The 143,618-nt window shown below is 37.3% G+C and overlaps 2 protein-coding genes across 6 annotated transcripts; both read right to left on the bottom strand.

Annotated features, from left to right (window-relative positions):
* Window positions 1-321: 321 nt before the first annotated feature.
* On the bottom strand, window positions 322-46,285 carry serac1 (serine active site containing 1). Of its 5 annotated transcripts, none has more exons than XM_039747782.1 (17): window positions 45,670-46,047; window positions 44,929-45,022; window positions 41,044-41,080; window positions 40,711-40,847; window positions 31,949-32,038; window positions 30,727-30,858; window positions 23,676-23,797; window positions 20,790-20,918; window positions 19,709-19,822; window positions 15,828-15,990; window positions 14,303-14,453; window positions 11,375-11,516; window positions 9,015-9,115; window positions 7,211-7,308; window positions 5,582-5,764; window positions 5,343-5,486; window positions 322-1,254 (listed from the first exon to the last, which is right to left on the bottom strand). In XM_039747782.1, exons 1-17 carry the CDS (start codon window positions 45,856-45,858, stop codon window positions 1,118-1,120), a joined length of 2,163 nt encoding a protein of 720 aa, XP_039603716.1. In that variant the 5' UTR covers window positions 45,859-46,047; the 3' UTR covers window positions 322-1,117. The 5 variants fall into 5 exon arrangements, with proteins under 5 accessions (XP_039603716.1, XP_039603719.1, XP_039603717.1 ...); XM_039747783.1 differs by lacking the exon at window positions 45,670-46,047 and adding an exon at window positions 46,118-46,285 and having other exon boundaries at window positions 832-1,254; XM_039747784.1 differs by lacking the exon at window positions 45,670-46,047 and adding an exon at window positions 46,218-46,276 and having other exon boundaries at window positions 832-1,254.
* Window positions 46,286-62,813: 16,528 nt separating this feature from the next.
* On the bottom strand, window positions 62,814-87,035 carry myct1a (myc target 1a). The gene is made up of 2 exons (XM_039747788.1): window positions 86,531-87,035; window positions 62,814-66,048 (listed from the first exon to the last, which is right to left on the bottom strand). The coding sequence occupies exons 1-2, from the start codon at window positions 86,586-86,588 to the stop codon at window positions 65,519-65,521; spliced, it is 588 nt and encodes a 195-aa protein (XP_039603722.1). The 5' UTR covers window positions 86,589-87,035; the 3' UTR covers window positions 62,814-65,518.
* Between the last annotated feature and the right edge of the window lie 56,583 nt (window positions 87,036-143,618).

A 143,618-nucleotide genomic window follows, 5' to 3' on the forward strand; every position in this document is an offset into this window, starting at 1 on the left:
TTCGTTGTATCAAATTAAATCAAATGTGAAAAACTGGCTGTGCAAAAATGTGAGTCCCCTTGTAATTTTGCTGATTTGAATACATGTAACTGCTCAATACGGATTACTTGCAACACCAAATTGTTTGGATTAGCTCGTTAAGCCTTGAACTTCATAGACAGGTGTGTCCAATCCTGAGAAAAGGTATTTAAGGTGTCAATTTACAAGTTGTAATGGAGTGGTAATAAACTATTCATGTTTGTCCAAGCAGCACAATTCCCATCTAGTCATCCTGATACATTTGCTTTTTGTTTATTGTTAAAATAAACTAATGCCTTAACACACTTTTCATTTTACTTTATTTGAATAAATTAAAAATAAAGTATATGACTCAGTAAAACTATACATCTCAGTATGGCATTGATCCCATTGTGCAATTCACCAACCTGGAAAATGTTTTCATCAATTATCATTATTATTATTATTATTTTAAATAATTTGCTATAAAATCAATAAACTGCACTTGAAAGCATACATTAAGAAGACTAAGGATTAAGCACATCTTGGAATAAACAGGTAGCAGCACCAAGACACATAACTTGCTTTAGTGCATCAGCTAAATAATTGCAAGGTAATTTTGAAAATGTAATTTTATACAAAGAAATAGGACAATTTAATATAAGTTCTGACAAGTGATCAGAGAAAGCAGTGTATTCATGATTTTAAGATTAACAGGAAACGTATGCAATCAGACTCTACATTTGGCAGCCAGAGAAAAAGAGTTAAGCAAGGACTGGGTAGGCACATTAAGGAAACAAGCTTTCCAGAATCTCTCCGGGACATTTTCACAACTTTTTTTTTTAGCCTTTTTGATACAAAGATTTGCCAAAATATTTAATCAATCCCCATTCTAAGGATAGGGTTGTTTGCCAGCACATTTAAATCAGCCATTTTTTTTTTTTAAGGTATACTATTGTCATACCTGAAATCTGTTTCTTTCTAGCACTGGTAACTAAAATGATGCAAACTTATGATGGATAGGAAACACTATGAATTTATAAAAATAAAAAAAAAAAGTGTAAAAACACAATATTGCAATAGGGATTAAAATAAGAACTAAGTAATAAACTCCGTATTTCTAACGACTAAGTTCACTTGCAAGTGCATCTCTAATAAACTGTAAACTGCGTTTATAAAGAAATGAGTCTTTATTCTGCGGTTTGCAGATGTTCAGATGGTCAACGTCCACTTTAATTAAGTCTCCATATCCCAAATCTGAAATATAAAAGAAAAAAATGTCAGAAAAAAGTATGTGTTTTTTGGATTTACAGGTTTGACCTGTACATTTAAAAACATAATGCAGTCAATCCCTTATCAGCTTTAACTGATAAGTGTAATACAGGATACTGCAAAGTTAGTCCTGGAGGGCCACAGTGGCTGCAGGTTTTTGTTCCAACCCAATTTCTTAATGAGAATTCTTGCAGTTGCAGCACTTATTGCTCATTTTCACACTTTATTTTAGTTGTCTCGCTTGTTTACACTCCCCAACCTTAACTAATTTTAATTGTCAACAGCCACATTCACTGCTTTTAAATGCTCCTTATTAACAATAAGATGCAAATGACAAAAGAGCCAACAGTTCACATCTGACTTGTTTCCACTTCCATCTGTATGTATATTATTTGGACTATCTGGTTTAACAAAACACTTGGAAGGAAACTGAAGAGAAAAAAGAACTGAGAATTACTCATCTGCTTCAGGCTACAAATCACTTGGATGATCTGATTGGAAAGGAAAAGAAAATTTCTACAAAATAATTATCTGACATGGTGGAATGAAAACACCAACAAGCCGTACAATTAAATATGATCAGTTATTGGCAAGAACTGGTTTCTAATGAAGCAAAACCCTGCAGCCACTACAGCCCTCCAGGACCAACTTTGCACACTCCGTTGTAATGAAAGCCAAAACAAACTTAATGCAATTGTGAATACATTAAAGATTATTAGCATAGGCTACTGCAGCCTATACATTTAAAATGTGATGGTTTATCTATTCACAATAAGCTGCATATATGCATTTTTTAAAATATCTACATTTTTTATAGACGTATTTCTGGATCTGGGGGGTTTTCCACAGAGCTCTCTTTAGTAAGTTAGCCTTGCTGGGTTTATCGGAGCCAGATCCACCAAAAGAATTGGGGCAAGTCACACTTGGTAACTGAGGCAAGTAAGTGTCAACTGTTAGTCTGGTCTGTGCCAAGCTAAGGATGAAACTCAGTGGAGTGTTGTGGATTGAGAGCTCATGAAATTCCTGTTCGATGTGAAACAAAACCTCAGGGAAAGGTGCCAGGGACTTTATGCTGAACTCTCATTTAAATTAACTTTACATGTTCACTACAAAATGGTAAAGTATTATAACTTAAATGATCCATTGATAATAAACAAAATTTAACCTCCTTAAATGTTCCATTTACTCATGTTATGTGTAACAGAAACATGTAAATATTAAAATGTTAACATAAATACAGTAGGTATGTCGAGGGTCCGCTTTAGTGATGCAAATTTTGTATGTGTCCTTTTTAAAACGGCCTCCAACAAACAGCCCAACATCACAATCACAATACGGACATTAGCAGTGTGTTTCTTTGTGCAGTTTCCATATTATATATCTTTGCTGTCGCTTAAGCATGGGTAGGTAGATTTTTCCGTGCCTGAACTGCAATGAATCCCTTGTGTTATTGTAGGCTACCACAGTATAAGGCTTAGTGACTTCCACATGTCCCCTTAAACGAACACTGACAGCTGCTCGATTGTGAACAGGTCTTAGGGGGCTTGTCCTTCCAAGGGATTACAATCATTTTGCTTTTTTTTGCCACAAAGCTACTTGCACCATGGAGAAGTTTCACAGGTTTGAATTCACCAGTAGTTCAGCCGCACAGTGCCATATGCATCAATTTTACTATTTATGTTGATGTCTGATGACCATTCACATTGCCGTCGCTATCACTCAATTCATTTCAGTTTGTTCTCAACTTGTCTTTATAGCTTCTCACTTATATGCCATTGTGTTTTGCTTGAAGGCTTCACCCCGCTCATGAATACTGATGACTTAAGAGTGGCAAAACACACATAAATTCAAATCACACTAGGTGGTCAAAGCCAAGGAAGTTAAATTATTTTATTTGCTGCCACCTTTTTTTGTCAGTGACAGGATTTTGTAGCATATTTAATGTTGCTGCATTTTTAGACTATTGTTTAAATTAATCTAATCTTTGTTGCAAAGTGGTAAAATATTTAAAAACTACACTGTATTAAAAATAAGAATTAATAATTAATATATCCCATTTAAATTGTTATGCCATTCTTTCCCTTTGCAATTTATGCTTTGTTGTCAACAAGGAATAAAAATATATGGTTAAAAAAAGGGGTGTTCAGTAATGTTAAATGTTAAAATTGTCGCAAAACTGAACCAATTCTAAGTCTGTAAACCTCTAACACGATGTTTATAGTAATGTACAAGTAAATACGGCACACTTCAAGATCTTCCAGGATCAGACCTAGTGTGCTCCCGTCCTTGGGTAACATATATTAAATTGATTGAATTGCACACCTCAATATAGTTCAACTGACTTGACCTCTTTATAATTTTGATACATACTGGTTGTTTTTTGTACTAAAAAGAAAATACAAAATGTTTTGTAATTGAGGATAAGTCAAATAGAAACACTCATTACAAAAACTCTCAAGAATGATTTTCATTCATATATGTTTGTAGTTACACTCAATACAAAAATGTCAAGTGTGGTAAGTGAATCTCTGTAAAGTGCACTTATCCAAAGTCATATCATTGACACTAGAAGAGGTTATTTAGGCTTCCCAAATGTCACAGGCACAACAGACTGTGCTCATGTGCAAATAAGAACTGCACCATGCTAATTAAAGAATAAATATGTAAAAATACAAACCATTCAAAGCAGCAACACACAGGTCTGTCCTTTTAAAGGAGTCACACATTCTGCTGAAGGCAAACCCCTTCAGCGGGAGCAACTTTGGAGAATCGCAGGTGACAGAAGCTTCAGCTTTCTTTTTGGTTGCTAAATGTGTTATATACATTTGCATAAACTAAATGTACTGTTCCAGTAATTCTGAAGTTAGTTATGTTCTTGTTTATGATTTTCAATTAATGCCAAATGAGCTTCATATCGCTATTGAATACTTTCTTGTTTTAAGTGTTTAAAGTATGATGTTCATAAACCAGTATAATTATAATCAAACTGGGCAAATTAAATGAAACTTAACATTTTTTTTAAATAATCCCATTAATATTTAATTATGCAATACACAAATTCAGAACCGTAATGTACTTTGACATTGGTCTGCTATGGATTGCTCACTTTCTTCATACAGGATGCATTTCTTCTTTGTGTTATTACAGATTAACTATTATTTCTTGATCAACTGGTAAAAAGACCACCACTGTCTGTTACACTCAAAACATTTTCAACCTCTCTCATAATACATCATGCCTCCCATCATTTTCACGTTTAAAGTTGTAGTTACTCAGTCAGGTAACTCTGTCTTATTCAAACAAGGTTTACTCAGCTAAGTTCAATTTCATAAGCATGCTTTGTGGAATATACACCCTGATTACAACAACATTATAGGTTTGGAAGAAGACAGAACTTATGCAAGACTGTTGGGTAAAAGGTAAGGTCCACCACATGGGACACACACCCACACTTGTTCATAATACAGGCGGAGTGGTGGCTCTGAGGCTAAGGATCTGCGTTGGTATCCCAAAGGCTGCTGGTTGGAATCTCCATCACTGCCAAAAAGAGATCCTACTCTGCTTGAGCAGGGCCCTTAACCTTCAATTACTCCAGGGGCACTGTACAATTGAAATACCCAAGGGGTATACGAAAAGTAATAAATTCCTAATTCCAAATTCCTAATACGAGAAATTGTATAAGGTGAAATAAAGAACCAAAAAAATAATACAGGGTATAATAATAAATAAATAATAATACAGGGTATGAATGTGAATGTGGAGTAGTGACTAAGGCACTGGCCTTTAAAGCTCAAGGTTGCTGGTTCATTATACACCTAAAACTCGGCACTTAACCAGTCTGTGTTCCTGTTATAAAAATACATGTACACAATTCTACTATGCCTCTGTATTTGTGAAGTGCCTCAGGCTGTCCTTTCACTTTAGCTGCTTTATTTGTGTATTTTTACTCCAATTAATAAATAGTGGGCTAGTTTGCATATACAGGTCACGTTTATACATGATGATTCTGAAAAAGGTCCAAAGTAATAGCAAAAATTACAATTATTTTAAAGAAAGCAAAGAATATGTAATACCTGCAGACTGAACAGGCACAACATTCATTTTTACCATAGTGCCTATATTTGTTGGCAATGTTTCTGCAAAGCTTAGTACTTTTAAGTCCTTCTCCTTTGCCACAGTCAGAAAATCATCATTTAGTTCATGAAGGGAAGGAGAGCCTGCAAGAGTTACAGACACAACTTAGAAACTGTATGTACAGTATTTTCAATATAATACAACATTCAAGTCTGATGGTACATGGTATGGGCCTTACCCTTAATGAGCTCTTTTACTTCTACTGATGGGAAAAGTATATATTTAACATTAACTGAGTATTCCGCCATAAAGGAGCCATGGTGGGGAACGCTGTAGAATATTATTCCTCGAGTATTATTTAGCAAAGTTTGTAGCTCTGGGTCTTTTGCTGCATCTAGGAGCATCTTTTTTACAAGTAAACCTATAAATAAAAAAAAAATTAAAAAAAAGTCAGTCACTGAAGACGATACAAAGATTCTAAACTGTTCTAGGCAACCTTTTAATCTTTTTTCTGCTTTCTTACACATTACAGGCTAAGAAACATACATTGCTTTTTTTGAGCTAGGGCTACAAGTAACAGGCTGATGAGCCAACATATTTTTAAGTTGGGTGGCACTTACTGGCAAACAGACAAAGCCAAAAATGATTTTAGTAAAGTAATTAAAATGATTTGGGTGGTACAAAATAGAAACTATGTTCTCTGATTTAGATTTAAAAGACTGAAGATAAAAATCATAGCACTTTTCATAAATTAATTCAATTACAGTTTTGAGAGCAAACTGATAAACGAAGTGAACTGTTGTTACGTCCTTCATAAAATGTACTTTGTAGGTAGTATCTTACATAATTTTGATTAATTTTAATTCCTTCTTGTTAAATAAAGGCTATATATAATGCATATACTATATCCAGTGTCAATAAAATGCATTCACCCCAAGGTTTCACATTTTATTATTATACCACATTGAATCACAGTATAGATTATTTTATTTTTGACACAGATTGTCAAATGTGAAGTGAAAACAGATCTCTCCAGAGTGGTCTAAATTAATTAAAAATATAAAACACAAAAGAAAAGATAATTTTTGCATGAATATTTTTTACAGGGACTGTAGCTGGTAGTCTAGATACTCTAGGTCACACCAGACATAGTTTTTGTTGATTTACATTAACTAATAAAAATTAAAAAAAAAGAAGAATATTAAGTAATTACTTCAGCAATATTTGATTGCGTTTTGACTTGTAGAAGACTTCTAATCATGCATCCTGTAATATCTTGTGTAAGGCAATATACAAAACTATAGGGTTCTGGTGCTAATCCCACATAGGCTATTTGGTACTTGTATTTGCACATCAAAAATTGGATTCATTGAGTCAAGTGGATTTCAAGTGGCCACAGGACCCCAGTAGATGTGCCTCTAGTCTCAAGCCTTGTTTCTCAATTTCATGAACACAAGATTAACATGCTGGTAGTCATGGAAGTCAGCCCTTGATAAAATACACCTTTCCTTAATTTCTACAAGACGTGGTCTAACTAAATTCAGCACTATATGTTGAAGTCTTTTTGGACCACTCTGTATCTGTCTAGGCTATAACTGTAACTGGAAGTGATGTTGTCAAGCACTACTTTCACTGAGCTGCATAGTAACTCAGATGTTGGAATATGATATATCAATAGGTCACAATCTGTAAACAGCTATTCATACTCTTAACTGTACTGACAAAAACATGGATATGAACATGTGTTTAGCTAACAGAAATATTTACATTTCAAATACAGGTTTCAATAACTGTGTATTTTTCTTTGAAGAAGTCTATAAACCTTATAATCGTTTAAAAAAAAATGTATAAACATTTTTTTTTTTACCTCCCATACTATGTGCCACCCATACTAACGGTTTATCTCCAACACCTGCTGCCTTTAACTTTTTGAGCAACTCTTGACTCCTGTAAGCCAATGACTTCCTGAAATACAAAATAAATACGAAGCACCTCAAATTAAAGAACTGATAGGTTCCCTTTATAAAAAAGTATTTAAATGCTGAATATACTTCATACATATAATAAAAAAAATAAATACGATAAATAATAAACAAAATAAAACCTTTCTAGAGTCAGGTTGCATTTGATGATCTGAGAAAGATACAAAGTAATAGTACACTCTTCTTCTCTTATGCAGAATATTTCAGGGAATTAGATAAAAGACTTACACATAAACATTAAACCACTACTCATGATGTTTAGATTTGCACAGAATGTCACGCTAACTGTACAGAAATACAATTATATACAAGTTAGAATCTGCACTATAACGCAAGCACTTCTTTTGGAACTCATCACGTATTCCCCTTTCACATTTTGTCTTTATGTAGTTACATTTTACATGTCTACAATCCAGCCACGTACTCATGTCTGAATTTTACAATGAATTCTTAAAATCATAAAAACTACTGTAATAACAGTGTGTGGAGAATGATTGGTACAGAAGAAGTACAAAAAATGCTTTAAATATAAACAGAACTAAAAAAAAAAACTTAAAAAGTTTTTAATCTTCTTGTATTAAACTTATCCAAGACTAAGAATGTAATAGCCCTGTCACTTTTTGTAGATGGATAAAATAAGAAATCAAAGTTAAGTTAAAAACTTATTGTCATGTGTACAAAGTACAAAAATACTTACTTGTATAGCTCCTCAGAATTGCACAGCCATTCACAACCAACAAAGAGTAAAAGCAACAACTTCTTTTCTTTTGAAAACATTTAAACTAAGCATATGAGAAGTGTGAAAGTGCAGTGTGTGTGTAGTGCTGTTTATAAGACTCCAGCTACAATTCATGTAAACTCACTTAAAAAAACAACAAAAAACAAAGCTCTGTTGAATATAAATCTAGGGGCTTTATGCTCAGCCTATATAATACACTAGTGAAATCGTATCTGGAGTACTGTGTGCAAATCTGATCTCCATGCCACACGAAACACACAGCAGCACATGAAGTTGCACACAGAGCAACCAAGAACATCCCAGGACATAAGGATGTGTCCTGCTCTGACAGACTCAGAATTAAACGAGTCGAGGAGACTGTGTGGAGACCTCATTCACATCTTTAAAACTCTCAAATGCATAGATAAAGTAGATCCAGGAGTATTCTTTCAACAAGTCAGAGTATCACATACTCAAGGACACCAGTGGAAATTATGGGGATGTGGATTTAGGACTGAAGCCAGGCAGCACTTCTTTATGCAAAGAATTGCTGAAATCTGGAACAAACTACTGAGGCTTGTAGCTGAAGCAGAAACTTTTACAACCTTCATTAAGTAACTAAATGAGATATTGGTACAGTTTACCTATTAGCTAAACAAATAAGCTTGATGGACTAAATTGTCTCCTTTCATTTGTAAAATTTCTTATGTTCTCTCAAAGATGCAAGTAACCAAATCCAAACAGTTAGTGTCTGAGCATGAGGGAGGCACTTGCTCTGCCTAATAATACTGGACACTTACAAGCTACTTGGAATTTTTTATAGGCAATGTTTCCTTTCAGTTGCCAGAGATCATCATTGTTAACTGTTTTTCCTATTTATAAGTCAGCCAATTTATTTAGAGGCAAAATCTGGCTACTTTATTTTCATACAAAGTAATCTTTATTTATCGATGTTTCACTGCATACAATACCTTTGATTTTCAGCAGGACATTTAGCTCTCCAGTCGCTTAGATGAGTGTCATATTCAACAGACAAGACTCTTAAATTTGGGCAGTCTGCTGCTAGCCATGTCTAAGAAAATAAAAATAATCATGAGCAAGTGACAAACTAATAGTGATTCTAAAAACAAGTGTATTGATAAGGAATCATACACTGAGTGGTCAATGAACTAAGCAAGCCCACCTAACAGAAAGATGCTCCTCTTTTTATATATTGAGTATCCTGAAATAGTTGGTGTATAGACTAAGTGCTGCCCCAGGTTGAGTCTAATGTGCCATATATTTATAAACTTACTATGTGGGTCACCACATGAAATTACCTTTTCTATCTCAATTTAGCAAATGCTAACTTTAAGGATCTAGTGATTGTGAATGCCAGCTCAATACAAAGAATTCAATATCATGTTTCTCAACCTATTCCAGGCCTTTCCAAGCCCTGTTCAAGGTGCACTATTCTCTAGGAAATGCCATGTTAAAGAGTAGTCTACAAACACCAGATCAGCAAGCAAGCATTACTTTACCCATCCCAAAAGACCTATCGTGTACCACAAAAACACTTTATTAAAAAACAGTCAGCCAGGAAAGTGCAAGAAGGTATGCAAAAACTAAAGATGAAAAAAGATGTTACAAAACTATGAGCTAAGAAATGAATACAGTAATCCCTCGCTATATATCACACTTCAACTTTCATGACTTCACTCTATCGCGGATTTTATATGTAAGCATATCTAAATATATAACGCGAATTTTTCACTGCTTCGCGGGTTCTGCAGACAATGGGTCTTTTTACTTCCAGTACATGCTTCCTCAGTTGGCATGCCCAGTTGATTTCATACAAGGGACGCTATTGGCAGATGGCTGAGAAGCTAACTAATCAGAGCACGCAGTTAAGTTCCTGTGTGCGGACTGCCTCAGCGACTGAGCGCCGAATTCGATTCTGTGGCGTTAACCAGGAAGTCTTGTCTCGCTCATTCAGCATCAACGTGTTTCGCTGTGTAAAGAGTTAACTTTTGTGCTCTTTTGTGTTTATCTTTGTGCGTAGTCAAGCCCTTCGTTATGGCTCCAAAACGATCTGTTCCTACTACTGCTTCATGGGCCGTGCTACACCGCTGTATGACGCCATTACAGCATCAATGAGTCCACGATTCTTTTTATTTAAAAAGGAGGAAAAGAATATATGATCTACAGCCGCAGTGTCCTTTTAACCAGGGTGCAAAACAAGTTGTAAGTGAATGTAATAAGGCGGTATTCCGGATGACATCTGCTTTATGGATTTGGATTGAAGACTGCCGGAAGAAGAACAACGGCGGTGCTACACAGTTGCCTGAAGAGGCTCCTTTAGAAGGGCTGTAATGATCTCCTTTGTTGTGCAATAAAATTTAACTCATCATTATCGGACAAGTCGTCGTGTCATTGTTGGTGAGTAACCATAATTAATTAATTTTCTACTTACAGTACTTAGTACATGTACGTACGTTTAGTGTCACTGTACAAACATTTACTGTATACAATTTTTTCTTGCATTGTACGTATTTATTGCTGGTGGGTTGTCTATCGTAATGTCTAACATATGTGATATTGGAGACGCTCGATATCTTTAATATAATATTTAGATTTTACTGTATATAAACAGTGTGTTTACATACATAATTTCAATGAATCTTACCTAATATCTAAGAGAATACAAAGGCTTTATGCTGTATAACTATGCAGGGAATATTTATAAACAGTGTGGGCGAGTTTATAAGGGCTTAAAATATATAAAAATAACCATACAAAAACATATGGTTTCTACTTCGCAGATTTTCACCTATCGCGGGGGGTTCTGGAACGCAACCCCCGCGATCGAGGAGGGATTACTGTACATCAAGCCAAAAAATTATACTGCTAACTTACTTGCTCCAATGAATCAGAAAAACATCAGATCAACCTTATTCTAAAAGATTATAAAAAAAAAATATCAAGCAATGACTTAAACAAAACAATGTAACCAATTAAGCAGAAAATTAATAAATCTGCCATAAAGAGGTAGCTGCCACAACACAAATGATTTTATGTCCTGTAAATATTTACTATAGCTCCTATTTCTGGTTGATCCTCATAACAATGTGGTGGTGAAAAGGAGTGTTAGAAATCCCGTTGTTGATAAGCACACACAAACACACATCAAGTTAGTGTTTAAGTATAACTAGACACTCTCTAATTTTACAAACAAACCAAAAAAAAAAAGAATTAACATTTTGGTTGTGCTTACGGAACTTCACTCGGTTATAATAGTGTGTATCATTGCATTTGTACCAACTCTTTACAATTTCCATTGTGTGACCATTACCTTTGGCCAGCAGTCTGTGTAGTCCTCTTTCTCACCTGCAGCTTTCCCATTTTGTACTACATCTAGGTCTTGCTGTCGCCATGTCTTAAAGGCTGCTCCCAACAGACCATGTATGAAAAGGACATCAGCTTTGATTTTCTGGCTGAAAGGTGAGGGTGGGAAAACACAGCATTTAATATTTTATTGACCATCTATCAATCATTACATCCACTTTAAACCCTTTTGATTTAGGTTGTGGGGGATGAAGCCTAAACTTATGCCTCTCTGGCATAAGCCAAGAATAGCTTGGGATGAGGTGCCAGTCCACCTGAAGAACACACTGATAAACACAGCCAGAATAGAGTCAATTTAGAGTTCTCAATCTGCGCATCTTTGAAATGAAAAAATGACCAATGTCAAACTATTTAAGGAGAAATGAAATGAAAAACCACAATAAAAAAAAATCTAAATTAGCATAAACTGTCTTAATTCAGGGTGTTCACATGAAATGTAATGATTCACTTGATGAGGCAAAAGTATATAATAAAAACAGTTGTGTCATTTGTTTGGAATATTAAAATCTTCAATTTAAAATCTAAATATTCCCAACTGTTATAGAAACTAGGGGGCTTTGCCGCCTGCTCGATTCGTTCATCAACTCCAGTGCCTGCACCAAGTGCTAGCCTCTTTGCGGTTCTGTCGCTCGCATATGGGGATGCGGATATACAATTTAAACAGATTTTTATTTTCATGGGAATTGTTACATATGTATAATAGAACCATTTTACATTACAGTGAAAAATTAACCATATTAAAAAAAAGAGTAAAAGGTAATCATTTGAAAGTAAATTATGTTTCATATTGCGTTAGCGTTATTTGTTGCATAATACGATTTTGTTCTGTTTGGCTTTGATATTAGCACGCAAATACTTTTTAAACTTACATTTTTACTGTTAAACCAGTAAAAAAAAAAATTTTAAATTAAATTTTCGTCAATATCGCATTGAATTTTGATTCTGTGTTTGGATTTTCATTGTGACAATGCCTGTGACTTAATTTCGTGGAATTAAATAAAACGTCTTTGAGATTTGTTAATTGTCTTTACAAAGCTATTCTAGTGGGAAACTGTTCGTGTTTTAATACGAATGGCATCTCAAGATCTCCTTTGTTGTGGAATGTTATCCGCGGAACATGTGCTACATTACCTTTCTTGGATACATCCTTCTTTCTACAGTAAGTTGTGTGGTGGAAGACCGAATGGTGTTAACGGTTATAGATATTTTTTGGGATTGTAAGTTGATCAATTTGCTGTGTAACTGATCGACATTTTTGGCGTTAATTCATTTGACTTCATCATTTCTCGGTGCTAGGATTGCCCATGTACTCATCTCTTCTGTTGATAACCCTTTGTGATGAAATTCTTCAAGAAGATTTCGACCGAATACGTCTTCCTTAATTGGGAACTTAAAATTTATAAGAGTTGAGAGAGCAGAAACCGTGTCTGTCGAAAGCATTCACACGAATGAGAGGTGAGATTACTGTTTGCGTGGTTGAATATGGTTGAGAGGAGGGCATAACTTGAAAAAATCTCATAGCCAAAGTCTCATCTTGCGAGACTTGGGGAAAAAAAATCTTCCAAAGAGTCTTGTCTCATTGCAGGATTTTTTTTTTTTTATATATAATAGAGAGACCTTTCATTTTCCACCTTCAGATAGTGTTTCATAGATGGTTAGATTACCAGTAAAGGATGAAAAAAAAAATCAAACATCACATTAGTAATCATTCTCCTTAAATTAATCTAAAACCATACCCCACTTCCTATTGTTTAAAATGTTATTTTTAACCTTCTGGGAGTGGCTCTTAGAGGGCAAGGATATTATTATATTTGTGATCAGCAATCTTGAAATAGCATAAAACAATGCCTTACATGCCTGTAGTACCAATCCCCATTTTTAGGAGTAACTTTGACCCCTCATATCCAAATAGGGGCTGAGCTCTGGGGTTGTTTTATGTGGTAGGCACAACTTCAAGTCTGTCTGATAATTTTTGATGAAAACACTTAACTGTGCTTTTTCAAGTATAGAGGGCCTTCAAACTTCCTTAAAAAGCTCAATGTCTTGCAAAACTATACATCAAGATGTATCGAACAGTGATTTCAAAGCATTCATAAGTAATTACTATAAAAACAATATTAAAGTGCTTGATATTTTCCCCCCACAGTAAACTGGGCTTCAAATTAATAACCAAAAAAAAAAAACAAACAAAAAGCAGTTTAGTTTAACACAGGAGGGACTCAAGTATCTGGTATTACACTGGGAGATATTCATCCCTTTTACTACAGTAGGGGTAGATTACCAGACATGCTGAGCTGTACAGTACACTTTACTTATTCTGTGCCTTTAGCTCCAGCTGCCCAGGCACCTTCTCTAATCTCACTACATGACATAGCACATTTTCTTGTAATTCTACCCTTGTTTTCCTCTCACTAAGGGAAACTTTTGTCTCATCTCTGTCCTATCTTACTTTCCTTCATGTTCTTCCTTCATTTGCTGTGTCTCATTCTCATACAAAATACAACTTATATCATTGTTTTCATAAGAAATACCTTCAATGCCAGAGAAAATTTCACAATATGGGAAAGCACCAGGGACTTTTTCCAGGTGTATCTCACACTTGAACTAAGAAGGGTTATTGTTATCTGTAAATTTCAAAGTAATAAAATCCACAATTAAAAAAAATAATAATCATTTCTCACACCACTACACTGTTATGCCATTTCTTTGTACTGATAAAAGCTCCAACACATTTACTCCCTAAACTGGAGATACTTATTTTTGTTTTGATAGGTTTTTTAAAGTAAAAAAATTTATATATTTATATATATATATATATATATATATATATATATATATATATATATATATATATATATATATATATGCAGTCTACCTGGAGCGAAACTGAGGATGCAAAATATATATCCCATCTTGATATTTCTCCTGCATTGCATCTCTGTCCAAATTAGCCAAGGCTCTAGCAGCATGTGAAGCTTGGATGATATGTGGAGACTTCAAAAGCTCTGCTAACAATGAAATCCAGCCTGCAAATGGAAAAGTTAAAAAGAAGAAAGATTACCCAATTGAATGAATGTAGCTGTATTAGCAGTTTTTTGTCTGCACTGCACACAGTACTTTGTAGTTGTGTTTAATTTGACCACAAGAACATTTCCCAAAACTTAACTGGCTCATTTTCTTCTTTTCTAGCAACCCCCGATACAGATTAATTTTATTATATCTCACTTATACCAGTGTGATGCGGAGCTCATGATTTAGATGACAGATGCACTTTTGCTTCAGTCTGACATTTACAAGAAGTAAATGGTTTAGACTCTCAGTGGCTTTGATCACAATTCTGCTTGTCTGGATAGGTTTTGAATAATACATTATTCCTAGCAGTGCCTGCATAAATGTAATGTAGTTCCATTTCCTGATATTACAGGACAATTGGTAGATGGACCTCAACATCACCGTTTGATCAATATTGGCAGTGTTCCTGCTAGTAGGCTCATTTAACACAGGTTGTCCACACTTATCCTCATAATCTCAGCACTAGTTAAACTCCCTTAACACTTTATAGGTTAAGCAGCAGGGGTAGGGGCCACTTCCTTGGGTGGAATAAAGTGCAGCTGTGGTTACTAAATACATCCCCATTAGAAAGAATTTTGGCCCCAAAATAAAATTTCACTAACTAAACTGAACATGGTTGGGTTTTAGAGGTTATAACTTTGCATACCTGTGCCAAATCTCAAAAATGCCTCTAATGGGCATTTTCTTATTAAAGCGCAGGTGCAGTCACTAAATAGCGTTCCCCAGGGGATTTTTTTTTTTTTTTTAAAACCATAGATAGGTTAAACAATATGGATTTGCATACCAAACAAATACACACTTTATATATTGGATAGAGTTTTAAAATATCCCTAAAACCTACCCTACTAGATTACATTTCTTATTATAATTTAGTCCAGGATGTACCTTGGACCTTGTTTATAGACAATGTGGTAGATGAAAGTATTTTCCTTTCTGATATTTGTGCATATTGGAATACTGGTGATATAATCTCACACAAGCAAAATGATTGATCAAAATATATTTAAGCTACTCAAATGCTTATCACAGCTGAAGAAAAAAAAACAAAAAAAAAAACAAAACAAAAAAAAAAACTAGTGCCTTTCTTCAGACAGAGTATTTAACAAAGGCAATAGAGAGCCATTCCTGAATTAATAAGATACTAATTTCTTGTAATAAGTCTTACGACAAGCAGCTCTTAAAAGGGAAATGACAAAAAATTATAATTAAGATGAATTTAAAAAGGTATTTAATAAACTAAACAAAACAAAATGTCAGAGTAAAAACAGAGAAACCGGACACATGGATTTATTAGTGTAGTGCAATTATGTTATTTGTTATGGCTTTACCTGATTGAACTATTGCATTATGCAAACTGTCACATAGGGCTAGGTTGCCTATAATACGGACAATAGTACGTTGAATTTTTAAAGAATCTTGTCGCAGCTGATAAATCTTCTGTAAAAGCTGAAGTCCTCTCTTTGCTACAATTGTATCACAATGTCTGGAATCCTAAAAATAGAAATACAACAGCATCTTAAAGTAATATTTACAACTGTATAAATGAAACAAAGCTGTATTATACAAAGGGTGAAGAACTGCAATAAATCAACACTCCAGTCCTTTAGAGATTCTGTGCTCTGACCAAAAATTTGAGGTGTGTCACATGTCACCTTTACATTTACCCCTTGCTCCAAGTTAATTTGGAGAGTGGGGTTGGTGGGTCGATGGAGTTGAATGCCGAATAAACAAAACAAATTTATTTCACAAACGTATGTTAGTTCTGTGTAGATTACCATATACTATCTCCGTTGTTCCCTCTCTAGCCGCAGTGTCTCTAGCCAGAGGGTCAGGCATCTCTGAACGCTGAGTCCTCCACATTCTAAAATCCGGGGAACATACGTCACCTAGACCACCCCACTCTCTGATGTTCATGCTGGTGCCCTCTTCTCTGGAGGTTTTCTGTAGGACTCCGATAAATGGTCCGTGGTGTTGTGCAGGCTTTTAAATAAATGATTGTGTCCTGTCAAGTGCAGGTTTCAATTGGGTGCAGGTGCTTGCTTACATGTGCAAAGGTAATCAGTTAGGTGTCACATTTATACAATCGGACGTAGCGGTGTATCACACTTGTGCCCGATCGAGCCAATGTAAGAGGAGCCTGCACGGCAGATAAAAATAAATATAAAGAAAGAACAGAAAGAGCAAGACAGAGGTTAAAAAGTAACTTAAAAGAGGCAACAGGATCAGGAGATATCAAGGTGCAGAGGAGAGGAAGCAGACAACCGAAAGAGGAGCCCCTAGCAGAAGTGTAGGGCTGACACTCAGGGGTTGAAGGGAGTCACTCCAGCTTGTAGTGGCTTCCCACATATGACAGTAGTGGCAGCGAGAGATGAAGTAACGAGTGGAGGTGCCCTGCTGGGAGCTTATGACAGCAGCAGGAACCCAAGCCTTTGAGGAAAAGTTGGCTGTGCTTATCAATTCAGTTTCTCCTCTGCTGCAAGATCTCATGCTGGGTAAGCAGAGGAGATGGTTTTAGAAAGGATGCACCTAGAACTTTTTTTTATTTTTAAAAAATGAGACAGCTTCCTTCCTGCGATTTTACCTTATTTTAATGGATTATTTATTTATTACAAGAACATCTTGAGATGCGCTGCACATTTGAACACTGTTTTTTGGATCGACTTTAATAAAAGCACATGTCACCTTTACACCTACCCCTTGCTACAAATGTGTGCCCTCATTTGCCTGGCTTATCTCTGGTTCTTGACTATCAATAGTTCAGGTTCAAGTGGCTCCCGGATGCAACGGGGAGGATGGAGCCTACCCGGACAGTTTTGTGGTCCTACTGCTGTCCTTGCCCTAGCAACCTTTATCCTGCCAGGAACCCTTCAAAAAAACCAATAACCACCCATCCATTTGTTATTTACAGAATATCTTTCTTAAAAAATACAGACAAATAAATGACAGCTTTAATCCATGTAAAGGACTGTAAGCTTTTATTCAGACAGCAATAACGTAACAAATATGTATGGAGTGTTTAGATGTTGTCATGTTCACTGATACCTATTTCATGTACACTGTGAAGTCTACTTAATATATGTAGGACAGAATATTTTTATCAATACTCTAGTTTTAGTTTTATTGAAAAATATTTTTTTTTACATATGCAGTTTTAATTAAAATATTTTTCTTGCTCCCCCTTGCAACATTGTGCTCTACCATGATAAGGTCTCATCAAGGATCCTCACAGCTATGTTTTCTGGAGATATGTGCTCCTGACAAGGTTACCCACAGCAAACAGTTTTAAGGGGAAAAACCAGACAAAACAATCCATAATTGACCCCACTGAAAGTTTAAAGAAAATTCCACTATGAACAGGAATACAATGACCCACTGCTGGAGTGAGGCCTAGGACTGGTGTTCAGTGATGAGTGCCTGGTAGCAGGTGACCAACATAGCTTAGTGGCATCACGCGATCCCATTATCCATGAAGCAAAGTATAGGATTTGCATACAAACATACAAAGATGTTTGGCAGGTGTGGGAAAAATCCAGACATACTTTATCTTTCAAAGGAAGCTGACTCTTGGGAGGTGCAAATTACCTTCACTGTACATAAAAACATCTGGAACCCACATCGGAATTTTAAAAAATAGAAAGGAAACTGCTCTAGAAACATCACGACTGGTCTCCCTCTCACACTCCTACTCTGGAGTTGCCCAGAAGGAAAAGAATGGTGTAGGGATAATTTCAACTCCCCAGCTTGGTGCCATACAGAGTTTGTTCCAGTAAACTATAAGGGTTATTGGCATCTGTCATGTTGGCAGTCCTAGAATCTGATGCTGGACGCAAGGGAAATGTTTTGCAGAAAGATATAATCAATGGAGTGTTATGTGGCAATGCAGACCAGTGATTTGTTTATAGGCTACACAATGAATCTTATAAAGTACATCCTACCTATAGTTAAATATGCTGTAAGTTCCAGAATGTTGTAGGAATGTTTTGCCCCAATGTCAGAAATCTAGTTATGGGCTGAACATTAATGGCCCTCCAGCATACCCAAAAGCATAAAGGAATTATTAAGAAGTAAAAACTAAACTCTGTTATAGTGCTCAGCAATTAGATCTGGTGTTTATCCAATGAAATATTTTTCGAAAAACATGAAATCTGGAAAACACAGTCCTGGAAACATTCATGACCTAAACAAATTTCAACTGATGAATGGGAGAAACTACTAGGAGCAAGGAGTTTATAGATGGCTACAAAATATGTTTGCAGGCTGTCATCACCGTCAAAGGTCGTGTAACAAAGTACAAGAGAAGGGTGCATCAAATACCCATTGCCCTTTCTTATTTTCATTTTCTTCTGTGGGAGGGAAAGAAAAAAAACCCAACACTATATCCAAGATGAACAGGCAACAATTTTACTGTATAACCTTAAACATCTTACAAAAAATATTCTGATGATCAAAAATTGAGATTTGTCCAATTATTTTTGAAGATAATGTATATGATAAACACAAAATGCAAAGGGTGTCACTAATATTGACCAACTGTAAATTACTAACTACCTAAATCCTTCTAGGCTTGCTATTTATATGAAGAATAGATGAAACTCAAATATTTTATAGCTATGTTTGCAACTTAAATATAGACTCAGTCCATTTTGGGACTTTCTATACAGGGAAAAATCATCACATATACTATATCTATCATACAGTTTCTCTCAATATTATGATGTCATTTGAAGTACTGAAGGCAATACAAAGGTTTCAGTCTTTAGGACCAGGATTACTCTTTTTCATTTGAACAGGTCTAGTTTTTCTACAAGAAATACAGACAAATGTTTGAAAATATTTCTGCCAGTAAACAGTACTCATTCAATTAAATTATTTCACCTTAAAGGCAACAACTGATTCAAAGCCAACACAAAAAAATAAAAGCATATTATGTACTACAAGTGTAACAATACCATATACTTGAGCTATCCTAAATGTGTCCAAATAATGTCAATCACATCTTCTAAAGACTTCTAATCCATTTCTTCCCATTTATTTATTTAAATCTAGAGAAGACTCATAACCTGTTGTGCTGTCTAATATATCAAACATTTTTTCAATGTAAAAGAACCTATCCATGCACCGATGTTCTAATTAACTAATATTATAATGGATGGAAATGTGTATGTTACACAGACTTGCCTAATGTTTAAAGAATGAGTGGTACAGTTACCTTAGAATGATGAACCAGAGCTTGTAAACAGAAGGTTTCCACCTTTTCAGACGGAACAGAGCTTAAACTTTGCGTATAAGGTAGCCCATTGCCTCCAAAACACCAAAGTCCTCCCTGAAAAAAGGCCAAAGACAAGATTACCTAAGTTGGAAGCTAATGTCATTAGCTGGTACTGACTGCTGGGCAGGGTTCATTTAACTATGCAAAATCTTTAGCCCTTTAAGTACCAAAGCACCTTGACTGTTGAAGACTTGTCTTTGCTGTTGCTCTAAAATTCTTTTCCTAAGTTTTAGTTGCCATTACAGAAAAATGAATTCTACATTTAGCACATGAAGTATCACGCTCATTTTCAATGGAGAAATTTAGAGTAACAAAACAGCATAAGCTTTGGAATATGGTTTGAAAACCAACAAAGTCTCTGATGAAAAACAAATACGGATTTCAAAAATGGTTTTAAAATGTTTATATTATGTATGTATTAAGTCAAAATAACCATATTAGGGAAAACAGGTTGTAAGAAATTGTGCTCCCAAGGAAAGAATTATGCACGATTTAAATAAAAACTAAAGAGTATTTTCTGCAGCAGAGTCAGGGAGGTACTGCTCCTTATAATATGATATTATTATGAAATATACAGTATTTAATTTGTAAGCTGATGATGCGTGTTGGCACTTAAAACTGAATTCTGCTTCTTCAGTTTAGTGTTCAACTCCTTTCATCAGGTGTAAAAGTGACTTTTTCTGTTACAATAAAAAATGTTTATTAATGAATGACAATATTACTGCTATTATACTGGTTTCTGCAGCAGAGTCAGGGAGGTACTGCTCCTTAAGTCATTTAAGCCGTTTACATAATATAGTAATTGTATGAATCTTATATAGTTATAGCTTTTAATTTAATTGATTTAATTAAAACATAGAAGATTAAGATACAATACACTAGTGATATCTGGCTAAATATAATAAGTATAAGCTCTTGGTCACCCAGGATAGCTCAGCCAGCAAATATCATAAACAAAGAGCAAAAACTGGAAAGAAGACATGCAATAAAAAAAAAAAAAAAAAAAGTTCACTGTACAAACCCTTTGTGCTGCAATAGATTCGCTGCTTTCTCTCAGGGCAAGATAAGTAAAATATTTTACACATTCATCCACATCTGACTGGGGAAGTGAGGCCAGCAAGTCTCTAAGCTGATCCTCTGTTGAGCAATTCTGAAATATAGAGAAAGATATCAGGTCTAAAAGTGTGAAATATACAGGGAATATTTAATTTTTTAAAGTAGTGAAGCCGAGGAATCATTTTTGCTACTGGAAAAAGATACAAATCTTAAATAATAAAAGGTAAAAAAGATACATTTTAATTATTATCTTGATAAGTTTTTGTATAAGCAATAGTCAATTAACTTTTAATTAGCTTTTAATGGTCTTATTTCCTTTGAGACAGATAAAAGGATGTTGGATATGTACAGCATATTCAGGATTCTCTCAGACTACTGTAAAAAAGGCATATATCACGATTTGGTGTTTTATTGGTATACAGTAGACCTCAACTGGATAACACTGGGAAACTGAGTTGACGAATATGTGCACAGCAAAAATGGGATTTTTTTCAGAAAAACCAAAGTGGAGTCATAACGTACCCTGCTGCCATCACTAAGTAAGGGTTTTTAAACACGACAAATGCTCTGTGGCCTGTCAGATTACCCACGTTAAATCGAGTTCAAAATGTTCGGCACATTATTAGAAGACAGCTGAACTTTTATCAAACATCACCCTGTCACAACTGAACTGACTAGGAGCATCTAACATGTGCTGAATGACATTCTACAGGAAATTATCCATATCCTCAACGACTCAGTGTCACGCTGCATTCAAGTACAACATTAGACTAAAGGAAGACTAATTACTGACTATTTTACAATAAAAAAAAAATCTGAAAAAGATTTATGTATGTTATCATTGGTTTTGTATATTAATGTCATGTTTCTATAAAACTTGTTTGAAATTAGACAACACCTTCATGGGGGATGTTTCCATTTTCCAAATAATGAAACATGGGGTGTGGTACACAAAACAAAATAAAAACATGGTTAAGTACTAGAATTTCAGCCAGAACTGAAATTGTTTTGCAAGTTTGACTACAGTTCAAACATTATATCAATAATTAAAGCAAGTAAAAATTTGTTATGTGATAGCAAAAATAATACATTTTCACTATGCACACAAAAGTAAAATGATAATCCCAAAAAAAAACTAAATGTACTGTATATGCAAGATCACCAGATATAGACAATGACACTACAAAAAAAAAAAAAAAATCTGGTTCTTACAATTCCTGGTCTCAAATAAATTAGACAATATGGGTAAGAAAATACTATTTAGCAAGCAAAGTAATGAACGGGTTCATACAACAATACACATAAAAAATAATTTGTGATGGTATGTTCTATTAAAGTTGCAATTTAAAGTGACTATTCATTAATTATATAGAACTAGCAATTAATTAGGTTTAGCATTTCATTGATTTTTAAAATTCTACCAAAAACCCAATACTGATCTCATTAGCTTTCAGTGAAAATTCATTTTTCCTTATACAGTATGTACAGTATGTACCTTACAATGGTTTCTGGCTGGGTTATTGCTCCTCTGGTGGCTGCAGATGCTAAACTGCAGATTAAGTATATTTTAATTTTGATTTTAATCATTTTGCAAGCATGTGGCATTTGAGCACAGATGATGGATCTGCAGACAAATTTCTTCATTTACATGCTAAGTCCCATGTTGGGCTTGAACACTGACCAAGCACGGTCTGTGTGTGTAGTGAACAAGGCAAGGTTTGCATGGATTTTTTTCCAACTCCTAAGGTTTTAACTGAAAGACATGACTGTTGGGTTATCAGTGTGTTAGGGTAACAAACTGGTGCAGCATGTGTGACCGAGATGATGTATGTATGTTTGTGTGTATGTCTCTTATGAAACCTCAGCAGCCTCATTCACTCTTATACTCAAACTCTCACTCATACCAGGCCAAGTAGTTTTGTTTATTTTTAGCTTCTGCCCGATTAACTCCACAGATTTTTGTAAGGACAAAGAACTAGTTCTCATCAGGTGCAGACAGGGCACCCCCTTATACTTTTTAGCTAGTGTCAAGATTTTACTAGTTTATGCATTTTTTCTATTCTTTTTTTTTTTTTTTAAATAGTGAAACCAATTCTCTTTTCCATATAGAATGTGGCCATTTGGAGATATTATTATGAAATATACAGTATTTAATTTGTAAGCTGATGATGCCTGTTGGCACTTAAAACTGAATTCTGCTTCTTCAGTTTAGTGTTCAACTCCTTTCATCAGGTGTAAAAGTGACTTTTTCTGTTACAATAAAAAATGTTTATTAATGAAGGACAATATTACTGCTATTATACTGGTTTAAACGGAACCCTGCAAGTATGTATTTGCAATGACACTGCCATAGTGCCATACAGGAATTGGATCATGAGGTGGGTAGAGTAATGGTGAAGAAGAAAAAAAAATACCACAAGATAAGTAAATGGGCTAGCCACCCTACCAAGTACATAGAACATTACCCACTGTACAGTTAAGCCCTGAGTGCTACAGATTTTTTCTCTGATCATTTGTATCCTGTCTCCATGACCCTGTACCTACGTATGTGTTTCATTATATTATTTTGTTGCAATAAAAAAAATCTTACTTGTTTACTTATGTTCAACTTGGCTTCACTTGAGGTCAAGACTGCTAAAAAGTACCCCAACCCAAGCACCCCCCAAAGCCATACTGTGAAACAGTAATGCTGGCAAACGTTTATGAGAAGCAATTATTTCACAAAGCTGAGAAAAAAAGTTTTTAAACCAATAATTTACAGAATATTTAATCTTATTACAAAACAGTTAAAACCCTAAACATTACTATTAATAATCAAATATGTAGAAGTAACATTATCCGATTTTCTTACATCATGACCTTCAGGTAATGAAGGTGGAGGAAGGAAAAAGCGCAGGTCAACTCCCTGGGTTCGTGCGACGCCAATTGCTGTTCTATGATCACATGCCTGAGCCACTGTCCTATACTGATAATCTGAAATGCAAAAATATCAAAAGAGGAAAAAAGAAAAAAAAAATTACATTTTATTAAAAAAATACACATGGGGGAAAACAAGAAAAAAAAAAAAGGAGAAAAAAAAAAAAGCCTTTTACGCAATCCACCAAGGGACGAAAAAAAATGAATTGTGCAATAGGCTATCACTTGCCAGTAACAATGCTTGCCTCCACATTCAGAAATGTTACAAATTAGACTGATCAATGGATCACATATCTAACCATGGGTCAATGACTAATTTTATTCACGGTATCGACTGCTCAAGATTGGCACCTAAGTTTGGAAAGATGTTGGGCTATACTAAACCGGATTGACTTTACAGAAATGTCAGGTAATCTTTCTGCTTCGTTGTAAGAGATGATGACTAGGGAATTTTACTTGGAAACCACAGAGACAACAAAACAAGCGCAGATATACTTAAACTGCATACTGCTATGACAGATGTGTCAAGGTTTTGGGATGCCATTGTTTGTAAGAGTTAGTTTCTTCTGCTGCCTGTTAAAATGCACAATGGCTGATTAAAAAAAATGGTAATAAGATTCTGTCAAATATCATACAGAATTCTGTGACAGACCTGCTAGATATAATTTTTTTATCAGCAAAATACCCACCCACCCATGGAAGGAGCACCTGGGAATGTTTACAGGACATACAAGGCTCTCTGACTTTTATCTAATTACGGATGCCTGGGACTTTCTGCAACATGTCTAGTTCAAAACAGGGTCTTTGTGAATCACAGTCTCATCAGAGAAGCAGCTGAATAATACTTAGCAGATTACTTCCAACTGCCATTTGGAATCTTAATCACTGCATACCAGTGTATACAGCAGAATGTTTTGCCAATGTCACGTGCATACACATAGGGGGCAGCTAAAGGGCCTTAGTGACTGCAGTTTTACTCCAGAGGATGACGCTGTCCTAATACCTGTGTGTCTCTCTCTCTCTCCTTCTGCAGACCAGATGATTGATGGCTAGGGCATCTCTAATGTTACTTATGGTGTCCATCCACCTGGACCAGCCTCTTCCCGTCAGAAAAGTCCAAAACCTTGACCCTGGATTTTTATCTATTTCAACTCATAAGCAACTGGCTTTCATGTGGATTGGACTTACCTCATTCTAGATGCAATTATTTTTCTTAGAGGGTATATTGAGAAATACAAAAAAGACAAGGGTCAGTTAGGACTATGCTTAAACTATCTCCTTAACAATCCACTGAAAGTATCTGCATCTATTATACTAGAAGTTTCCTTTTATGAAAAAAGGACAGCCAAAGAATTTCTTTAAAAAGCAGTACTACTGTATACCACATGGAATTGGACAAGAAGTCTATATCAAAGGGGCATTCATGCATGAATGTAATTCCTAATCAAAGCTTCAAACATCAGTAATTATTAATACATCATAAGCTTCCCATGTAGGTACAGTTCCCCACAAACCACCAAGATAAATACTGCTGGAGTTTCTTCAAGCCCAGAGCAAGGTATTAAAAAGAAAGAAATACAGGAAGTCCAATAAGGGGTGCGTATGCCTTAGATTACCATTTCAGGTATATACACTATACATTTAAATACAAGTTCAATAAATTGTAAAAAAGAAAGTATAACTTATATTCATATAAAAATACCGTATTTACTCGTGTACCACGCGCCCTCGGGTAAGAAGCGCACCCTAATTTTTTACAAAGAAAATCGTTGTGATTTTATAGGAAGCGTTTAGAGAGAGCGCGATCGAGCAAGCGAGAGAGAGAGAGCGCGCGAGCAAGCGAGCGAGAAAATGAATGCGCGAGAAAGAGAGGGCATGAGTGCGCGAGCAAGCAAGCGAGAGAGAGAAGGCATGAGTGCGTGAGCAAGCGAGCATGAGTGCGTGAGCAAGCGAGCATGAGTGCGTGAGCAAGCGAGTGAGAGAGAGAGCATGAGTGTGTGAGCAAGTGAGCGAGCAAGTGAGCCCAAGCAGAAGAAGTAAACATTACAGAATTACATTTCCTTGTGTATGACACGCACCTGATTTTCTAATGCTAATTTTCGGAAAAAAATGTGTGCGTGGTACACGCGTAAATACAGTAATCATTTCTCTATTTTGGGATGCTACAATCAGTCTTTAAGGTCGATACTGATCACCAATTTCATGTTACTTGATCGCCCAATTCCAATCCTGATTTTTTTTTTTCCATTATCCCTTTAAAAACATTTTACACTAATCTCCTGCATAACCAGACACATAGAAGCCTTATGTCTTATATTAAAGTCTATTTGTATAACTAAACTGTAAGACATAGGTGTTAAATGTTCATGTTTATTAAAAAAAATTAAAATTATTTAGGTTAATTTTTCATAGACCATAAAAAACTAAAATAAAATTTCCTCAATATACGTACTTTAATTAATAAACTATTGTGGAAGTTCAGCCCCCATGCACAAACAGACACCAGATGTCCAAAAAACACATGCGTTTAATAATTTTCCATGTCTTTACAACACCACACAATGCTCAAATCAGGTCAAATACTCAGTCCCTTCTTTCTTTCTCTCTTCTTCTACTTTTGCTACCTGCACTCCTCCTCACGCAAGCTCTGTCCTCTTCCACCTGACTCCGGCTCACATAATGGAGTGAGGCAGCCCCTTTTATAATGCCCTGGATGCTCCTGGTACTTAGTGACACTGTTCCGGCGACACATCCTGGTGTGGCAGAAGTGCCGCATGAGCACCCTGAAGCACTCCAGGTGTGCCTGGAATCTCTTCTGGCCACTTCCGGGTGTGGCCAAAGTGCTGCAATCCAAGGCTCTATAATCCTCTGGGCGCACCCTAGCGGTGGCCACGGGCCCCAATGTAGACCAGGGCGGCTGCCCTCTCATGGTCCAGGGGAGGTATTGTCCCTCTCCCGGTCCTCCTCCCCAACCGTTCACCACACTGTGTACAAAAATATTTATCCATAATGCATATGGCATAAAAGAAAATAAAATGCTTCTCATAATTACAAGCTGTCATATTGTTTAGTTTTTTCTATAAAAATATGTACCTATCTGAAGCAAGACTTAACAGTAGTTTTCATCATTTCCCTAACAATAAGTATTAATTGATACTGGCAATTAAACACTGCATAAATGTAAATATACTTACACTTATTATGTTTTAATCATTTTAAATCATTACCTGCACTACAGCTTTTCGCTTTATAAATGTACATTTACTATATTTATACATTTTTTTTTCTTCAGTGTACCAACTAGACATTCGTAATTCTTGAGGTGCAATTATAAAATATGGATTAACATTTTAATTATGTAGTACTTATTTCTTACCAAAGCTTATACTGTATGACATACAGCAACAAATAATAAACACAGTACAAATCTTTAAAAAAAATTGCTTACTAAGCAGCAATTTCAAATTTGCCTTTATCTTTTCTTTTTCCAGTTAAAACTGTAAGCTGCAGCATTTTAAACAAGCACGCTATCCAAACTCAAGCAGTGTCCATTTTGACTTAGGTCCAAATTCCTTAAAGTAGCTTTTCCTGCTGTTTGTCTAGTCGCACAGGGCAACTTCTCCGATTACTTTTTTCCCCCAATTTATTACTCCACTTTTTTAACTTAAAGGCTAATATACCAATCGCCTCTTGTTCACTGATAAAACAAGCCTCCTTTTGTTGCCGTTTGTTTATACTGCAGGAAGTTTGCAGCATGCTGGCTCAATTACCGTAATACCCTGTGTAAAGGAGCACTACAACTAAAGTCTTTCCTTAGTGAATACCGTACATCTTCTAGTAGTGGCCAGCTTCTTATTGACGGCCGTTTCCAATAAACGCCGGGTTTGAAGAGATTTCGCTACAAGTAGACGCCGGTCTAAAATAGCAGCCGGTCTGTAGTAAACGCCGATCCCCAATGACCCACCGCCTTTTTTCATATGATAATCCTCTTTTCATACCACCTGGGCTGCCGCCCTCCTGCAGTGAATCATACGGTAAGTACCTTTTCGTGTCAAAAATGTTTTGTCGTCGGATGCTATCGAGGAAGGGAGAAAGTCAAAAAGAAATTTCTTTGTGTACATTTTGTCCTTTTGTCTACACGTCAATCATACGGCAGAGGTGGCGGAAAGAACATGAAAATGCCATCTTCAACACGTTAATCCTCTCCTTTGACCAGGGAAGAAGGGGCTGTATTGTGGCCGGACAGACAGTACATGATCACGTGAAAAATTCTGCGCCCTCATTCCTCGGTGACCTGTTAACCTTTACGTCCACTGACACTTTTGCCTTCAGAAGGGTCGTGCGGGTGTCTGTTCGTGTCACTGTGTTCTTGTGAGCTCGTGTTACTGTGTTCTTGTGAGCTCGTGTTTGTAGTGTGAGCGATGGGAAGGAAACGTTCATTTGATTTAGCATTCAAACTCCATGCGGCAACATACGCAAAAGAACATTCAGGCGAAGAAGCTGCACAACATTTTGGGGTGGATCCAAAACATATCTGAGAATGGCGCAAGCAGATGACTGATATTGAGAAAACGGCAGCAGAAAAAGGTGCCGGAAGTAAATGATTGCCTGGTGGAGGAACTAAGAAAGTGAGCGAAGAATTAGATGAATTGGTGTTAACATGGATTATTGAACAAAGACTGAAAGGTGTGCGTGTCTCCAGGAAAATGGTCTGCACGAAAGCAAAGAGGATTTTTGATACGCAGATTGATGATGCTTCAAAAGGAAAAGAAACATTCGTAGCCAGTGCTGGCTGGCTTGACAAATTTATGAAACGCCATCATTTAATCGCTCCGTCGGAAGACATCGCTGGCGCAGAAGGATCCAGAACAAGTTATTGACAAGCTTGTCTCTTTTGTGATGGGAGTTGCCAATCAGCGAACTGCAGATGGAGTTAAGGACGGCGAAATCATTTGAATGAACGAGACATCTGCTTGGTTCGACATGCCTGGTTCTACAACAGTCGGACCAACTGGCAATAGGAGTGTTAACATTAAAAACTTCTGGTAACGAGAAATCTCATTTCATGGTCACATTGACAGTGAAAGCAGATGGCACAAAATTGAAGCCGTTTATTGTATTTCAGGGCACAAAGCGAGAAGTGGCAAGACTACAGGATGTCCAAGAAACTGTGGTAGCAACCTCAACAAATGGATGGATGAATCAGGAATTAACGATAATGTGGTTGCAGAAAGTTTGCTGCGCTTGCTGTTTCCAAAAGAGACTTCTTGTCTGGGACACTTACCGCTGTCACATCAGTGAGGAAACGAAACAAGAACTGAAGAAATATAAAATGTCAATGGCAGTTATCCCTGGTGGTTGCACCAAGTACGTCCAACTTGCTGATGTTGTTTGCAACAAGCCCCTCAAAGACAAGCTTTGAGAGCTGTATGATAATTGGATGGCAAGGGAAGACGATAAGGGTTTTACAGCTGGTGGAAATTTGAAAGCGCCGGCTTTAGTAATGTGGATAATATCAGCTTGACAAGAAATCACCCCAGAAATGATAAGAACATCCTTCAAGGATTGTGGAATCATCAATGCATGCGATGGAGCTGAGGACCATCTTATCCACTACTTTAAGGAGGGCCAGCCATGCCATGCTGGGAGTGCAAAACTGATTACTACACGACAACAAGCAATGGGAGTACCTGTATTGCCATCACAAGAGGAGGAAGATGAAGACCTCGCAAATAATGAAGCAATCATTAACGATTCGGAAGACGAGTAAATGGTAAGTACTGTACTTTATTGTATCTTATCCAATCTCATGTCATAATGTATATGTATATGCGTGAGTTTGGAGCTTATTGCATTTCCTTATGTTCCGCAGGGGACTTGTCGGGCTGATGAGCACTTTTGTGCGAAATTTGGACTGGTGCAGGCCAGTGCTGGTGGCATCATTGGCAAGAAAGTTGACGTCTACCGTACCAGTTTTTCATGCTTACGGTAATACCGTATATTATAAGTTATCTATATCACAGAAACATTCTCTTCTACTCAATAAATATTAGTCAAATAAATGTGTAGGAAGAAAAGAAATTACTTAAGTGTTGCTCTGTTAGAATACTGTACACATCTATAAACGCACTGTTTACATTTCATTATACTAAAAAGAAACACTGCTGCAGTCCCTGTATCATAATAATTTAGTATTTATGAGACATTATAATTTACTGGTAAAGTTCCAGACCTGCTCTCCATAAAGGTCTAAAGCAGCCATCAATGTTACCTTGAGACTTCAAAAGATTTTAACTTTTCTTTAGGTAGTCCTTTTATAAATGTTACGTTTAAGAAATTTTAACTACAATTGGTCATAGACTCTCCACAACCCACAACTAATAAAATGACATCGATCAATGTCATTTTTACATCAACTGAATTGGAATCTGTTGTCTACAGAAGCTAGTAAGCCACCATAAGCCTGTTTGGGCTATTTGAAAGTATTTTTAAAAACATGTTTTTAATGATGTGACTGCATTTGATTTTCACTGTTTTTTGAATATCTTTGAAGTAACTAAAAAAAAATTAAAATGCTCCAACTCTTAAATTGGTTAACTAAGACCCTGAAAATACCTGACCATTATACCATGTGTACAATTTCTAACCTCTCTAGAACTGGGATCTGTAGAGGCAGAACCTATCACAGCAACACTGGACATTAGACAGTAATCAAACCAAAACAGGCCCTCAAAGGCACATCCAAGCAAATATTCTTATTTGCTCAGGCAAGATACATAGTCATCTTGAATGTTTTCAAAAGCTACATTAACCAAAAATGAACACATATAATCTAGCCAGAAGGTGTTCCCGGCAAGAGGCATGCCAAGGTCCAAAGTAATGCCACAATACTAACTTTCAGCAAAACCTTGCTACCAATCTTCTAACGATTAATAGAATACAATGTACAATGAAAAGCCCTTCCTACGGTGTTATATTTCCAGTACCTTGTAATTGAGAGCTCTCAGCCAAATCTTGCACAGCCTGTAGTCGTGTGGCTCTGTCAGCAGCCTGTGTCTTGTTAAGAAGCAGCCAAAGCACAAATTCATGTGGGTCTGCATCCAGTGTAATAAGGTAACCTATATGGAAATATATACATCAGAATTAATTTTCATTATGTGTGACAGAATCATTCTGTATAAATGTTGCTCTCATTATTAAAGATTACTTTTTTTAAATAATCTATTCTTGCCATAATTTATTAATGTATACACCAAAAAGTCTACTGTATTTAATAATCCCTTAATAAAATCATGCATAAATAACTCTAGTTAGTAATTAAAATGAATGTACTCCATTATACACACAGTTTCAGTTCTTTTATAACTATATATATTTCCCTCCTGGTTCTCAGTTTTTCCTTTAACGACTTGTGAGTTAAGTTAAACGGCGATTCCTAACTGGCCTTAATGATACTGGGACTTCCTCAGGCTTCTCATTGCCTAAACTAAAAGGGATCGAGAATGCCATGTTAAAAGACACTGTAGTAAACCTACAAAAACTTCCTGAAAATTAACATATAATGGTAAAAATTTTATTTTATTCTATAGTTTACTGAGTTGCACCAATTAACATGTATTCATTAATGAGCTATAAGCAGACAGCAGAACATGGTGCACTTACAGGTGCATCTCAAAAAATTAGAATATCATCGAAAAGTTAATTTATTTTAGTAATTCAATTCAAAAAGTGACACTGCACACAGAGTGATGAATTTCAAGCATTTATTTCTTTTCATTTTGCTGATTACGGCTTATAGCTAATGAAAACCCAAAATTCAGTATCTCAGAAAATTAGTGGTGGTGCTTTAGCTGCTCAAAACAAATTCTGAAACAGTAATTTGGACCTAACATTTATCAGATATTACTATGCAGGGACAGGTCCAAAGGCCTTACCTCTATTTTGTCTTAATGGCTCATTGCAAAACCATGCATGCATGTTCTGCTTTGGAAAAATACTGAAGTAAAGACACAGACAGACAGATTCTTTTTAAGTCACACATTTAGGGTACAGATTCTTTTCATAATAATGAAACAGTTACCTGGAACTGGCCTACTAAATAAATGCTCACAATTAAGCATAAATCAACCATTTGAAAAGCTATTTTGTGTTACCCCTAACATTTTTCATATTATCCTGTCTCTGAAAAAAGAACAGTCAGATCCTTACGGTCAAAGGGTTGGCGCAAAATCCTAGCTGATGTTTCTACAAATCGTTTTGCTGCTCTATGCAAATCCTTCCTGATCCTGTAAGTCACTCCTAGAAAAAGCAAAGGTTACAGTAAACACTTCCTTTTTACAATACCATAACAATACTAGCTTCATGGAATTATATTTCCTGCATATGCAGCTAGTCACTAGACAGTAGGGTGTGAAAAGAAATCTAATGCAGTTTTATATAAAGCAGAATGCTGTAGTATTTAATTGAACCATATGGAAAGGCACAAGTACAAATGCTTAATATATTTGTTAATGAAACAAAATGTAATTTATAAAATATGCCAAGGCTTAAAATGTACAAATATTAATATAAGATGATTTTGTTATGCACACAAAATGTATGATGACCAACCTTCTAAAAAGTAAGAAAAAATAAAACAATCCAAAAACACTTACAGGGTAAACCTCAAACATCAAGTTTCTCCCCATCTCCTATCCAATAGTCTTATCTTCAAATCGTTTGCCTTTAGATTTTTTTAGGAATGGGTATTCTTCCTTATAAAATGCACTACAATGCCAATACATAATTAGCAGTGTTTCAAATGATCATAATACATGTTTTAATATCAACAAAAAACAATGTCTTAGTATAGTCATTTCAAGATAATGTAATGTTGAACATTGTGCAACAATTATTATATCCTATACTTTTAAAATGTAAGCAATGTTATTTAGAATATGGTACTAAAGCAAGAGACAATTCAAAGTTTAAGATTTTATTGTCAATTGTACCCTTACTTGAGAATCATGCATTTCCACAATTCATAAAGTATGCAGTATTTAACATGTGGAATGCACTTGTCATTGAAACCTTTAATGATTTTTAACTTGGCAATGTATTTGTATTGACTGAATAACTACCTTAAATATAACCCATCACTAAAATATTTATCTTACAACTAGCAAGTTAAAGACTTTGCTTAAAACCATAAAATAACCTCCTCACCATAAACCCTCTAACTCCAATAAAAATAGAAGGGTTGTATCTCTAAACTATACCTCTTGCAAAAGAGTATGGCACTAGATAATTTGAGACAACACTTGAACAAGACCTTTCAGAAGATGAATGGATGCATGTCAGTTTTGAAATGTATTCTTTTTCTGTGCAAAAATTAATCTAACTCAAAATCAAAATTGCACATCACATACATTTTTTTTAAATTAAAAGTACCTAAAAATATATTTGAGTAAAGAGCACAATGTAAGTGAAGCAATTAGGCACCTGTGTTATTAGATTACATTTTGGGACTGTCCACTTTGAAGACCTTAATGGAATAAAATATTTAATTATTAAACAGTACCAGAATCAGAATCTATACTAATAAAAGGCAAAGCCCTCACTGACTGACTGACTCACTCACTAACTCATCACTAATTCTCCAAGTTCCCTTGTAGGTAGAAGGCTGAAATTTGACAGGCTCATTCCTTACAGCTTCCTTACAAAAGTTGGGCAGGTTTCATTTCGAAATTCTACGCATAATTGTCATAACTGGAAGGTATTTTTCTCCATTTACTGTAATGGAGTTGAGCTCGAAAGCCATGGGGGCGGAGTTTCGTGTGACATCATCACGCCTCCCACGTAATCATGTGAACTGACTGTCAACGCAGTACGTAGAAAACCAGGAAGACCTCCAAAAAGCGCTGAAGAAAACATGCATTATATAATTGAGAAGGCAGCGAAACAATAAGAAGCGAGCGAGTGACATATACAACCATATTCATAAGTGCTGCTACTTCGGAAACAAAGCAAGGTGTAAACCTAAAGTTTAAATTAAGTTCATAGACAGGCTGCCGCTGGCGTTTCTCATGCCCACGGGTAATGCGGGATACAAGTTTAATGTGAGGACGCAGGATATAAACGAGAGTTTTGATCACTTTGTAACTAAGTTAAAATTGCACGTGAAGGGCTGTGCTTATGCAAATTCCGAGAGACTGTGTTTGTGGGGGATTGACAGTTAAGGCGGGTGGGGGAGTCATGTCATCATCTCCCCTCCCATTCACCTCATTTCGCATGAGCTCCGCAGCTACCGCACGCAGTGTTACGGAAGTGACTTTGTGACGCTGCCACCAAATACTCACAGAAAAATCCACAAGTTAATACACACGCTGTCTCTACAGTTTCTCCATACTGAATCCTCCACGCACTACTTACAAAAGGTTACATTGACAATCATGTTACGTTATTTTTAAAATGTTTCCTTTTCTTAGCACAAGCACAGCTGAGAAGCTTCGATGCATGTGCTCCATAACGCGTTAAAAAAATCACACTTTGCAATACATGCAAAGCGGAGCTTCTGTCAATGCATGATTTCCTGGTACACCGATTGCATTGATCAGCGCTTCCTGATTCATTTTACCCTCGCACCCCCTTGGTTTGAGAAGAAGTATGAAAAAATATGAGGTTAACACAGAAAAACAGATCACCAATTGAAGCTTTATGAATAATCGATTCGCCATCAATAATTGTTTTGGTAAAGCCATACTCAGTGTAATCCTCCTTCCATTTTATCATTTTTCCACCACAAGTCATGATTAAATGAACGGTAAAAAAGTAAGAGCGAAGCGAAGGTGACTTATTCAGGCAGGCAGGCGACAGCTCTATAGCTCGAATTTGGATATAAGTAGGTTCTATTTAGTTGCCAGAAATATCTCTGTTAGGAATGAAAGTTGAATTTAGTCTTTAAATTTCTATGGTAAAGAAAAAGTTATGCAATGATGACTAAATTTAACTATATAAAGTCAAAAGTTTTATATATAAAGTCATTCCCGAATATATAAAGTCAAACCTTGATTATATAAAGTCAGTGTCGGTATATATAAAGTCAAAACTTGTTTCTGAATATATAAAGTAAGCGCTGGAATATATAAAGTCAAAACTTAAATATATAAAGTCAGCGTCAGAATATATAAAGTCAGCGCTTTATACATTCTGATGCTGACTTTATATATTCAGAAAAAAGTTTTGACTTTATGTATACCGACGCTGACTTTATATATTCAAGTTTTGACTTTATATATTCACAAAATCAATGTATTTGCCTGTTTGGCACCCCATAGTATATGTGTGTGTGTATATATATGTACACATGTACATATTATAGATAGATAGATATTGTGGATGCTGGCCCAGACACACACAGAAGGACATCATATTTCACCCAACACACGTTTATTTTCAATATTTACAAATTGCAGTTCAGTGCACAAACCCCAGTGCCTCCAGCACCGATCCCCCAATGTCCAGGCCACACAGTCCTACTGCCTTTCTCCTGGCCACCTCTAGTCCTCCCTCCAGCTCCGTCCTCTTCCGCCCGATTTCTGCCGATGACTGGAGGGAGGCAGCCCCTTAAATGGGAACCCGGATGGGCTCCAGCTGCTTCCTGGCATTCGTTCATAGCCACACCCCAGTGTGGCGGAAGTGCCAGCTGCGCACCCGGAAGCTGTCCGGGTGTCCCCTGTCGTCTTCCGCCACACCAGGAAGTGCTGGACTCCCGGAATATTCAGGCACTGGAGCGCCGCCTGGCGGTGGCCACGGGTCCCTACAGGGCTGGGCTTCCAAGCCCTTCACCCGAGGCCCCCAACATAACCAGGGCGGACGCCCCCTCACGGTCTGGAGGAGGCACAAGCCCTCCTCCGGGAGCCCGGCCGGGGACCACAATATATAGATATAAAGATATATATATGAGAACAACACTCATATCAATGACAAAACAATTAACAATCATGTTACGTTATTTTTAAAATTTTTCCTTTTCTTTTTCATAACTTCTTTAACACACTACTTCTCCGCTGCGAAGCGTGGGTATTCTGCTAGTAATCTCTAATCCTGTAATATCACTATTTAGGGTAACATTAGATGGAATATTACTATTTAATGAGAAATCTATTGCGATAACATACTGTATATTGTATTGCTAGCATACCATCTTATCTTAATCAGCTGGAAGAATCCTGACTCGCCTACAATAACATAATGGGATAAGATCTCCTGTTTTATTGAAAATTTGAAATAAATTTAAAATTTTGTGAACAGCAGTTCAAAAACTCTGTAGAATCCGGCAGACATGTACTGATGTCATCCTCAATTGCTTTATCTTCCTGAATTTTTGGTATTCTTTTGGATATTTAATGCCTCTAAGTGGCAACTTTAAATAAGGTCTTATTCTTTTTCTGCCCTCCAGATGAATTTGGGAGTGATTTTGGATTTATTTTAAACAAGAAGTACTATTATGTTTAACAAACTTTTAATTTGCTTTTTATTACAATTCCAAAAAAATCCGATTATTTAAAAAAGAAAAAGCACCACAACAAGAGGGAAAACAAGAGCATGAACTATTTAAAACTGTATATACAGTAATACACTACAGAGGTTTAATTTACAAGCGAGGCCCACCAGTATGGCGTTTTTTAAAGATATGTAAAATTTAAGTTTTAAATTAAATGTAATTCTGATTTGAGTAAGGTGTTAGATTAACCTTAGCAAAACATATGTTTATGTACAAACAACAAATATCAACACACTTTGGGTTATGTACACACACTTTGGAAAGTACTATATTGAGCCAATATATCAAAAATGAGGAACTTCACCAGGTTTAATAAATGCTGATGTTTAAGACAATGAAAAGTTAGAGAAACACGTGTGTCCAGCCAGAGTTACTGCAGCTATAACAGAGTTTCAGGACAGGAAATGCAAACTTTAAATATTCAGCTACAGTTAGATCTTGGATTATCTTCCACCAAACATACTTCAGATCCTGATTTTAGTAACACTGAAGAAATGGCAAATATGGTGTTGGTAAATCAGGTGACAGTTAATGTTCACAAAGTTGAAGGCAAATTGGCACATATAACCCAAACTTATAAATGTGTGTTTTTTTTTCTAGAAATTAAGTCATATGGGTGGTTTCAGAGGTTTTTATGTATGTGTATGGATCCATTTATAATGGGAGTTATACAGGCAGTGTTTGGTAAATAAGCAGATGGCACTGATCTCAGTCACTAGTGAAAGTGCACTGATGAAATATTCCAGAGTGCACAAGTAAATAGAGGTTATCTCTGTTTATAATAGCATAGGGGATATAACATTTTAAGAAACAGTTCTGTACAATTAGAGAGAAAAGAGACATTTTACTTTATGTTAAAGTGAGCCTTAAGGCCAAAATAGCTCACAGTGGGTTTTCTATTTTATTAAGAAACAAATGGAAATAGATCTAGTCATATATCTTTAGCGTATAATAAACACCAAGTAACTTACTGCATTTCACTTCCAGAGGTTATGCATTAAAATACAAAATATATTAAGCTGACCATTTTTGAATATATGGGCAGTATTTACTACAACTTAACAAAAAATAACAGAACAATTCCAATGAATTCCAAATCACAGATTCCATGACTAATGAGAACATATCAGGATGAACGAAACATTTTAATGCAAAGGATAAAGAGGAAACATTTCAGAACTATTTATAGAGAAAAACCAAGCAAAATGACACCTTTTATTGACTAACTAAAAAGATTACAATATGCAAGCTTTCGAGGCAACTCAGGCCCCTTCTTCAGGCAAGATGTAATCTGACTCCTCCACTGACTTGTGGATAACTTGTCTGTCATACTGTGGAGTTATGAAAAATGCATTGTGATGGTTAAGATTGCCATTATCAGTTGAAAGACACTTGACTAGCATCAATAAATACTGCCTCATACTTAGAAATGCTGAGGAATGTGTATTTCCCATGTGTAAAGAGGTGGTCTGGCTGGTGCCACTTCAAGGCAGCTAAGATGGGGGTCAGGTTGTGTGGACTGTGGCAGCAGATGTCTCCACCAGCTAAAACGAGTAATGAATGGGTGAGCCGGGGAGACAAACCAGGAGTTGTGCTGAGCTCAACAGATGTAATATTGACATGATGACTGTATTGGTTTTTCTTGTTTTAAATTCTGGATTTTATCTCGCTGATCATCATTGTTTTTATGGACAATTTATTTATGGAAAACCTTTGAAGTGCACCTTTTGAGCACTGTTTATTTGGAATTTTTTTTAATAAAAGCACTGAGCACCTTTTTACACCTACACATTGGTAATGTTATCGACGGTGGCAAGTTCAAGAGGCTCCCAGAAGGAACTGGTAGCGTGGGGCCAACTCGCAATGTCACACTTGTCCCTTTAGAAAGATGGAATCGAGACTAGTAAAAAATTTTGATTCAGGAATACGCTTGAGAAAGACAAATTTTTCAACAAGCAATAACTGTGTCTTAGACAAACAATTACCTTTCATGACAAATGTTACCTCTTGTATGGATATATAATTCTCTCATTTGTAGAAGTACAAACCGGATTCCAAAAAAGTTGGGACACTAAACAAATTGTGAATAAAAACTGAATGCAATGATGTGGAGATGGCAAATGTCAATATTTTATTTGTAATAGAACGTAGATGACAGATCAAACGTTTAATCCGAGTAAATGTATCATTTTAAAGGAAAAATATGTTGATTCAAAATTTCACGGTGTCAACAAATCCCAAAAAAGTTGGGACAAGTAGCAATAAGAGGCTGGAAAAAGTAAATTTGAGCATAACGAAGAGCTGGAAGACCAATAAACACTAATTAGGTCAATTGGCAACATGATTGGGCATAAAAAGAGCTTCTCAGAGTGGCAGTGTCTCTCAGAAGCCAAGATGGGTAGAGGATCACCAATTCCCACAATGTTGCGCAGAAAGATAGTGGAGCAATATCAGAGAGGTGTTACCCAGTGAAAAATTGCAAAGACTTTGCATCTATCATCATCAACTGTGCATAACATCATCTGAAGATTCAGAGAATCTGGAACAATCTCTGTGCGTAAGGGTCAAGGCCGTAAAACCATACTGGATGCCCGTGATCTCAAAGCCCTTAAACGACACTGCACCACAAACAGGAATGCTACTGTAAAGGAAATCACAGAATGGGCTCAGGAATACTTCCAGAAACCATTGTCAGTGAACACAATCCACCGTGCCATCTGCCGTTGCCAGCTGAAACTCTACAGTGCAAAGAAGCAGCCATTTCTAAGCAAGATCCACAAGCTCAGGCGTTGTCACTGGGCCAGGGATCATTTAAAATGGAGTGTGGCAAAATGGAAGACTGTTCTGTGGTCAGACGAGTCACGATTCGAAGTTCTTTTGGAAATCTGGGACGCCATGTCATCCGGACCAAAAGGACAAGGACAAGGACAACCCAAGTTGTTATCAACGCTCAGTTCAGAAGCCTGCATCTCTGATGGTATGGGGTTGCATGAGTGCGTGTGGCATGGGCAGCTTGCATGTCTGGAAAGGCACCATCAATGCAGAAAAATATATTCAGGTTCTAGAACAACATATGCTCCCATCCGGACGTCATCTCTTTCAGGGAAGACCCTGCATTTTTCAACAAGATAATGCCAGACCACATTCTGCATCAATCACAACATCATGGCTGCGTAGGAGAAGGATCCGGGTACTGAAATGGCCAGTCTGCAGTCCAGATCTTTCACCTATAAAGAACATTTGGCGCATCATAAAGAGGAAGGTGCGACAAAGAAGGCCCAAGACGATTGAATGATTTTTGGAATCCGGTTTGTAATTCTATAATATCTATGCCAATTTAATTAGCAGCAACATGCAAGTGTCACCACTGTTCCACATAGCTCCAGTGATCTCTTAATTATATTGTATTATTGTACTCACTGGTTCTGCTGTGGAATAAATTATGTTCATTATTCTACCTTGGGTAATACTTCCCAGAGACATGACATACATCAGATTTAGATGGAATTAATCTTCTGCAATGCCAACACAAGTGATAATTTATGCAATGCCATATTTTATGTATGGAGGATCGCAGGAATTATCGAATAGAGGGGTCCTTTCATCAGATTGGCTGACCTAGTGCCGACTCAGCTGTGGAATGGCCAATAGGGGGAGGAAACTTGATGGCCAAGGTCTCCAGGACTCTGGACAAATCTGAATCCTACTATGTGATATCATCTAGTGTTGAATTCTGCTCTGTACTTGTAATATTCCCTTTGCACTATTATACTGTATTGAGGATTACTAGTGTTCTGTTCTATGTATTGTAATGACCAAGTTTTTTTGACACCCATTGCATGCCAAATCTACCTGGAAAGGGGTCTCTCCTTGAACTGCCTTTCCCAAGATTTCTTCTATTTTTTCCCTAAAAGGTTCCCCCTTCCCTTTGCTCGCCCCCACTTTGTCTACTTAGAGTCAAGGCCGGGGGCACTGTTAATAGGCAGGGCCTGTAAAAGCCTATTGTGGTACTCCTTGTGTGATTTTGGGCTATACAAAAACAAATTAAATTGTATTGTATTGCATTGTATGCTAGCATATGGAAACTACTGTATACAGCCATCTAGCATTTATTTATGGTACACTTTGTAGTTTCAACCATTATCTTGATTTTCTGTCATGTCCAATGTGGCCATAGCTCAAAAAAAAAAAAAAGTGTATTTCAACAATGTTGTGGCACAACAGGTCCAATGTCAAGGCTACACTTTAATATTCATGTAATCAATTATTAGGAGGCTAATGCTCTTTGGAATTCTGTTTGAATAAAATACTTGGGGAAACTGGGGGAAGAACACACACACACACACAAAAAAAAAAAACTTAATAGTAAGTTTTAGTAACGCCTTATCAATATTGCAACATGAAAATGAATCTGAAGCAAACATACCCAGTGTATCCTGATCTTTGAAATGAATAGAGTCTAAATAAATGTAGGACTTGTGCTTCTCTTGCTCAACTGCTTGAGTATTAAGAGTAACTGCTCTGCTCAATGATACGACTTCATAAGTGAAAAACAAGCAGCCCCTGGAAAACAAAGTACATTATATTCATATTTCATGTATAAGAAACAGATCTACAATTTTTCCAAGTATGATGCAAAAAGTTTTTATAAATTGCTATATGTTTTAAAAGATAATTACATATGATCTACTGCTTAAGCCTACAAAAAAAGACAACTATTTCATACTCATTACAAATAAATCTGCCTAATTTAACTTACCCTAAAAGAACAGCCCCAGTAATCTTGGCAATTTTCCCTAAAAAAAAAAAAAAATCATTAACATGGATGGCGCAGCGGCATATTGATTAGCAATCCCACCTCACAGATGCAATGTCCTGGGTTTAAATCCCACTCTTGCTTGTGTTGTTGGTGTGGAGTCTAGGGGATTTTATACTTGATACTGTATTCCTATTTTGATCCCATATCCCAAAAGATGAGTAGGTTAGGTTAAATAACAACTCTAAACTGCTATAGACTGGTATCCTTTACTGTGCTTGAAGCTGCAACCTGTGACCCTGAATTAGATTAACTGGGTTTCAGAATTTTAAATTAGGTCAACAATTAAGACAGGAGTTTTTAAATCTAAGAACACAAAATATTAATAGATGTATTTTTATTAATATATATATATATATTATATATATATAATGTATATTATAATATATATATATATAATATATAAAATACATAATGCATTCATTCACTTAAGAACTGAATTTGTTTCAATTGTTGTTGACTTTTAATCTATGCCTCAATGTAAAATATATAAAAAAAAAAAAAGTAAATATATGATGAAGTGGGAGAAAACCTGAAGAAAAACTCATGCAGATACAAGAAGAATGAGTAAATTCCAAAAAGACAACCACCAAGTCTGGGATTTAAACCTAAGATGACAGATCTGTCCAGTAGCAGTGTTAACTGCCAAGTTGCTCAAAAACAAAAATTAGCTATGTGAAAATAACAATAAATTCAAATATTATGTTGACCAATTTCCACCCAGAAAAGGAAATAATTAAGGAGTTAGAAAAAGAACACATGGTTTAAAATTTAGGCACACTCAAATACTTACTTCACTGCTTTTGAAGTCTGAGCAGTTTTTATTTTTCATTATATATACATTTCAAAGAATAACAAATGTTTATTAAATATTTTGGAGCTATGAGTCATATTAAAAAAATAACAGTGATAATAAATACTTACATTAATAAAATTAATTTAACTAAATGTATTAGTGGAGTACATAAAATCCACATGTTGCATAGTGTTTTATAATATTATGTAGTTAAAAACTATACCCAAATAGGCTTGTGGTAACTGAAATAGCTTACATGGAGATCTAATTCCAAGTCAAGTGATGTAAAAACTGCTTTGATTAATGTAATATAGTCAGTTGCTTGTAACTGAATACAGGATTCGTGACCAAAGAATGAGAAGGACAGGTAGATTTTCTATTCAGAAAAGCAATCTTATGGGTATTGTTATGACGCGATACATTTTGCATGTTTTGAGCATATGACTGGATAATTGACATGTGGATTACACAACACATGTAACACCAATACTTTTTTTTTCCTTTTTCCCCGTGGATGTTTTTCGCAGTGTCGTTTTACAGCATTGGTAACCATTGGCTTGCATTACACAATAAACATTTATCTCCATTCTGCATGAAAATGTGATATTATAATTTTTCTTGGCCGTCACTGCAAACTACTTTAGTGAGTAACACATAAAAAATAGAATTTTTTGGTGGAGTACTCCTTTAACATTATATTTTCAAATCTGCTAAAACCAATTAGCAATTAAACCATGAAGATATTGTGTTAACCACTGTGCCAACTTGTTGCTTACGTATCTAGTTTTAAAACTTAGACTAAATTAATTGATGTTTTGATAAATACATATATGACAGACAGACAGAATTTTGTTTGTGCAAAATCATAGACTGTAAGAGGGTGGTGTACTTTCTTTTCCATGTGATTGCACATTATTCTTGCAAAAGGGAGATTTTAGTCTATAAACTATGCTCACACATAAAAGTCAAATCAAGAAAAGGTTTATATTAAATCATCTAATAGTCCACAATTAAGAGTCAAAACACTTCAGAAGGGACATGCTATTTTTTTACAACTTTATTTTTCACAAGTTTACAGCTCTTAAGATATCACCTACATAGTTAAGAGTAAGGATGGCACAAAAAAAAAACCAATACTTTGGTACTAAAATTCCAAAAACGTAACCATACCAGCTTTCTTATAGTATCAGTAGTACCTAGAAAGTAGGTACTACACTTATGTAGACGAATTACTTGGGCAGTGACAACAAAACATGATAAACAGTACAAACTACATATAAAAATGTCTCAAACTGTTGATGATAAAGCACCACATCAACACATGTTGAAAAGAAAAACAGCAGAGGTCATGTCTGGGAATGCTTTGTGTTTGTGGAAGAGAATTGCAGTGTGCAGATGCAAGAATTGTACTTGTTTTATATACATATACATATATATATATATATATATATATATATATATATATATATATATATATATATATATATATATAAATTATTTAAAAAAATACACAGGCCTGAGTTATCGCTAGTTTTATCCCATTATGGAATTTTTTAGCAACACGTTTGTACCTGTTTTGAAAGATAATTAATGTCACTGATCAGATATGGTGTAATTGTTTAACTTGTACTGTCACTCACTTGTAAGAGGAGATGAAAAGATAAGGAGTTTAGTCCCTTTTAATAGTGTCCTACACAGTCCCAATATATGATGGGTGGCTTCACATTCATACTCTCATTGTAATAAGCACTTCTATAGATGTACATCAGTTCAAGCACCCGTCCATTTTCTAACTGACACAGTGTATACAGTTCAGGATCATGGAGGGAACCTTACACTCATCCACAGTTTCACATATATGACTGTGGCAAGTGGAAGGTCTGTCAGCACTAACAAAAGTTTTAGTACGTAAACAAGACAAGGTTCAAATTAAGTGAATTTTGCTTGTCTACACTGATGAGGACATAAAACAGCTCCACGTGTTATTACCAAAATAAAATTTAGTTAATCTTTCAAAGCTTCAAAAGGACAAGGCACATCTCCCTATTAATGCAACATATAATGAGTTAACAGATATGTGTAATCATAGAAACACTCAGTTAGTAGGATAAACAAAACAGAGAACTGCATTGCTAAATACAAATGTGAAAACACTGAATTTGTCATTTGATTTTAAAAGCAAACTACCATTCATTGATGTATACATAGGACAACTTGAAAACATCAAAACAACATTTAGCAGGTGTTCAACAATAAAACAGTCACGTTATACTGACAAAAGAAAAAAAATGGTGGGACAGATTTGGAAAATTACATGACTTTCTGACATTTGAAATTTGAACCAATATGACTAATCTGTTAAATATTACCCTTTAGTTTATTTAACCAACTAATTATTTAATTAATCAAAAATAAATCTTAAAATACCAGTGTTTTAAAGTTGTTACTATTAGTATATACATATTTTATATTGTATTACGAAAAATGGCACAATATTGGTCATTACAATAAACACAGATAATTTAATAAAAAGCTACTGAATGGGATTTCTGTTTTTGCTGTGGTATCAAAAGACAGAGTATCGTAAAATGTTACTGGTATTGGTATAGAATATGAAAATTCTTGCATCATAAATAACAATGTTAAATAATTGCTACAGAATCTAAACAATTACTTAACATGCTTGTATTCCACTTTCTGAAATAAACAATTTTACTTTAACATTTGGAAGGTAGCTTAAGATGGTGCAGACAATAGAATGGTAGAATATAGATTAATATTTTGATGGTAAATTATTCCTCTAATATTGTATTTTATCTGTTACAGCAAATAATGCTCTGATATTTTTCAGCTAAGGAAGACAGAACATTTTGAATTGTAAAGATATTTAGTTATACTTGATTATCAGGGTGGCAATGACAATTGACATGTTGCACATTGTTTAGGACATACAGATAAGAATTTCACAGAACTCTACATAAACCTGTAAAAACGTAAAATAAACAATACAGTAATTTACAATGTCTACTCACATATATTCTTCCACTGTGGAAAAACTTTAATGTTTGGTCCTACATTGGAGATTCCTCTTGAGCAAATCATGTAAACATTTTCAAAGGGCATTGTCTACAATCAAAGCAAGAACACAGAATTGAAATGACATGTTGAAATAGAAAAAAGTTGTTCTAACTAGCCAAGTACAAATCTACTTATAAATATTTCTGACTTGCATTTCTTAAATGCAGCATTTTAGGAAACAGGGAAATTCTTATTGTACAATATATTTTGCGAAAATATTTATAATTGACGAGATCGCAGATTTCATGAGACTACTACTGAAGAATTCTAATATCCCTAAATATAAAATAGGCATACTCTAAAACTCTTAGCTTTTAACATTAATCTGTTATAATTCTTCTTATTGTAGTCATACTATAATTGTTAAACAATGTTGAGGAAGATGCGCCCAAACAAAAAAAAAATCACTTATCTGAATAAGGGCGTACTACTGAATGTATGTTCAAACTTTCTACATCAGTAAACCATACAAATTCAAGAAGCGAACTGTTAGTCACAAATGCTAAGCCACCTTCACTGAAGATCCTGAGTGATTGTGTTGGGCTTGCATCATTGTGATTTTGGGAGAATTTCGCCTTCTATACAGAAGAGATGCATGACCCCAATTTGGACACAAATTTGAACCCTAAGTCTCCTCTGCGCCTACGTAGTACTACGCACTAGTGCTTCCCGAATTTGACCATACAAATACGTACCATCGAAGGAAAAAATATATTAAACTGCCATCCATTTTCAGTCTTCAGTTTTTGAAACTTGGACGTCGGAGCACAATCACGCTCACATTCATAAATATATAGGAATAAATCAGCAGGACAAAGCTCAGGTTTTTGTAGCAGCAAGAGTGCAGCGTTAACCACTGTACAATCGCAACGCAATAAATACATATCATTTCCGTTTAAAACGCATTAATACAAATGTAGGAACCTGACAGGCGTAAAATAATTTAACCGTTAAATCAGAATTGAATTTGGTACTCCCACACTTTCCGGGATACGCAAAGAGAGAACTCTTATGCTAGAAAATCAAGAGAACATAATTAAAAATAGCGTATTACGACGTCTTAAAAATAAACACACACATATATGTATATTTTTACATATATATAGAACATGTTATCTATAGCTTAGATAAATAAAATCATACTTCATGGCGTCAAAGCAGATCCTCCTTGACACATGCCCCACTCCTTATGCTATACATGCAGACAATCAATGACGAGCAAAATAAATCACTAGTATCTCACATCGCAGTCAACATTTCCACTTTGATTTCCTAAAACTTGTAATTGAAAGCTCTTTCTGACCTCTCGCATTTGACCTAAGCATCACGTGACTAAACAAACCAATCACGGTGTGGAGAGAGGATAGGGTGGAGTGAAAAGCGAGTAGTTGATATAATGAGGTTTGTAGACATACATGTATGCGTTACAATTAAACTGATAACGGTTATTTGTGTAGTTCTTCCTACGTTTTGAATGGTGTTTTTTTTATTTTCGCAATATGCGGATGCATATGGATAACCTTTGCGTGCGATATGATGTGGTTAATTGAGCTGAACGTCACGATATAACTCGGGCTACTAACTATCAAAGATTGACACTGCATTCACTTAATATTTCAGTTTTAAAGAATGAAGTTAATTATAGAAATAACGGTGCATCCTAAAAACAGTTCAGACAGTGTTATTGGTAGTGTTAACGTTATAAGACCAAATTTATACAATTAAGGGTCTACAAAGACCAGAGCCATCATGGCAGCAGAGGGCACAGAGCAGGAAACAGCTCTGGTAAAACAATCAATGAATCACACTCATCATTGGTCTAATACTGACATCACGGATGTACTATATATACTGAGACCATTTTAATCTAATCTGCACATCTTTAGGAATTTGGGAAGAAAGTCTAGACACCTTGAGAATATGCCTATGCCACACAGACAATCAACCTCAGCAGCACTTCACCCCCTGTCAATCTGGCGTTGAGGCTCATACAATACATTTACCCAAGTCAAAAGTTAAACAAATCTCTACCTTTCTTCCCTTATTTCTCTTTCCACCTCTCACTTGACAATGATCTCTTCCATGCACTGATTCAACTTTCACCTGAAAGTAAATCCTGACTCTAAATTCCAAATTCCTCAGTGTGAGGCAAGTTCAAATCTCATGATGGATTGTTCACACCCCATTATCACTTTCGAGGTTGGGTAGCTCTACTTTTGTGGAAAACTTTACATCTATCAGCTGTCTTTTCCCTTAACAGGGCAATGTTCATACATGTAAATATATGCCCTCTAGTGTGCACTGTTAGACCACTGGGTAACACTTTAGTTTATGTACTGTAAAAATGCATCTATTACTCATTTACTATTATGCAACAAGACCTTAAAATACACTTCTATGTGTCTTGTGGGATTTAAATGTGCCCTGTTGGTGTCCCAGCCCACAGCAGTCTTTTGTCAGCCAAGCATCTTCTCACAAAATCCAATGGTTGGTATTTTGAACATTGTAATTAGAGTGGTAATTAGAATTGTACATTTTTGACAAAGCATTTTAAAAGCTTAATCCAGTAATGTGACATTATACATGTTTAAAATGACAGTAGAGGAAGTTATGCATGTTTAAAATGACAATAGAAGCAGTGTTTTTGCGTAATTTATTTTTCTTGGCATAATTTTGAACCTAGGTACGCTTGAACACATTCCAAATACCCAGTGTAATTTGACTGTTTTAAAATCTTAAGGCAGCAATGAAATTCAACACCCATTTTTAGTTCAATCCATCCATTTATTTTTAAACTAGCTTTCAGTAGTGTAAAGATGTGCTCAATGAAGCACTTCCAGGCCAGGAGGCCAATTTAGAGTCATCAATTCACTTAATCTGTACGTTTTAAACATGTATGGTAAAATTGGAATACTCAGGGGAGATAGAGATGGTGGATGTGTGGGAATGTTCAAAAACACAAAGTGGTGCTCATACTGCGAGGTTGTGAGCCAACAGCACTAACCACTGAGCCACCTGTTTTATACAGCTTTTCCTTAACCACACCAAGTATACAAACATGGATAACGTTATACCTGGATTAGGATGATATGATCTTTCATTTTAAATAGAGGAAAGCTAGTCTCATTTACTGAAGTGGGCTGGTGCCCTGCCCGGGGTTTGTTTCCTGCCTTGTGCCCTGTGTTGGCTGGGATTGGCTCCAGAAGACCCCTGTGACCCTGTAGTTAGAATATAGCGGGTTGGATAATGGATGGATGGATGGATAGTCTCATTTAGTAGAGTAAAAGCATTTATTCCCTAAATTCTGCAAGCATTACTATCAAGCACTATTTGCCTGAAGGTTGTTGGAACATTGGTATCATTTTTTTTTCATAAAAATTCAGACATTCATCATGAATATGAAGGAGTGATAGGGAGCAAATTGGTATCAGTATATGCAATATTCTGGAAATTCTGGAGTCTTCTACTTTGCTTTTATAAAATACAGCAAAGTGAAGATCAGAATTAAAATTTTTAGGTATAACTTTTGATGTTATGAATTAATTTTGCTTGCACAAGAATAACATGCAGACAAAAGAGTGCATTGACAAATGCACACTGGAAAAAATACATTTAGAAACATTATTTACTGGAAAGATATTTTTTATAAATCAATATCAATGAAATGTGTATGAAGCAAAACAAAACATATAGTGTGTGTGTGTGTGTCTGTGTGTGTTTGTATTTATTTACCCATTTATGTATTTATTTATTTAAAGAGTTCCTTCCCATATCTATGATGAAGTGCCTTTCATTTGGACATAGGAATGGAAGGTATGGCTAAATATTCATGTCAGGTTATATATTAGATACTGGTGTAATGTACAGTATTTGTATATACTTTATTATATGAAATAACACATATATTAATAATATATATTAATGATTAATATTCATTAATACTTTGTTACTCAAATTAATTCAGTAGCAGGTATTTTTCTGATTTATCTTCCTGCTTTGAAATGCAGAATGGTGGGATCCAAAGCCACACAGAACACAAAGTAATGTCAATTACATTTAAAACATTAACTCAGCAACATAAACTCACAATTCCCTTTTATTTTCATCCATCCATCCTCTTCCGCTTATCCAGGGTTGGGTCGCGGGGGCAGCAGCTTAAGCAGAGAGGCCCAGACTTCCCTCTCCCCGGCCACTTCTTCCAGCTCTTCCGGGAGAATCCCTAGGCGTTCCCAGGCCAGCCGGGAGACATAGTCCCTCCAGCGTGTCCTGGGTCTTCCCCGGGGCCACCTCCCAGTTGGAAATGCCCGGAACACCTCACCAGGGAGGCATCCAGGAGGCATCCTGATCAGATGCCCAAGCCACCTCATCTGACTCCTCTCGATGTTGAGGAGCAGCGGCTCTACTCTAAGCCCCTCCCAGATGACTGAGCTTCTCACCATATCTTTAAGGGAAAGCCCAGACACCCTGCAGAGGAAACTAATTTCAGCCGCTTGTATTCGTGATCTCGTTCTTTCGGTCACTACCCATAGCTCATGACTATAGGTGAGGGTAGGAACATAGATCGACTGGTAAATTGAGAGCTTTGCCTTATGGCTTAGCTCTTTTTTCACCATGACAGACCGATGCAGAGCCCGTATCACTGTGGATGCCACACCGATCCGCCTGTCGACCTCACGGTCCATTCTTCCCTCACTCGTGAACAAGACCCCGAGATACTTGAACTCCTCCACTTGGGGCAGGATCTCTCCCCCAACACTGACAGGGCACTCCACCCTTTTCTGGCTGAGAACCATGGTCTCGGATTTGCAGGTCCTGATTCTCATCCCAGCCGCTTCGCACTCCGCTGCGAACTGTTCCAGAGAGAGCTGAAGATCACGGCCTGATGAAGTAAACAGGACAACATCATCTGCAAAAAGCAGTGACCCAATCCTGAGTCCACCAAACCGGACCCCTTCGAAACCCTGGCTGCGCCTAGAAATTCTGTCCATAACAGTTATGAAAGGGCAGCCCTGGCGGAGTCCAACTCTCACTGGAAATGGACTCGACTTACTGCCAGTAATGCGGACCAAGCTCTGACACCGGTTGTACAGGGACCGAACAGCTCTTATCAGGGGGTCCAGTACCCCATACTCCCAGAGCACCCCCACAGGATTCCCCAAGGGACACGGTCGAACGCCTTTTCCAAGTCCACAAAACACATGTAGACTGGTTGGGCAAACTCCCATGCACCCTCCAGGATTCTGCTAAGGGTGTAGAGCTGGTCCACTCTTCCGCAACCAGGACAAAAACCACACTGTTCCTCCTGAATCCGAAGGTTCGACTATCTGACGGACCCTCCTCTCCAGAACCCCCGAATAGACTTTTCCAGGGAGTCTGAGGAGTGTGATCCCTCTGTAGTTGGAACACCCCCTCCGGTACCCCTTTTTAAAGAGGGGGACCACCACCCCGGTCTGCCAATCCAGAGGCACTGTCCCGGATGTCCATGCAATGTTGCAGAGATGTGTCAACCAAGACAGTCCTACAACATCCAGAGCCTTGAGGAACTCCGGGCGTATCTCATCCACCCCTGGGGCCCTGCCACCAAGGAGTTTTTTGACCACCTCGGTGACTTCAGTACCAGAGATGGGAGAGCCCACCTCAGAGTCCCAAGGCTCGGCTTCCTCATTGGAAGGCACGTTAGCGGGATTGAGGAGGTCTTCGAAGTACTCCCCACCGACCCACAATGTCCCGAGTCGAGGTCAGCAGCGCACCATCCCCACCATATACGGTGTTGACACTGCACTGCTTCCCCTTCCTGAGACGCCAGACGGTGGACCAGAATCTCCTCGAAGCCGTCTGAAAGTCGTTCTCCATGGCCTCTCCAAACTCCTCCCATGTCCGAGTTTTTGACTTAGCAACCACCGAAGCCGCATTCCGCTTGGCCTGCCGTACCTATCAGCTGCCTCCAGAGACCCACAGGACAAAAAGGTCCTATAGGACTCCTTCTTCAGCTTGACGGCATCCCTCACCAACCCACCAACGGGTTCGGGGATTGCCGCCACGACAGGCACCGACCACCTTACGGCCACAGCCCTGGTCAGCCGCCTCAACAATAGAGGCACGGAACATGGCGCATTCGGATTCAATGTCCTCCACCTCCCTCGGGAAGTGGTTGAAGTTCTGCCGAAGGTGGGAGTTGAAGCTACTTCTGACAGGGGACTCTGCCAATCGTTCCCAGCAGACCCTCACAACACGTTTGGGCCTACCGGGCCTGACCGCTTCAGTTCGATGATCGACTTTGTGGTCGTGTCGTTGGACTTGCGGCCACATTTCTTGGACACTCAGGTGAAGAGAGAGGCGGAGCTGTCAACTGATCACCACCTGGTGGTGAGTTGGCTTTGATGGTGGAGGAAGATGCCGTTCAGGCCTGGTAGGCCCAAACGTGTTGAGAGGGTCTGCTGGGAACGGCTTAATATGCTGTTTCTTAAATTAATAAAAACAATTAAAAATAATAGCACACTGACAAAAGCACCCTGGCAAGTGAGTGGTGACAAAAGGGTGGAGTAACAAATGCACATAGTGAAAACATGCATCTGTAAAGGGCTGCTCTTTTAAAAAAAGGACAATACTGTGCATGACAAAATGTTATTTGCTCTAAGTTTTATGTATTGTGATAACATAACTGTTGCTTTTAAAGAGTCTGTGAATATTTTTAAAAATAAAGCATTTTATATCAAAAAAAGGTAGGGTAGAGGGCGTACCCTTTTATTTTTTTGATATAAAATGCTTTATTTTTAAAAACATTCACAGACTCTTTAAAAGCAACAGTTATCACAATACATAAAACTTAGAGCAGCTCCTTTGCAGCTTAAATTATTCATCTTTTTATCTTTCTGTGAGTTGATGTTGAGAGTATTTAAATGAGCCCACTGGAGTATTATGAGAGGAATTTCATGATGTGTTTTGAAAATTTTTAGTGACCAGTTAGCTGGCTTTTTCACAGACAGTTGTAATCCTTCACTGACTCAATCTCTTTTTCCAACCATCTTTAAAATTACAAATATTATCCCTTTGCCAATGAAAATATAAAAATTCTGTTTCAGTGAATATAGAGCAGTGGGACATCCTCCCATTGTGATGAAATATTTTCAGAGACCATACTTTTATATTGTATGGTGGTCTATTCTATTCATTGCATGTGATGGTATTGTACTGCTGCTACTAGCCTCTGGGAGTCATGCAAGTAAGAACTGCAATGTACTGTACAAAATACATAAGACCATAAAATGTGAACCAGAATTTGAACTTTGTGATAAAAGTTGGCAGTTTAAAGTATATTTTATTTTACAATTAAGTTTATAAAAATGTAAATATTGAAAATTGTCCATTTAAATCATAATAGACAACCTAACAATATTTACAAATAGCATTTTCATGTGACCTCATGACTTATTTGAGGTGCTCACCATATTTCACACAATGGGATTATAGGTTGCATGCTTATGATGTTATTACAAGTGCATTATATGACATGATAGACTGACCTCATTACATAGCATAATATGCAGCCTTATTTATAAAAATGGAAGAACTGCATTTATACCTTAGCAGGAACTAGCACCATCTTATTTACTGTCCACATTTAAAACAGAATGAATCATCCGGCTTGGACATTCTTAATTTAATCAGGCGTTCATAATTACTTTGCAAGGAGAGGTTCTTATTGCAAATGTTCAAGAAAATCAGTGACACCTTTCTACTTAAATAAGTATGGAATAACATCGATAAGGTTATTTTCATCTGGACAACCCGATTCTCTATGAGACTTGCTTTTGATTTACCAGTGGAAGATAAAATTCTAATATTTTATTCTTTTGCATTGCACACTTATTTTTCCTGAATTACCAGGATTGGCAAAATGAGGATTTATTAGTTTTTATATAGATGGATTAAAAGTGATTTTAAATAACAGAGAATTTGCAGTGCTGTACGTTATGGAATTTAAAAAAAGCAACGTCCAAAGGATTATTCAGTAGATTGTCTTTTCCGCTGAACTAATGGTACTTGTTTAATTCCTGGAGTGGGTATCTGAGATATCCTGCTAAATTAAAATCTGAAAATACACCTTCTAAACTACAGTTAAATATGGAAATAAAAGACATGGTATCTGGCTTGATAATGCATAATAACGGTGCCTTTCCACAAAGAAATTATGGAGAAAGACATTGCAGACAAAATGACAAAGTAGGCTTTACATTAACTGCTAGCTGGATATTGAAGGGCCTTGGGCTAGGAGTGAAATGAGAAGTGTACCGTAATTAAAAATAAGATTTTAAAAGAAGCCTATAGAAAAGGATTAAAGTCAGACATCTGTATCAAATAATTGGTTCATAATGTGCATACAGAATTAATAATCTCTATTCAAGAAGAGTTGATGTAATTATAGGTAGACTCAGATTAGGTCACTGTGGTATAAATCAGTGCTTGAATTAGAGTGGGAGATGTATAATAGAAAATGTCAATATGGTGCTTGTAAATAAATCAGTAGAGCACTTTATTATGTATTGTATATGATGGGATTATAGGTTGCATGCTTATGAACTTCAAGATTTGAAGTTCAAGCTAAAAGTGGTTTTGAAATTAAAAAAAATAAAATAATCCCTTAAATATGTTAGTCTAATTATTTCAAAATTACAGTGCATAGCAGTATTTTTGTATTTAAAAATATATTTATTCAGCCGTCTTTATCGAACCTTCCTAATTTAGTTTAAGTCTGTGTCATATGTACATAAACACAACAGAACTGGATGAAAGTTTGAGGTCTGACTCACCTTGTTTAATTGTGGCAATAATGTCAATTAAAGGACCGAAAATATAGAGAATGCAAAATGGTGAGCCCTTTAACAAAATAGATTTTTTTCCTAAGAATGCTTCTGTGGTTGAAATGGCATTGGCAACTGCAGGATTGACATTGATTGTTCTCTTCTGGTCAAAGTGCGATTTATATACTGAGATGGCCAGAAGGAGAGGGGCTTCTCTACCACTCTGGAAGTGGTGTCAGGGTGAGTTCCTGGTCTGCTCCTCCACTTGGGGACTGCAATAGAGGGAGAGGTTAGTATGTGTGCAACTGTTGTCACAAACATGCGCATGGGAGGCAGCAGAGGAGTCTATCTAATGCCAAAACATAGGTACAGGAGGTAATCAGTTGTGCTAGTTCCTCTTATCCTATTCTTACGGAGCAGCAAGACCTAGTCCCCTTCCTCTTCTGTCTTCTGATCACACCTACAGATGACCTCACATCTACTTTCCCTCCAGATGACCCACCTCTTCCTTTCCCTCAGCCATTAAAGCTTACCACCTTTGCTTTGCATTCAGTCCTTGTTTGTGACTCAGTCTCAACAGATTACATGGTGGAGTTATCACGCAACTCTTTTTTTCAACCCCCCAAACCTTTTTCTTTGAGTTTGTCTCACTTTACACAGCATAACCCATCCCCACTTTCATGTCAAGCATCAGGATCCCAGCTTGTTCCCTACTTGTACACGTGTGACAGTTCTATAGGACAGAGTCTATCCTCTTAGCACTGGGAACTAACCCTAGATAGGGGGTGCCAGACCATTTCAGGGCATACTCCCTCATACACCTAGACTCATGTATATAGAGACAATTTGGAGTCACCAATTAACATATTTTTTTTGGAAGACAAACTACCTGCATAATAAAGCCATCACAGAAAATTAATAAAAATAAAGGAAATTTTAGCATGTTTTATGAGGGAAACGATTTTAAGATTTTAAGAAATACAACCTTTGAATCTCTATACTGTACATGGCAGCAAGGGATTATCAGATAGATAGATAGATACTGTATTAATTCCAAGGGGAAATTCACAAAATCATGATCAAGTTGAATCAAGTATTATTTTATGCTTTAATTACTTATCCATTCTGGTCCTTCATATTAAAAGACTCATTATTTTTTTCCCATTCTCATAATTTTTGTTCATGTGTTAAATTTTGATTGGCCAGTGTGGGTATGTTTGTGACTGTGCCTTCCAACATACTAGTGACATTTTCAGGGTTGGTTCCCACCTGTCTTTATCCTGCTGAGATAAGTATCGTTCGTGCTACTGCAAACTGAATAAACAGGGAAAATACAGATGATTTGTTTTATGTTACTGTGGAAGACATTTTTCTTCCTTTCTCATTTTCATACTTTTCTGAATTTGTTTTCCTATTAAATATATTCTACTTCTGTCTGGAGACCCACTTCCTCATTTTCCTTTCAAGCAGAAAAGTATCTTTAGAAAACATGTTTCTGTATTACCTAGAAAATATACAATACACTACATTCCCAAATGTTTAATCCAATTCAGGGTCTTTGGGAACTCAGGAAACAGGAAACAGACCTGCATAGGGTGCCAGTCTATCAGAGGACTCACTCAGCCACACACCTGCACTAGACAAATTCAGATTTGTCAACTTAAATGACAAATGACTGAATCATGTTGTGAAACATATTAACATCACCCGTGATCTGAGTGTATAGCAACAGTAGATGAGATTCTTAGATAACTTACAGGTGCCCAGTGAAAAAAACACCCTTACAGCAAAAGCCTGGCATAGGACTAGGCACGGAACAAGAAGAGCAGAGTCAAACTTCCAGCCTGTGGTGAAAATCAAAATATCTCGTAGCCAACCAGGTGAACTTTTCAGCAACAGAAGGAACACAATCAAGGGATGAACTTAACATGAAACATAAGTTCCACCTGCTCGCAAAAAAAAACATTTATTTTTGTAGCACATTTTCACACACAGGGTATGGCTCAAAGTACTTTATAAAATGTTGTGGACACTAGGGGTGCACCCCAGAGCCCCAAACACCAGACACAACTTAGTAAGACACAAATTCATTTGGAGTAAAGAGATATTTATTACAGAAGCATGTCTTGAGCAAGATCAATGCAGTACAGTACCATATATACAACTACTAAATGAATAAATAAGTAAATAAGTACTTCTGTCTCTTTTTTGTTCCTCCTCCCTCTCAAACATTATCCACTACCTCCTGACTCTGACCTCCTGCTGAACAGAGATATTCCCTTCGACAGGGCTGCCCTTCCATACTACAAGTCCCAACCCAGTGAGCTGGGATCCCATCAGTGAGATACTGCTACCTGCCATGTCTGGGGACCAATTATTCCTGAAATCTGTTAGTCCCCCATCCATCCATTATTCAGTCATCCCACTGGGGCAGAATTCAAAGACCATCCCTGCTCTGCATCATTTAGGGCCTCCTGTTAGGGTAGGAAGTTATCCTTAACCTCAGTTGGAATGCCAGTCCATCCAATTTGACACTTACAATGTCAATGAAATAGAGGCAAGGAAACATTTGTTTCTAGTGTGTCCTGCAGTATGTATGGCTTAGGTATTCCTGCCTGCAGTATAGATAGAGTTAGTGGAAAAACTACATGCTTTACAGGTGTGCATTGGGAATCTGGTATTAATTAAGCAAACAAAATGTGTTATTTTTTTCAGACAATTCACCCATTTCTTATCCAGTGTCAATGTTCTCCAGAGTCCACTGTGGTCAGTGCTTGGCTAAAATCAGCCGCACCAATTCAGCCAATTCACTGTTGATAACACTGAGACAATGGTCCGAGCAGTCAAAATGTAGTCCCTTGTCAACTACATCAACAATTTGGACCACATTTCTCTTGAGGCTGACATTTAGAATGTACTCATAATTGGCAATTCATTAGTCCCGAATGTTAGAATTCCAAACTATACAAACCCACCAGTTAAAGTACCATGCCTCCCAGGTTCCAAGATTTTTAACATTGAGGATAGTTTGGACTTTCTTACTGTGGCAGTAGGGGGCAGTAGTGCACCCTCGAACCCTCAGGCACACTCCGGAGACCAGGTAATAGTCCAAGAATCTTTTTATTCTTTTCCACAGTGCACCAAGCACCTTCCACACTCTTCACAAATCTCTTTATCACACTAATAATAAACACAATGACCTCTCCTCCTCGCCCAGACACTTTGCTCCTCTCCCACCCAGCACAGCTCAGTGTCTGGACTGAGGCAGCGTCCTTTTATAGCCCCTGACCCGGAGGTGTTCCTGTCCCAGCAGTCCACAGTTCCTTATTCCTTCCGGGTCAGGGCAATCAGTCCATTACTTCAACCCGGGAGCACGCCATACCTTCCTGTCACGCGGACCGTGGCGTACTCCCGGTCATAAGGCACAACAGAGCCCATAAGTCCCCACAGCGACTCCTGGTGGCGCCCAAGGTATCCAGCAGGGCTGTGTATAAACACCACAGAGTCCATAAGGCCCTGCTGGACCTCGGGGCATGATCCGCTGTCGGGAGAGCTCCTCCTGTCGGCCTGGGGGTGCGGACCGGCCTCGGAAGCCGGCAGTCTTCCACATTACCAACAATGAAACATCCATCTTTGCTGCACATTGCCACAAGGTATTAAACAGGAACTTCATTTCTTTTTGCACCAAAGATGCAAGGAAAGGTCAGAACTTATTTGTCTCTGTTATGATTTGGTCGCATTAAACATTTTTTAATATCTTTTGTATTTTGCAGGGGCAATGTGGCTCCTATTTGGGGTTTTTAGCTATGTGGAAAAAAGTAGTAACATTTGTTTTAACTTTATAAGTATACTTAAACATGTTGGGAATCATTTCTGTGCTTTTGCAACGCCTTTATTATTTATTATGTGCACTTATATTTTGCGTACATGAAATCAACCCAGTATGGCGTTCCTAGTAATCTGAGATTGCAGATAGAATCTCTGAAATTTATTGTGTGCTTTTATTTAGTGATCCCTATAGGAAAAAAACAGCTTTAAGGCTTTGTAATTGTTACTATGAGTCCTAATTTCTGATTTTGGGTTTAATGACAGATCAGTGTGACTTTTCAGTTTTGATCTTGGCAAGGTTTTTCAGGTTATATGTCATCCTATTGTCCTTTATTTTTTAAAATCTGTCTCTTTCTAGAACAGTCAGAACACTAACAAAGATTATATTGAGGAGATGTGATCTGTAGCAGATTTTGCTCCCACCAGAGATACCTGTATAAGTAAATTAATTAAAATAAAATAGAAAGTATAAAGGGACAGCACGGTGGCACAGTGGTAGCGCTGCTGCCTTGCAGTACAGAGTATCAGATTTTGCTACCCGGGTCCTCCCTGTGTGGAGTTTGCATGTTTTCCCCGTGTCCCCGGTTTCCTCTGGGTGCTCTGGTTTCCTCCCACAGACCTGCAGGTTAGGTGCATTGGCGATCCTAAATTGTCCCCAGTGTGTGCTTGGTGTGTGTGTGTGCCCTGCGGTGGGCTGGCGCCCTGCCCGGGATTTGTTCCTGCCTTGTGTCCTGTGCTGGCTGGGATTGGCTCCAGCAGACCCCCGTGACCCTGTGTTAGGATATAACGGGCTGGAGAATAACTGACTGACGAGAAAGTATAAAACTGTCCCAAAAATCTTTCACAGTTTAACATGGAAATAAAGATACTTTAGTAAACAACATTATACTCAGTAAAAAGTCTGATCCTTCTTAGTGAAATTTGGCTTAGAAAATCTGATGCTATGTCTTTAGTTGATGCAGCACCAAAAGGGTTTTACATTACATTTTACATTCATTGGCCTTGGTATAATTCTGTGTGATTATCTGAATACCTCTCTTAAAATTTTTGGTGAATTTACATATTTTGTGGCATTCATATCAGATATTAAAAGATAATCCAGCTCAACTGTAGTACTAATTTACAGACCAGGCAGCTGAGTTTAATTTCTATGTGCAAAGTTTATACACTCTCACTGTGATTTCACTGTAATTTTCTCTGGTATTATGGTTTTCTTCGATATCCCAAAGAGTTACAAAATATGCTGGTTTCTCATTTTAACTTTCCCTGGCTGAGGAAATGTGCCCAAGCCTCCCATTAATAATTGGTTCCTGGAAGGCACCTGATGATTACAGCATAGACCCTATCAATTCAGGTTTGGGAAATAGATTTATTATGTCCATAAACTCAAATGCTGAGATTATCTATCCATTTATCATTAGTCATATGACAAACATTGAGTTTATTAACTTTAGTTGTTTATATTATTGCCGTCAGAGAATACACTGAGCCAGTTCAGCAGTATATTTGTCATAATATTTAATATGTTGGTTGAATACTGTATTCAAACAGCTGTCTGACTTGTCATTCCCAAGGCTAGTAAGGAAAGGGAAGGGAGGAAACACAGATGACCGCTACCTTGACTGCACCATTTTGACTGCAATTGTGTGTTAGTAAGAGGAGACAGGAAGAATGCAAAGCAGCAGATGTACTGTGTTTGGTCTCATAGCCCTGTCATCAGGAACTAGGCTGTTAGAAACAGGAAAGCGCATGGTAATGGCACATACAACATTAAATCGGTTATTGCATTTGAACAATAACTAAGGCTATGCATTTTCCTGGAACTGCCAGAGTGGAAAGAAGGCAATAATGAAGCTATTTCTCAAGCACATTGGAATGTGAACATCTCATTGATCACCACTTGGGGCCACCCTTATGTCTCAAAATACTGAACTACCTGAAAATCATTTACAAATAAATCAAGAAACATGACAAATTATGAAATTCTTAGAATTTTATAATTGTTCACTGTAACAGATCTTTCAGTCATTGAAGAAGATGGTGACATAAATTCACTGTGAGCAACAAGTCACTGTACCTTACTAAAGGGTGTCAGGATACAACTTCTTGCAGAAGAGATCACCAACTGAATCTGCTCAGAATAAACACTGTGTTTATTTATCTGTGTTGATAGGGTCATTCAAAATTATTTGCCCCATTTGATTTCTTGATTTTTGCATTTTTCATAGTGACTGTTACTATGTTTTAACCAAAACTTAAGACACATATGATCCTCTTTGAATTAATAAAATAATATATTCATAGTTATGTAATTTATTTTATGTGAAACTGAAACACAGTACCCAGTGCACAATCAGAAAAAATAATTATGACTTGTGTTCAAAAACTGTTACAAAGTAATTACCTGTACCTGGATATTTCTAGTAGTTAGTGATAAATCTCTTATTGCACAGTGGAGGAATTTTGGCTGACTTATAATTGCAGTACTGATAAACATCAGTCAAATTTACATATTTCAAATAGTGACACAACAGACCTGAATTTTGACAGCTCACATTAGTTCTTTGTTCAGTCATTCTGATGCATAATGTCTTGTTGGCTTTGGATGATTGCTTTCAATCTATAACCCACCTGTGCCTAAGTTTTGGCTCATGGGTGGATGACATGTTGTCCTGCTAAAGAACCCTCTGATACAAAGCAGAGTTAATGTTTCTTTTTTATTATGTTAAGTCTTCTAAGTCATGATGCAGTGAAGCTTTCCCTAACCCTTTTACCACATCCTTCATATTAGATTGCTGGCATGATGTTCATACTATGGAATGCAGCTTCTGTCCAAAAGTAACATGGCCAATATTAGTCAGAAAGTGTTACTTTTCATCTATCTTGGGATATATTTTGGAAAACAAGAGATAAGTCCTGATAACTTCATGATTATTGCTATTCTCTGGTGGATTCCATTTTTGCTTAACCAGATTAAGACTGTGTGGTCAATAAGAATAAGAATAAATTACATTTATAGAGCTTTTCAAAACTGCTAAACCTACTTTACATAGACAGTGGGGAATCACTTCAACCACCACCCATGTATAGCATCCACCTGGATGATGCGATGGCAGCCATTTTGCACCAGTATGCTCACCACACAACACACTAGCTATTAAGTGAAGAAGGGGTGAGAGAGGTAGTTAGCCAATAGGGAACAGGGGATTATTAGGGGCTAGAATAGATACAGCCATGATTGACAATTTATCCAGGAAATTACCAGGGATGGGACACTGCCAACTTTTACAGTATAGTGTCCCATCACTGTACTGGGGAATTAGGATCCACATACAGCCCACATGAGCCCTGATGGCCTCATTAACACCTCTTCTAGCAGCAACCCAAGCTTTTCCTAGATGGTCTCCCATCCAAGTACGGGCTGGCTCGGCTTCAACATGCTCAGCTTCAGGTGGATTACATATTCTGAGGTGCTGGTGGAATTGCAGTTCTCTACTTACAGTAGCTGAATTTAGCAAAGGTGAGGAAATAATGCAGATCTTAAGATGGTGTTTTAAAATTAATTGTGAATTAATGGAAAGTTGCTTTTGAAGAGATTTTGCTAGGACCATCACCCGAGATTATTGACTATACTCTCTGTATACTGACTTTGCAGGAGAAGCAGTATTTTAAGTAAGGACGATCAGCAGACATAGTGGTGGTCAAAAACCACAAAAGGCTTAGAGCTAAAAGTCAGATCACCAAAACTGAAATGTAACCTAAAAGGTATAGCAACAATGTCAAGAAAACCAAAGAGAATTGAAACAAAAACCAATTTTTTAAGACATATCTGCAAAATTTAATAAGATGTAAATGCCAGTGGCAATGTTTTAAAGGAATACTTCACCCAAAAATGATGTTTTTATTGTATATGTTGTTTGTAGGCGTGGCCAAGAAACAATTTATTCTGATGTTTATGTGGAGAATATATATAGAAGATTCAAACTCAATGGGACCCTGTAGTGACCAATTCTGGACAATGGAAAATGATGTAAAAAAAGTCCATGGAAAAAAGGAAAACAAAAATCTCATGTAACTTGTGTTGCATAATCCACATGTCCATTATATATTCATATGGTAAAAACATACAAAATGCATGTAATTTTTGCAAAGATATTATTATCAGTTACTTTGTGAAAACTTAGCTTTGAAGATCAACAGGAAATATGTAATTCCCAGAATACTGTTCAGACAACATTCTTGACCAATTAATGAGTGGGGGAGTTGGATCTTCCAATCAAATGCACAATATCTTTGGAATTACACCTTTCTTGCTGATCTACAATGTTTTCTGAAAGAAACTGACGTGTGGATTATGCAACACGAGTTATGTGAGAATTTTTTTCTCTCTTTTCCATAAATGTTTTCCACATCATTTACTGTTTTCCAGAATTGGACCAATTGAGTTTGAATCTTCACATCTAATTTGTCAACAAGAAAATGGCTTTACAATTATTACAAACTACAGGGGGGTAAGTGACATATAAAAAAAATACTATTTTTGGGTGGAGTGTTATTTAAAGCTGTCGTGTTACTGATGTCAGACAATGTGACTCATGTGACCTCACCCCATCACCAATACACAAAACAAATTGCCAATGCAAGCTGTGTAAAATATTTTCTGCAAATGTTTATAATAGTTCACAACTATTACATAGATATTTGGAATCTCCTTGTTCAAAAACCCCTAATTAGATAGAAATGTGTTATTTTGCTAAGAAAAATTAAAAACTAAGCCATATCTAACACTTTACTTGAACACTATGACTGTTGTTCTGTGGAGAATTAAAAACAGGTTTGGACCCCCTTCCAGACTGGTAGACATGTACATTATCTAGAACCTTAATGATTGTGTAATGGAGTGCCTCTAGAACCTGTGTGTGGTAACTAAATTTATATTGGGCAGACCCTGCGTAAAGTCAGGCCTGATTATTAATCAAAGTGTTTATAACAGCTGAGTCTAAGTATTGTTTAATGGGGACTGGGCAATAGCTTTTTCAAACCAGATGATTGCATGTTTGATTATCCTGACAAATTATCCAATGGAAAATCATTACATCTTGATGTCGTAACTTTTGTCAGCCTTCTACTACAACCTATAAAAACATCTGACCAAATTCATAGTGGATAAACAAATAATAATATTGAAAATCACACAGGGATAAGTACAATTTCATGGCATTCAGTGTATGTATTTATTATTTTACATAGCACCATTCATACAGATTAACTGTAGCTCAAAGGGTTTTAATGAATAAAAAAACATTGTCAATAATGAAAATAATAATTAAAATAAAAGCAGTAAACAAGATTAAACAAACACATAAAAAAAATAGATTACAGAGAAAAAAAGGAGAAACAAATTGGACTGGATTGTATGCCAGTTTATCACAGCATGTACAGAAATGCAGAATAAGACCTTAATCCACAGGGCAGAGTAATTGACTTAATGCTAAGTCTTTGGACGTATAGGAGCTGCTCAGAGTAAAGCTCAGCAATTATTTGCTGTTTAGATGCTCTTTTGCAACAAAATCTTGAAGACATCATACCTAATCGGACTGTAATATAATATTTGAGTTTTGATTATCCTTTACTTGACTGGGTCTCCATTGGCTAATTCTTTTGTTCACATTACTTGTATTCAATTTTAGTGAAGGTTTATGAATCTATTTATTATTCTTAACTAAACAGATCTATATGCTGAAGAATGACATTGTTGTGTGGTTATATAGTTCTGTGTTTTTATATCTCATCCCCTTTTAACTCATTGTCTTATCTGCTTTTCCTGGCTATGATCGTGGTGGCAGCAGGCCGAGGAAGTCAACCCAGACTTCTCTGTCCCCAGCTACAGATTCCAGCTCTTTCTGGGGAATTTGCCAAGCCAGATGGAAGATATAATCCCTCCAGTGTGTCCTGGTCTCCAGTGGGATGTGCACAGAGCAGCTCTACACTCTTAAAAAATAAAGGTGCCATAGTGGCTCTTCAGAGCGATGCCATAGGGGAACCATTTTTGGATCCCAAAAGACCCATCCACATGAACAATCCAGAAAGAACCTTTATTTATTAAGATCCATAACAAGCCCTATACAGTTAAGTGTCCTACTAGGTAGCTTAACATACATTAAAGATTTCAGTTTTTTCCACACATTAGGAAGTTTTTCTAAGCACAAGGAACCAACTTCACATGTAAAGAACACTTCTTAGAATGAAAGGGTGCTTTGTCAAACAATAGTTCTACAAGGAACCACACAACCCAGTAAACAATTATAAAGTGCCATTAAAGAACCATATTTTTTAAGCGTTTGTGGGGGGTGGCTCCCAACCCAAACCACCTCACCACCTCAACTGGCTCTTCTCACTCTGTAATAGCAGCGACTCTACTCTGAGGCTCTCCAAAATCTCTGCGGTTCCTACTCTATCACGGAGTGCCAGCTCAGCCACCCTGCAAATAAACCTGACTTCTATCACTTGTATTCATGATCTCATTCTTTTGGTCAATACCTACAGCTCATGACCATAAGTGAGGACAGGGATGTGGATTAACTGGTAAACCAAGAGCTTTGTCTTTAGGCTCAGCTCCTGCTTTACCACCCCACACTGGAACAGCACCTGCGGAATAGCAGGTGTCGCTCCAATCCACTTTCCGATCTTGAACTCCTCCAGTAAGTGCAGTTGTCCCCTGACACCTGGATAGAACAATCTACTCTCTTCTGAGAGACAGCCGTAACCTCTACTGCCCAGCTGTTTTACACTCTGAAGCGAATCCCACGCAGTGTGTGCTGAATGTCACAGTCAGATGAGTGAAAGAGCACATCAACTGCATAAAGCAACAATGCTACCCCTAACCTTCCCAGCTCAACACTGCACATTGATATCCTGCCCATGAAAACAACAAATACGAGTGCTGACAAGACACAATCTTGACAGAGTCTGACAACCACAGTGAACAAATTCGACTTAATAGAAATTTTAATTAATGTATGGTATAAGAGCCTATTTGCAGCAAAATGTAAGAATAAACTAAAATTAATTAATTTTATTGATTTAGGATACGTAAAGGAGACCATGGCTGAAGCGCTCCTTTAGCATATTTAGAATTTTTTTGCAATACATGATTACAGGAATCTTTGCAAATCAGTTAATTTAAAAAAAATGTATTGCCATACTTGCTTTATTTAGATGAACTGCATATGGACATGGAGATCATTGCAATAAATGATACTTTTGAAAAGGCCCTTGACTTGGCCATAACCCCAAACAGTTATTTTTTAATAAAAGGTTTTACTTTAATTAGGTGAGTATCAGCCTTTACAATGCATGTATAATAAACATAAAAGCTTAAAATAAAAAGCACCCACAGCAGAGATGAAAAAACAGCTGCCTAAAGTCCTCAGAACAAGCAGAAAAAATTACCTTTATATGCAACTTTACAAAATGTAAGATACTGTATGAGTCACCTTTTGATTATTTTATTAAATTTAGCTGTTAAGACAATTGTTGTTATAAAGACATTCAGTCCACTATTTCGACAAACTAAAAACTGAGTGAGCAGTCTCTGTGCAGTAAAATCACAAGGTTTCCAAAATCGCTAACAGCTGATCAGTAGATAAGTTATAAAGATGCCTTAAAAAATCCCATATTACAGAAACACTAGGCCTCTTCTCACAAACTTTGGAGGTTGATGTACACCACATTTGCTTTACTGTCATGTATTCTTCTTCTGCCTTTGAGGTTACCACTGGATCAGTAGATATCTCAGTCCTTAAGGTGTGTAGCTCTGCTACCTTACATTCCAAATTTATTAGAATATTTGGTTAAATAAAACATAAATTGCATTTTATTTACTCTCCCACACTTCATTTTGTCTCCAGTACACTCAGTTGCATGTTTCTTGAAATGCTCGTATAACAGTTTCATATGCAGGAGGAGGTGTGTGTGTGGCATGAAAACCCCGAAGACTGCTGTTCGACCAGAAGGACTCCGGACGGGCCATATTGCTGGTATTTATTGACGAGCCTGTGTTACTTCTGGGAAGTGCTGATTGATTGCTTTCTTCTGCCTCCCGGGCAATCTGACTGCACTGCAGCAAAGGGTGAAATGTGGAGGCTCTGAAACTAGGCTTCCTGGCAAATGGGTCTGGCTGCTCCAGAGAAGCTTGTCGCTGGAATGTGAGAGCAGCGGCACTTGCCAGACTGTTGTTACTTCGCCGGTCATAACTGCTGTTGCGGTACATACCCGACCGACAGTGTATTAAGTTGTGGGAGGAATGTCGGGCTTGACGAGAGTTTCGCCCAGAGATGCGAGCTGAGGCCTTACGTCGAGATAGCCATGTCAAGAAGAGCCATATCAAGGCACCAATGATCAGGCCTACCAGCATAGATAGGCTGAAAGAAAGTATAAGGTTCTCTGTGGAGAGATAAAAAATGCAAAAGTTTTGTTATTTACAACAGTCACCCCGAAACAGTAGATACGAGCACAACACCAGCTTCACATTATATGTTAAATATACAAAGAAAAATACATACAGGCCAAGTATTTCTACATGGTTTTCCTTTCTTTACTAGCTGACACAATACAGTATAATCCAAAATTGGATTGAGTGGATTGAAAATGTCATAATTTGTGTCACAAATGGCCCACAACATAATATCAACATCTGAAAAACTGTGAGAGAAAGAGTGAGAGAGAGAGAGAGAGAGAGAGAGAAGAACATAAAAATAGGACCACAGGGAAGTACTTGCTTCACTGGGTCTGCTGCTTTGAACAGGAGACCCCTTTGAAAGGATGGTCAGTGAAAAATTTCTAAGCATGTTACTTTTCATTCCCTCGACTGCACAAAAATGGAAAAGCCTTACTTCATACTAAAATATATGAAAAAAGAAAGAATCACAATTCTTCATTAGGTATTTACTTCAGGTGGACTAGGCAGAGAAGATATCACAGCGAGAAAAGGCAAGAAGAAATGGAAACAAAGATGAAACAAATGGGTAGAAATTGTGTGTGATATAAGGGTGTGAAAGGCAGTCATGGTAAGACTAAAAGATTAAATGGCTGTTCAGTTCTGAGGAATATGTGAACACTAGAATTACTGTAAATACCAACAATTTCTGTTGCAAAAAGAGTCACCACTAAATATGTAACTATGTCACCCATAAATATGATTTAGTCTGGTTCTTCTAATCAGTAACCTGAATGCCTGTCCAATAACCGTATTTAACATGTTTTATGGAAAATATGTTATTCATGTCAAATAAACAGGGACACCATGCAAATTGTTTCACACTGCCTTTCTTCGGGCTCTAAACTCAATATTGTCTCTGGCACGGGGCCGCTGTAACCCACTCCTGGAATCACTTTCCAGAATCAAATGTGGCCTTTCTTTGTCTACGCTGTAATTAGGCTTGAAATCTTTTGAGTGTCTCTTTGTGTTCCTTGCAACCTTAAGCTATAGGCAGCCCTTAATGAACAAGATTTTTCAGACATGGCAGCATGTCCCATTGTCTTTGTTGGAGGATCATGTCCTGAAACATAACGGGCTAGAAAGTTATAAATGCTTCTGCTAGTCTTCAGGCTTTACCTCTGACCTAAATTCTTCTGAAACAATACCAATGTTTGTGGATTACAAGTAGGAGATATTCTCCTATCTAGTCAATCTTTTATGGCCTTTCCTTAATTTTGTAAGCAGGACCAGGTATCCATAAAAGCTGAGGAGTCATCTGCTTAGAATGAGAACTCTGCAACTTTCCTACTAGGTCACAACTCTCTTTCACTCTCTTTTAGTCCTGCACCAGTCCCCCTGGTTCTTTAGGGATCTCCCAGTATATTAACCGGTTCTAATGCTGCCAGGTAGTGCCTTTCTTTCTGATTTGCATGCTCAATGGCAATGCTGGTATTTCCATCTCTGTCTTCACTTAGCCCTGTCCTGCTCTGCTTATTTTTCCTTGATAAACCATCACCAGGAAGATGGGGAAAAAATGTAAGGAGACTCTGGAAGGAGCAGCAACTAACTTTATCCCTAGTATTTGCTTATATCCCAGCTCAAGAAAATCAATATTTTTTCTAAATTACAAAGACAATTAAAACCAATGCAATAAATTTACAACAGTACAAAAGAAGCAAGAACATTCATTAAATTAGGGGTTCAATGAAGAGCAAGAATTGGCCTCTAATTGAAGTTATTGGGATGAAGGCTAAAATGATCCCCCAAATCCCAAGAACAGCAAACTCCAACACAGAGTGTTTTATATTTAATATACTGTACTTTGCACACTAGATATATGCAAAATACTAATTGTGATAGGACGCTAGACTCGCAGAGAAACATCACCTTCTGTATTAATAAACTTCAATCCTTTATATTGTGGGGCTTGAAAATTTCAGTTTTCCCAAATGCTTTAAGGAGAATGTGCATCTTGATTAAATCAATACTGTGTAGCAAGTGTTTGATAATTATATAAATCCAGATATAAATCCTCAGTCAACTGAGACTTTTAAATTTGATGGAATTCTTTAAAGCATACTGTTTTAAGAAACACAGACAACAACAAAATGAATGTTTGTTGAAGCAATTATCAAATGCTTGCTATGTCCAAAGCCTTTAGAAGATGCTTTAATTTAACTTCAATATCAATTACAAGTTAGTTGAATTTCAGGAGTACTGAGCATTTGACAAAGAGGAGCCTGTATTTCACAGTTTATATTGATTTTCTTGTAAGAACATGAGGATCTGAAACAGAATAAAAACATGTTTCACTGCTGCAAATACAAATTACTGTCTCTTCTTTTTTGTTTTAACTCAAAATGATTTATGGCATAATTTACAAATTTGCAATTCATCTTCAAAACATTAACGATTTTGCAATGTGTTTTTTAGGCATAGTAAGTTGATTTTCCCTCACTGTATCTAAGAATGTTGAGCCCTTAACCTTTTTAAGTTTAAAAGGCAAATTAGCAGCCTCCTTCAATTGTTACTGTACTGTGTACCTCTCTTAAGAAAACATACTTTCAGATGACATTCCTTAAAAAAAAAATTACATTTCCAGTGTTTATTCAAGTTGTAAGAGATGCCATAATGCTGCACGAAAATTGCATAATATAAAGGTGCCAAATGACAATTTTTGTGTGACTGGTAACACTAAATTTATCCAGATTGAGTGTCCTTTAGTGTGACAAAACATAATGACTGGTGTCTCGTTTATGATGACTCTTGTCTAATGTACTTTGATCCTTCTTATTCTCAGCATGAAAAAAGCAGGTTTTTAAAATGGTTGAATGAAAATGTAATCATCTTGAATGCACTCCATTATACTGGATTTTGAATTTGTCTGAGTAGCATTCTCAAATCTCTTCACTATTTACATTATACCAAAGGTAATAGTTGTTAACATGAGACTCACATCAGTCGAAAATGCCATTTATCAAAACAAAATGTAAAGCAAAATTCTTACTCAAAATTCATATCACATCTGCAAACTTACAAAGTCTATTACTATTTTGTTTTTCAGTGCCTCTAGCACCACACTATTGTTGGTCTTTGCCTTGACAATCTAAAGTATGGATGTTGTTACATGCACGCCACTGTATTTTAAAGAGGTGGTACATTGATGTTACTGTTCTTGCAGTTGACGGATCTTGTAGTAACCAGTTACTGCATTTACCATAAATTGTGAATTTGCCCTTGGGATTAATAAAGTATCTATCTATCTATCTATCTATCTATCTATCTATCTATCTATCTATCTATCTATCTAAATAAAATGAAGCTTACACTTGTGTTAAGCATCGGTTTCTAAATAACCATGAATATGGACCCTAATGAGACCAGCTATGTTATATGGGTTGGAGACTTTGGTACTGACCAGAAAGCAGGAGACAAAGCTGGAGGTAGCAGAGTTACAGATGCTAAGATTTGCACTGGGTGTGACAAGGATGAATAGGATTATAAATGAGTACATTAGAGGGTCAGCTCAAGTTGGACGGTTGGGAGACAAAGTCAGAGAGGCGAGATTCCATTGGTTTAGACATGTGCAGAGGAGAGATGCTGGGTATATTGGGAGAAGGATGCTAAGGATAGAGCTGCCAGGGAAGAGGAAAAGAAGAAGGCCTAAGAGAAGGTTTATGGATGTGGCGAAAGAGGACATGCAGGTGATGGGTGTAACGGAACAAGATGTAGAGGAGAGAAAGATATGGAAGAAGATGATCCGCTGTGACAACCCCTAACAGGAGCAGCCAAAAGAAGTTAAACATGCAGGGCTGAATGAAACCAGAAATATATTCTATAATGGCTGAAGTCTGTGGTTGAGGTCTAGTTTTACTTTAAATCTTTCTGTTAAAACATGAAAGTTGCAGAATATATGGGATGCCTTTTACATAAATATAAATCACTATATGGCAGACTGGGGTGGGCAGCATTGGTCCTGAAGGGCCGCAGTGGATGCAGGTTTTTGTTCCAACTCAGATTCTAAATGAGAATTCAATTATTGCTCATGAAGCACTTATTCCTCAAGTGACATTTTCTCCACCCTTAATTGCCTATTTCAATCTTAAACAGTTGCATTCACTGTGTTTAATGGCTCCTTATTAGCAATAAGATGCAAATGACAAAGAAGCCAGCAGTTTTCTTTCTAACTTCTTTCCATTTAAACCTGTGTGGATTCATAATGCACTATTTGGTTTAGAACACTTAAGAGAAAAATGTCACAGATGGAAAATTATCTGTTTTAGGCTTTAAATCATTTGGATGATATTCTTGTAAAGGAAAAAAATCTATGATATAAGAACAAACTTTAACATTGCAGACTAACGTGCCATAAAATTAAATAAGGTCTGAGACTTCCAAAGATTGGTTTCTAATTAAGCAATTGAGTTTGAACAAAAACCTTCAACCACCATAGCCCTCCAGGTCCGACATTGCCTACCCCTGTGGCAGACAGAACAAAAAGCTTATCAAACATTCATACATACAAAATGCATAATGCTAGGAAAATCATACTTTTTGTTTTCTAGTAGGTGCAGTGGGTAGCGCTGCTGCCTCACAGTTAGGAGACCGAGGTTCACTTCCCGGGTCCTCCCTGGAAAGTTTGCATGTTCTCTTCGTGTCTGTGTGGGTTTCCTCCAGGTGCTCCGGTTTCCTCCCACAGTCCAAAGACATGCAGGTTAGGGTCATTGGCATTTCTAAATTGTCCCTAGTGTGTGCTTGGTGTATGGGTGTGTGCGTGCCCTGTGGTGGGCTGGCACCCTGCCTGGGGTTTGTTTCCTGCCTTGCGCCCTGTGTTGGCTGGGATTGGCTCCAGCAGACTCCCCATGACCCTGTGTTAGGATATAGCGGGTTGGATAATGGATGGATGGATGTTTTCTAGTTGTAACTGTGTTATAAATATTGTCTATACCCTGTGACCCTCTGGATAAGTGGCTTTACAAAATGGATGGCAATTTTATAAAGTTTCACTACTGAAACATTGCATTAATTTTGTTTCATACTTTTTATTACAATAACATAATTAAACCGTAAGAACAAAATATACCATGCAACTTAAAAAATATCATTAAAAATCATTAAAAAAAATAAAATCAGATAATTATATTGGCATTACTATTGGCCTTGAAGGATAGTAACAATTATCGCAACGTAACATGTGATTCTCCAGTTGGATCAAGCAGGTTCCATAAATGGATGAATTGATGGGTAAACTGTTAACACAGACAATCTAATATTAATTTTATTGTGTGCAAAACATTTTAAATGGGATTAACTTACAGTGAAATATGTCATGTTTTACTTACATAAATTTGTAATAAACAGAAAATAATTATCCTGATGTGAAAGGCAATTAAGATGATTTGCTGATGACTGTTTGGAGCAATTGCTTTTTCATAAGTGGATGCATTTGCAATGCTTTGTGCAGGATTTTGTTATGGATATATTCATGGAGTCACAGGGCAAGAGAAGGGTTTAGAATTACAGCACATTAGAATTCCAAAGAGCAGATAAGACCGTTGAGATCTTTCATTAAACCAAACACATCTTAAATCAGCTTCCTAAAGGTATCGTGACTTGGCTGTTGAATGACCGTTAGTCTATAACACAATCATGCTACAGTTTCATAATCATTTGACAAACTTGTTTATGCCACTAATGTATGCTACAATTTTGGAGCTTAAATGTTGAAGGTGAAATCTCTTAACTATTGTTCATTATCTGTTTGAAAAATGTGCATGTACCACAAAATGTAATACAGTATTCTGTTGGATGGTTATTCACTTTTATCTGTTTACTCTGTATTTTGTTTTTTACAATATGAAGCAGGACTGAGAATATTACATTCTGTTATTATTTAGTTAAAAGCATCCTTTGTTTGCTCCTGCATCCAGTGATTCTTTGTGTGAAGTCTGCATATTCTCAATGAGGCTAAATACATTTTTCTCTAATTTACATCCAACATCCTAAAGCTGTATTTGTTGGTTAATTAGATACTTGGAAAACCATCCTGTTTAAATTAGCCTTGTGATGGCCTCACATATGGTGTTAGTTCTTGCTTTGTGTCTGATGTCGATAGGATAGTCTCTGGCTCCCCACAACCCTGATTGAACAAGTTTGAGAATGGTATGTTATAAGCTGTGAAATAGTGTACAGAAATGTACTGCATCCATAACAAAATACATTTTGGTCCAAATAGCTGATAGACAAATTGAAGATCAACTTCTCAGATTTTTAATTTGGTGTACTCTCCCCTCTAATATTATTTTTACCATCTTCATTGACCCACTCCTGTAGGTTTACTTATCATAAAGAATTTCAACTCTTCCTTTTTTCTTGCATTTTGGGAATTCTTTTGTAAATTTCCTGACTGAATAACATTCAATATGTGCTTATTAATCAAGCCTGACATCCATGAATATTTCATATGACAGTTGGTCAGAAGTGTGGGGAACTGGTGCTCGGCCTAGCAGAAGCAGGTTCAGCACAGCAACCTTGGCACAATCGCTAATCAAGAGATTAGCTTGTATGTTACTGCACTGTGGAGAAAGTACACAAAAATGCAAATATAGAGAATAAGATAGTTCTCAGCTGAGAGGCAACCCTGCCTTCTGTAAAACCCAATTATGTGGATGAAAGGAATAGACTGTACTTAACAGTTAGTCAAAATGAGATAAAAAATAATGTATTTACTTTTTTCAATATTTTTAAACATAGAACTACAGTACATCACAGTACATCAATGCCTTTACATTTAATTCCTTATTGTGTTTATGGTGCACTAACAACTCTAAAGATAGGTCTAGTTTGAGAGACAGAGATAGAGTTAGTGGTTTCAGCCATTAGCTTGTTGGTATGAGTTATGCAGTTGGGATCCAGTGACATAACTGTCCAGGGAATTTGTATTTTTTTTTTGTGGGTGTGTGGCCAGCCTTATTACGTTGTGGTATAATGTTTATATGGTAGGCAAAAATCTTGCTAATATGGGAAAGAAACCCTATACTATGCTGTCTTTAATCAAGAGTCAAGCAATATACAGTCAATTTGCTGTTCATAATGTACAGTACTTTGTTATATCTTTGCTTAAAGCCTAAAAAGTAAGTCCTCTTTTTAGTCCCAATAATTACTGTGGTGGTGTTATAATTAATTTATATTATTTTACTTAATTTCTGCATTTATTATTTAATTAATTACTACTATTATCCATCCATCCATCCATCCATCCATTTTCTTGGTGCTTCCGGTGAAAGACGTTGTATGGATTCTAAAATAAAATTTTCTCTTTCGTATAGTATGAATATGAAAACTTTTAGTTTAAAGGAGAATCTTGTTTGACAATTAGGTGTGCTCTGTCTCAGTGGTGTTGTTGAGCTGCAGCTGCAGGTTTGCCTTAAGGCCAGACTGTTGCCCCTGCCTTCTTTGACTTTGACAGCTGAATTCACAATTATTTACCCCATCTCAGCACACTCTATCTGGATTACATTATTCACAAAGAATGGTTTATTTCACAGAAAAATGTGGACAATGTGAGGCAAGTTTATGAGATTTCATTACCACGCCTTATACCATTTTGAATGCTTACAGCTATCATTCCAGATCTGTAATTTATTAATACTGGATTACTTCTGCAGTACAGGTCACACCATAAATCAGTTAGTATTGCAGAGAAGCAACCAATTAACTGCAGGATCAGCTTTGCTTTCTCATTGCTAATCACCCACTTTTTTAGAAAGCCTGTTCATAAAATTGATATACTGTATATTGATATTAAACAAGCTGGCTATATGGAAAATTACTTTTGAGAGCCCAAAGATAAGACAATAATGAGCATAATGCATCTACTCACTGTGCACAGATCCATGACAAGTTGTGTAATTAAGTAAAAGGATTAGTTGTAAGTCTTAAAAATGTATTTTTTAATTTCAAAATACAGTATGCATGTTTGGAGTGGCCAGTACATTTACATGTAACACATATATTTATATGGTGTTCATCAAACAGCAATATTAGTCACATCTTTACAGGGTGGTCCAGATCTAATTATGCAGATCCAGATCGTCTGGATGACTTTGATTTATGCAGGGATGATTTCAGTTTGGCGCGAAGACGATTCTTCATGTCATCAGTTCACAAACCTTTCGATGGTCTGGGATTTTTTGGGTGATTTTCTATGCAATAAACTTAATAACTTATAGCGTAATGAAAATTACATAATTAGATCTGGACCACCCTATAGTTTAGCCAATTAGGACACTGAGAGAAAGGAATAGGCTTGGGGTACTTTGGGACAAGTAAAGTGAAAGATTTTCCAAAAAGAACTTATTATAAAGGGTACCTAGATGTAGATCAGCAGAAACGGGCAGCCCAGTAAAGTGGAAGGGGACTGGAGACCACTGGTGTGATGTCACTATAGGTGAAGGTCAGGCATCCCCTCCAGGAGGCACTCTCTTGGAGCACGTTTAGCCACAAGCTCATTCTTCAATGGTGTGATAAGAAGCACCTCGGGGCATCTTTTCTGCTTGCTGCTTGCAGACTAAATACGAATACTCTTTAATATGCTATTTCTGCACAAATATTTGTGTATGTATGTATGTATTTATTTATTTATATATTGATTTGACTGTGGTATTTGTCATGTGAGATGGTATCTTTGTTTTTTATGCCTCTGCTGCTGTATGCAACTAAATTTCCCCTTGGGATTAATAAAATTTTTCTAATCTAATATAAACTAATCTAGATGACACAGAGGCTACCCAGATCCAGCAGCCTAGATTCAAATCCTAAAATTGTTCCAGAATCCCTGTGAAGACTACACATTTATCTCATATCTGCATGAATTTTCATTCCACATTTCAAAAACGTGTCTGTTATTTTTATTGAACGTGTGCATGTGTGTATAATTGAGCCTTGAACTTGACTGGCACCCTGACCATGTTGGTTCCTGCCTTATGCCCAGTGTTGATACAGGCTCTGGTCCTCTGTGAGCCTGAAATGGAGTAAGTAAGTCTGACTACATTATGTTATTTTAAAATATTAGAGATACAGTCAATTTCATTTGGTTCATCCATAAAAGTAATTAACCCTTTTTACACACATTAAGCACACAAATTCAAATGAATGCCATTTTTTATTATTTCGGGAAGTAACAGGAAGACTCATTTGAACAAAAAACTGGTCACAATGAAAGCCAGCAGCCATATATATGACATCTAAATGTGTGACCATGTATATTTAAAAGTAAAACATTAGTGAAGATTAATGCCATAACAATTCTATGAAAATTAAAAGTAAAAGGCTACAGAGCTTTTATCTAGTATGTGCTTTTAACTTTTTTTTTGTAATCTGCTGTGGAATTAATTTTTATCATTTTTTACTAAAATTTGTTTTTACTAAAACATGCTTAAATGACAACACTGCAAATTTAGTAATGCAGTAAAAACTTATTTCTATTTGAAATTAATATTGCTCTCTTTTTTTGCTGAAAGTCAGGACCAGTTGTTTTTTGTTTGACTGCATAACCTTAAACAAACATTTGTGATTCATTTATTAATGTAGGGGCTTTTGGATGCTCATTATAAGTAAGTCGTACACCACAAATGCCACGAAGACTCAACAGGAAAGTGTGATGCCGCTTAAATGCTGAATTTTCCACTGTTGTTTGGATTTTCCATAGACAGCGAAGGTTATTCACCGAGCTATTACTACAAACGCAAATTCTCAGCAGCCCACAGTTCAGCCTTTACCAATTGCAGTAAATCTAGTTTTTAATGAGACGGTCTTAAGTGAGTGGTTTTAGGTTTCCAAGGGAATGATGCACCCCTTAAAGGCAGTTACAACTAAACTATTATTTCTAGTGAGACGGATTGGGTGTCTCAATCAGCAGACAGCAGACCGTTTTGCCCCATTGTTAAGTCAGTGAGTTCTAAGCCAACATCTTGTTGGTTTTACTTTAAACATGAGTGCGGTGCCAGTAGTAAGGAGACAAATCAGCAGCAACTGCCTTGCTTTCCAGACCACAGGGATACTTTATGTTCAAGCGTTATACACTGCAACAATAAACTGCCAAATCTTTTGCAGCGAGTATGGATATCTCTAAAATAAAATATTTTAAAATATACTGCATCGCCACTTTGTGGAAGCAGCCAAAGCCTTTATAATCTCTAAGACAAAAGTATTGCAATTATTAATTATTTCTATTTCATTTTCATCTTATATTTTTGCTGGAAAAAAAACAGTTTTACTTTTAGGCCCCTGCAGTGTTACCTGAACCTTCAATGATTCATAGACTTATAAACTTTCATAGACACCCAAGGCCACCAGAGAGCCCTAGGAGCAACTTCAAAGGTGTTTTGGAGGGGCAAATTCATTAGTATCTCCCAAGTTAACTCATAAATACTTCTGTAGTTTAAAGTGAGTGTGGAATAGAAAAGGGCTTAATTGGCTGGGAGGAACAGAAGCTAGTGTGGTTTGAGAGAAAGGTATGCAAGATAAGAAATAGTATAATGTAGTGTTGTATTTAGTGGTCTGGGTAAGTGGACTATACACCATTTGGAAAATTAGAGCCCTTATTTGTACTAGGTAGTTTTAACTAGCATACGCTTTTATTGTTTTTTTTTATAGTTTGCACTAACTCCTTCTGTATCACTCATCAATTTATTTTTAAGTTAATAAATGATCATTTTTGTTACTTTAGCCTTAGTAATGTCACCATGGGTTTGTGGTATACAAAAAAAGTATTTGATATTAAAGGTAATGTGTTTGCCTGAGTTTTTGCTTCCACTGCTGTGCTCCATTTGGCCAGTTGGTACCTGTCAACTCAAGTTATAATCTGGAGTCCTGTCAGCTAACCAAGCTTGAAAGGCCTCCTACTTCAGTCTGACATCTCCCTTTACTACTAGCATCCACCATCATGTTTGGGGATTACTTATATTGGGGAAATGGATTCTCTCCCCTCTTTTCTACTCTTAAAGTTTCTCTTTCTCATGAGTGGGGGTTGAATTGAATTAAGTTTTGTCAAGTTTGACTTGTTTGTGTGGAATGTTACTTGTTTTTAATACATTCAATGAAATAATAAAAAAAAAATGTTTGGGGATTACCAACACAACAGACACCAACTGGCACCAATGACCTTACATCTGCAGATCTGCACAGTTGCCACAACAGTGGAGTCACAGAACATGGCCCATGTAAGTTCAATGTTGCATCTCTACTTGTTGTGGATGATGTGATCCTGTTTGCTTCATCGGGGCATTTTGCAGCCAAGTGTGAAGTGGCCAGGATGAGGATCAGCACCTCCAAATCCGATGTAATGGTTCTCAGCTGGAAAAGAGTAGATGCCCTCTCCAGGTAAGGAATGTGGTGCTGCCTTGGGTGAAGCTGTGTAAGTATCTTGGGATCTTGTTCACGAGTGAGGGAAGAAAGGAGCAGGAGATTGACAAGTCTAGTGGAGAAGGCTTTGCAGTCTTTAAAACAATCTAGATGAGAACTGGCCATTCAGCCCAACAAAGATTGCAAGTTCTGTTCATTAATTCTTCTAAAGACTCATCAAGTCTTGCTTGGAAGGCCCCCAAAGTTCTACTGTCTACTACACTACTTGGTAACTTATTTCATGTGTCTATGGTTCTCTAAGTGATGAAAAACTTCTTAATGCCTGGAAAACCAGTCAGGCTCAAACAGAGGAATCCATTGGGTATATTTCCAATTTAGTAACTGTTTTGCATCAAAGTAATATCTTAGTTCTTTCCAAATGAATATTACTCATGTGGGAGTGGGTAAAAGGATCTGAATTAGCAGTTAATATTTATTGTAAAGAGTGCGACACCCCATAGCTTTCTTCCTCTGTCTATGTGGGCTATGCCATTTCCTTCCATATGCAGGCATGTTAGTTTAATTGCCAGCTCATAAATGTTTCCTGCATTAGACTGGTATCCTTTCCTGAGTTGATCTTCCTGTTGTCACCAATGCTGCAGTAACAGGCTTTGGCTCTCTGCAACACTTTCATAAAAATAATGTGGGTAAAAATTAGAAAATAGATAAAATATGTGGGATAGATGGATAGATAATGCATTTAGTGTTGGTTAACTGTTGTACTTTAAACAAAAATATTTTGTAGCAATTAAGAGAGCAAAATGTCAACAAGAAATGTATTTCTACAAATTTGAAAAAAAAACTGAATAAAGCTCACAAGATATACAGTGCATGACAGCTCTTTTCCCATATCTACTCAACAACAAGGCTTTGTGCTACAAAATGAGAACAGAAATGAAGCCAAAAAGAGACAATAACTAAAAGTAAAAGCTGGCTTCAGAATAAACAACTAGTAAAAGCCAGCAGCAATGGGAGTCTCCCTTTTCACACCCATTCTTTTGTAAAACCATCCATGACAGATGTAAATTAGGGTTTCTAAAGTTAAAGTCCTTTTGTGTCTTAACTGATAACGGACAACTGTGTGCACAGTCAGTGCACAAAAGAGTCCAATATATTTTTAATCAGTTGCATCTTGGTAGAATGATAGACCAGACAAAACGGGAAACATTTACATATAGGTGGTGGTAAATGAAGCATACTTAATCAAAAGCACATATACCAACAAATGAAATATTCATCAGCCCCTACATGCTGTTAAAAAACAATTTGTATTTCAGTATCTCATGGTGTTGCATCCTGGTTGTGTCACAAACTATAGTGCTGCCATCTAATTTCTGCCTCCACACTTTAGCCACTCTTCATACCTCCTTGAAAACCCCATACCACTGCAAGATACAGGGGTCAGATACATGAACACATAAATGTATTTTAAGCTTGGATTCCTTGCCAATTTAACTCACTCATTTAACATTGTCTACTGTTGTCTTACATTATTTTTAACGCCCAGTCTTTAACAGGCTGTTTGGCTGTGTCTGGTGTACTTATTCATGACAGAACAGAATAGATATACTCACAGAGCAAGTGGGCCTAAACAAGTTTATTTTTCCACATAGGGTAAGACATAAATTGCTCCAAAAGGTGAATCTACCTGCAATGTCATTACCAGCTACCCCTGCAGCCTATAAAGTTATATTCTGTATTTTAAAAAAAGGTTTACTAAAAGATATTTTGTAATCTGAATGGGAGGCTACAATATCTTGGCTCTTAGCAAGTTGTAAATTGTAAATCTCTGGAAATTGGTTATCGGGTTATAGAGTGTTTTATACTGAAATATATTATATGCAACACTTCATTTTTTTGGTCTCTGTCTTGTAAGGTCATTACATATTATGTACTAATAGTGCTTTTTTCATTCCCGCTTTTATTCAATGATTATATTTGTGAAAGGCGTGAAATGAATTTGAATTCCACTCTGCCTGTAACATTAACATATTGTTGTTTATTACGCCACTGGAGAATGCTATGCATTGCATGTTGGTTGGGCATGTAGGTAAGAATTTCACTGCACTCTGTAGATGTGACAGTGCTACCACTACTATTATACTGTATATACTGAGGTAAATACAGTATAACTAACCCTAAACCTGCATCTACATTTACCTACTTAAAGCATACTTCCTAGCACCTCTGGTCCAGGAATTTGTGTTAAATGTTGGAGTAGAACATTAATCTGGCTTGTGTATTGAATAGAGAGCATGTCCACCCTGTCCCAGGGCTAACTGCTATCCGCTGGTCAATAAAAATGTAAATATTCAGGGTTAGGGGAATGAGCTGGCTCAATTACTGGAGCCAGGCAACCTCCAGAATCTAAGATATCATGTTAATAACATAACATTCTCAAGCCGGCTTAATTATGTTCAGATAAATGGGCAGTCCAGTGCCTATCCCAATGGTGTCTCCTGAGCACATAGCAGGAAACAGCCTCAGATATGGCATTAGTCATTTTAGAGCCTGTATCTAAGATGCTGTTATAAAACACTTTCCAGGCTACATAAATGGCCAAGAAGTTTAAGGCCTGTTTTGCTCAAACTCAAGTTTTTATAATCGCTTTGCTTTGGGCTGAAATCATGCCCTTTGAACTAAAAGCATAAAACACGACGAAATAAAAAAAAGGAATATAAATGATGAGAAAATAAACTAGTCAAACAAGTATTAGCCAGAAAGATGGATTAAAATATTGAAGCTTGTGCTCTGTATTATATAAAGTGGTCTGTAACAAATGGCAAACATTACAAAATGTGTTACTTGGAAATTAAGAAAGGTTTGAATATGTTTAGGGCTGTCACTAAACAAAAATGAAAAAACATTTTAAGAACAAGACTAATCTAAATGTCATACTTTACCAGAGTACTTTCTTCCCAAATTCAGAATAAAGCAGAAACATTTGACACTGGGCAACATGTAAAATATCAAAAAACATAAGCACACAGCGAATAGAAGTGAGGTGCTGCAGGTGCTAAGATGAGCCAGCATGCAAAGAAACAAAAGATCCTAATAAGAGAAATACATTCTTTGGCCCATTATACAGTGGGATGCAAAAGTTTGGGCAACCTTGTTAATAGTCATTATTTTCCTGTATAAATCGTTGGTTGTTACGATAAAAAATGTCAGTTAGATATATCATATAGGAGACACACACAGTGATATTTGAGAAGTGAAATGAAGTTTATTGGATTTACAGAAAGTGTGCAATAATTGTTCAAACAAAATCAGACAGGTGCATAAATTTGGGCACCGTTGTCATTTTATTGATTCCAAAACTTTTAGAACTAATTATTGGAACTCAAATTGACTTGGTAAGCTCAGTGACCCCTGACCTACGTACACAGGTGGATCCTATAATGAGAAAGAGTATTTAAGGGGGTCAATTTTAAGTTTCCCTCCTCCTTTAATTTTCTCTGAAGAGTAGCAACATGGGGGTCACAAAACAACACTCAAATGACCTGAAGACAAAGATTGTTCACCATCATGGTTTAGGGGAAGGATACAGAAAGCTGTCCCAGAGATTTAAGCTGTCTGTTTCCACAGTTAGGAACATATTGAGGAAATGGAAGACCACAGGCTCAATTCAAGTTAAGGCTCGAAGTGGCAGACCAAGAAAGATTTCGGATAGACAGAAGCGACGAATGGTGAGAACAGTCCAAGTCAACCCACAGACCAGCACCAAAGACCTACAACATCATCTTGCAGCAGATGGAGTCACTGTGCATTGTTCAACCATTCGGCACACTTTACACAAGGAGATGCTGTATGCGAGAGTGATGCAGAGGAAGCCTTTTCTCCGCCCACAGCACAAACAGAGCCGCTTGAGGTATGCTCAAGCACATTTGGATAAGCCAGCTTCATTTTGGAATATGGTGCTGTGGACTGATGAAACTAAAATTGAGTTATTTGGGCATAACAAGGGGCGTTATGCATGGAGGAAAAAGAACACAGCATTTCAAGAAAACACCTGCTACCTACAGTAAAATATGGTGGTGGTTCCATCATGCTGTGGGGCTGTGTGGCCAGTGCAGGGACTGGGAATCTTGTCAAAGTTGAGGGACGCATGGATTCCACTCAGTATCAGCAGATTCTGGAGACCAATTTCCAGGAATCAGTGACAAAGCTGAAGCTGCGCCGTGGCTGGATCTTTCAACAAGACAACGACCCGAAACGCTGCTCAAAATCCACTAAGGCATTCATGCAGAGGAACAAGTATAACATTCTGGAATGGCCATCTCAGTCCCCATACCTGAATATAATTGAAAATCTGTGGTGTGAGTTAAAGAGAGCTGTCCATGCTTGGAAGCCATCAAACCTGAATGAACTAGAGATGTTTTGTAAAGAGGAATGGTCCAAAATACCTTCAACCACAATCCAGACTCTCATTGGAACCTACAGGAAGCTGTAATTTCTGCAAAAGGCAGATCTACTAAATATTGATTTCATTTCTTTTTTGTGGTGCCCAAATTTATGCACATGCCTGATTTTGTTTGAACAATTATTGCACACTTTCTGTAAATCCAATAAACTTCATTTCACTTCTAAAATATCACTGTGTGTGTCTCCTATATAATATATTTAACTGACATTTTTTATCGTAACAACCAACGATTTATACAGGAAAATAATGACTATTAACAAGGTTGACCAAACTTTTGCATCCCACTGTATCTGTGAATGTAACTTCTTAGCTTGAACCCACCTAAGCTCATATTCATTCTACCGATTATTACTTTTCTGTCAGATGAGTTGGGTAAATCTGAGGGAATTTTGGGGAAAATGATGTTTGTATTACTGCACTGTTTGAATCTTTGACTAAGCTTTGGTTTACTCTTTGTGTTTTGCTATGTCTTGACAATAATAAGAAAAGTACCCTAAAGCCTTGCTAATGGTATCAAAATAATTTTTAAAACACATTTTTCTGTCACTTGAGCACACCAGTTCAACTTTATCCCCAGGCGTACAATGCCAGCACTTTATATATAATGTAATACTTTGCATTTTTTGTACACTTCCTGCCCTGGTGAACCCATATCAGCAAGTGACCTCACAAAACAAATACTTTAAAAGATTAATTCATTTTTATCAAATGCAAAACATATTCCACTTTGTGAGTGCAGCACCCTGTGTAAAATAAATGCACTCTTATTCTTAAATCATGAAAGGTTTCTCCTATACTAGTTATGTGTTCAGAAATGGAAGGTAGAAAAGGGAATTAGCCACTCTGTAAGGTGGGATGAAAAAACAGTGAGTAGTGCTGCTGCTTCATACACTGAGTGTCCTGAGTTTAAATCCCACAAGAGTTTCTTTCAAAAGACAAGCGGTCATCTAAAGTGTCTTATCTTATTGGCACTTGATTGCAACAAGGAGACTGGGGTTTACGACCCTGTGTCCCTGCGTAGCGTTTTCATATTCTTCCAATTCCCACAGGGGTTTTCTGTGGGTGCTCCAGTTTCTTCCTACAGTCCAAAGTCATGCAGGTTATGTGAACTGGCATTGCTAAATTGGCCCTTTTGTGTCTCCGTGTGTTCACCCTGCGTTGGACTGGCACCCAGTCCAGGGATCGTTCTTCCCTTGTATCTGATGCTTGCTGTGACAGGCTCCAGCTTCCCCGCAACACTGCCCTGGAAAAGTGGGGTTGGAAGGTTGATGGATGATGGATTGATGTTATGTTATAAATGTTCCAGAATGCTCTAGCCTGCCCTCTTCATTCAACAGCACTCCTTCAATGGAATGTACTTATTAAGATGAAAGGTGTAGAGACAAGATAGATATTAACACCACTAAGCAGGCCTACTGCAAAGGCATCCTCATGTATGGAACATGATTATGGTCAGTTACAACCACAAATCAGAGCTATGACTACGCTTTGCACGTCTAACTTTGGTGACTTCCATGATTCCTGTTGCTCCCTTCGCTAAGACTCTAAAGTGTCAGTCCATTGCTAAATCAAGTATGAAAGATCACTTTACTCTTATTTGTGTCATACAAGGGGCAGTGTGCCCTCTCTTGTTTCTCTCTGTCTCATAGACGTTTACAAGGTTCTTCTTGTAAAATCTGATATGAAAATACAGGTATTCTACATAACAGCCTCAGTTCTAAAGGATTGCAATCAGTCATATAATGTATCTGTAATACATATTGGGAAAGACTATGTGCCTAATTTACAGGCTTTAGGTGCAAAGCCTTAAGTCTCATCTTTTGAACCAGTTTACTATACAATGGTACTTAAAAAGACACTGAAAGCTTTAAAGGGTTTAAATTCACTGTTTGATAAGGATGAGAATGTAATACATTTACAGCTAATTAGAGGCAGCACTTTGACATGAGTACAGGAATACAGGGACAAGCTTATAAATCTAATAAGTCAACACATTCCGGAGAATGAAATAATACAGTACCTTAAAACGAAAAGCAAACAAAGCAAAGAGAAACAGGAAAGTTTAACGATTGCAACAGGGTGATTCAAAAAGATTCATCCAATTTCAAAATGATATATTTCACTTGTAAACAATTACAGAACAATGCAGTAAATTGTAAATGGTTTAGGTGAGCATAAAGTTTATTATGTAATTTTACAAGTGCTCAATATGACCTCCTCCAGCTGTACGGACAACATCAAAGCAATAATCAAATTCATCCCATACTCGATTGAGCACGTCGGGTGTCACTGTACTCACGGCTCTTTTAATGTGATTTTGGAGATCATCCAGTGTTGTTGGGAGTGGTGGCACATAAACAGAATCCTTAACGTACCCCCACAAAAAAAAGTCACACGGCATGAGATCTGGTGATCTTGGGGGCCAGAAGTGAAGTGCCAAATCGTGGGCTCCTTTATGGCCAATCCAGCAATAAGGGTGCTCTTTGCTGAGAAATGCCAGTGACAGTCCGGAACTCTATCACCCCCTCTTTCAATTGGTATGCGATTGGTTCCTAGGCACCTTACAATCGTAAAAATATGGCAGCTTTGAAATCGGATGAATCTTTTTGAATCACTCTGTATTTTAACTGTAGACCTGATTGCCACCCTTAAATTACATGCAGAACATTTGGAAAATTGTGGGCTTGCAGTTGTGCAATCAGTGAAGAACACATTGCTATGGGTGACTTCTATGAAGTATCTGTACATTTACTAAATCCACTTAATCCATGTGTAGGGTCAAGGGCTTCTAAACAGTTTTGGACAAAAAAGGAGTAACAAAACAAGAATGGGGTGCCAGCTCATCACAGGGCACAGTCTTGCCCATATCCACAATCATTTAAAAAGGTCAGTTTAGCGATGGCCATTATTCCCATACACCTTTGAGGTGTAGGAGGAAATTCCTAGTTCTGAAGTGAAAAGCACAAGGGAGAACATGCAGACTCCGCATAAACAGTCTCCTAAATGTATGGGTTAGCAGCAGTAGCCACTATGCAACCCCATCTTTGTTCAGCATATACTGCTTAGTACACACACCTAACAATGGATTACACACTTGAAAGAAGACAAACATGTGGCCTTGCAATCTCTGTTTATGACAACACAATTTAAAGAAAGTTTATAATCTGACATTTTAACTCTGGAGATTGCTGTAAGAGTTTGTGAAAAGGATTGCATTATTCTGTTGCATGTAGCAAAGGTAGTGCTACATTTAGTTGAATCAATATAAATTGAAAATATAATTATCAGCTATTTAGAGTAAGACAACAAAAATGTGGTTTTAATAGATTTGTTAGGGAATACATAAGAAAGAAAGAAAGAAAGAAAGAAAGAAAGAAAGAAAGAAAGAAAGAAAGAAAGAAAGAAAAATGAAAGATTTCATTTTGATCTTTAATAAACACTTTATTACTCAGTAACAATCATTTCAAAAAACAAACAAAATCTTTACATTAATAAGCTCTCCAAATGGTCATTTCAAAAAATCCAAATACCAAAACTCTGTATTAGAATTACAAACAAAAAGAGTTTCTCATTTCTTTTTGTACAAACTGCCTCATTTATATGGTTAATAAAAGTTTTCAAGTTAAAATCAATTTTAAAAATTTAGAAAGAAAGAAAACAAAACCAAAGATTTATTGCAATGCAATAGCATTTATTAAGAAAAATGACCTATATCTGTGAATGTAAAAGTAAAGAAGTTATATAGTCACTCATACAGTGAACAGATTGCTGCATTAACTATCTACTGTACATGAAATCAATACAAGATTAAACAATATTTGCGACTAATAAGAAAGACCTTTAAACACATTCGTTTCATGTTATAAAACTATGAATGTAATAGTCTATAAGAAAATGTAAAAAAAAATTAATTGAAAGAAAGAACATAACTAATCATTTATTGTAATGACCTGGTATTTATTAAGAGAAAATGCCATATATTTAAGAATGTAAGCTTCAAAAGTAAAGAAAAATCATGGAGTGACACCTACAATGAATTGATTGTTTTGAAATTAAAACAACACAAAATTAAATAATAATTACGACTAATAAGATATTTAAACGGAACTTGATTCATGCTATAAAATTATTTATGCCACTGCCTATATGAAAATGTAGAAATCTAACCGAAAGAAAGAAAGAAAGAAAGAGTCTTTTTACTTTTGATTTTGCCCTTCTGCCCATTTACTGATCGCCGAAGTCTACGTCGCGGTTCCATTGCGGGTTACATTTACGCACACTTTTGTGTTCACTCATTTCGGCCAACAAGGGTTCACCAAAAAATCTGAGCAGGGCATCGTTAGGATGTGGAAGGAAATCACGGTAACTGGAGAAAACACGACGAACACGGGAGAACGAGAGAACGCCACCACAGAAAACCAAGGGTTATGAATCGGACCTTTGAGCTGTGGAGAAGCGGCGCTAAGCATCGTGACAACGCATGGTCCCCGTCGTAATTTTACTATATTATAAGTTACACCTAAATGACAATAAGAAAGAAAGAAAGAAAGAAAGAAATAAAGGGAACATAAATCAACATCTTAACAGTCAAAAGTGCATTATATAGATAGCTTGCTTACCAAAAAAGTTTTCGGGCAACTTTACGTTCGATTGGACTTCAGTGTCATTATTAGCCATGACACCCTGGCAAGTGTCCCCAAAGCAGAAGAGCAAAGAAAATCACATGCAACTTGTTATACGCTTAGTTCGCACAGCTCCACGATACAACTGCCTTCCTCCAACGTCGCTGTCTTTTTTTCTTTTTTGTTTGTGAAAAAGGAAACTTCACTATCCCGTTTCCTGCTTTTCAACCTAAATTAGCAACGGAGCGTTTTTATCAGCGAAACGCAGAATTCCGGATTAATGGAATAGTTTCCTTTCCCGTCATTTCCTCGTGTTTAATTAACGAAGAACAATGCGGAGAGCAGCTTCGTCAGTTTAAACTGGCCGGCTGCTGGAGATTCCATCTGCGAAAGCCAAGGGGCTTAATCTCTCTCTTTTTACACCAAAAAAGAAAAGCGAGAGAGAGAGCGAGAGCGAGAGCGAGTGAGAGAAACAGCGGCGCTGTACTCGCTACAGATGTGCTGGAGCTCAGATGTCTTTATGAAGTCCTTGCATTTCGGATTAGGTGAACACTGAGGATGCAAACGGGAACTATAAATATTTTACTGCTGCTTAACATTTTAAGATTTTGACAGTTCAAAGGAAGTCAAGGGCGGCGTTATTCTCTCCTCTGTCGTGGCCTGTACGTTATCTTTCCTTTGACTGTATACTGTATAGTGAAGTCAATCAAGATTAATTTCTTTTTCAATTTTTTTATTTAATAGAGAAAACTTGGTATTAGCCACCGTGTGAGGTTGCATGTGTCTTATTAAAGCCGGTAAAGCAAGAAAGGGGCAATTAGGAGCTCACCATGATGCAAACAGGGTGCTGATATGGTGTATATAAACTAGGTAGAAATTTGTCATTCACCATATGTAAAATTTCATTTCACTGCTGCCTATACAGTTCATAACACTGGCAATGCACAACTCCTCTGTCTGTCCTCCCGAAAAACTGATCAAGCAAAGCCATTTTGTCCTACCAGCCTTGCTATATTGCTCACACACAGACCTATTACAGTACAATAGATTATAATTTTTTATGTTTTCTAGATTTTTTTAAAAGAAACTATGTTGATTACCTAAACTGATTAATATGGAATTTTGCCATCTTTTTTGAGTGAAGATAGCCAAAAATATAAAATATATCATGTTTATTTTTAAACATACAATGGAAGGTCATAGAAAAGGAGAACAGAAAGTTCAGAACAATGAGAAAATTTCTCTGGATCTAAACAAAGAGGTAAATATCAGTGTCTGCCTCTTTGGATGTCCTATCCAAATGCCTGACTCTCAAATACCTCATGAAGAAGTCCCCCTTTTACCTTCCATCTCTGTTTCCAATGCATTTCCAACAGTTGATTCCCCCTGCCAGTGAGTTTTGGCTTCAGACATTTCTTCCAAGTCTAGACTCAATTAGTCTTCTGGTGTGGTGTGAGGTTAAACTCCATCCAGGGTTCACTTCCATTTGAGTCCTAACATTACTTCTGGGGTTAGGTTGATTGTTATTTGGCTGTAATGAAACTAAGCTTAAATTCCTTTCAATTGTCTTTCCTGTTCCAATTGGCATTCCTCAGCCCTGTGTGACCAGTGCAACCATACTCTACTAGGCCAGTGACTGTTTACTAGCTGGGAGTACCATTCTTCCTGACGGTCCTCACTTAAAGTTTGTCATAAGTGTACAGTCAGGCCTCAAGCTCCACAGTCGGGGACCATCAGCAGGTGTTGGGGCCTCTTGCCAGCCTTCCATGACCTCTCTGTCTCTTAGCAAACATCCTTGTCATTTGCTGTTTATCTGCATCCTTGATTCCCTGTGCCCTTTGCCACCTTGGCAGCACACTTATCCTTGGCAAGTCAGGTTGCCTCTGTGTAGTCTGTTAACTGTATTTTCCAGGTGTGAGTCATGTTTTCTTTTTCTAGCACTATTTTGAAACTTGGCAGGCTGCTTAAAGAAGTTGTCATCACCAGAATTTTCTGTTATTAACCCAGAAATGTTTAGATAGCTGAGGAGAAATAATTGAAAGCTAGTAGATTAGGAGTCATTAAAACCATTTAAAACAAATTGTGGGTGGTTCAGGTATCTTTGAACTTTTTTTTATCATCATTGTAATGAATAGCCTCGCTTGTATCCTTGATAGAGACATGGATACCACACAGGTTCAGAGACTGACATTCTAACAGCCTGAAGTTTCGCTGGAGTACTGGAGAAGGAAGAATCTAACTCAATGGGACAGAATGCAGATTTTTAATTAATCAATTCAGCATAAGTAGTATATATTGTACGTTGCATGACTTTGCGAATCAAAACAACAGGAAAGATTAATCAGAGAAGAGCATTAACTGTGTGAAGTACAAAATTGCATTCTGCTAATTCATTTTGATAAATAAAAACATGGACTAAAATAAATAAATATTAGCTCAGTACATCATAATCAGATACAATTCTGAGACTTTACATCCCAGATAAACTATTTCCAATAAACATGCATTTAAGAAATAACTCGTTTTTAATATTACATGCCTCACAGCTCCACTGACATGGGTCTGAATCTCAGGTAGGGGATTTCTCCAGGTGCTCTGTTTTCTTCCCTCATTCTAAAGAAGTGTAGTTTAAGTTAAGTAACATGAGTTTGCTTGACTTGTAAGAGCTTTTACCTTGTGTCTGATGTTAATGGAAAAGGCTCTAGTATGTAATTGAATAAGCAGGTTTAAGAGATAGGTACTGTAAGTTGGATACGTAACATTAGATTTTGTGATGTATGCAGTCACATTTTACAATTTGTTAAATTCAACTCTGCCTAAGCAGTAAGTTGAGTAACCTAAAGGATTCATGTAAAGATAACTTTCCATGCATTTTGAGATATGTCAAATTAATTTCAAGGTATCTCAGAATGATTTTCTTTGAAATTTCTTGTATATTTAATAAGGCTTCCTGGCATTTTAAGATGTTTTAAAATGCATTTAAGAGATGGTGAATTGTCCAGAAAGCAATTGTAAGATATTTCATACTTCATTTTTGATATCTTGAAATGTGTGGCAAGTTATCTAAAGATATCTTGATATACAGTGTATTTCATATATTTTGAAGTTCACAGAAAATTATTTTAAGATATGTTGAAATGCTGTTATGATGTTTTGCATTGCAGAGGAAGATATTTTAAGATACCTAGAAATTCTTCTCTAACTAGCCTCCTTGTTTTTCTAAGTTCTTGTGAAATGTAATCAAGGTATCTTAAAATACATTTCTGGTATCTTCACATTCACATTTAGGATCTAAAATAAATTCAGTCCTAATTCCATCCTGATATCTTAAAATGCATTTCTCATTCAACTGAGATATCGTAAAATGTATTTCAAGATACGGTATCTCACATTTGATTTCAAGATATCTGAACTATATTTAAGGTATCATTAAAAAAGGCAGAAAGTTATTTTAAGATATCTGTATGTCAATTTGGGACACCTAAAATACAATTAAAGACACTTGAAATTCTTTTTCTGAAAAGTTGAACAGTATTTCAAGATATCTGAAATTTATTTTGAGATATCTCTAATTGATAAATTCACCTGCCAGACTGCTAAATTACAGTATTTATGTTTTTTCTATAGACCTTGTTATTGTTTCTTGTTTTTTTCAGTTACAAGTACACAGGATTCAAGAGTAAGATCTTATTTATCCGTTCTTCAGAAATTCAGTCAGACATGTGAGGAGGCTGTTGCTAATCAAATAGAGGTGCATTAAGATCAGAATCTGTCAACAAATATGAGGGTCAGCCCCCAGAATACTAAGGACAAATAATATACAGCATATTAAATATATGCACAATCACATGCTTGTATCTGTGTCTCTATCATGTGCAACACTAGGTTTTTGTAGCTTATGTTGAACTTTATCTAGTTCATTGATCAAGTTACTCTTCATTGCTTTAGCAGCTTCATTAATTTCCTTCTGGACAGTTTTCCTTGATATTGATCACTAGAGATTCAGACTGTATACCATGCACTCTTCAGACTCCACCACAGTAAATGAGTGAAGGCTTTTACCACTAAAGGTGATAAGCAATTTGTCAAGTATGGCCTTTAAAACACATTTTGAATTAGAAAGAGACAGCTCTGGTTGTTTAGTTTTAGCTTAAGGAATCTCAGAATGCTTTCAACCTAACAGTCTTTATCTTTGGAAATATGTGGAAAATGGTAAAAGCAAGGGAAAAATAGTATTGAAGTATTGCAGATATAACTGTAAATGATATACCAAACTCAATAAATGTTACTTAGTTTTCTCTCAGTAATAATCTGGTAATTTCATTTTCTGTCAGTCTTCAAAAAAAAAACATATTCTTGCCAAGCCATACATAATCTAGCAATACTAAACTGCCCCATGTTGTTAAATTGCAATACCAACCCAAACCTTATCTAAACCAAGAATGTGCTAATGTTAAGCATCCTATATTTAATACATATTACCATAGCTAACCAAATCCAATACATTTTGCAAACTTCTCAAAAATGCCAGAGGGAAACAAATGTACATTTGTGTCACTTTGTATGTATAGTGTGACAAATTTTTTTAGATACAGCAACTTTTTTTGAATAACATTCTAGTGACAGGTGTATATGGTATACCATGAAATCATTTGTTGTGAAAAGACAATATGAATGCAACAGGAATATTTTTGATGACTGGCAGTTTATCACTGTGTCTGGAATGGGCCACCACCCAAAACCTTTTTTAATAACAGTGGTTCATGATCAGAGACAGTTTTCTGTCAAAGGATTTAAGGAAGCTTGCACAGTTTATATAGAGAAACAAGCTACAATCAGCTAATTAACTGCAATATACAACAATGGCGATGAAAATTTTCAGAAAATCCAACTCATTGTACCTTTATTGATATCCAAGATTGTACTAAAGAACAGAAAGATTGGTCTCTGGAGTACTGAAAATTACTGCTTGGTCTGACAAATCCCAGTTCCAGCCTCTACAATGCGATGGTACAACTATTATCTAGGAAAAGAAAACAAAAAATCTGTACGTCCACGATCCCAGTGAGGACATTTTATTATGGTGGTAGTGGTGTAATGGTATGAAGTGTGTTATTCTGGCACACGTGTAGAATGAGAACTGTTTTGATGCCAGATGATATTTGAATGGTGTCAGGCCTGAGATGAAATCTTTTGACAGCACACATTACATCCAACCTCTATCTTGGTCAGAATGAAATTCCTTGGAAGACTAAAGGGCAAGTTTCTCTTTGGAATGTCTATAATGCAGTGGTTCTCAACCTGTGGGGCAGGCCCCCCTAGGGGGGCGTGAATTATCAAAAAGGGGGGCGCAAAGAAAAAAAGAAAACAAGAATCAAAAATATGAAAAAACATCTGTTGAAACCAAAACAAATTAACTTAAAGTACATTCTGGTTCTAGAATAATAAATATAGAGTTAGATAAATGTTGATAAAAGTTAAGTAGGTATAATAAAATATGCATCTACATTTCAAAAAATGTTAGGGGGGGGCGCGATTAAAACTGTTATGAAAACTGGGGTCGCAAATACTTAAAGGTTGAAAAACGCTGCTATAATGGGCCTCACAGCCAAATGAAAATTTGCTTAGCTCATCTGATGTTTTTAAGTGTCTGGCCTTTGTCTGTTTTATCCACCAGTCAACAAGGAGAGTACCAGTAACTCACTTTTCACAGTCATATAAAACTGAAGTTCAGCAGTATATTTTCTACTGTCAAGATACAGTGAGCCTAGGTTCAGCTTCTGCTTTCTGTAGCAGATTCTCTAATGCCAGGGTATCTTCCATAAGAATGGAATGAGCACTTCTCTACTTCAAATTCAGAATCTGAATCCCTGGACTTCTGCAACAGAACACAGCCTCGCTGTTTGGCATAGGTACTGCATACTGTCCAGCCTCGCTAAAGGAAAAGCAAGATGCAAAAGCAAGAGTGAATATCCATAAAAATAACATGATGGTCTTTCTGAAACAAGAGTTAATTGATCAGTAATTCATGCAGAAATATTTCATGCCAGTAAGAGAGGATCACCATTGAAGACCTCAAAAGACTGTAGCTGCAGTACCATTAAGCAAGATATGCTGAAAACCCGAAGGCCTGCACATTGGACCACAAAGCCCACTCTTCCTCTATGGGGACCAGTGAAATATCTGTGTTGGCTCTGAAAACCTCAGGATAATGTGTAGCCTGCAGTCAGTCAGACAAAGAAAAAATATCATAATTCTACTATACTTAAGGTTCTAAGGCTGATACTGCATATGACCATTTAGCGATGGTATAAGCAAGTGCATACTGTACTTGAGTTACCAGTGTTTTTTAAGATGAAAATAATAATGTGTATGTTAATTAAATCTTTCACTTTTAAAAGATTTTTTTTCCTAGCATTTAAAAGGAAAACAAAAGCTCCTTACATTTAACCCACAGCTGCTGTTTTCTACTGTAATACCACACAGTGGCTTCAGAATGTCTGTGTGTCATCACATGCATGCAAAGTCACAGAGAAATTCTGGGAAAAACAAAATGCTACAGGCACTGTGAGCCTGAAAAAAACCAAGAGAACACATTTAATTGGCTAGCAGGACAGAAAAAAAATAATTTACAGAGCACTTACAAAAGAATTTAAAAGCCAGATCACTGAGAAATAAATGGAAATATAATAAGACTGTACTCACTTTACTGGGGAAAGAGATGAAGAAAGCCATCCAGCTTAAATGTATGCTTTGTGTAGTTTGTTTATCCTCTGTTGTGTTTACCTTAAATCCTTGCCTCATTAATAATTCAAATTCATTTTTTAAAGAAAGCCAGTGGTTCTATGGTCTGCCTAGCCTATAAAACAGAGGAAGTAAAGGTAGCTTATGTGACCCTTTGCTGTTAGAATTCTTGATTTTTTTTGACAGCAACTGTGTTGCTCCTATCCATGAGGGCTGACCACTGAACAAAGTGTGATGTCAGAAACAAGATAAAGATCAAGTGAACAACAAAATGTACACTGAAAAATAAGATATGGTTTAGGAAAAATACTGAGATGGTCAAGTAAATAAAGAATGTACCAGAAGAAAGGCTGATGTAATAAACAAAATGTACTGAAGGATGACTAAGAGATGACTAAGAAATTAGCAGATGTCCTGTAAACAACCAGAATGGACAGTTGTTATATGCACAGAGATTTCAAGGGTGATGTCTCATCTCAAAAGGTATAAGAAAAAACAGAATATAATATAATAGACTTTTATTTTATATACATCATTTGGGTGTAAACCAACAAACCAATCAGAGTAAAATGTATGCATTGATTGACACTGTATCTAAATTCAGTACTTTATAAAATGAACCTCTATTCTTTGTTTCTCTGACCATTCTGATTATTCTGACCATGCTGTAACAGACTACTTTTAAAGAATGCTCCCTCCAAGGAAATTTGCCGAGGAGTAATTAAAAGATAAAATGAACAGCATTTCTCTTGCCTGATTACTGAATTGTCCTGTTAGAGGATGTTTCTTTCTTTAATAAGATGTTAAATTTCGACCACAGATGTCAGTGCCCCACTGCTATAAGAGGTGGCGACATGCTTATATTGGCATCTAAGTTTTAGACCTTCAGCTCAAGACAATAAAGATATCTTAATGCAAAAGCATCCCAAAAGAAAGCTAAAAAAACAAAATAAAACAAAATTTAGGTTTACCATGGTAATAGCTTTTAATAGGCATTTTAGCATAACATTTATAATAACCTTTTTGTTTGAAAAGAAAACTGTGGATTTAGTAACAAATTAGAAAAGACTTTGGTCTGTGAATTTTGGACAATATTTTAATGTTGATGAAACATTGTTAATATGTATCAGATCTCCATCTTTTTAAAGACTATCTGTGATGAAGCAACGTTTTTTGGAATTTCTACATTGTTTTATATTTATTGATCTGACCCTCATTCAGTTGATGCTGGTTTATTTTTATGGTCGCTACAATTCTATGCTGTTCACTGCATGATTGTAGCCATGTTGTTTACCCTTCCTTTAACTGTTGCCAATCATGTAACACGGGCGTCACGTGACGCAATATGTCCTCACTCTCTGCCTATTTAGAACAGTGGCATTCAGCAGTTTGTTATTCTAGTATTGGATCAAAGACAAAAGCACAGGTGACAATTAGCTTGAATTAAGGGCAAATATCCAAAATAGTATGAAGACCTTTTACAATTTCACCTTGACTGTGATTTTGGTTTAATATAAATGTTTATGATTGTCCTTTGCTTTTGATTTTGGAAGTCACAGCTCTGTTAGTTCTCTTAAGCTCCTTACACCTCCTAGGTATTCCTCTCCAGGAGAGGAACAAAGTGCCTTTTCAGGAGATCACTACATTATGTTTTTGACTTTTCATAAGAAAAAGCATATTTCCTTTCAGCCATTATGAACATTTCAAGAGGTATTAATAAAAAAATAATAATAACACAATGTTTGTAGGTTTATAAAATTATAAAAAAAATCAATAAATAAATCTACATATTTTATTTCATTCAAACTATACTGCTATTGTTAATGGTCAGCACAATTAATAACAAGCAGAGCAGACACTCAGGCAAACAACACTGAATGCTGAAAGATTGCAACTGCTTCATTGTCAGACCCACTGAGGTCCTCATCAGTAAATTAGCAATGAAATAAGCAGAACACCTGGAAAGGCAGAATGAAAATAAAAAAAAAAACCCACTGAATTATGTCTGTCTCAAATATGAAAATCCTTGGTACATTCTAACACAACTTTATTAAACTTAGTTTTGTAAGTTCAACATTCACCCCAAAACATGGGAAATAGCAACTTGCTTAATTAGGGTAGATCTGGAGGACACCCTCAAAGCCAGAAGTTCTTATGTGTGTTAGGGAGGTTGTTGTTGTTTTTTTTTTATAGCATTTATGTTTTTCTGAGCTTCTGTAACTATGAATTTCACTATAATTTGCACTATGAGTATAACTGTAAGGGACAAATAAAATTTGATTTGAATTGATACCGCCATGACTCTCCAAAAGAATAAAGTATGGAATAAACTGGTAGCATTTTTCAATTTGCACTTCTCAAACTTGTGGCTGAGTGATTTCTTAATTAAGGACATCTACTCTGCATCTTTTTACTGAAGAATAATAGATAACTCTTATGGATGAGAGACACAAAACACCAAAAAAGAATTGGTGATACCAACATGGTAGAGCCGTATACTTGGTTTAGGCAAGAAATAAATGACAGTCTTTACAGACAGGAGCTCAAAACAGAAGTCAAGGACAATGCAGACTGGAGGATTTAAACGGCACGTAGGCTGAAAGAGGTGGTCCAGTAGAGTGGAAACCAGAAATGTCAGCGGTGGAGTCAGTCAGATGGTCTGCAGAGGAAGAAAGGATTACAGCACAGCCACAACCAATGGCTCGGCTGATAATCACATTTATTTGAGCCCCTAAGCTGTCTCCAATGCGCATGTGTGTGACACTGTAAGTTGATCTGTATTTTTCTATTTCATATGTTCTGTAATATAATTATTTTCATACACTTTCTGTGGCACTGTTTGATTTAGTATATTGCTATACTTTAGCCCAAATGTAAATATAAAATATATTTTTAATAACTTTTAATGGCACATTTGTGCTTTTATGTGGCTGTAACAGTGTTTGAAGTGCACAGAATTCATTTTGTAATACTCCCCATCACTCTAAGTCCGTTAAACCTGCTTACAAGGTGGTCTAAGTTGGTACGCAACTTTGTTCCCCTTTCCAACTCCTAGAAGCTCACTGCAACTGGATTTAGCCTTAGTCGTGGTCTGCTGTTGGGCCGTAGCTCTGGGGCACACTGCAACAGCATTCAGCTTGAAAGTTAGTCTTGTAACTGTAAATATATATACACAGGATCATCCCAAGCTAATAGCACACTGCAACTGAACCATGGCATTCACTGGGCTGTTTGAAAATCACTTGGTTAGAGAAGTTGTATTTCAAAATAAAAATAGAGCACAGATGTTTGAAAGAAGTACTTAAACATACAGTATCTATTCTTTGAAAGTAAAGTTAATTTGTTAATGCATACCGCTGGTTTTAACTACATATTCTAAGGTACTAAAACATGCTCTTTTGGAAGCTGACCTCTCTCTGGTCTCGCAGATTTCTTAACTATATTTTTAACAGGATTTCTTAACCTTATATTTTGTGTTTTTTAATGTAGGCAATAATATGTTTGGTTGACTTTTTATTTAGTTTTCTTTAATAAAATTGATCACAATCACTTCTAGGGTAAAAACCTCCAATGAACTATGTTAATTTTCATTCAGCTATATAACTTTACTTTCATGAACACATAACAACAACAACACTTACTGTACTTCTATAGCACATCTTCATACATATAATGTGTATAAATAACAAAAAATAAATGAATATGGGCTAACATAAAATAGATATATATTGTAATTTTTGCAGTTTTTCATAAACTTTTTAACACATTTCTAGAAACTGTGACTGAATTTTTCAAAACTCTAAACACAAACTGAAATTAGTTAACTATTTTGTCAAAACTCCACAAACCTCTTGCATAATAAAACACAGCACTCAAAACCATGTTCTCTCTTCTCAAAACTAATTCATTCCACCAAAACAATACACACAGCTAATATATATAATAGCTTACAGAGCATCAAATAAACACTGATGTACTAAGTTCAAAACACTACCATCAAAAGTGTTCTTATATGGTTTGGGTTCATGAGGCCATGTTAAATATTCAAATTCATACAAGTGTGTGGAAATAAACTTTCCTTTTCTCATTTTGGTGAAGTATAGGGTTTTTTGTCCTGAAGTAGCATTTATAGTACAAATGTATATGCAACACAGATATTACCTATTTTACAGTTTTTTCTGATTGCTTACACATAAAAATTGGAACCTGACACAACCACAGAAACAATCACCTCATGTAAAAGATCCCTTTATCAAGACAGCAAAATAACACACTCTTACTCTGTTTAGCACTCAGCAATTTCAAAGCACACATTTTGTAAAACATTACACACAGTTCTCTACATTGCACAGCTTACAAAACAGAACCATATTGCTTGTTCATTGGAAAACACAGCGAATCAAAATGCAGCACTCATTGGTTAACTGGCTCCACCCGATTCTCCGGTGTGAGAACACTCACAACTAATTTCTCCATCTAGATAGTAGAGCATGAGCAACAGGTTCGTTATCTTGCTTTGGGCAATATCCATCCATCTATCCATTATCCAACCTGCTATATCCTAACTACAGGGTCACAGGGGTCTGCTGGAGCCAGTCCCAGCACACACAGGGTGCAAGGCATGAAACAAAACCCAGGGCAGGGCACACCAACACACCAAGCACACACTAGGGACAACTTAGAATCGCCAATGGAGGCAAATATTGCCCTGAGGAGAAGAGGTGTGAGGGTAAGAGGAGTACATGGCTGAGGAAGAAGAGTAAGAAGGTCCATAACCAATGCAATGTGCGCCACCTTTGCTGATCATGTGGCTAACCATGGTTTGAGTATGAAGGAGGCTTGGCAAAGATTCCAGCCAAACCTTAGCCACTTCACAGTAGCTGGTGTCATCTGAACATTCAGAAGTGAAAACAGGGGGGTTGGGGGATAAGGGGGGGAGAGAAAGAGAGCAGGCTATATCTAATCTATCCTTTTACAGTAATCCTTATAATTATAACTACCAATGTAACAATGGGCTGCATGGCAATAACTCTTGGGGAAATAGGAAATTAAGGTTAAAGCTGTCTCACTTGCAGTTAAGACTATAAAATGACGTCAAAAATTCAGAACCAATGTCTCCATGATTTGACAGTTAACTTTGCAAGCTGGAATGTTAAAGGCCTGAATCACGAATTAAAGAGAAAGAAAGTACTCTCTCACCTAACAGATTTAAACGCTAAAATAGTATTTTTACAGGAGACCCACTTACTAAGCAAGGATCAGTTCCAGCTGCAAAAAGACTGGACTGGGCAAATGTTCCATTTTAGTTTTACAAAGAAAACTAGAGGTGGAATTCTCATACATAGAACAGTCTCATTTGTAGCATCAGATGTAGTATCTGATCCTGAAGAGAGATATATGATGGTTATGGGCAACTTAATTAACTGTAAAATGATTTTGATAAATGTTTATGCACCTAATGTTGATGATAAGGAATTCATGCAAAATGTATTTGCATCCATTCCCAATGTAAACACTCATAAAATTATAATGGCTGGGGACTTTAATTGTGTTCTAAATCCACTCTTCGATAGGACTCCTGTAACAGGGGGGATGACATCTAACACTGCAAAGACAATTACACAGTTTGTAACTGACCACAACTTATCAGACCAATGGAGGTTTCTAAATTCAAACTCAAGAACATATTTGTTCTACTCACCAGTACATCATTGCTACTCAAGAACTGATTATTTCTTTATAGATAATAATTTCTTGCCTACGATTAAATCTTGCAAGTACGACGCTATTGTTATTTCCAACCATGCACCTCTGATCTTGGAGCTAAAGTTGTTATGCCCCACACACTCACCTCGCAGATGGCTTCTTAACCCGCTTCTATTAGCAGACAAGAATTGTACAGAATTTATATCCAAACAAATCAGTTTCTTCCTAGAGACAAATACATCCTCAGAGGTTTCTGCAGGAATACTCTGGGAAACTCTAAAGGCCTTCTTAAGAGGACAGATTATTTCATATCTTTCTCACAGTAATAAATTAGAAACCAAAAAGAATCAGAGCTAAAAAGCGAACTTACTAGAATAGATGAAGAACATGCCAGGCGTCCAAGCGAGGCTCTACATAGGAAAAGGCAGGCTCTGCATTCAGAACTCAATCCCTTGACAACTAAAGAAACTGAACAATTAATTTATAAATCCAGACATCATTACTATGAACATGGAGAGAAAGCTAATAAGCTTTTAGCTCAACAAATCCACAAGCAAGAAGTTTGCAATGCAATCCCAGTAATCACCAACACAAACAGAGATGAAATCATTGAAAAATATTAATATTATATTAAAAATATAATGCAAAAATGTAGAGACTACTATAAATCCATATATTCTACTGAGTTTAAAGAAGACAACACACAATCTAATGCATTTCTGGATACATTACAGATACCACAAATAGATACTTTTAGTGCGAAGGAACTGGATAAACCTCTGGCGCTATCAGAATTACTAGATGCTATAAAGTCACTTCAAGGTGGGAAGGCAGCAGGCCTTGATGGCTACCCTGCAGAATTTTATAAGAAATGCTTATCAGATAAAGGGGATTATCAGAGAGGGACTCGAACAGAAAAGTTCTCTATATGCAGATGATATGGTACTGTATATATCAGACCCACAAAATTCTGTGCCTGCAGTCTTAACAGCACTTACAGAATTTCAAAAGATTTCTGGTCTCAGAATTAATTTGAATAAAAGTGTACTCTTTCCAGTGAATTCTCAAGCATATAATATTAGATTGGATACCTTACCTGTTATCATTGCAGATCAGTTTAAATACCTAGGGATAAACATCACAAGTAAACACAAAGCTCTTTATCAACAAAATTTCGCCGTCTGTATGGGAAAAATTAAGCAAGACTTGCATAGATGGTCAACCCCTCATCTCACTGTAGCTGGAAGAATTAACGTTGTTAAGATGAATATTCTTCTTAATCTTTTTTTTTTATTTCAAAACATTCCAATATACATTAATAAATCATTTATAAACAATTAGATTCAACAATAACTTCATTTATTTGGACCGCAAAACATCCACATATCCAAAGTGTGACCCTACAAAGACCTAAGGCAGAAGGTGGCATGGCTCTACCCATATTTCAGTTTTATTACTGGGCAGCAAACATACAAGCTATAAAAACCTGGACACAAATAGATGAACATACAAAGGCCTGGTCTGCAATAGAAGTAAAATCCTGCAGTACTTCTTTATATTCCCTGCTCTGTGCCCCAATAAATGCAAATTATTGCCAGCATACTAATAACCCAATTGTGCTTCACTCACTCAGAATATGGAACCAATGTAGAAAGCATTTTAAGATGGAGAAGCTTTTATCTGTGGCACCTCTGAAAGAGAACCACCTCTTTCCACCCTTGCAAACATATGCAGTTTTTAATATCTGGAACAAATTTGGGATGATTAAATTGCTTAGAGATCTTTATATAGGCAACATCTTTGCATCCTATGAACAATTATATTCCAAATTTAACTTTCCAGCCACACATTTCTTTCACGATCTTCAAATTAGAAACTTTGTTAAACAGAACCTACCCGATTTTCCTCATCTTGCACCCTCCTCCGTGCTGGAAAAAATATTGCTCAATTTCAAGGACTTAGACACCATCTTTGCAATATATAAAATGATTTTACAGTCCCTCCCTTTCAAAGATCCAAAAGGACACTGGGAAAAAGATCTCTTAATCAATATTAGAAAAGGAGTGGAAAGTAGCAATGTGGAGAATTCACTCGAGTTCAATATGTGCAAAGCATACAATTATTCAACTCAAAATTATATATTGAGCACATATGTCTCACTTAAAACTGTCCAAAATGTTTCCAGGGCAAGATCCAACCTGCGAACGCTGCAATCAAGTCCCAGCCTCACTGGGTCACATGTTCTGGACCTGCACCAAATTAACATCATTTTGGACCAAAATTTTTAATTGCCTTTCAGACAGCCTCGGTGTCACAATCCCCCCTAACCCATTAACAGCTGTGTTTGGGGTTCTTCCAGATGGGTTTAAAGTGGAGAAGGACAAACAAACTGTGATTACATTCACTACATTATTGGCACGTAGACTTATTTTGCTAAACTGGAAGAACCTTAACTCTACTCTTTTAAGTCAGTGGGAAACTGATGTTTTATACTATTTGAAACTGGAAAAAATGAAATTCTCAGTTAGAGGATCTGTACAGAACTTTTTCAAAACCTGGCAGGATGTAATCAATAATATTTTAGAATAAGCTGTTAAAGCACTGAGGAAGCAATTATTTCTGCATTTCTTTTTCTTCTCCATTCATCTCTATTGCCCTATTAAACTAATCAATTTAGGTATGTTTACAAGCTTTAAGTTTTACTCCGTTGGCCATGCTCTCTTTCTCGGGTGGGCGTTGATTTGTTTTTAATCATATTTTTTGTAAAAATTGATTTATTTTAATGGAATGATTACAATAAAATTAATAAAATAAAAAAAAAGAAATGAAAATGGGTAAGTAATCTACTGGATTATTGGCATATATAATAATAGTACTATATACTATAATACTACCACATCTATAGTAGATCTATAATATATATTGTCTAGACATAATAATTGCAGTAAATGTACAACATTTTATTTTGTGCTCTAAAACATCTTACACCCTAACCATTCACATCATGGTTATGCAGAACTGAAAGATGGTCACTTGCTGGTTGAAGAAATCGGCTCTTTATCCCACAACAGGAGGAGCATATTGTGAATATGGGCTTGACAAACTACAGTATTCAATTGAGAGAACTTCAAAATCATATTCTGTCTGTATAAGAAACATCACCTGGATGCACTGGGACACATCATCAGTGTTGTATCCTGAGGTCATCAGGCGTTTCGGGTCTCGCAACATCATACACCCTCGCCAGGTGACCCAGCCGGGGTTGATCACTCCCCAACTTGTGTCCCAGTAGCAATCCACGGATCGGCCCTCTTCATCCAAAGCCACCTTGAGGCTTTCTCTGCGGCTTCACTTGCGGATTTAATGGCCCTCTTCTTGGCCGCTCCTGTTATGCCCAACCGTGTGAGGACTCTCAGTAATATCAGAGAGGTAAATTTGTCAACATTGTTCCATCTCTTTCAACGGCATCATATCAGAATGAAGCAGCTCTACACAGTGCCATTTGAGAGGAATTCTGGCTGAGTAAAAGAACTGCACTATGAATTTGTGTAGGTGAGTCTCTCCTAGCTTTTCTTTATCATTATTGTTATAGTTACTGTTTACATTAGCAGTGCATTGTTACACCGTACAATATTAATAATCATAATAATACAGTGGAACCTCGGTTTGCAAGCATAATTCATTCCGGAAACATGCTCGCAGTCCAAAGCACTCGTATATCAAAGTGAATTTCCCCATAAGAAATAATGGAAACTCAGATGATTCGTTCCACAACCCAAAACTATTCAAATAAAAATGATTAATACAAAATATAAAGTAAAAATACATAAAACAAATTAACCTGCACTTTACCTTTAAAAAGAATCATGGCTGGTGTGAGTGAGTTTCTAAACTCTTGTGGGATCCCACCCAACGGGAGGACACGCGGAAGAGTGTCCCAAAGCAATCGCAGTCTCCCAGCGCTGTAGTAGTTTGGCATATAAGCGTATCCAAAAATAATCGCGGACATGCAGACAGAGAATAGGAGACGATTGCCTTCAAGAGAAGAGAGAGAGAGAGAGAGAGAGAGACGCGCGCGCAAGCAAGCGAGGTAAGGAGAGAGAGAGAGACAGGCGTGAGCGAGAGAGATAAGGAGAGAGAGAGATGCGAGTGAGAGAGAGAAGAACCATCAGCTCAGTTGTGATCACATGACGCTGAGTAGACAAAGTGTATCCATACTACTCGTATTGCAGGACATCACTCGTTTATCAAGTCAAAATTTATTAAAAAATTTAGCTCGTCTTGCAAAACACTCGTAAACCAAGTTATTCGCAAACCGAGGTTCCACTGTAATTCATTACATTTATATAGTGCTTTTCTCAGTACTCAAAGCGCTATCCACACAGAGAGGAACTGGAAAGCGAACTCACAACTACTCCACATCTGTTTAGAATGTTCTGTAATGCTTTTGCCTTGTTTGTTTCAGAGAATCATGAAGCTAGATGCTGCCAGAGTGCATCACAAGTACATCTATGTTGATGAGGTTGGTTTCAACTTGAACAGAACAAGGCGCAGGGGAAGAAATGTCATAGAGCAAAGTGCCATTATCAGTGTTGCAGGATAGCAAGGGGGTAACATTGCTCTATGTGCTGGCGTGGGACAATATGGGGTCTTACATCACCATGCCATTCTTGGCCCACATAATACTGACCACAACATAACAATTCTCAACACCCTACACAACATCCTGATTTTTGATGACCAGGTTTGTCATCATCTGGGATAATGTGAGTTTCCACAGGTCTGCTATGGTTCAAAATTGGTTTATCAACCATCCACAATTGTCTCTGCTATCAATATGGTCCTGCAAAAACATGGGGCTAAATGTATTTGTTTTTGGAAAAAAAAAATCTTCTTTCGGGTGCTCCCGTTAGGGGTTGCCACAACGGATCATCTTCTTTCATATCTTTTTGTCCTCTGCATCTTGTTCTGTTACGCCCATCACCTGCATGTCCTCTCTCACCACATCCATAAACCTTCGCTTAGGCCTTCCTCTTTTCCTCTTCCCTGGCAGCTCTATCTTTAGCATCCTTCTTCCAATATAGCCAGGATCTCTCCTCTGCACATGTCCAAACCAATGCAATCTCACCTCTCTGACTTTGCCACCCAACCGTCCAACTTGAGCTGACCCTCTAATGTACTTATTTCTAATCCTGTCCATCCTTGTCACACCCAGTGCAAATCTTAACATATTTAACTCTGCCACCTCCAGCTCTGTCTCCTGCTTTCTGGTCAGTGCCACCGTCTCCAACCCATATAACATAGCTGGTCTCACTACCATCCTGTAGACCTTCCCTTTCACTCTTGCTGATACCCATCTGTCACAAATTACTCCTGACACTCTTCTCCACCCATTCCACCCTGCCTGCACTCTCTTTTTCACTTCTCTTCCACAATCCCTGTTACTCTGTACTGTATGTTTTATTGACTACTTTCATATATTTTGAAGAAATGCTTAAATACTTTTCAAAACATTTACTGAAGACTGCCGTGTATTGCACATTGAAAATGTAACATGGGATGCAGTTTTTTGCATTCATCCCATTAGTGTGCAATTCATTATTAGGATGGTGTACTCATTTGATAGTTTGAATATAGAGTTTTAATGCAATAGTATCTTTTTTATAATGGTGTATATGCTTTTGAATGAAGTGCGTGCTTTCTTAAAAATTTTGTGGTCTTTTTCACTTTGTGCTTGTGTTTTCAAGGTGTAGTGTTTCACAATAATACACTATAGTTTCAGAAATTTGTGTAAGCAATCAGAAAACAACTGTACATAGTATGTAGCAAAACTCAGTAATTTCGCCTATGTAATTTAAGTACAACAAGAACCACTGCAAAGAAAATCAGCACACAGATACAAAAAAGGTATCAGAAGAAATATTTATTTGTTACTGCAGAGCAACATGTCCAGCTGAACTGACAAAAACAGTTGCAAAATCCAAAGAAACAGATCAGTCTGCTTCCCGCCTCTGATCCTGGTCAGGCCAGAGAACCTCATCCACATCTTTTGTGATGTTCTCCCTGGCCAAGCAGTGGGGGAAAAAAATGCCTGGCAGGGTGGATCCATCCCAGTCATTCGTCTGTGTAGATGTCATCAAATGCTTCCTCCATTGCCTGGAGTAGTGCCACTGCATTTGTACACTTTCCACTGCCATGCTGAAAAGAATTCCTCTATTGGATTTAGACATGGGGAATATTGTGGAAGGTACTCTTGTATAAATCACCTGAGGCCTCTTTTATACACTAACACATGACTGAATTATTGTTGAGTTTGCACAAATGTGACATGAGTGACACTAATTGGTAATCAGGTTGTTACATTTTGAAGGCCAGTGTTTCTAAGTAAATAAAGTGTGGTAGATGCTGCAATTTGTGTTTTGCAAAACTGTGATTTAGAATAATATTTGAGTGAGACCAAAGTAGAGTGATCCCTCGCTATATCGCACTTCGACTTTCGCGGCTTCACTCTATCGCGGATTTTAAATGTAAGCATATCTAAATATATATCACAGATTTTTTGCTGGTTTACAGATTTCTGTGGACAATGGGTCTTTTAATTTATGATACATGCTTTCTCAGTTGCTTTGCCCAGTTGAGTTCATACAAAGGACGCTATTGGCGGATGGCTGAGAATGGCTACCCAATCAGAGCACGTATTACATATTAAATAAAACTCCTCAATGATATATGATATGCTTCCCATGCGGTGCTTTGCATGCTTGAAAGCCCAAACAGCACGTATTGATTTTTGATTGTTTCCTTGTCTCTGTCTCTCTCTCTCTCTCTCTCTCTGACATTCTCTGCTCCTGATGGAGGGGGTGTGAGCAGAGGGGCTTTTCGCACACTGGCCCAGAGGATACAGACGCTCCTCTAAAAAAATGCTGAAAGACTACCTTCACATTGCTGCCTTCCTTGTAGCTGCTTTGTCTGGCGGTGCCTCGCATATTTAAAAGCCCACACAGCCCTATTGATTTTTGATTGTTTGCTTTTCTCTGTCTCTGTCTCTGTCTCTCTCTCTGACATTCTCTGCTCCTGACGCGCACTTCTTTGAAGAGGAAGATATGTTTGCATTCTTTTAATTGTGAGAAAGAACTGGTATCTCTGTCTTGTCATGGAGCACAGTTTAAACATTTGACTAAAGGGTGTTATTTCATGTCTAGAGGACTCTAATAATGTTAGAAAATGTATTTAGAAGGTCGTAAACAGGTTTTCTATGCTCTAACTGCGAAAATATTTGATTTATAAATAAAGAATCATACTTTATCGCGGCAGAGTCTGTAACGGATTAACCGCGATAAACGAGGGTTGACTGTAATTGTGCTTAGAGTTTAGCAGTTTGGAGTCATGTTGTTGATACATGAGCTTTGCAGTTTCAGCACTGTGTGCATAGTTCCATATTTTGTGTGTATAAAATAGGGAAAGACTGTAAAGCCTTTTGCATTTATTGGGACGCTCTGAGCATCCTTTCCCAATCACAGAGTGGGAAAAGCACTATTCAAGAAGTTCAGCATAATTGCTAGTACTGTGGGTAAAAGTATATAACTTTGGGAGCCGCTTGATCACTAGACACTTACCAGTGAACACCGCATGCAGTCCTGGCTCCAGGATTTGGGTCTGGTTGATGTTCTCTTGGATTTTATGGAACCCACTTTTGAGTCAATTTTGACTGTTTTCTGCCTGGCCCCTCTTTTTAGATCAATTTGACCAGACTAAACCTACCAGGAGCACAAGACTTTTGAAAATATATATTTAAGGATCACTGGTTCATGCTACCTTTTCTCCCACAGTACATTCTCTTGAGATGAGTGCAGATGTCAGAAAAGGTTTGTGTATCATGCAATGGTAATGAACAGTATATATATATGCATGAGAGATCTCTTATGAATAAAAAAGGAAAGTCACATTCTTTCCACTGGAAGGCGATCAGTTAGGCTGGGACTTCCTTTAATTGTTCCCCTATACCGTGAATTCACTCAAGTTCTGCTGCTGATTCTAGCTTCCATGCAAATACAAAGCTTTTTTTGCCAAGAGGTGAAATTCCTGAAGGTGTTTATTTGTTTTAATAATATAGTGAGATATCTATTGTAGGACCAAATATTTTCTGGGCAAGCATACTATAAATAAAAAGGTTTTAGTAACTTACTGTATTGTTTACTGAGTGCTGCCTTGCACTTCAGGCTTTGACTAATAGCAAGAGCTTCTATTCAGAAAACAATGCCCATTCTATTCCTTATTGATGTTGTCTCATGCAAGCTGTTGCTAAAACTTTTGTTCACATTGAAGCATTGGTTATGAGCATGATAAAAACAAACTTCAAGTAACATAAATTGTATTCTTTTTCTTTTATCATTACTATTTGAAAGACAAGCAGTATTATTATAAACCGCTGAAGGTGCTGATTGACAGACTTCCACAGGAAGAAATACAACTGTGACTATAACTCAAAATTTGTAAGTATGAGTCCAGCAATATGAGAAAATAAATATGAAATGTAGAAATAAATAAAGAAAAATTGAAAAAGCTCTTCATACTTGCAGCAAACTAAGCCATTCAATTATGACAAAGTGCATTTAACTGTAGCAGTGTGCCTGTGATGAATAAAATCGATAGGAACACAATCAGTGCCTACATGGAGTAGTTGAGAAGAAAGGTTTAAATCCCTATATTAATCAAAGCATATTATTATACAAACACTGGGTATGGCCTCTTTTTACTCTGAAAACAGCCTCAGTTTCTTTGTGGCATGTATTCCACAGTATGTTGGAAACATTCCTTTGAGATTCTGGTCCATGTAAACCTCAAGCAGGTCAAGTCAAGTTAAACTTTATTGACATTCGGTAACTACATGTACATAGTGGGATGAAGTGCTTCTCCATGACCACGGTACAATATACAGTGACATACAAAGTGCAGAGATTAATATGCAATGAAGACATACATTCAGTATAGTGCAAAAAAAAGACATGAAATAAAATCAAAACAGACAAAAAAATAATCCACCCCAATAAAAGGATAAGTGTCTGTATGTCTGTATGTGTGTCTGTCATTCCAAGAAATGTTGATATAAACATGATCTAACAGTTCTCTCCCCTAATTGCAAAGTCTACATGTTGATAGAATCTAGGCAAAATGTCAGATTTGCATAGTTGAATTTACCAGTGATGATAAAGAAGGTTTTGCGGTGGGTGCTTTACAGGTTGTTTACAGCATCATACAGCTCTGCAAGCATTTGATTAGCATTAGTGCTATGCGGTAAATGCACTGCATACAGCAGAGCACAACCGAATTCCGTTGGCTGATATTTCATTGCAATAAATTCTATCATTGCAGAGCAGTGATTAGAAGCTAGAGTTACATACAGCATATGCAACATTCACTATTGATGTAAACGCCCAGACCATCAGCATGTTTCTTACTGTATTTCCTGTTGTCTCTGTCAGCTTGAAACAAGGAGCATCCTTTGAGTTGTATGGTGAAGTCTGGAATTCCATCATGAAACCACATTTCGGTAAAGACTAAAATGCAGCTTTGTTTTGTGTTATGTGGTTTGTTGAAGTCTTAAGTAATCCATTTTATCAAACAGAGAGCAAATGTTTGGCAGCTGGATAGAAGGAAGCCCTGGTCTATTTGGGTTAGCTTTTAGCTTTGAGTGGAGTCTTGTTTGCTTGCTGTGCTTTCAGGTTCGGTCACTTGGTTTGTGACTCATCTTCTTCCAGCAGTCACCAATAGCCACTAGGACTCTCGGGCTGATCTATGGAGCAAAGAAAAAACACAGATCATCACAAGCAGCAATCCATTCAGTGAGTATTATTTACTCTATTTCTGTTGTTAAAGAAGAGGTTTTTGATCATAAACATGTACAGTACATACAAGTTATAGTTACACATGGACAGTGGAACAGTCAAAACATTTAGCACTGAAATTGCATGGAGAGGCCACAGCAATGACATCTGCATGTGTTGCCATCAGTTATTCATCAAGCATTTTTTGTAGATTTGTCAGCTTCACATTCATGCTGCAAATCTGCCTTTATACCACATACAAGTCCGAAAGTGTTCTGTTGGATTCAAATCCGATGACCGGAAAGGCCACTGAAAGACTCTGAACTCATGGTCATGTTCACAAAAAAACATGGTGCACTATCTTGCTGGAAGTTGCCAGCTTGATGGGTAAATTGTGGCCATGAAGACATTCACGTGGTCAGCAACAATATTCACATAGGCTGTGACATTCAAATGCTGATCGACTGGTGCCAATGGACTCAAATTGTGCCAAGAAAGCATTCCCCGCACCATTACACCACCACCTCCAGCCTAGACTGTTGACACAAAGCAGGTTGAGTGCATGAATTCATGCTGTTGATGCCAAATTCAGACCCCACCATCTGTGTGCCTCAGCAGACATTGAGATTTATCATACCCAGCTACATTTTCCTAGTCTTCAACTGTCTAGTTTTGGTGAGCCTGTATCCACTGCAGACTCAGCTCTTGGCTGACAATGTTATGTTTCAGCAAGGGTTCCCATCCTGGATTCAAATCTCATATTTTTGTCTATTTTGTTCATTTTTTTTGTTATCAGTGATAATTATTCCATTTCTACATGTCAGTGTGTATTCAGTCAGGTTTCTTGTGCATTGCGGTTGGTTCCCCTAGAGGCAGGCCATCTGCCCATCACCATCAAGGGACTGCCTACAGCCAATAGCAGTTCATTGTGAATGAGTTGGTGATGGCGAGTGTTTCTAGTGATTACTGTGCTTATTGTGAATTTACTGGACCACTTTTGCTCTGTTTTTTGACTAATCTTTAGATTTCATATTGGAACTGTGTTTCCTTTTGGAATTGTCTATTTTGCAGGCATTTCTCTGCCTTTGTGCATTTCTGAGTATTGTGCCATGCAAAAAAGCACAAAGAGTTTTATATGGTAACCAGGATATAAGACGTGGTCAAAAAACAGAAATGGTTTGAATACCAGGGGATCAAGAATTACTACAACTAAAACCAAAAAACACAAGGCAATCAGAGTTGAAAGTTTCAAAAGAAAGCAGCATCTTTGCAGACAGACCATTAACCAAAAGAAAAATAAGGATTTTTTTCATTAGTTAGTATCGAAACTCAGATATGGATATGACCTTGCAGTAAACTTTTATCCCGTTGTGTCATGATCGACAATTCTCAACCTCAAAGGACACATCCCAAACAATTATACTCAAAAATGGCAGTGGAAACATTTCAAAATATTTCACAACGACAAAAAAGAAAACAAAACTCTAATGTGAGAAACTAATGTCATCATTGAATTCCCAAGTGTAGAAAACCCCCATACCAACCGCAAATTCATACACAAATGGACAAAGGGACTTGGAAAAATGTAACTGTGAATAAATATCCAACACTGAGCTTCTTGGTACAGGCCATTGAATCAGCATGTCTATAAAATCATTGTCACTTAGTTTATTGTTTGTGCTTATGTTCCATTTTATTTTTCTTACAAGAAGAGCACTACAATTATTATGTTGTACATTCAGCAGTAGTGTCCAGGATGGTCAAAGTTTGTTTCCATGTGAAGTATGCTTTGGTGCCTGCTGTTATAGTTTTTTGTTATGCAGGCTAAAAACACATTTTTGCACATTTTAAAATTATTTTCAGTTATTTTTTATGGTTCACTGCATGTTTTGATGTAATTGTGCTGCCGTTATGTTTTCACATTCACTTATAATCGTGTATGTCTCTTTCTCTCATGGCAGCAGCCATATTGTTGACAGTTACTATGGCTGTTGTTGGCCACATGACACAGACGTCATGGTATGTATAGCATCATGTATAGCAGATCTGGACATTCCAGCTTCAGAATATTTCTACTAAGATCTTCCATAGTAGACTTGTGTTTTAAAATCTTAGATTGGGGTTGTTTTTCCTGTTAGTTGAGTTTGCATCTTCTGTGACAGTTTTGCCATATGTTTTTAACCTCTTGATTTCTCACTTTCTCATCCAGTTTTTTGAACCTTAACTATTTTTTGACTTAGATTTATCAGTAGCCTTTTTCATCTCCTGATTACTAAAATGTCATGTCCATTTTTTGGACACCTTACCTTTTAACATGTTTTTCATAACACTTAATTACACTGCTTGCATAAGGATGGCAGCAGTTTTGAAGGAAAGTGGAATAGAGAGAAGTCAGAATTCACACAGGTGTCATAAACAGTAAGACAATAATTAAATAACAAAGCATAGGATTTAAAACCAGAATCGTGGTCAGAGAACAGAGCAGTATGTCAGTAAAGCCAGAAAGGGTACTCGAGTTGTAAATCATAAACAGAGAGCGGAAAAAAATGTTACACCCAGTAAAGAGAAAAACTAATATGAAATGACACAAAGTTTTTGTTTTTCTTTCACAAATTCAAATCTTGGGTGATTAAGGTATAAATGGTGCCAGTGACATCATGATGTGTGTTTTATCATGTTTCTAGTTAACACGTGACATGCACCTAACATGGAAGATATCAACAACAACAACATTTATTTATATAGCACATTTTCATACAAAAAATGTAGCTCAAAGTGCTTTACATATTAAAGAATAGAAGGATAAAAGAGACAGTAAGAAAATAAAATAAGTCAACATTAATTAACATAGAATAAGAGTAAGGTCTGATGGCCAGGGAGGACAGAAAAAACAAAAAAAAATTCCAGACGGCTGGAGAAAAAAATAAAATCTGTAGGGATTCCAGACCATGAGAACGCCCAGTCCCCTCTAGGGATTCTACCTAACATAAGTGAAACAGTCCTCTTTGTATTTAGGGTTCTCTTGGAAGGACTTGATGATGATGGTCACGTAGACTTCTGGCTTTTAGTCCATCAATGTTGGAGCATCATGATGCTTAGAGTAAGTGAGCAGGCCTTCACCACAAAGAAACCGGAAAAAGAAACAGAAGAGAGAGTAGGGATCAGTACGGATTTTAGAGCCATCATGAATAGTTATTATAATGAATTGAATATACATAGTATCAGGATTAAATGAAGGTGAAATTATGAGAAGGCTATGTTAAAACAATATGTTTTCAGCAGTGTTTTAAAGTGCTCTACTGTATTAGCCTGGCAAATTCCTACTGGCAGGCTATTCCAGATTTTAGGTGCATAACAGCAGAAGGCCGCCTCACCACTTCTTTTAAGTTTTAACTAACCTCTTGGGTTTTTTTTTTTTAATTGGGGAACAAATTTCAAAACCAGCTATGTAATTGTTATGTGTAACCTCATTCATTTTATTGTACCCTGCACATTCAACCCTTGGGACATCTATCAGCAGGCTGCTTGTCTTTTATTTTCACTCCTTTACTTTGGCCCAGTTTACCACTGATAGTGGACTTTACAAAGTGTTCTTTATGCCCTCATAGGACTGCAGTTAGATAAGAAATGAAAAATCTTCTCAGCTTCAGTAGTAATTGAATATTGTATAAAGACATTTAGTTTATGCTTTTGCTTAGAATTAAATTTATTTCCATGATAACCAATAGCAATAACATCAGCAATACAAATTATACAACATGGGTGAGTTCAAGCATTCTCCATTCGGCCCCAGATGGCCCACTTCTTTAGTTAATCAAAAAGTAAAAAAAAAAGATTTCTTTTTGCTGGAGACAGAGCTCCTTGGAAAGTGATGAGCAGCTAAACAGATAGTAAGCTCCATTTAAATGTAGATGGCTTGTCTCAAAGTGTCAGAAAGGCACTTCATTTTTGTAACAAAGCACCAAATGAACAAAAACTACACTGAGAACTCTTCATTAAAAATTTGCTAATAAAACTCAGCCACCTGGCTCACTATCTCCCAGAAAGGTCAAATAGGCATTGTGCCTTTATGTGTTCTGCATCAGCACAACAATGTTGCCATGGCTGTTTAGATCAAGCCTTGTTTTTTTGTTATTGAAGAGCAGTAATCCAGAACAAAGTAACACAGACAGATGAAAATATTGCCCTGTCAGTGTCAGCATTTCATAGTTCTTTTCATCTTTGATAAAAAACCTAGCCTTTTTTCAGGGTCATCATATCAAGGATAATCTTTATAACTGAATGTGGCATCAATAAATCAAATGAAGATTTTTTAAAATTAATTTCAACATGTATTTTCTGCACTAAGGCTAAACCGACTTGCATGCTGAGATGGTGAGCTTGATCCATTCATCCATTATCCATCCCGCTATATCCTAACTACAGGGTCATGGGGGTCTGCTGGAGCCAATCCCAGCCAACACAGGGCGCAAGGCAGGAAACAAACCCCGTGCAGGGCGGGTGAGCTTAATGTTCTTTTCAATTCGTGAAGATGAAAGAATTCACTTTGCTTGAGACAAGAAGCAGTTCATCCACAAAATGTTCATTTTTATCGGGAAGGGAGATCTATACTAATAAAAGGCAAAGCCCTGACTGACTCACTCACTCACTCATCACTAATTCTCCAACTTCCCGTGTAGGTAAGAAGGCTGAAATTTGGCAGGCTCATTCCCTACAGCTTACTTACAAAAGTTGGGCAGGTTTCATTTCGAAATTCTACGCGTAATGGTCATAACTGGAACCTATTTTTCTCCATATACTGTAATGGACATTAGCTCGACGGCTGTGGGGGGCGGAGCTGCGTGTGACATCATCACGCCTCCCAAGTAATCACGTGAACTGAAAGTGACCACAGTACGTAGAAAAGAAGGAAGAGCTCCCAAAGAGCGCTGAAGAAAAGCGCTGAATACTTTATTCACGAGATACAAGTTTAATGAGAAGACACGAGGTATAAACGAGAGTTTGGATCACTTTGTAATGGAGTTAAAATTGCTGTAGCGAGAAACTTTTAAGTGCCGGGTCTTAGCTAACATTAAATAAAGCCGTGGACATCGCAACATCACACAAGAGAGCAGCTCATGTGAACTGACTGAACGCAGTTTGAGTGATCACTTCCATGCATCAAACCTGTTCAAAAAATGCATTACACAATTGACAAGGTAGGAAAAGAATATGCTCCGAGTTGAGCTCCACAGCTAACGCGGTCTTGCGGAAGCAACTTCGTCACGCTGCTACCAAATACTCACAGAAAAATCCACAAGTTAATACACACGCTGTCTCTAGAGTTTCTCCACACTCAATGTATTCCTTGCATCCCCTTTATACCCTCTGATCTCCCATTTAAATTCAGATGCCTCCAATTTCCAGTAAGGCTCTGATGCGCGATGACAAGTAATAAGTCTCAAGGACAGACCCTACAAAACAATGCCATTGATTTCAGGCAAGATTGCTTTTCTCCTGGACAACTATACATTGCATTCTCAAGAGTGAGCTCACGCAGCTTCGTCATATTACAACCGAAGTGCAGCCAGAAACTTTTAAGTGCCGGGTCTTAGCTAACTTTAAATTAAGCCGGGGACATCGCAACATCACATAAGAGAGCAGCTCACGTGAACTGACTGAACGCAGTACGAGTGATCACTTCCATGCATCAAACCTGTTCAAAAAACGCATTACACAATTGACAAGGTGAGGGCTTTATATGTCGTTCGTTTATAAAACGGCGGAGAAGCTGTGTAAAGGCTGTTTCACAAAAAACCAGAGGAGCATCTTATACGAACAGGCAGTCAGCTAAAGAAGGGAATCAATAAATATCTATAATCGTAATAAATGAACAAAAAATAACGTACAAGCCGCGGATTAAATAAAGGAAATGGGTACCTGAACAGTAAAGTAAGTCTCGAATAGCTACACAATGTATATAAGAATTGTAATAAACGAACAATTAAACAGTACAGAACCGGCGAAGCAAGGAGAAACGATGGCCTTATATGGTGTTTGTTTATAAAGCAGCGGAGAAGCTGTGTGAAGGCAGCTACACAAAAAAACAGCAGAGCGCCACACTCTGAATGTATTCCTGACATCACCGTTATACCCTCTGATCTCTCATTTCAATTGAAATGCCTCAAATTTCCAGTAAGGCTCTGCTTCGCGATGACAATTAATAAGTCTCAGGGACACACCCTACCAAAGGTTGCCATTGATTTGAGGCAACATTGCTTTCCTCCTAGACAAAACTATACGTTGCATTCTCAAAAGTAATCTCAGTGCACAACTTGGTCATATTACAACCGGACTGCTGAAATGACGTGGTATACAAAGAGATCCTTAACAGATAGTTATTGGTATATTTTCCCTCAGTTTAAAAAGGTTTTCTTTTCTTCTTAATAAAAATTTAAAAACAGTACTTCGTCGCTGCAAAGCACTGGGATTTTGCTATATACAGTATATATATGTAGATATATATATGTATGTATGTATGTATATATATACTGTATATATATGTAGATATGCATATATATGTAGATCTGTATATATATGTATATATGTGTCTGTGTATATATATATGTGTGTGTATGTATGTATGTATGTGTATATATATATATATATGTATGTGTATGTGTATATATATGTAGATGTGTATATGTATATATATAGATATGTGTATATGTAGATATGTTTATATGTATAAATGTATATATGTTTATATGTGTATGTGTCTGTGTGTGTGTGTGTGTGTATATATATATATATATATATATGACAGCAACACTCACAACAGTGACAAAACAATTGCATTGACAATCATGTTACGGTATTTTTATAATGTTTCCTTTACTTTTTCATAACTTCTTTAACACACTACTTCTCCGCTGCGAAGTGCGGGTATTTTGCTAATAGCATAATAAGAGCTGTCCTACAAGTTATTTTTAATTTATGACAAAGTCTCTTCCACATCACTCCCATTGTAAATGTGCTGTGCTAGAACCTCACCTACAGCAGATGTACTGCTCATTGTGAACCACAACAGCAGCGCTCTCTATGCTGTGACAGATAGGGGGCAGTATCACTCCCTTGAACCCTTGTCCAATACGTCAGACACCAGATAAAAGTCCAAATGTTGACTTTATTGATACACAACAGTGCACAAAGCACCCTCTCCTCCACAATACTCATTAAATTATACAATACACTACAATAAACCAATCCTCCACTCCCAGACGCGTTGCCAAACTTCCACCCAGCTCAGCTCGCCACCTGGGAGCTCCCACCATCCTTTTATAGTCCTTGACCCGGAAGTGTTTCAATCCCCTTTCCATGTAATCTTCTATCACTTCCGGGTCAGATCAAAAGTCCTTTTCTTCATCCTGGAAGTACATCACTTCTGCCATTGCTCTGCCTATGATGCACTTCCAGGTTATAGGGCACATATGACTCTTTACTCCTCCCTACAGCTCCCTCTGTAGTATCCAGCAGGGCTGTGGATGAAAACTCCATTGTCCAGGATTCCCTGCTGGTCTTCGGGGCACCTCCATGCTGCAGGGAGGGCTCCATCTGGCGGCCTGGGGGTATTGGCCTGGATGACAAGCCGGCCATAGACCACAGTGCACAAATGGAGATAAGTTGTCAGTATTGTGTTAGGTGTGAAATATTTTTTAAAATATTCCCCTAAAAGTAACAATGGGTCTTATTAGTCACACCAGATGCAAGAAAACTTTGATGTTTAGGGCCCTGAACCAGGAGAAATATTTTCATAAATTTAGAAAAGTTGCATCAGGATAAAAAATACAATGCAAAATACATGCAAATGTAGAAAGAAAATTTCAAAGGACGTTCAAAAAGTTTCCACACTTTAATTTTTTCCTTGGAAACAGTTAAGGCGGGAGGAATAGTAATTGGACATTAAAAAAGGAAGGTGACTATGTATAAAAATTATGTAATTTGTTTTTGAAATTCTAAATAAATAAAGTTTAAAAAAAAAGTGTGGAAACATTTTGAACGTCCCTTGAAAATATATGTACCTATCAGACCGTCACACTTTATTGCTTTGAAGATGTAATTTCAAATGGATCTATTTGCTATTTTTCCCAATCAATCTATTCTCTATAACCCATAATGACAAAGTGAAAGCATGTTTTCGGAAAGGTTTACCATTTTTTTTAAATCAAAATCTGAAATCTCAATTTTCAGAATTCAGAACCTTTACGTGGCACTCCAAATTGTGGTCAAATGCATCCTGTTTGCTTTAATTCTCCAAGAGATATGTCTAGAACTTGATTGGAATTCACAAATTGAATTGACTGAACCTCATTTAGAAAGAATCACATAAGTTTATAACGTCCAACAATTCCCACTACACATAAGGGCAGAAACAAAGCCATGAAGTTCAAGGAACTCTCTATAGACCACTGTGTTCACATTGTAGTGAGGCATATATCAGTGCAAGGGTATAAACCCATTTTTAAAGCTCTGAGTGTTAACAGTGCACAGCAACCTCAAATTTTGTGAAATAGAAGAAGTTTGGAACCACCAGGACTCTTCAAAGAGTTGGCCATCCAGCCAAACTGAGTAACCAGGCAAGAAGGCCCTTGGTCAGGGAGGGGACCAAAAACCCGCAGATAACTCAGACAGAGCTTCAGAAGCTCTCTACTTACTGTAGATGGGAGAACCTGTTAGTGTTGGAAGGATGACTATAAATCATCCATGGTAAAGTGTCATAACTTCCTCTTGGAGTTTACCAAAGTGTGTTTAAATGATTCTGAGAAGATCAGGAATGATTATGAGACAAAAATTGAACTCTTTGGGCAGAACTCCAAGCGCTGTGTCTGGCAAAGACCAAGAACTGATCATCACCTGCCTAATACCATCCCTTGAGTTAAGCATGTTTTGGGGGTGGTTCTCAGTAACAGAGACAGAGAGACTCATCAGGATTAAGGGAAGGATGAATACAGTCTAACACAGAGAGATCCATGAAGAAAACCTACTCCAGAGTGAAAATTATCTCAGACTGAAGTTATGGTTCTCCTTCAGCATGACAATGGCCTGAAGCATACAACCAAGACAACCCTGAAGTGGCACTGGGACAAGTCTGACTGTCCTCGAGTGGCACAGCCAAAACCCAGACCTAACCTCCTTAAAACATGTTTGGAGAGACCTGAAGATGGAAGTTTACAGATGCTTCCCATCCAATCTAAGGGAGATTAAGAAGATCTGACAGGAAGAATGGGATAAACTGCTCAAATCCAGGTGTGCCAAGGCTGTAGGGTCTTACCTAAGGAGACTTGAAGCTGTAATTGCTGCCAAAGGGAATTCTACAAAGTACAAGGGTCTAAATCTATAATAATAAAAGGCAAAGCCCTCACTCACTCACTCACTCACTGACTGACTCATCACTAATTCTCCAACTTCCCGTGTAGGTAGAAGGCTGAAATTTGGCAGGCTCATTCCTTACAGCTGACTTACAAAAGTTAAGCAGGTTTCACTTCGAAATTCTATGCGTAATAGTCATAACGGTCAACAACGTCCGCCATCCGCCATACTTTCTTATTTATGGCCCCATCTTCTCAAAATTTGGTAGGCGGCTTCCCTGCACTAACTGAAACCAATGTACGTACTTTTTTCAGTGGTATGATGCCATGCCTGGAGATAGCACCTACCTTTTCCATTCTCTTTGTTACATATTGCACGGCCATATCAGGCTCACTCTTGATATCCGGAGGAACATTGTGTCTTATGTATTGAATGACTGGGACAGGTTCAAGGTGTGGACTGATAACGGTACAGGAGATAATTATATTACACAGGAGCACTAGAAGAGTGAAATGCTTAAGCCCTTCACCTATGGTTCTGCATGTGAGTTGATGGCTGCCGCTGAATTGTTCGGTTGTCACTTTCAAGTGTACCGAAATGGCCAAATATTTTACACCTTTCGACAACCGCTAATGCCTCTTAGACATCTTAGATTCACAGGTGATGATTTCAGTAGTGGACACTTTGATGTTTATGAATGTTTAAACTCTCAAAAGCTGGATGTGAAGTTATCAATGAAACCGGTTGTATACTTACAACGCTTGACAGATACCGAATGTCACTTCAACACAAGTCCTACAAATACTGTCGTAATTGAAACAAACCATGAAACTCAAACTGATTATGACAGCAGCAATCCAAGCTGTGACATTTGAGACAAGATTACTGTTCACATGGCCAACTGTAAGTTACATGCTCAAGAGTAAGCTCAGCGCACAGCTTGGTCATGTTACAACCAGAGGGCCGAACTGACAACATGGTATACAAAGAGATCCTTAACAAATAATTATTGGAATATTTTCCCTCAGTTTAAAAAGGTTTAATTTTCTTCTTAATAAAAATTTTAATGCAGTACTTTGCCGCTGCAAAGCACGGGTATTTTGCTAGTAATTATATAAATGAGAGATTTACATTTTAGATTTTTAATAAATTTGCAAACTTTTGTGAAAACATTTTTACATTGTCAATATGGGTCATGCCCGGCGGTGGTCTGGCCACTACCCGGGGTTTGTTTCCTGACTTGCTCGCTGTGTTGGCTGAGATTGGCTCCAGTAGACCCCCGTGACCCTGTAGTTAGGATATAGCGGGTTGGATAATGGATGGATGAAATATGGGCTATCAAGTGTAGATTGATCAGGGGAAGATGGCAAACATCAATTTAAAACTAAATCTCCAACATAATAAAGCATGTAGAAAGTGAATGAGTTTGAATACTTTCTATATACACACATATAGTCTGAGGATGTCTAAGTCCCCAAGCCTTGCCTCCATGCTGGGGTCTTCCTGCATTCCCACAAAATAAACAGCACCATCTGATCCACACAGCTGTCAGATACCACAATGTTGTACCACCCTACCCTTCTGATTAATGTTTACTTTGCCAGAAATAGTCTATCATTAAACAAGTAGCCTGTGGCGGCCCAACCCTTTGTGATGCTTTTTGTCTCTTAATTTTGTAGAGTATTACTATATATATAAGTATGTGTATGAGGGTGTCTGTGTAGTACACAGTATGTGAAGGGTGACTAAAATATTTCAGTCTAACCATTAAAAAAAAAGAAAAACACCAGTATTACCAAGTTAATTATACAACTTAAACTTTCTGAACACTAATACCCAAATTATAATGCTCACAAAGCTTTTCTATATCATTTAAATAAAATATTTTCTCCTGGTTTCGCAAATATTTGTCTGTAGCTGACTTGATGTCTTCATCATAAGCATACTGCATCCCACAGATGAAGCCCTCCAGATAGGGGAACGAGTAGTACTTAGATGGGGGTTTGGTCTGAAGAACAGGGTTGGAGTGGCATCTCTATGAGCTTTTAAAGAATAGCTTTAGTAGCTCAATGAATATGGATTGTTATAAAGCAGAATGGGGATGGTTAACAACTTTCACCGACACCTTTTCTTGATTGACTGCTGTAAATGTCAAAGTAAATTAGTGTAGTATTGACCAGTTATGTGGCCTTTTGAGACATGTAATCAATATGGACTACACCCTCAACATTATAAAATATTTTGTACTTTGTGTGTACTGGCATGGACCTTGAAATTTTTTAGTACAGGAGAAGCACCATATTTTCATTATTTTTATTTCTATTTAGACTCTTGCTCACAGTGATGAATAAAAATCGGGAGTGGTCTCCCCTAGACTTTCACGTATGCTCAGATATGGGAATGGATATTTGAGGAGTAAACCGCAAGACAATGATTATATTTTTATATTATGTACATTAAAGAACCATCAACAACAAATCAAATCAAATTTCTAATATATTGAACAATGATTCGAAAAGTAAAGTTGAATAAATTGGACTTTGCAGTTTCATGAATAAAAGGTAAGCTACCAGTTCCGGTTAACAGAAATAGCCCAAAAATTGACAGAAATCTACGTTTTGTACCTAATACTTGTATGCAAAATTTGGTTGACCTAAGTGAAAGCGTACTCAAGGTATTGTGTTTACACACACTCACACAAACACACACAGACATAATTCCAGACATGGTATTTTCAGACTCAGGGAGGTCTAAGACGTAGAGATTCATCAAAATCTTGAAATGGAATTTTTGGAGGATTCCAATACCTTTCCCTATTCTTCATATATGGGAAAGTAAAAATGTCTCCAGTTATGAAACACTTCTTAAATTTCTCCCAGTCTGAATTCAGTAGTGTGAGACCCCTTGGACCATTTCATATGGTGATGCTTCATTTTAAGAGTCACAATCTAAATACCCAAAATACTGTGCTGATTGTGCAAAGTGGAAGCAGTTTTTAAGTGGACAAGGAAAAGAAAAAACAAATTTGTAAACAAGGGGTCAAACCCAGAAACACTAATGATCACAAAATCTAGTTCAGGATATGAAGGAAAAAGTGTAGTCAGGAAATGGTGCTGGAGTTTGAAAGTTTTTAAATAATTGATAAAGAAACATGTAACTGGAGCCTCATTGTTAAACATTAATTGTAGTGAAAAAGCAAAAGCAAGACGTTTAAAGCAAGGGATTGAGAAACCAAAATAAATGCAAGCAAAGGTATTTAGGAGAATCCAGCTGGGGTCAAACAGGAATTATGACATGCTGGTCTTTACAGCTAACACCTGATGATATCACTCATTACACACTTCCGCTTGACCCTGCATAGAAATGGCAAAGCAACCAGCCAACAAAAATGCTGAAAATGGCAACAAGGAAGAGATGTTAATAATTTGCAACATCGTGAAAAACATATCAGGCACAAAAACAAATGTGCCAATGATGTTACTTGAACTTGAACTGTTTAATTGTTCATGAACTATAAATAATCCCTATGGTGTGTGCTATCTCATGCACTGTCACTCTTGGATTTGCTCTGTAGTGGCAGCAGTTTCTTCTCTTGTCAGGGCTGAAGGCAGGGCAGATGTTGAATCATCCTTGGAGGTCCTGCTACAATGAAATTCCACAGTCCACCCATCTGCTGACTGTGACATATGAAGGGGACAGGTATTCACAGACCAAGCGAGAATATGCTCTCCAGCATTATGAACTGAATGATACCATGAAGCCAGGCATTGTATTTTCTGGCATCCATTTTGACTTGAATCTAAAAGAAGAAATAAACATCATAAACCTCCAATTTGTGAAACCTATGATTAATGCATTTTAGTACACAGGAGCTAATCTTTAATCACTTATAAAGTCAGAACTGCAGATTACTTTTTTTAGGTTTAAGCTAAAAACATGCATGTATATGCAGGGTGTTAAGGGGAAATGTGTCAAAATACTGAGGATGTTTGGTCTTTGCACATATTTGTGAGCAATCACAAATCAATGCCATGAAATACACAAAACAAAGCCGAAGCCCAAGCAAAAATCCACTCTAATGCAGTTACCTACCAGAATTTATTCTGTACTGGAAAACATGTGACAAAACATCTATGCCCTCTAGACCATCCAGCAGAAAAAGCTAGATCATGATAAAAACAAAACTTTGCAAAAATGCAAAAGAAATAATGGATGACTGCTGTATATATGTATCGTCTTCAAATCAATGTGCTGTGTGTATGCGCTCCTAGCCTCCCTCTTCTTTAGTCCTAGTAACCTTAGAGGTAAAACCCATTTTCTCACGTTATTCACCATAGGTTTCACTCTTTTCTTCCTTGGCCATTTCTTGGCCTGATCCTCTCCAACTCTTCATTCAGCCATTTTCCAAAGTTAGTTCACAAACCCAATCATCACATCATAATTCTTTTCACTGTGTCACCTTTACCTGTGTTTAAATATTGAGAATGTTTTTGAGATCCGTGGTGCTCAAAAAACTGAACTGAACTTATCAGAGCACTTGAACTCTGATTCTTTGTTCCAAACCTAGGAGAGGACAGGAAACCCCCTTGTGAGTTCTGCTTCAGAATCAATCTACTGGTCCTCTGGGTGTTGGCCTCCCACACAGTGAGACTTAAAAGAGAGGTGTCTGTTAAGATAAGTGCTCTTCTCAGTGAAATCAAAAATATGATGCAGGGTCTCTTAATAGTTTTATTTCTTGTGAGATCCAGAAGGTCCAGAAATGTTTTACACCTTGCAACTTTAAGGTTTACCTGCTGGCTCAGGCTCAGCCAAGTAGCTGATTAATGACTTCAGAAAGCAGAAGGTAGACCACTCTTCCATTTAAATCAGGAAGTGTACTGTTGAATGGGTGAGTAGCTTTAAATATCTTGGAATGGCCTTAACTGTTGAACTGAAGTGGGCACAACACATTTCACCTTTTGTCAAATAGGCTTACCAATGACCTCTGCTTCCTCTGATTTCTGAAAGACGGCTTGGATTTCTTCACAGGAGTGTTGTGGAGTTTATCCAAACAGACTGCATTACCTCCTGGTGCAGCACCTGCATGGCTCAAAATTGGAAAGCACTGCAGAGGGCCTGATAGAATATTAACAGCATCCATCTGTCTTCTCTTTGGGACACATACATTTGTTGCCTGGCACCCAGGGACCCTGGCAGGGTTGCCGTTCGAGACTACAGGTCCCATGATACCCTATGGTGGTCCAAATTGGGAGCTGAATGGAGAAGCATGGCCACCTCCTGTGTTGGGGGATAAACTTTTCTAGTCCATTCACTACATCCTAACTGCCCCAACTGGAATAGGAATCATTAGCCATCCTGGCCAGGTTGCTTCTTCTATTACACTCTCTGTCCAATATGGCCTCCCAGCTGGGTAAGGCAGCACTCTCCAAACCAAGTCGGGTTGCTGGTCCTTCCATCTGGCCACTCACAACACATACTTGTAAATGTATATTGCATATAATTGTATATATATAATTATATGCAATATAAATATATTAAAAAATATATATAAAATATATATTTTGCATGCTATTTATACTTTTTAATGTGTGTGTCTCCAGCAGACCCCTGTGACACTGCTCAGGACTAAGCAGGCTAGAATATGATGAGTGACTATCTGTCTTTTTGCTAGCATTGTATTACTGTTATCTGTTCTAAGGAGACATATACAGTAAATAAGAATTTTCTTGTACTAAGCAGACTGTGTAATAAGTTCATATGATGATGCATTTACATTTATTCACTTAGCAGATGCTTTTATCCAAAATGACAGAAGAGGTCAACATAATCAAATAAACATCGTCAGGGGGCTGCTTAGGAACAAGTGTTACAGGAGAAGAGTACAAAATTGATCATCACAAATGGAGAGCTTTAAGCCAAACAAAACACAAATATAATTTAATCTTTCCTTAATAAACTGAACTTGAGAAGTTGTTGCTGATTTAGCAGAAATTCATTCATTAAGAGTAAGAAGAAGACTTCCTTGTAAGAGGGCCATGAGCCGATAGTTGCCCTTTGTCACCCAGTATGAGAAGTTATAGCAAAGTTCCCATTTAAGCTGGCACTTGACCTTTGTTTTTCCCCTAAATCTTTTTCTCTGGTGAGGAAAACCCCAAATTACACCTACAGCTGGTTTATTGTTTCATTTTTGCAGAATTTCTCAGATCCAAACAGGACCCTTTGAAGGCAAAATGGAGCATACTCACTATTCAAAATGTTGCTTATGTTACTGCACAATGCAATGTTGCTATTGATGATGATGATGAAAATTCTGTGACATACCCACAGCAAGAAGTCTAAAATAAAATAGACAATTAATGAATCATGGGAACTCCTCAGTAGTTACTCTTTTTTTTAATTTTCTTAACAGAATATGTTGTTGTACAATACAGTACTGAATTCTTCATGTAACTTATGGTAATACACATGTAAAACCACTGGATGGCAGTAGTGTATGTTTCCTGCATTAAAAGTGAAATCTGCTTCTTGAATAGCACAGGATTAGAAAACGGTCTAACTTGCAAGTATATCCAAGATTGAGGCATATTAAAACAAAATCAATTTGTCCTTTTCCTTATATTAATTCGTGTCCAGGTAAAGTAACTGGATCATCTCACCACGATGAGGAATGAAACAAAACCATATTGGTTAATTTAGGGGAACAGGCATCAGCCATTTTAAGGCAACATTGGACTTGGGATCCAAAGACAAAAGACTATGAAGAGCAAAGATGGCCTGTCCCAACCACTGAGAGCTTTAAACCCATCTTGTTGTACAGGGTCCATGAGACCAGATTTGGAGAAAGGCTCACTAGCAGGAGAGAAAGCAGCAGAGAAGAGTGGTGAGAAGGTAGAGTGTTTTTGGTGACCAAGTGGGTGTGCAACAAGACCTGGTAGAAAAGGGTTCAGGTCCTGTAATGAACTGCTACTATTGTTTGCTTTCTTCTGCCTAGTGCTGCTAGAATAGACTCTGGTTTCCTGTAATCCTGGATCCATCGAGTTGAGACTATACAAGAAAGGAAATACTCCTGTACAGTGTGCCAGTCCAGTGTAGGGTTCATTCAGACATCTATCTATACAGAGCCAGTTAGGAAAAGCCAGTTCAACTTAAATGTCTTTTCTAAAGTGACCCAGTATGAGTTCAATTCAAGTTATTTTGCATAGTGCATTTCACCTTAGTACAGAATCATAGTGCCATAACAAAATTACAGTAAGATACAAATCACATGTTTAACAAAATATATAATTTACACACATAAAAACCAGATTTGGTTAAACATGTAGTAAAATAAAGCAGTTTCAAACTGATCAATACAAGTAATACAATTGTTGTTGTTGTCTGGCCAGTTAAACCCAGGGCTGGCACCACCATTAAGGCGATTTAGGTATTTGCCTAGGGTGTAGATTGAAAGGGGGGAAACCCAGCTGCACGTGTTATCTACTGAACAGTTGGTTGGCGCACTAATAAGCTTGGCCCAGGGTGCTAAATAACCTAGAATTGGCACTGGTTAAACCCTTAAGACTTGGGGTTAGAAGAATGTCACCATGCCTTTGTGTGTTATAAAAAGCAGCTAAAGAAGATTTACATTATAAGGGGCAGAAACTTTTTCTCTAATACCCTCAAATTCGGGATTTGGCCAACCTCAGTGAACCCAAAGAGTGGCAGTTAAACTGGCGCAGAAGGGTATGGAAAAAGAGGAAAGCAAAAATTGCAGACAGCAGGATTGACGGAGAAAATAAACCTATGAGGGGTCCATGGTCAGTTATAATTGACAAAGTGGGACCCAGTCATACACAGACCTAGACCAACTGGCCACCTGCTCCGTCCAGGACATTCTATATTATGAATGAGTTTTCCCAGTGATGAACTAGTGTTGTTTCCTACCTTGCACACAGTGTTCACAAGATAAACACCTATTCCCTGTAACCCTACATGGAAATAAACAGTCAAAAAATGGATGGATAGATGGTTACTTGAATATAATGACATTGACAAAGCCAGGAAATTGGCAGCACACAAGCAACACATACTACATAGCATTTTGCTTTAAGTCCAGTGATGCTTTACATCACAGACATCAGACTTACTGGCAACAAATGACTCTCAAATCCCAGTGACAGACAGCTGATAATTGGAGAAGAGCATTGTATGCATCACTCTTTTCAGAAATCCAAGAGAAGCGTCTGTGCCTGTAATTAAAGAAGCATTTAGGCAATGTGCTGGATTCATTGTCAGCTTTTGACCCTCTTGTCTTTGATTCCATTATTTCTTACAATCATGGCAATGAACTAGAGACTGTGCTAAGGGCCATGACTTACAAATGCACCCTTCTTTGTCTTATCAGAGCTTTGCTTATATGCTGAGCACCATCAGTATACTGAAAGGCTAATCAAATCACGTCTTTAACTCTGCTAGTAATGACTTAACTGTCAACTAGTAACAGACGTTTTTGCAACAATGGATGCATGACAGGATGCAAAGGGATGTATGATTATAACAGAGGTGTCTTTTTTAAGAAACTAGACAAGCCAGAGACACCCACACAAACACTTGGAGATATACTAAATCTGCACAGACAATGATGAGGTGGGGATTCGAATCATAAAAACCAGGAGTTGTGAGGTGTTACTGCTAGTCGCTGTGCTGCCCCCCATTATTTTAAGGAGCCTGAAGAAATTAATTTGAATTAACAAAATGTTCACTATAGATTACTATCATTTTTCAGAGCTTGAAACGTATTGTAATGCCACAGGGATCTTTATGCTGCTTTATACATTTTTTTAACAGGTGCCTCATGGGGTATCTGTGAAAAGAACTGGAGATATCATTTTGATGCCCAAAGCCTTTAGCTCATTACGAGCCCACCATAGATATGTTGAGACTGCCATATAAACATAAGAAACGTCTGGCAGGAACTCCACTCATACAGCAAATTATGGCAATTAATTCCACAGGAAAGTACAACTATGTGCCAGCACAGACTCCACTGTAGAAAACCCAGGAGGGGACAGGCGGTCATTTGGTCTCCAAGCCTGTGACTTTGTTTCTGACTTTCTCTTTAGCAATTTTAATCTCCTTTGTTGTCACTGGCCACAGTTCGTCGATTAATTAATGGACAGACACTGTTGGATTCCATTTATGTTTAATCAGTTGTTGTTTGTGTGCTTTAACAAATCTGCATTTATATGTGTACAAGTTCTGTATTCAGTAATATTAGTATAATATTAGTATAATTTATCCTTGTGGGCGGCACGGTGGCGCTGCTGCCTCGCAGTTAGGAGACCCGGGTTCGCTTCCCGGGTCCTTCCTGCGTGGGTTTCCTCCGGGCGCTCCGGTTTCCTCCCACAATCCAAAGACATGCAGGTTAGGTGGATTGGCGATTCTAAATTGGCCCTAGTGTGTGCTTGGTGTGTTTGTGTGTGTCCTGCGGTGGGTTGGTACCCTGCCCAGGATTGGTTCCTGCCTTGTGCCCTGTGTTGGCTGGGATTGGCTCCAGCAGACCCCCGTGACCCTGTATTCGGATTCAGCGGGTTAGAAAATGGATGGATGGATTTATCCTTGTTTTTTAACTGAGAACTGTTCACAGTGCTCTGCACCTGCACAAAAAATAAGTGGTATTGTATTGTGTTAAGTTATGATATTCCCTCATCTTGAATTTTACCCCTTATTTACATTTTGTTTGGCTCTATATCTTCTAAGCTGCTTTATTTGAATCCAACTTTGCGAACCTGAAGACATGGAATTTTGTGTTTGTTTACTTAAAGTATGGATTCAGTCTTTGGAGCCCAGGGTATCAGTTTTCTCACTCTTCTGTCTCTTTATTTTATGTTCACCTGCTCTCCATGTGTGTTATGTTTAAACTGCCATTCTGATTACACATGTATTTATTTATCTGATTACACATTTTGAGCTCTCTGTTTGTCTGAAGACACAAACAACTAAAGGAAAGAGTAGAATGTTGATTTGATAATAAATAGAACAGGTCGGGTGTTTGTATATATTTGTTTATTAATTTGTCTACATTAAAATATAGAGTGGCTGCAGTGAAGATGTTTTTCAGGTATTACACAATGAGCTTGTCAATGTCAAAATAGATTTGTTTTTGCTTTTCAACTTTTAAAGCACTAAATTTATTAATATCATTTATATACCGTATAGTACTTTTCATAGTAAGCACATTGCTTTATGCATACCTACTGTATATTCATCTTTTAATTTTCTATCAGTGCCACTAAGCCTATCACAACATCTCCTGGCTGAAGGCAGGAGCTAATCCTTGATGGTAAGCTGGTCTTTTCACTCATTTACACACATGAACTCATTCATACCAGGCCAATGAATAATCCAACCTATCACTCCATTTTCTAAAATGTACATAAGCCAATTTTAGGGTTGTGCGGTGCCAGAGCCTATCCCTTGGGCCAAGGCCAACCGTTGATAGGCTGCCAGTCCAAAAATACACTTGTGTACGCCTACATTAATCCATACCGAGCCCAATCTAGAATTACCATATAACCCAAAATGGATGTGCTTTTGGATGTGAGAGGAAACTGGAAAAATTTCTGACATATGGTACGAGTATGTGAATTGGCACATGAGTATGTGCATGGGAAAGGTGCCATATAAATAAATTGTATTATTATTATTAGTATTAATTGAACCTGCATCCCAGGACTGTGTTGCTATTCAAACTCTTCTTATATATAAACAGGTTTACTAATATACTCATATTCCTTCATTTGAGGTATTGTTAAGTTATATTTCCTTTTCAGGGACATACAGAGCCTTTGATCCATGCAATAACATATTATAGGTAACAGTTACAGTAAATCTACCACTACCAATACTAAGGCAAGTACCAGATTTTTTTTTTAAGAATAAACAAAAGAGATAAGAAGTTTGACAGACAAGATTAGACCATTCACTCCACCAAGCTTCTTTGGTTAGCTAATGGCTAAGTTGCCCACATATCTTTTAAATGTTGTCAAGGGTTGTGCTTCAGCTTTGAAAATATGCCTTAACTAGCTGTATAAGTCCGTTCTGTAAAAAGCCTGGGGTCCTAGAAACTGTTGAAATTGTCAGGAAAAAAATGAAATGTAGAGATGTTAGGTAATTGAAAGGAACTACTGTACTCTGGGCATCTCGGAGGATTTGTTTTGCCGATGTGCTTGCATCGTTTGTGCATTAGTGGTGGGAGGAAAAGTAAAAGGGATTCTGTTTTGCGATGTACTTGCCTCGCTTCTGTATTAGCGGCTAAGCGACTTTGTCTTTCTTCTGAGGTTTCGTTTTGCTGATGTACTGGCCCCGCTTGTGTTATTAGTGGCTTATGGAGTTTTCTGTTTCCTCTGAGGGCTGGACAGACAGACACACTTCCACATGTAGATGTTTATATATAAGACCCCTTTGCACCTGGTAAGTTAGCCAGATGACATTTATACCTGGCAATAAAAGACATCTCCAGTATCTACTCAGTGTCCAGACAGAAGTCCAATGTCACCTTCCTTCTGCAAAATTCAGATCAGCTTCAACTTAGGTGATTATTTGATGCAGGTAGAAAATGCATTTGCATTTTCACTAGTGATACTTGTATTAGTTATTTATTTCTGATCCAATCACAGTCTGATCACAAATGCATTTACACTGGGCTTTTAATGTTGTCATCTGCTATCTGAAAGTGATCAGATCACTAAAAATGGATGTAAATACCAGTTGTAAAGTGTCACTTCACGTTAAAGAGAGCTTCCTGGCTTCAATATTAAATTGACTTTCTCTTTATTTCTACAGACGGCCTCAAGTATGAGATTCACTTTTAACTGAAAGAATTCAGGCCTTTGACGATTTTGAACACCTGGAGTAAGTCTTGTCACGTGCATGAGCTTGGGAGGCATCTTAAGGGCTCTGGTGATGGTAGTTACCTGCCGAATCAGGGTTTGGCGCTGTGTGCTAACATGTTCTCTCTTCCTCTCTCTGCATAACGGAAGATTGACGGCTGTTCCACCACTGACATCACTTCTGTTGTCTGCCCTCCTGGACCTACTGTACCTCTTCCTGCCTAGAATCCATATTACCAACAGTTTGGCCATCTTTGAGTTAGTCCTACATTGCGCTTCCGCCTTAGAAGACGTAATCAATATCTTTGTAAAGACTGTTCCTTTTTTGATTTATTTTCATTATACAGGGTCATGGATGTGCCCCAGACCTTTTTCATATCTGATTCTTGTCTTACAGTTTCCATACAACCTTTTCTTCTTGAGACTAAACAAATTAAAATTCTCTGAGTCTGTAAGAATAGTCCTATACAGTCATCGGAGGGAACAACTGGCTCAAACAAAGATAACTTTTTGGGCACCAACCCAGCTGTCCCCATTTACTTAACAGTGCAAACAAAACCAATGCTCAATGACGTAAAAATGAAACAAAAACTATTGACACCAGAATAATGTGGCTAGAATAACAATGGCTATTTTGTCTGTCATTGGATGACTGAGGAGCTTCTTTGCTTGAGAAAGAAGTGATGCCTCCTACCAGGCAGTCGTGCTTTTATGACTCGGGGACTGGAAAGGGGGAAGTCAGTTGCCCTCATTGGGTGGTTTCTCTGCACTGTGGAGGAAGAAAAAGACAAGACACTGGGAAGAACTTGGAGAGTGACCTTCTGACACATGCGTGACATCTGCTATGTCTTTTTTTGTTGTATGTCCTGACCCTCAAATACCCTTTTAACAAATAGATTCTTGTTTTTTAATTCTTATTGTTATTTAGTTGACATTTACTGGCAGAGAAGTACGTAAGAGTTGTACAGGATATGTACGAGGGAAGTGTGACAGTGGTGAGGTCCGCGGTAGGAGTGACGGATGCATTCAAGGTGGAGGTGGGATTACATCAGGGATCAGCTCTGAGCCCTTTCTTATTTGCAATGGTGATGGACAGGTTGACAGACAAGATTAGACAGGAGTCCCTGTGGACTATGATGTTTGCTGATGACATTATGATCTGTAGAGATAGTAGGGAGCAGGTTGAGGAGACCCTGGAGAGGTGGAGATATGCTCTAGAGAGGAGAGGAATGAAGGTCAGTAGAAACAAAACAGAATACAAGTGTGTAAATGAGAGGGAGGTCAGTGGAATGGTGAGAATGCAAGGAGTAGAGTTGACGAAGGTGGATGAGTTTAAATACTTGGGATCAACAGTACAGAGTAACTGGGATTGTGGAAGAGAGATGACAAAGAGAGTGCGGGCAGGGTGGAATGGTTGGAGAAGAGTGTCAGGAGTGATTTGTGACAGAAGGTTATGAGCAAGAGTGAAACAGAAGGTCTACAGGATGGTAGTGAGACCAGCTATGTTATATGGGTTGGAGATGTTGGCACTGAACAGAAAGCAGGAGACAACGCTAGAGGGAGCAGAGTTAAAGATGCTAAGATTTGTATTGGGTGTGATGAGGATGGACAGGATTAGAAATGAGTACATTAGAGGGTCAGCTCAGGATGGACAGTTGGGAGACAAAGTCAAAGAGGCAAGATTGCGTTGGTTTGGACATGTGCAGGGGAGAGATCCTGGGTATATTGGGAAAAGGATGTTAAAGATAGAGCTGCCAGGCAAGAGGAAAAGAGGAAGGCCTAAGAGAAGGTTTATGGATGTGGTGAGAGAGGACATGCAGGTGATGGGTGTGACAGAGCAAGATGCAGAGAAGAGAAAGATATGAAAGAAGATGATCCAATGTGGCAACCCCTAACGGGATCACCCGAAAGAAGAACAAGAAGATTTAGCAGACATTTACTCTTGAGCTCTGCTGGCATCTTATACTAGAAGATATGTACATTTGTAACTTCCACATACTTTGACTCTTCATAGAAGGAGCGTAAAGGTTACATTCAGATGAATGTAAGTAAAAGAATACAACGAGAGAAAAAGAGAGAACAAGTCAAAAAAGTGCAATCCTTATTAACTAACCTGAACATCAGTGTGCACTGAGAGACTGCACTATGTTTTAGAATGTCATGGACCAAATGATGGAGATTCCCAGAAACAGGTCAGATACAGTCTCCCCCATAAACAACAATCCCATAGTTTTCTTTCAGTGCCCTACATTGTGGCCAAAATTGGCCTTTATAATGGCATCATACAGCTCTTTCAGGACAGACAAACCTAGAGTCAGGACAGACAGAGGCACATCAGACATGGAAGGCAAGTGTTATTTTGAGAGCCTTTGAGGGAAGGTGGGCAGAGACCGTCACATGGAGAGCATAAATAATAGCCAGCATAGGAGTTGGGGTCTTTATAGTGTTATTGGTATGGAGGAAAGAAAGACTGACTGAATTAGAGGATTATGAGCATTGATTGGATATACTAGCCACACCAATATTAACAGTGCAAGTGCTTAAGATGGAATATGAAGCAGCCTAGTATCATTTAGCGCTCATGATTGTTGTTTCAGCAGATGTTTCCTTTGACCCATAGCAACAGGAAAATAGCAATATGTCCAGCGTTCTTTGTGTTGCAATACATATGCCTGGGTAGGGACTTAACTCCACTCACTGTGTGTGTATGTGTAAACACCTCACTTTTCTCATCTTAGTGCTCATTGCAAGATAGATAGATAGATAGATAGATAGATAGATAGATAGATAGATAGATAGATAGATAGATAGACAAGGGTTAAATCAACGCTTTAAAAGCTACTTTAAAACTAGAGGACATTGTGCTGTGCAGGAAGTCTGAGAAAGTCCACTTTGTGAAAGACACTGCATAACAGTGTAATTAATTGATTGATATATATTATTATTATTACCTTTAATTTAACAGAATCCTTCATCCACAGTAGCTCACAAAAATTTACATACAATAGATCTGAGTGATTCAGAAAAATGTATTTATGTAAATTCAAAAAATGTAATGTAAGAAATTTACATTTGTTTATATTTTCTCTACAGTCTGTGTAGTTAATATATTTAGTCATTGATTATTCTATTTTTATGCTTGCATTAAGTGAATCAGACATTCCATTTCCTTAACCCTGGTGATCTTTTAAAAGACAAGTGATCTGTGAAGGAGAAACTCTAGACTTGTCTTATGCAGTTTTCTAGATAGCCCAGGTTAGTGAGACCTGCAAACTGCTAATTCTATGTGAGTCAGGTTCAGAAAATGACAGATGAATTTCTGACAATATATTATTTATTTTGCTATTTTGGGCAGTAGTACTATGAGGGCAATGGCTATTCTCTGGGAGATGTGGCTGTTTTAGTGCTATGGATTTGTTTATTTCCCAGGACAAAATAAAAGTAATAAAATGAACCTTTTTAATATTTAAGCCCTATTTGCAATCAATTGTACTAGAAGCACTTGCCAATGCTGAAGAATGATTATGTCAAGCATTGATTTCCTTGTCAATAAAGACTGAGAACAATCCCCTTAGCAAAATTAAATGGGTCAGTCTTTTTAACAGGATGTTGAGGGTTTTTTAGTGGGTCTGATATAGAAGATTTGGAAAATTTGACAGATACAAGGAAGTGCAGGCAAAAAATGTGTTTATATACAGTATATATATATATATTTTTTTTTTGTTTGTTTTTTGTGGCGGATGGCTGGGGATTCAGCCCAGCTGGGACACCTGGAAGGACCAGGAGAGGGACAATACCTCCCCCGGGCCATGAGAGGGCAGCCGTCCTGGTCTGCGTGGAGGCCATGGCAACAGAGTTTGGCAGCTCATCCCTATTGGGGCCTGTGGTTACTGCCAGGGGGCGCCCGGATAATTATGGAGGCCTGGAAGAGCACTTCCGCCACACCAGGAAGTGCTGCCGGAAGAGAGTCCAGGTACGCCTGGAGTGCTTCTGGGTGCAAGGGCAGAACTTCCTCCACACCAGGTAGTGCTGCTGGAAGATTATCAGGAAGCACCTGGAGCACATCCAGGTGAATTATAAAAGAGGCCGCCTCACTCCACTCAAGGAGCCAGAGTCGGGTCGAACAGGACAGAGCTTGCTGGAGAGGAGTGGAGGCGGTGAAGAAAAGACAGAGATAAGGACTGAGCCATTATTGTGCTCGTTTGTGCACTGTGAGTGCTGAATTAGAGGAATAAACGTGTGTGTTGTGGACATCTGGCTGTCTCAGTGTCTGTCTGTGACTGGGGCATCTTTTACAATATATATATACACATATGTGAATATGGGACTTCCTTCAAGGTTCTGATAAGGTAAGTATTACCAACCTGAGACAAGAGGAGGTGCTGTCACTAACAACCTTCTCTTTCCATCATCAGCTCTAAAAGACAGCAGCCAGACAATACCTGACCCCGCCATTACATATCTCCCAAACCCCACCCCTTTCAGGCTTGTAGACATAACAGGTACAGTATATGGTTGCACCATCTGTAGTGAGTGTCTTCTTTTGATCTGGGGCAAGAGAAAGAGATCACACAAGATTTACTCAAGCAGTTTTGAACATACAGTTTGTTGTTATCGGCAGTGGCCAATAGTTTTGTTTATTTTGTATCATTTTATTTCTTTTGTGGAATTTAAACTGGGATTACTGGTTTGGTACTCCAAATCTTTAATCCATGTCTGGCATTGGATTTACATTATATAAACATATATATAATGCATTTACATTTAATGGCTCAGATGTACATCTGCTATTTTTTAGCTTATTTAACACATTTTGTATTTTCCTATTTATGGAATTGGTCTGGAATTATTCAGTTTGAGTGTCTGCTTGTATCCAGATGATTCAACTAGATTCTTCTTGCTCAGGGGTACTCCCTTCACAATTCATTCCCATTGGATTCTTTGGAGGTAAACTCAGTTCTGCACTTTAAAATTTGCCAGTCGAGGAAGTGATGAATTTGATTGGCTGAAGTGACTATTCAGCTTCTGTCCCAGAAGCTGTCTAGCCTTTGCAACAGGCTCATTCCATTTATGCTACACTGTGATGGACTGACACCACCTTGACGGTATCTGGCCTTGTCCCCCATAGTGCCATGACATATTTTTGGCCCTGACACCCTAACATGGACTAAGTGGGTTTAATATTGGCTGTACCAATGAATGACTGCATAGAAACACTATACCACTGCTATTCCAAAGAGCTTAAGCTATAGGATGGAGTACTATATGGTTGTAGTTTTCATGTTTCCCATTTGTTCCTGAGGGTTGCATATAGTGATGCGGGTTTCTTCTGTCTGTCCACTCCATTGTTATAGGCAATACTTCTCTGTGACCAGAAAAGGTCTTATATTTCATGAAGAGTAATTTCCAGACTCCCGAATATGCAGTCTAAACATTCGCCTAGTCTGGTTATAAAAACAAAAGTGTCGAAAACAAGCAATTCTGATATACGTTTTTTGCAGTTTTCAAAAGTATTTTGTGGACCTTAAATATTTTCAGCAGTAAATTATACCTATGAACATTTGCACATTACCCTGGGACAGGGACTTTAAACTGGGGGCTGCAATATTAAGGATGGGAAACTGAAGAAACACACCTTTAGTTGCATGTGCCTAATAAGAGTTCAGCACTTAATAATTTAGTACTGAACACATTCTGGTGTTTCGAAACATTCAGTTTCTGGAGGAAGAATGCCAAGAAAAAAGGTTGAAAACTCCTGGCCTTGAGATATCACCATACATTTGAACACACGTGTCAATAGTCTGCATTAGTTCATTCATTTCATTTCCTTATATAGCTGATATGTTTATTCTAGGAGAATTACAACAAGTGCCTTAAGCGTGGGAAAGGCACTATATAAATAAAATTTATCATTATTAATGATGTAATTGGTTACATTTCCTTCGTTTTTCCAATTGGAGCACAGACAGGTGAAGTGACTTGCTCAACGTCACACTACGGTGTCAGTAGCAGGATTCAAACCCCATCCTCATTGTTTCAAGTTCAAACCCTTAACCACTACACCACACTGCTTGCTTGAGCCTTTTACTTTCATTAACAGGTCTACTATTATACAAAATCATGCTGTATAATTACTATTAACAGTAAATAAGAATCCAAAATCATGCTCTACTTTGCAGTACTTTGTTTTATAATAGGTTGCCCTTAAAAAGAATGTGCACCATTTTTTTTTTCGGGGGCTCACTTTAAAAAGTTTGAGAACCCATGGCCTAGTGTAGTCATTGCGCAATAATGAAATACAAAATACTTTTCTAGATACACGTACTGTGACCAAGTGATGCTGACGAAGTGACCCGTTGTTTAGGCTGCATGGTCTGGTAAAGCTTTGCTGTTTTATGTGAAGTTTTTCAAAATGCACTATGCATGGAAAATAATGTCATAAGTATGCATATACAGTATTATATTTTTGGGATGATGCACCTTTCGATCATCCCGTGGTTTCGGTCTCTGTAAAGAATATAAAAGATTTAATATCACACATCCAAAATTAAATGAAATACGCAGATACTGTATATTTTGCGCCACTATACGATTTTGTTTACTCTTACCGTCTTATATGTGTAAATTTCTGAAAGCCCTATAAGATTGTAGCGGTACTTAGTACAGAGTGCTATAAAAAATAACTGAACAGTCCTGAATAAAAAAAAAAGCCAGAAGTAATGTGGGGCTTAAATAATGAAGCGATCGCAACGCGAAGAGGGCACGCGGGCCATTGTAATGTAGACGCCGTAGGATGAAATTTGAGATTCGCAGGGGGTGGGTGGGCGAAAACGCGCCTTCAATTGGGATGCACATTCGACAATCCCCCTTCCTTCTTCGAGTCACATTATTTATCTTTGTCTGACTAGAAACGCTACACTCAGGCTCCTCCTTGTGGCAGAAAGGCCGAGTGGTCACTGTTGGAGGTTTTTTTTAATCGTATAGTTTTGAATGCTGCTACGCTGCAAGGTCTGCACGATTACCGTTGGCAAGGAAACGCCTCAACTTATTGCCCAGATATGTTGCTGCTGCAGGCCGGAAAGAAAGTCAGCTAAATAAGCAGAGCAACAGGTACGTGCTGGGTCTTCTTTAATTGTGTAAGGGAGGTAGAGTTACTGCGAGCGATAAGAAGGCATCGCGTCGCCCCTCTGGTTACCAGTGGCAACCCGAGAGCAAGCACAGAAGCGTCACTCTTTCAACACGCTGGCTGTTTCTCACTCACCGGTAAGAGATCGACGCCACTTTCATTTGATCCTTTGTTTCATATTCTGAGCTGATTTGGTGTAATTTGTAATGCGCAGTGCAGCTACACTGGATCATTTGTTGCCCACTTTGTGGCTCAAGTCAGTGGCGCTAAGAACTCGTTGACAGCACGCGTCTTAACGCATAGTATGAGTGAAGTCTTGCAAATGGCAGAACTTGAATCGGAGCAAAGTCACTTATGTTCGTGTTCTGTGTACTAAACGGGACTTTTAAAAGTGGTCTTATTTTTGAGGGTTACAGGAGCGCGAAGCCAGTACATGAATGGCAGCGTCGCACTTTTTGCCAAACTTTGCTTGTGTGAAGCTCCAAATGTGTGCGGCTGCAGACTAGACGCCCACTGAGCTCATCTCGGCGCTGGGCACTTTTTATGGGAACGGATCATCAACCGAGGTTGAATTTCGTTTTGGGCCGAAGGTAACATACTCTTCTTATTTACAGAATATAAGTTCTGGTTATTCCAAATTAAAATCGTATCAGTGTACCGGCATTGCATTTTTCCATCCAGTTTCCGAATCGTGTATAGTATTCATTAGACGAGTCGAACCTTTTAGCAGTACCACACCTGCGCAGGACACACACAATTGAGTGACCTAAACCAATTAAGAGTATGCTTTTTGGACAGAAAGAACGAAGATGATGATAACAATAATAATAATAATTATTATTATTATTTTACTACTAATACTGCTACTAATAATAATACGCAGAAATCATCCTAACGAGGATGCAAGCATATAGCGCCCTTCACAACATATACGTACAGAGTGTTTACACATATTTAAAGTTTTAATACAGTTGATTAAACATAAATACAACAATTATATGCTACCACACAGTGATCTGAAGTAATCCTAAGGCATAAACAAATAAGCTGTCCGAGCAGCCAGTTTTTCGACGGACACGATAGTGCACACAATCACCCGGCCAATTTAGAATATGCAATCAAGTGTTTGTTGCATGTGGAAGAAAAATTTCGATAACCACACAAAACTGAGACAGGTAAAATTAACTCTTTTAAGTTCCGTGAGGCACAGCGCTAATCATTGTGATTCTTAATGCTGGAACACCACCTATCTTTAAATTACGTACCACAGTTTTCAAGCGATGCTCCGCGAAAAGGGAGGTAAATATACACTCTATTAAATAGTTCATCATCATTACTTGTTTGTAGTTTAGGTAGGTGAAAAGTCTAGAGACATACTTTATTTGACTTAAGCAGCCATTTCCAACTGATGATCCTCTGATCATCTTCTGTTGTTGTTTACTTGAATCTATCTATCTATCTATCTATCTATCTATCTATCTATCTATCTATCTATCTATCTATCTATCTATCTATCTATCTATCTATCTATTGTGCCTCCTATATTTCTTTCTCAATATGGTGTATATATACAGTATATAGAAGCAGGGCAGACTGTGAATGTGGCTGTAAAAATTATATTAAGCAGAGCTCCATTAGCTCTTGGACAGAATTTCAGTCTCTTTATTGAGTATTTATGCAGTGCACAAACATTTATTTATTGTGTCTTTCTGAGATTAACATTTTTTAAATAAAATGCACGCTAGTTCATTAATGATAATATACGTTGAATATTAATTAAAGTGGTCTTCCTTTTCAAGATTTTGGCAAAACAATTTGTTTAATCATGATATAGTTTTGAATTTAAGTTCAGCAAGTATACAGCAGTTACTTATTTAGTAGGGAATTTGGTTGTGATTTAGATTGACTGAATAGTGTCACTGTGGAAATCAAAGCAAACCTCAAATATATTACCAGGCTATTGAAAGAAGTATTAGGTACTCAAACATTGATGTTTCACAATTTGGATGACTCATATAAATTGCTTGGAATAGGAACACATTTGTTAAATTTTTTTTTTCTCCTTTATTGAAGAACAAATTATTAGAACAGAATGAAACAAAATTAAAGAAATAAGATTAACATAGCAAATCCAAGAGTATACTTCAAAATTAATCCAAAGCAAATAGCTCAGCATTAAGAATAGTATGAGAGCCTCATCTACAATAGTTCTTTATAGATGATATAACTCTCACAGGCCTGGCTCACTTATTTTATTATTATATCGGCGAGTTCTTGCAGTATCTGAAAAAGGTTTTGAGCAGATCCTCTTAAAGATAATTATTTTTTTTTCCAATTTGAGGTATTATAATACATCACTTTTTTCACTGGGTTTTAGACGATAGATTGGAATTCCTCCATTTGAGCAAGATAAATCTACTGTACAGTATGTACTAGTAGTGTGGTATAGGATATTATAATTGACTTCTCATGGTGCACTTTAATTCCACCTAATATCACTTCAAGTGCTGTTGTAAATACATTATGAGTGATTTTACATTAAAGGCTAACTGAAATGTACACAAACATGTTTACCCAAAATGATTTAAGTGTAGGACATTTCCAACATATCTGGCCTAGTGATGAAGGTACTTGATGACAATGTTCACAAGCTGGATTTTGCCTTGGTATATTTTAGACAATGTTAAGCAACATATATGTTATTAGTGAAATTGTTTTAGATAAATTATGACATACTTGCCTGGAACAAACTGAACTAGAATGTATTTTGTGAATGGTCCTACCTTTTCAAAAGTCTTACTTGTGAGATTTATCTCCTATTGTTCCTTAGGATAATTAAAGGGTAAATTATTTGAAATAGTTTTATTTACTTTAGGGATGCTGTCTGAATTTTTACTGAGACTAGTTAATATTGCCTCAGAGATAGATAGGTATGTGTGAAAGGTTTAGGAAATTTTGCAGATTGAAGTTTCTAATTTGTACATATGAAAAAGCGTGTAACTGGAAGGTTAATTTTGGAATGCAATTGTTCAAAATATGGAAATATATTATCAATTTAGGAGTCTGTAAATGTTGCAATCCCAGGCGTTTTCCATAGTTCAAATACTATATAGGTGTAAGGTAGAAGAAAATAATTTTGATATACTGCATTCGAGCAAATGATTAGAGCTTCTCTGCATTATTAGTTCCATATCTTTAATAAGCGGTGGACAACTTTCTTATGTCTTTGAAAGTAGCAGTTTACACTGCTTAATTCAAGGCATGGAGCCTTTCCACTTTATTGCTGATATCTGTTTATGAGAAGAAATGTTCCCAACATTAAAACCCTTGGCTAATACTGTATAGGTGCCGCCAAAACAGCTTTGACCTGTTGGGGCATGGACCCCACAAGACCTCAGATGGAGTCCTATGGTGTCTGGCACCAAGATGTTAGCAGCAGATCCTTTAAGTCCTGCTAGTTATAAGGTGGGGCTTAGATCCTTACACTTGTCCATTTTTCATCGTTCCCACACATAATCTTTAAGAGTTGACTGTCCACTATCTTCCTAATATATCCTGCCCATTGACAGGTACCATTGTAACAAGATAATTAATGTATATATAGTGAGGTAAGAATGGGCATTCTGGCCAGGGAGGAGCATGGGTTATTACCTGGATGGAAGGCCCAAGAGTAATAATGAATGGATTGGCTGACTGGGTGTAAAGATAACTTTGTGCTCAGCCAGTATAAAATAATGGATCGACCAGCAGAAGCAGAGACTTGGGAGTGGTTCCATTCCCCCATGTACTAGGTGGCAGTGGTCGTTGTATGAGAACCCAGTTGGGACATCTACAGGGATGCTATAGGGGCCTGTAGGGGTCTCTTGGGATTGGTAGTGGGTGCTGTTGGGGGAAGACCACCCTACTTTGTCTATGGTCCGGAAGTTCTTCCTAAAGGAGACAGAATGGCACTGGAAGCATTCCTGGGTCCAGCATAAAAGGAAGCCCGCTGCCATACATGTATAAGTCAGAGAGGAGTCAGGAGGCAGTGGGCAACACACAGCAGAGGAGAGAAGAAAGACAAATCGTGTGATTTGTATTGATTTATGGCATGATACTACCATATATATATATATGAAATCAGTTCTCTAGAAAGTGGTCTCTGACCACTCTGACTCGACCACTTTAGGAAATTAACATTGTAGTTTTTAAGCCATTTCTGTATGCGTTTGGCTTTCTTGCAGACTGAATCAGACTTTCAGTCAGGATTTGTCTGTAGTTTGCTACATTTATTTTACCCACTACCTGCACAAGCCATCTAGGACCTGCTGCAAAGATGCATTCTCACAGCATGATGCTGCCACTACCATGCTTCATGGTGGAGATGGTGTGTTTTTGACAATATGCAATGCATGACATTTAGTCTAATGACCAAAAAGCTTAATCTTGGTCTTGTAAGACCAGATAACATTCTTCCAGCTAATTTAAGAATCTCCCATGTGCCTTCTGAAAAATTCTTCATGCATTTTGTTTTTTTTAACATTGGCTTTCACTTTCCCATAAAACGGTGACATGTGAAACACATGGTCAGCAGTCGTTGCTTACAGAGTCTCTCCAGTCTCAACCATTGTAGCTTGCAGCTCCTTCAGTGTTACCTTAAGTCTCTTGTCTATTGGTGGCCACCTTCAGTAGTTACCTTCATGCATGATCACTCAGTTTTTGTCAGTGGCCTGCTTTTTGCAGATTTTACTGCTGTGTCTTACTCTTTCCATTTCTTAATGGTTGATTTAACTGGACTCTGAGGAATATTAAGTGATTTAGATATTTTCTTGTCTCTATACCCCGATTTGTGCTTTTCAATCACCATTTCACAGAGTTAGTGCTTGAAGTGTCCTTTTGTCTTCATGGTGTAGTTTAGGCCAACATACTGACTCACCAACAGCTGGACCTTCCAGATAAGGTGCGTTTATACTACAATTAATTTAAACCCCTTGACAACAAACAGGTGATCTCCAATTAACTCAAGATATGACTTCTAAAACTGGCTGGCTGCACCAATGATATTAAAGGGGCAAATACTTATTCAATGAATTATTTTGTGTTTTATATTTGTAATATATTAGGGTATTTACCAGTTAGACATATTTTTCTGTTGATCAGTGTCAGAATATTCAAGTAAAATCCAAAGTGATTCAACTATACAATGTGGAAACATCCAAGAGGATGAATACTTTTTATGGGTACTGTATATTTTTTAGTAATAATGTAGCAAGTAATTTCTGGTGAAATGCAGGAAAAGTGTGAGCTAAGGTCATCATTGATGATATGAGTTCCTCCTTTTGTCTCTGAGCGCTTGTTCTGAGGTCAAGAGGACTAACATGATGAAAGTGGGAGCAATGACATGCATTGCTGCAGGACAATGACAAGGGAAAGAGAACTGGAAAGGATTAGTGGGAGTCAATCAGATGATTGCCACATTTATTAAAAAACATTATGAACATCATCACCAGCATGTCAAAATGGAGGATGCTTTTCTAATATAATTAGTCTTCAGGCTTGATTTAAATGCTGAGACCATTGGGACTTCTCTTGTATTGGTATATAGATCATTACAAATTTTTGGAGCTTAATATTGAAAATTTCTGCAGTCTAGAGTGCTTTTATTTATCCTGGGAATTTTAAGAAATTCTGGACAATGCAATTGCAGTGTCACCTTTGGGGTGTGAACATTAATAGCTTCTTAAGGTACGGGGAGGTGAAACCATTTCAAGTGGATGACAAAAGGAGGGTTTTTATAACAGTTTGTAAACTTATCTGGGAAATGATACAGAGACAAGAAATTCAATTTACATGGTTATACCATCTAGTTGTACTTATGATCCTTTCTGTTTGCCGCATAGGCACAGAAAAGGAGCTGCTGAGCAGATCACAACACTAAAACTTATGATTAGTAATATTATAAAAGAAAAATGATTAAATTGTCATTTAAAGCTTCTTCTAATTGAAACTGGTGAAGGGGGGAAAAATCTCTTTTTAGACAGCTAGCAAAAAGAAGTTATATGTTTAAATTATATCCAATCATCACCCTTTTTTAACATCAGAATGTGGAAGCAGAATATCTTCATCACATTCTATTTATGCAAAAAGAGCCGCCGGCCAGAAAAAATATCACAGATTGTTGTACAAACCACTGTCCATTCATGCCTGCTTGCCAAAAAAAAAAAAACAACTTTCCAAGTAACGGTCAGAGCTTACCCTGAAACTGTCACGAACAAGTTGAGTATCCATCCTAGACAAAAATAATGTTAGGTCTTGAAAGACAAAAAAAAAAGGCACCATCATTTTTCAACATTTGGCCACCTCAGTAGAGGCCACTGACAGTCTGAGCATCAACATGTTAAGTAGTTTGGTACAACAAGCAGGATGGTAGCTCATTGGTGGAACGATATGCTAGTTTCATATGAGACTTCAACCCCTATTTGTTTACC

The sequence above is a fragment of the Polypterus senegalus genome, chromosome 3, assembly GCF_016835505.1.
Source record: "Polypterus senegalus isolate Bchr_013 chromosome 3, ASM1683550v1, whole genome shotgun sequence".
Taxonomy (NCBI): domain Eukaryota; kingdom Metazoa; phylum Chordata; class Cladistia; order Polypteriformes; family Polypteridae; genus Polypterus; species Polypterus senegalus.

What these genes read in the sequence shown, in the direction of transcription:
- myct1a (XM_039747788.1), bottom strand. Translation starts at nt 86,588, where the DNA reads ATGGCTAATAATGACACTGAAGTCCAATCGAACGTAAAGTTGCCCGAA. An exon ending in GTTGCCCGAAAACTTTTTTG is followed by an intron (nt 66,049 to 86,530) that starts GTAAGCAAGCTA and finishes ATCTCTCCACAG; the next exon opens with AGAACCTTATACTTTCTTTC.
- serac1 (XM_039747782.1), bottom strand. Translation starts at nt 45,858, where the DNA reads ATGTATTTATTGCGTTGCGATTGTACAGTGGTTAACGCTGCACTCTTG. An exon ending in TGAGAGCTCTCAATTACAAG is followed by an intron (nt 23,798 to 30,726) that starts GTACTGGAAATA and finishes TTTGCATTTCAG; the next exon opens with ATTATCAGTATAGGACAGTG. An exon ending in CATTACCTGAAGGTCATGAT is followed by an intron (nt 20,919 to 23,675) that starts GTAAGAAAATCG and finishes TCTATATTTCAG; the next exon opens with AATTGCTCAACAGAGGATCA.